The sequence below is a fragment of the Cololabis saira genome, chromosome 8 (assembly GCF_033807715.1).
Source record: "Cololabis saira isolate AMF1-May2022 chromosome 8, fColSai1.1, whole genome shotgun sequence".
Taxonomy (NCBI): Eukaryota; Metazoa; Chordata; class Actinopteri; order Beloniformes; family Belonidae; genus Cololabis; species Cololabis saira.
This window is the reverse complement of record NC_084594.1, coordinates 28855052-28964756: the sequence shown is the minus strand read 5'-3', so window position 1 is coordinate 28964756 and position 109705 is coordinate 28855052. Positions and strand designations below refer to the sequence as shown.

At 40.0% G+C, this 109705-nt stretch overlaps 7 protein-coding genes across 12 annotated transcripts in view; 5 read left to right on the top strand and 2 right to left on the bottom strand.

The window, feature by feature from the left end:
* lrrn2 (leucine rich repeat neuronal 2) overlaps positions 1-5147 on the top strand; it is a 9232-nt gene extending 4085 nt beyond the window's left edge. Inside the window, exon 2 of the mRNA XM_061728617.1 lies at positions 1819-5147. Within this exon, the coding sequence (XP_061584601.1) occupies positions 2182-4560 (2379 nt within the window). The 5' untranslated portion in view covers positions 1819-2181 and the 3' untranslated portion in view covers positions 4561-5147. The remainder of the gene's footprint in view (positions 1-1818) is intronic.
* Positions 5148-6860: 1713 nt separating this feature from the next.
* Positions 6861-41196, bottom strand: elmo2 (engulfment and cell motility 2). Of its 3 annotated transcripts, XM_061727633.1 has the most exons (23): positions 41083-41196; positions 36656-36725; positions 36560-36572; positions 36336-36434; positions 36005-36045; positions 34994-35066; positions 34858-34908; positions 33264-33433; positions 32992-33091; positions 31427-31578; positions 30687-30765; positions 18110-18160; positions 17463-17585; positions 15114-15233; positions 14896-15000; positions 14701-14809; positions 14404-14540; positions 11129-11292; positions 10850-10962; positions 10650-10757; positions 10440-10522; positions 10270-10347; positions 6861-8733 (listed from the first exon to the last, which is right to left on the bottom strand). In XM_061727633.1, the coding sequence occupies exons 4-23, from the start codon at positions 36411-36413 to the stop codon at positions 8533-8535; spliced, it is 2136 nt and encodes a 711-aa protein (XP_061583617.1). In that variant the 5' UTR covers positions 36414-36434; positions 36560-36572; positions 36656-36725; positions 41083-41196; the 3' UTR covers positions 6861-8532. The 3 variants fall into 3 exon arrangements, with proteins under 3 accessions (XP_061583617.1, XP_061583615.1, XP_061583618.1); XM_061727631.1 differs by lacking the exon at positions 36560-36572; XM_061727634.1 differs by lacking the exon at positions 36560-36572 and having other exon boundaries at positions 31433-31578.
* A 1014-nt stretch (positions 41197-42210) lies between these two features.
* Positions 42211-55921, bottom strand: arfgap1 (ADP-ribosylation factor GTPase activating protein 1). 3 transcript variants are annotated; one of them, XM_061727628.1, is made up of 13 exons: positions 55743-55921; positions 53041-53111; positions 52682-52791; positions 52294-52465; positions 51818-51918; positions 51635-51721; positions 51020-51134; positions 50890-50946; positions 50725-50757; positions 48552-48608; positions 46684-46743; positions 46135-46190; positions 42211-46019 (listed from the first exon to the last, which is right to left on the bottom strand). In XM_061727628.1, the coding sequence occupies exons 2-13, from the start codon at positions 53098-53100 to the stop codon at positions 45680-45682; spliced, it is 1248 nt and encodes a 415-aa protein (XP_061583612.1). In that variant the 5' UTR covers positions 53101-53111; positions 55743-55921; the 3' UTR covers positions 42211-45679. The 3 variants fall into 3 exon arrangements, with proteins under 3 accessions (XP_061583612.1, XP_061583613.1, XP_061583614.1); XM_061727629.1 differs by lacking the exon at positions 48552-48608; XM_061727630.1 differs by lacking the exons at positions 46684-46743; positions 48552-48608 and having other exon boundaries at positions 46135-46184.
* Positions 55922-58186: 2265 nt separating this feature from the next.
* Positions 58187-59977, top strand: LOC133449462 (ammonium transporter Rh type B-like). Its single transcript, XM_061728616.1, has one exon. The coding sequence runs from the start codon at positions 58201-58203 to the stop codon at positions 59632-59634; it is 1434 nt and encodes a 477-aa protein (XP_061584600.1). The 5' UTR covers positions 58187-58200; the 3' UTR covers positions 59635-59977.
* Positions 59978-71456: 11479 nt separating this feature from the next.
* On the top strand, positions 71457-77305 carry LOC133449461 (translocon-associated protein subunit alpha-like). The gene is made up of 9 exons (XM_061728615.1): positions 71457-71586; positions 72455-72582; positions 72659-72752; positions 72901-73028; positions 74243-74377; positions 74915-74991; positions 75403-75481; positions 76575-76668; positions 76839-77305. The coding sequence occupies exons 1-9, from the start codon at positions 71517-71519 to the stop codon at positions 76901-76903; spliced, it is 870 nt and encodes a 289-aa protein (XP_061584599.1). The 5' UTR covers positions 71457-71516; the 3' UTR covers positions 76904-77305.
* A 3958-nt stretch (positions 77306-81263) lies between these two features.
* On the top strand, positions 81264-88543 carry LOC133448774 (neuritin-like). The gene is made up of 3 exons (XM_061727627.1): positions 81264-81507; positions 82889-83042; positions 84956-88543. The coding sequence occupies exons 1-3, from the start codon at positions 81456-81458 to the stop codon at positions 85188-85190; spliced, it is 441 nt and encodes a 146-aa protein (XP_061583611.1). The 5' UTR covers positions 81264-81455; the 3' UTR covers positions 85191-88543.
* A 12497-nt stretch (positions 88544-101040) lies between these two features.
* Positions 101041-102299, top strand: LOC133449460 (actin nucleation-promoting factor WASL-like). 2 transcript variants are annotated; one of them, XM_061728614.1, is made up of 5 exons: positions 101041-101161; positions 101253-101337; positions 101469-101622; positions 101737-101943; positions 102033-102299. In XM_061728614.1, the coding sequence occupies exons 1-5, from the start codon at positions 101091-101093 to the stop codon at positions 102059-102061; spliced, it is 546 nt and encodes a 181-aa protein (XP_061584598.1). In that variant the 5' UTR covers positions 101041-101090; the 3' UTR covers positions 102062-102299. The 2 variants fall into 2 exon arrangements, with proteins under 2 accessions (XP_061584598.1, XP_061584597.1); XM_061728613.1 differs by having other exon boundaries at positions 101737-101960.
* The last annotated feature ends 7406 nt before the right edge of the window (positions 102300-109705 follow it).

The window sequence follows — 109705 nt, the reverse complement described above, 5'->3', positions numbered from 1 at the left end:
AAAATAAATAAGTAATACTCAGGATACATAATAATGCATGTAAATTGCTCCAAACTATTTCTGTCCGTAGATGTTTGTCTAGCTGTATATGCTACAACACACCAAATTTGAAATGTCAAATCTAGCAACCACAAAGTTAAATCTAACAATTTTCCATAGTTTATATGGGAACCAATGTCTAAGTGTTAATTTAACACTTTTAAAAGTGTAACGGTTATTAACACCATGGCAGTGTTGCCCTGAAAACTCCTAGATTGTAAAACCTCAAGACAAAATTGGACATGAATTACCCTAAAAGAAATAATGCCCCATAAAGCGACCTACAGACAACATGAGGTACTGTAGCTTACAATTTGTCCTATACAATACATCCATATGGTACTATATAAACAAACAAAAGTCTGTACCATAAGACATTTGGACATCAAAGGGTGTATAGTACTTCAAGTAACCAGTTCTATTGAGCGATACATTAGATATGTCTTCAACAATACGAAAAGGATGAAAATGCTCAACAAATGTGTCCATTTGCGATACCAAAAAATATGCATAATTTCTCAGAAAAAATATTAAATACCGTTATGTTTAATCCAAGTTGTAAAACTAATCTCACTAGATAAATCAATTTGAAAATGCTGTGAAATCATATCACCATGTGCAACATCACAAATCACGAGTCATGTTAAAGAACGTGTTAAAAGCCACCACCTTCTTGCTGCAAATGCCAATATGCTTTGATATCGGAAAGATCTGTCCAGTAAAATAAGAAATACGATTTTTTTCGTTTATAAAAAAAAAATTACGCAAGGGAACTACAATACCAATCTATCTCCCCAAACTCAGGATGCTAATTTGTATGCACAGTTTTAACAAACTGGATCCATCCCATCACCACAAAAAGTCTTGAGATCTGTTTTCCATGGTCCAACTCTCCTCACCAGTTCACTGACACTTTTCTTTTTTTTGCATAATACAGCCAACAGAAAGACAAACTGCCCTGAAAACATATCTCACATTTCCAGCCTCAGAATTCAGCAATTAAAAATGTTGTTAGACTGTTGAGATGCTGAGCATGTTGAAAAATTTGCAAGGTCACACTTTGCGCGGAGGCATCAAAAACACAACAGACATAATTTTAGAAAAAAGCGAAAACTGCTATTGTAGTAATAATGTGATGCAATATTAGGCCGTCTTAAGTTTTTGTCATGGCCTATGGGCTGACTTTCATGTTCAAATTTTAATGAGGTGTTAAAAGCCAGATGGCACGCGCAAACACACAAACACACACACACGCACAGCACATACATCATCAGTCAGTCCGCTGCTTTGACTCCAACCAAAAATCTACGATGTGTTAAGTGATAGTTTTGTACTTTGAATACTAAGCGTCTCAGACATGACAGTCCTGCAGTTGCAAACGCAACTCTAATATTTCATTCTTTGGGGTTTTACCAAAACATCCTAACGTGTGGGTCATTATACTGCCATCACCCTGTCCTTGTCTATATGAAGTCTTTCAGTAAAGGCTAAATCACAAGTCAGAGAACAAATGCTGAATGTTTTTCATGACTTTTGTCAGTATCCTCTGCCATTTTCCTTCCTGCGCACCTCTCTTGTACTCACTCTGTTTTAATGAGTGCTTGATAGATCCTTGAAAACTCCTGCGACCTTGCTAGAAGTGTAATGTGAGAGTTGTGGGTTAGGTACTTGTGAAATATGGCGTTATAGCATATCTTTGCAAGCAAGTGGATGCAGTTAGTTTTTATGCCTTTTCTTCCTGAATCTTTTGTTTTTGTCTTCTTGTTGTTCTGACTACAGTGACCTGTGACATCCCAACCGTTGACTCCTCTACATGTGGTCAGGATGTGAGACCAGCGTGACAGTAAAGGCATCATCAAACCACAGCCACAGCCCTGCTCTACTCCTGCAATTAAACTGACACCTCAAAATGCAGTCGGTATTGAAGGGGTTTCCAGAATAACAAGTATAGGTTTTAGCTTTGTTTTTTGTTTGTTCTGCTTTGTAGGCTATTTCTTTTTTCTTATTCCTCTTTATGATGTTATGCAATGAGCCATATGTTGTACAATTACAAATTGTCCACACACCTTCCCTTCCAATGATTCATCCGTTGTCTCAGTAATAAACTCTTCCTCGCCTCGTCTGAATTGGCTCCTGTGACCCATGAGGATTATGAGGCCGGCTGTAGTGCTTCTACAATCACATTGCCTGTTGTGTGTGTTCACTGGTGTGTATGTGTCCATTGTGTTGGGCTCGCTACCTCCCGCACTCCCGTGGCATGTCTCCTGCCCGGCGAGGTGTGTGTGTCAGATCAAACCATGGTTCTCTCCCGTTTCTGTCTATCATGAGGCTCCGACTGTGGACTGCAATGACCTGCTGTTGACCAAGCTCCCTGTGTTTATTCCTGTAAACACACACACCCTGCACCTCCAGAGCAACCTCCTGTCAGTCCTGGATACAGCCGTGCTGCATGGACTCCCAAATCTCACTGACTTGGACCTTTCCCAGAACCACTTCAGTCACGTCAGGACGTTAACTCAAAGGTCTCCCTGGCCTTCTCTGCTGTCCCTACACCTGGAGGAAAACCACATCAGCCACCTTCATGAAGCTTCTTTCTCATCACTGCCAACTTTGCAAGAACTGTTTCTCAGTCACAACAACTTACATTCGATAGCACCCGGAGCCTTCACTGGTTTGGACTCCCTTCTCCGTCTTCATCTGAACAACAACAGACTCAACACTGTTGACCCCCAGTGGTTCAGGGCTTTGCCTCACTTGGAGGTTCTCATGCTTGGGGGTAACCCTGTGGAGGCTCTGCCCGAGAGGGGCTTTGTGGCACTCAAATCCCTCCGGAGCCTCGTTCTTGGTGGCATGGGTCTGAGAGATTTGGCAGAAAAAGCACTGGAAGGGCTTGATAACCTAGAAAGCCTTTCCTTTTATGACAACCTGTTGACAAAGGTTCCAACTAAAGCCCTCATGAGAGTCCCAGGACTAAAGTTTCTAGACCTCAACAAGAACCACATCAAACTAATTGACACAGGAGACTTCAGAGATATGGTCCACCTGAAGGAGCTAGGCCTGAACAACATGGAGGAGCTGGTATCCATTGAAAAAGGAGCGTTGGAGAACCTCCCAGAGCTCACCAAACTCGAGATAACCAATAACCCACGTCTCTCTTACATTCACCCTCAGGCTTTTGTCCAAGTGAGCAGGCTAGAGAGTCTTATGCTCAACTCCAACTCTCTGAGCGCTCTGCACCAGCACGTCATGCTTTCCCTTCCAAGTCTTCAGGAAGTCAGCTTGCACTCCAATCCACTGCGATGTGACTGCCTGTTTCGCTGGGCCACCAAAAACACCTCACATCCTCACATACAGAGGGACAAACAAACAGAGAAAGGAACACCCCGGGTGGTGCGTTTCATCCAACCCCAAGCAACCTTATGCTTTGACCCTCCCGAACTGAGAGCCCGCATGGTGAGAGAGGTGTCCTCAGGGGAGATGTCCACCTCCTGCCTGCCCAGTATTCCTGCCAGCTCCCTTCCTTCCTATGTGGGGGTTCAAGAAGGGGGCAAAGTGTTTTTGCACTGCCGAGCTCTTGCAAATCCACAGCCTAAACTCTACTGGGTGACTCCTTCTGGCCTGAGACTTGGACCTTTATCAAGCCATGAATCAAAACGCTCAGGTCCTGCCCTCTGCAAGAACCTAACAACTTCTGAGGGATTCAAACACTCTTCTGCCTCCATTGCCCAGCACCAGCAGACTCAAGAATCCACATGCCAAACCTTTAAACATTACAAATTATTGCCAGAGGGAACTTTGGAGATCAGCAAAGTCAGCCCGAGAGAGGCAGGAACGTATACGTGTGTGGCTGAGAACGCATTAGGAGCAGATACGCGCAGTGTTACTGTGGGAGTGCACAACAGAGGACATGGTAGAAGACGGGGGGTGGCAACTAAACCAGATAGACTTCAAGCAATCAGAGCAGATGCCAGATTGGAGTTGAGAGAAGTTGGAAAACACTATGCTATCTTGTCTTGGCAAAACAGACATAGCCTCCCCTCAACCCGCCTGTCCTGGCAGGCCATAAACACTGATGCTCACACACCAATATACACCACACGAATCCTGGCTGGCTCACAGAGCTTCAACCTGACTCACCTGCAGGCAGAGACATTTTACAGAGTGTGTCTGCATTTGGGGATTAGTGAGGGTGCCAAGCATGTAAACTGGAGATCAAGGAAAAGCAGAAAGCCTCAGTGTGTGTCATTCAGGACAAAAGAGCTCCCATGGTCTCAGCCTGGCCTGCAGCTCAACCTGGAGATGACCTCCACAGCAGTCACACTGATTCTTCTTGCACTTGTACTGCTCCTGGCTGGCCAGGGTTGGAACAGTGAGCTCAGGGAGGCAGTGGGAGAGCACCACAATACCCTCCATCAGATCATTAAGGGGCCGAAGACTGTGATCATCAATCAGAAGGCAAAAGAAAATGACAAACATCCACCAAATGATTGTGAGAAACTGCTACTGCATCAGATCTGCTGAGATAATTGTGTACATTCCAATGATGACAACAAACACAGAAATATACATGCGTAACGTGACAGATAAGACTTTGCTACTCACAACCAGATGAGAGAAATCTGAGATGGTGGTATAGAAAGAGATTTGTATCTATTTTATATACAGTATCAAATATATATTGACATTGTTTCTGTGTTAAGATGTGGTGTAAATAATGCATATTCACTAACCAGGGAAATGAAAGCGGACAATCATACTCCTTACTGCACAATGAACAAGCATGGGAGAATCAGCTTGGTCTGAGCTGTCTACGACTGCTGAACTGAAACTAAAACGAGCTTGATGCAACCCAGGAACAGACATTTTGCAAAGACAAGCAGCTCAGTCCTCTAGGGTTTTGTCCTGTTTATCAGCTACGCATTTCTCCGGACTTTCTCCAGGATGAAGAAGGTCTGCCTTATGACTGGTGTTCAGTGAACCTCTTGCTTGTTTGGACTATGTAAATCAAAGTGATTGATGTAAACAACCCTTTTGCTTAGCTCTCTGGATGGGTTGCCCATCTGGCAGTGCATATGCGGTGGAATTATGCAGATTCCCAACATAGCATCCCGTATTCTGTTTCAAAATAAAAGTGATTTAAAAGTGACTATTTACGTGAGCTATGTGCAGTATATCAACATCCTCTATCATTTTTCATTGCCTTACTTCTTATCACAAATATATATATATATGTGTGTGTGTGTGTGTGTGTGTGTGTGTGTGTGTGTGTGTGTGTGTGTGTGTGTGTGTGTGTGTGTGTGTGTGTGTGTGTGTGGCAGTTGCAATAACATTAATCTGCAGCCAAAACATCATCTCTGTCTGTATACATTTATTGTTTCTCCATCGATTAATATCATTGTAGCTCAGGATGTCTCACATTTCCACATTAGACACTAGACCCAATGTGTCCCCTGCTGGATGAGACATGTCAGTGGCAGGAGCTTCAGCTACGTTATAGGATGGAGGCTGCAACACTCACAAACCCGCATGGACGCTGTTGTTTCACTACTGAGGATGAATGCGCCTCTTTTGCGTGATTCCAGTGAAATAAATTGAGGCAGCTTATGTGTGGATAAACTTTCAGCATTGAGTGGGCATGTTCAGACTGATAAAGCCTCATAATGTCAGTGGAAGATGTGTCCCAATGCAAATTAAATTATAGCCAACAGAGAAACTAAATAAGCAAACATCTTTTTTCAATGAACATATGAAGTATGTATGTATTGCAAGAAAAAAACTGCATATTTCTTCCATCATCTCTGAGAAGCAGCAGCACAGGGATTCAGTTGTTTGAACTGTCACCTCAAAGCAAGAAGGGCTCAAACCTGCTGAAGTCATCCTGTGTTGAATCTGTGCAGATACTACTGCTTCTTTAATGCAAGAGCTAGATCAGAAACCCTGGCACGTCCAGTATTTTTTAAAGAGGTTTCTATTTATTCACACAAAACAATACAATTCTTCAATAAGGCAGCACAACATTGTATACACATACAATGATCTATATGTGTACTATATTCAAATATATCGTCTTATTTTTAGTAGCAGTACCAAGTATAAATAAATAGTTAAGCAAGCCAAGTAAAAGAGAAATAGAAGCTAAAACTTCAAGTTATAGCCTACTGTTAGTCATTCAAGGCAAATACTCTTTACTTACTTTAATATAGTGATTATTTGTTTTAGCTGCAGTTGATGTCTGAACACAGCTGACTGGTTCTGTAACTTACTTAAATGACAATTAATAGAACAGCCCTGAGAGCTCCAAGCACTATGCAAATATAATAAATACAACAAAACAAGAAAAGCATTTTCAGTAATGGCAAAACATTTGGTAAACACACAAGCCCGCAGGCTTCAGCACGCGGCCGTGTTTTCTCTTCTTGTAACGTGTCGTTTCGCTTTGCCCGTGCTGTTACACTAGAAAACATGTCAATGTTGGCTTTCCTGTGTATTCTTGCACTGCACCTAAAGGAACTCCCAGGGCCATGAACAACGCATTTCTTTTTAATCCCTTAAAACTACAACATCAGTCAAAAAGCAAACAAAAAAAAAACTAAATCTAAAAAGCCAATCTCATACATAACTCTTTTCACGAACGGCATTAACGGTAATAGCAGCTTCCAGTACTACATTACAAGCTGACATCATGTTTTTTAATTGCTGGAGGAAGTTTTTCCTAGATAAAATGTACGCGACAGTAAAGAATCCAGTTTTTTAGTGTAATATGAGATGGTGAATGTACTGTACATGGTGACGCGAAGTGAAAACACTCAATTCAACACCCATTCTCTTCACAAATGTTTACAATCATTTACAAAAATATAATTCTATAGTTCATTGACAAATGGTAGCAGAGCTGGTTAACAAGCCAACATGACAATATTTAAAACCAACAGCTATGCGGACATTATAAAATGACACCAAACAATAACACAATAAAGTTAATAACGATAACATGGGCAGAATTAAAACTCTCTGGGTTTGGCTCGTTTCCACATTCTGCATTTAAGGGGGTCACAGAGCAGCTTGTGCACAGTGAGTATGTAAAAAAATATGCAAAGCAACTAAAAGAAATAAGAGCACACCTTTTACTTTTGAAACATAGGTTTGTATAAATAAAACCACTATCTAATCCAACAGTGTGATTTTTTTCCTTTTTCCCCCCAAATACGGCAACACTTTAATGCTGACTTAATATGGCACTTACTGTTACAGCAATATTAAAACAATAAATGATTAACACACACCTTTACTTCATATTGACCGTTCATTTAAATCTCTGTTGACAACCATTGAGTTTCTTTAAAATAAAATTACGTTTGACAGCACAGTAGGACATTGGTGTCATCAGGTAGAATTGAATATGTTTTGTATTTTAGCTATAAAGATATTTATTTCTGTTGCACATATAAACAATATACAAATTGTAAACAGGTAAGAAATGCTTTATAACACATTGTAAAACTAAAGATGGAACCAAAAACTACAAAGTTATACTGCATTATCTAACATTTAGTAACCGTTCATACAGCACCTCTGAATGCATCATAGACTGAAATATTTCAAACACTTCAATTGTAATTATGTCTACTACACCTAAAAAGTTGGTGATGTAACATGTTTCATGTACAATTATAGCTAATGGGACCAATCTTTACTGAGTGCATGAGTGATAAGGCAATGCAGGGACTATGATTTAGATCATATGACCATGCAGGACATCAATCAGAGCAAAAGGCTCATGAAATGTTTTTCTTTAAATCACTTAACATAAAAGCTTATGATCTTCTCATTCACATGGATGCTGTTTCTGATACCGATGGTAGGCGCGGCCATCACTGTCACACATTGTTTCTTTGATCTGATTGAACATATGCATTAATAATTCACACCTTTCAATTATTAATCAATGAAAGGAAATCTATTTGTCTGGGAGGGAAGTGAATGAGAGAATGTGAGGCAGCATCAGCAGTAACTTGTGCAGCCCAGCTGAAAATAGCCAACTGAGGCAAGATGTCTGCAAACTTGGTGTCCTGACGTCTGCTCACCACGAGCTCTGATCCAGTGAAGTTCCCTAAATTTGGCCAGGTATTGGGTATGTGGATGTGCGTCAATTTGGGCCAAGAACGGTTATGATTTACCTAATTTAAAATGAAAACATATCAAGTGAAATAATTAGAATTTTGGAAATGAAATCAGTGGATGTTGAAGCTCTGTATTGTTTTGATCCTGGACCTGACATCACTGTGAAGTTTATTAACATGTGTTTGCTATTTGGTTTTTCATCACCACAAACATGACTCTCTTGGGTTGTGAAAAGTATAAAGACTGAATGAATTAACCAAAGAAACCTTTTCTGGTATACTTATATATGCTATTAAAAAAAAATAAAAATGAGCAAGCTCATACTTGACAAGCACGTAACATGCATTGCAATCCCACAGGCATACGCAGGTTTCAGCTGTAGTTGTAGGTGAAGTTATATGAGCTAGGCTCCTTTGGCACAGGAGGTGGTGCTTCTGGGATCGTGATGTTCTCAAGGTCAAGGAGGCGGAGCTTCATCTCCATGCTGATAAGAGTATCTAGGTCGCTGCGTGTCAGGTCACTGCCCATTTCTCTGCCCAGGAGCGCGCACAGCCCGTCAGTCCAGATGCAATACTGCACATATGCACAAAGAGGAACATTTGTTCAAGTGTTGACTGTTCCAGGTCAAAAATACTGTTACCAGTAGCTTCGTGGAAAAGATTATATACAGCAGATGCATGAGGTAGCAGTTATTTTTCCTCTAAACCTCACTCTTGTTGACAGTATTAATGTATCTGTGCATTTTGTAGCAGTTCTACTGACAGTGAAGCACTTGCTGTAGTTGCATTTCATTAATTGAGTTAAACTGTGCGTGTTAAACTAATGCGATCAAATAGATGATGTTGATAATACATGTGGGACTGACATCACCACATTAAAAGTTGGTGATGTCAATCCCCCCCCTTTTCTCAACATCTTTTTTCCACATCACGTCATGCATTTTGTCCTCAATGAAGTGCATGTTTGAAAACTAACTGTTCAGAACGTGTTCATCCTCGATTGTGTAAAAGCAGCGTTAATGTCACAGGAACTCTGCATCTGATCAAATGAGAGAAACGGTCACGTAGTGGTGGTGAAGGATGATATTCTGAATTGTTAATGCAGAATATCATTATGTCATTGTAAAATCAACCCTCACAGTTGCCACTTCATCATCAAATCCTAACAGACAATCCAATGTAGGTCGTATTCTTAAGGTATCTGAAGGAATTCACTCTGTGAGTTCTTCCTCACCTGTTACATCACAGTACACAGATGCCACTGCTAAAAAGAAGGGGAGAAAGCAACATATCATCTGCTCTGCAGACAAGGTGACTGGCTGCAATCTGCCATCCCTCCTGAAGCTGCATGCCTACGGGGGAGTAAGGCAAGTAGAAAAGACTGGCCAGTCATCTTTCTGTTTTCAGCCACCTAGGCACAGAGGCCCAGACATTTCTCTCCCCAGCAACCTCTTCCATCTCCTTCAGTAGGACAACTAGACATTCCCAGAGCCAGTTGAGAAATATAATCTCTCCAGTGTGTCACGGATCTACCTCAACAAGGCCTTTTCCCAGCTGGACGGACACGAAACCCGTCCCCAGCCCGGCGTCCAGGAGGCATCCTAATCAGATGCCCCACCACCGCCATCGGCTCATCTCAATATGGAGGAGCAGAGGTCGACCTCCAGTTCCTCCCAGTAGATTATCTCTAACCCATCTCATTCTTCCCTCACTCGTGAGCAACACCCTAAGATAAATACCTGAACCCCACCACTTTAGGCAGCGCCCCACACCGGACTTGCAGAAGAAATTCTACCCTTTTCTGACTGAGATCCTTGGTCTTAGATTTGGTGGCACTGATTCTTTATTTCCACGACTTCACACTCGGCTGCAAACCTTTCCAGAGCTAAAGAGTTAAAGATCTTCACTCAAAGATGCAAACAGGACCATATCAATATGAATGAATCCGACTTACTACCTGCAATGCGGCCAAAGTCTTACATCATATACATGTACTGTATATATATACACACATTATTTCATATGTGTGTATATATATATATATATATATATATATATACATATACACACACACACACACTATTGTGCTATTGTGTGGATAGCAGTTTACCTCATATTTGTTGGGTGCAACAAAATTGAGGGTTTCATCAGGATCATAGAGCACAGAAAAAGCCAACTCCAGCACTTCCTGCAGACAGCAAAAAAAATCAATAAATACAGAATCTACACAGAGACAGCATGGACTGAGAGAACTCCTAAATATTTGTGGAATTTTACTACCTTGTTTTGTTTTAGAGCACTTTTCTCTTTCATATGCGGGCAGTCTTTCCCCGTCAACACTGACTTGATATCTGAGACAGGGACTAGCGAGAAAACAGAATTAACAAATGGGAAGATCCAGTCTGTGACAGGGTCATCGGCCATTTTAACAGATTGTGACTAGCTGGGAGCTGGAGGTACTTGGAGATAAAAGGCTTCAATATGTCTTACTTTTGTCGCTGAGAAGCTCAAATGGCACTTCCCCCTGAGGTGACTCATCCAAGTCTCCATAGTGCAGCACTTTGTGATTCAGAGAGAGTCTGCAGAACCAAAACTTCTCTATGAAGAAAAGAGCAGTGCTCAGTTGATAATCAGCAACAACAATGCCTATTCTGCACAAAGACTGCTAATTGTATCGCTACCATATGTACCTTGCCTTCGGCGGTTTCCCAGTTTACGGAAACAGCTTCCCTCACACAGCCGGTTGAGTCGCTGCTGCTTGATGAGCTCTAAGATCTCAGGCTGAATCCTCTCTCGCAGCTCACTGCAGCCAAAACAGAATGAGCACAACAACATAGTGTTTTCTATTATAAAGGCAAGGCAGAGACTGGATGAGTCCCATGAGTCAACAAACAAAGCTATGCTGCAGAAGTGAAGAATTCAAATTTATTAAAAAAAAAGAAATCAAAGAAATGCAGACACAGACTAACATGATTGGTGGAGACTGGAAGTCATCTTGGCTCATCCTTTCTGACTGCCGCAGACGCAGAATCTCGGAATAGTTGAGGCCTCGCAGTTTGTTCTTCAGCTGGTCTATAGATGATGGCTTCATCGCCAGAGCCCTTGTGATCTGCTCCCGCACCACCTGCATCACCTGGGGAGGGTTAAGATGCACACATAGGGCCTGATTTACTAAAGGTTTGCGTGTGTAAAAACGTGTGCAAACTTGACAGCACCCGCAAACCAAAGTGCCAGCTGATCTACTAACAGCGTGCAAAGAGGACTGCGCCTCTCAAATGCGCAAAATAGCACACGCTATTCATTTAGTACTTTTGCCCTGATGAATAATCAATATGGGGCGTACCCGCCAGAAATCGCTAAATACTGGGAGGGAAAGATGCAAATTGGTCCATTTACCATGCGCAATGAGATTTACCAAACCTGAAAGTTTTTGCGGGGATTGTGATTGCGTCTGTATTTAATACGTTCGAAAGGAAGGTGCTAATCTCCACATGCAAAAGGAGAAATATTTTATTTGAATGTTAAATCGAGTATTATTCAGCAAAAGGTTGCCACAGGAGGCACATTAATTTTTTTATTTGTGATAATAAATAAATCACGTGTTTTCATGGAGAAAAAAGTGTTTCTTATGTGCGCCTGTTCTGCAGTCATACCCCGGTGTTGTGCCGTATTCAGCACCCCTGCCGTGAAAAGCACCCACTCGTCTGACAAAAATCATATTCTCATTCCGTGTCATGTTCGGTTTAGCGTCCAGTTTTGTGTTAATGACTCATGTTTAAATGCGCTCATGGATTCCACAATAGTCATACTTTCCCACAATCACAGTCACAGATAACAAAAATCAGGTAAATGGTTATTGATATCATTAATTAATAGCCTGCTTACTGTGTTGTCTTCCATAATATTTGTCAATATATATAATATAAACTCCTAAGTATGTGTTTGTGTGAGTGTGTATATATATAAATATATTGAAGTGTCAGTGTGTTGTTTTTTTTCTTGGTCTACTTATCATTGAATATACGAGGGGGTGCTTTTCACGGCAGGGGTGCTGAATACGGCACAACAATTTGCCTCTTCCACTAATATCTCTAACTCCAACTCGTCAAATTTCATTTTGCGCTTGCGACTTTATCCTGCTTTCCATCCAGACTCTCCATGGCGCAAAGTTTGCGCCGCAAACCGTAAGACGCGCAACACCTCATTTAAATACTGCTGTTTGCACCTGTTATCAATTGCGCACGCAATCTTAGTTGATCACCCGCAAAACACACAACAACAGCACGCGCAAACTTTTTCAGTGCACACGCAATTTAGTACTCTTTATTTAGGATCTTAGTAAATCGGGCCCATACAGTGTTGTGCAAAAGTATTAAACAGTCCTACTTGTGTTGTGTTTACAAAGCCTTTAACTCATATGTATTTCCAGTCTATTTAACATAGACCCAGAAAGTCCAGGAACCAGGATCCTCTCTTAAACCTGAAGTCAGAGGAAACGTCTGTAGGGCAGAGTTTCCTTAAAAGGAGTTCGAGTCACACTGAAGGGTAACTTTGTCTGTAGGGTAATTTTGTTTGTAACATGGAATTAAAATTGAATAAAAATGTATCAGATTTCAAAACAGAAAGATAGGGAAACAGAGAATACTGGGAAGTAAATGGTAGCTACTTGGTAAAGAGCATCCCCTTTTGTAAATAACACAGCTACTCAACATTACCTGACCATAAGAGCACAATGACTGATCATGTTTTAAATTAGAATGACTAAAATTATCTTGATAAAAAGAAAAGTATTTCACTTTACATATTTGGAACAAAATGGTGGTGCCACTAATCTGAAACTTCTAGTGGCATAAAATGAAAAGGGAGAAAAAGCTGCTCGCCACATTTGTTGCCGTGTTTGTGAAAGATGTCAGCGGTATCACAAGCGGAGGCCGCAGACCAAAAAACAGTTGCCACAAAGGAAACGGGTAAAGGCATCCCAGTTAAAAAGACTGACGTGATGGTATGTTTCAGCAGGAAAGTTTAGATCCTCCGCTAGGGTCTTTAGATATTTTAGAAATCGTTTACTGGAGTATCAAAGATATGCTAAAGCTGCAAAGACTCTTTCCAAGACTTTTCACTCTCATTTAAATGCCTGAAAATCCAAAGAGAGTCAGCCTTCACATTGTGAGATTTCTTGCATGTTTTTCCTCCAAAAGACCCCCCCACCATTACTCTATTGATCCTTCATCTCCTCCTATTTGTCCAGCTATCTTTGAGAGTTTTTAGTCTCTCATCTTAGACTGAAACAGTTGAGCACTTGAGGTCACAAACTCCTGTTTTTATTAGTTGCTGTCAATTGCTTTTCACTATTTTGCTGCTGATTTGCATAATTACCTGCCAACACAGACAAACAGTAATGCTTCTATTCAAGCTCTGAATTCAATCATGGTTGGAGATAAACGTCATTCATTTGAATATGAATGAGACAGAAATGACTGCGTTTGGTCAGCCAAACATTTTAGATGGATTTGGAAGTGCTTTAGGTCCATTATCACGTACTGCAAGCAAACTGTGAAGAACCTTGGTGCGATGTTTGATTCTATCTTTTAATTTGATAAACTTTACTATCAAGACCAGCTTTTTTCAACTTACGCTCTTAAGTATTGTGAAGGTTTATGCTTCTTCAAAAGCATTTTATCCTTTTATCACCTGCCTCTGGGATTATTTCAGTTCACTGTTTAGGGGAACTGATCAGTGTTTACTGAGTAGAATTCAGTGGCTCGCCTTCTGATGGCGAATGAATGCTGTGAGCATCACGCCGGTGCTGGCTTCCCGTCCAGTCCAGGAACCATTTTAAAACTTTATCGTTTGCTGTTAAAAGTCTTACTCCCGTTGTTGCCCCCGATATTGTAGAAGTGCATCCCTGTTAATGTAAGAGCTCCCCAGACCAGTAAACATTTTAAAGCCTTGTTAAAAACCCATCTCTTCTCACCGGTGTTTGCTCCACCTCATAAATTAATGCAAATCTGGACTGAAATAAATGTTATGACGTTGCATAAATTTGTTGAAATGACACCGTGGTGAATTGGTACGGTAATCAAAGTTAAAGGTGTAACTTATTTTCCTTCTATGCCCCATGCTGTGTATTGTAGACGGTTGTAAACGTGGTCATACATTGGAGGGTAAAACATGTGTAATGCTGCCTTCCAAGGTTTCTTTTGTAAAGCTCAGATGTGAATGAGAGACTGATCTCATTTCAGACCTTGTTGAAGTCCTCAGACGTGGCTCTCATCTCCTTCCAAGTTTTATTGAGCAGCTGGATGCAGACACAGAAGAACTCCTCCCACGCACGGTCATGGGTGAAGAACATGGGGTGGTAGTCATTACAGCCCTCGTATGCTGGACAAAAAAAAGAAACATTAGAAATGTGAAGTTAAAACTGTTGAACTGGAACTGGAAATTAAAAGCTTCTGAAGACTTCAACTTTTTGCCACTGAAGAGATAGCAAATTTAAAATAACACAAGAGTTACATATATATATATAAGCAAAGCTACTTACGCAGCTCTCCGACCTTGAGTATCTCGCAAAGCATCCGAGTGAGTTCGATGGCGCAGCGGCCAAAGGGACACTCGTGCTTATCCTCTCGGCTGCTGTTCTCCAGAACAATCTGTCAAAAGTGAGGAGGAGTTAGGCGTGGCTGACTCCCAAAGGGCAGCTAGGCCAGATGGGGAGGGGGTCAGGTCCAACACTTACCCTGATGTATGTGTCCTGATGAACTTTGGCCAAATACAGCATGTTGTCCAAAGCCAGCATTCCAGGAGGAGTCTGGGTAAAGTCCATGGCTGGGTTTACGTGGTTCTGCATTTAAACCAGAGATAACATGAACCGGAAGACAGAAAATCGAGCATTTAACTTTTTCCATTTGACTCTAATTTGGACACCTAATCTTATAAATATCCGTGCAGCCTCACAGTGAATCCTAGCATCTTGTAGTCCTTGGTGTACATGGCCTTTCTCTTCTCCGTACCAGTGGGATCAGTTTCTCCATCAAAAGCAATTCTTCGCAGCTCAAAAATAATGTCTCTCTGAGCCTGGGATTTAAAAAAAAAAAAACACAAAGTTTTAACAGCCTGTCAGCATAAATAGGAAAACATTCAACAATACAGACAACATTCTAAAGAAAGACAATATTAATGATACCTCACTGATGAGGAAATGGCTTTAGGCAAGCACTGGCGAAACCAGGAAACCTTCATTTTCGGATCCACTTGTACTAAAAGCAGCTCCATCAGCCACCAATCCATCGAGGTCTATTCTGCCTCCAACTACTCCCCTGTCTCAGCACAGACTACTTCAATTAAACTGCCCATGTTGTTCATTTTAACATACCACGGGGGATTGATTACATTTTCTGCTCTTTTACATTCATGTGTTAGAGGAACACATCATATAACTATTACTGCCATCTAGTGGTCTAGTTGGAGGTAGACACCTCAAACGCCATCAACCCAGACAACTTTTTAATTTACCGTAATGTTTAAATGTGATTCTTCTTCTTCCTCATCCTGCGTGGCAGCGATGTGGTCATTCTGAATACATACTCCATGGATATAAATGATTAATTTTAATCTGGTAAATATTTAACTGCTAAATTAGCAAAGGACATTAAAGCAGCACTATGTAACTTTTCCACCTTAATATCATATTTCCAGAGTCATTGTGATGGTACATCAACTTCCAACAGGTTTAATGACACCTCTGTCATGGTCTGAGGGGTCTGTATTGCCTTCACTGGCACTATGTAACTTTGAGGTGCTTGGTAGGAACCCTGCCACACTAAAAAACTACACATATTTGCTTTACGGCATACGTCACTTCCCCTTCCTTCCCAATTCGTAGTCGAGACGAAAATGGGCGGGGTGTGGAGCGCGGAGCTCAGCAGAAGCTGGTGTTGAGCTAAACGCGGAGCTGGTATCATGGCCAAAGCAGCGAAAAATCAGAAGAAAATAAAAGTTTTATCGGAGGAGGCGAAAAAAGGAAAGAAGGAGAGTAACAAGCTAAATGCCCGGACAACAATAAACATTGGCCCGGTGTCGTGCTAAAAAGTGATTGCGTGCCAGAATCTGATTTGTGGCCGCGGGAGCGCGCACAGCAGCCCGTTGAGCGATAGCGTTTAAACGTCAGATTTTCAGATTATGAAGCTCAAGAATGAGATCAAGTCACATTTAGGCAGAAACAACTTTTCATTAACTGTATTTGGCCTTCAATCAATTTTTGGCAGGTGAAAATGCCTATTTTGTGTTGTAAAAGAGTTAAAAGCAATCATGTGAGCTCTAGTGTTTATATTATGAAGCTCAAGAATGAGATCAAAATCATATTTAGGTAGAAAAAACCTTTCATTAACTCTATTTGGCCTTCAATCAATTTTTAGCAGGTAAAAAGACCCATTTTCAGGGGAGAAATCCGATTCTGGCATGCAATCACTTTTTGGAACGACACCGGCGTTCACTCGCTGGCGTGAGCTGAAAGACGAGGAGGGATGTCCAACCGATGGGGATTTATGGGGATAAAACAAGAGACAGAATTGTTATGATACAAATGTGAATGTAGAGTTCAATGTTCAATAAGAATAAAAATTTGAATGTTTTCACATACAGAGGATTCGTCTTGGGTTTTGGTAATTCTAAAATTACTGACAATATCAACAACAGACACAGAATAATAATAGTGATCATAAAATTGTGTAATTGGCAATGAGGAAGCTTTATAAAATAATAATACAATTGAATAGAATTACAGCACTAGAGGAAAGAATGCAATGCAAAGAAAATGTATAGAACATTTCTACTATTTTTCCTGAGAACTGTAAAATTGTGCAGGGCTGATCTGCAAAACATTCAGTTATTCACAGGTTATAAAGCATTTTTTTTATTTTGTCAGTAAGTATGTTGGACTACTAATTTATGACGAAGTCCCTCTAAAAAACGTGACAGGAAAAAGGTGCCGTAGAACAAAACCAGAGCGTATTATCAAATGACGCGACGAGCACAGGAGTTTTCCGGCAGTACGCGCTGGTGCTCATGGGAAACGTTGTGTTCTTTCTGGTAAAGCACTACCGCTTTTGTCCAAAGGAGCCGCCAAACTCAACAAAAGCTGAAAGTTACATTGTGCTGCTTTAAATGATGTGTAGTTGTTAACAAAATATTAAATGTTTTTGGTATCGTAACAAACTGCTCCGTTAAATGCTCCCTTGTGATACTGGGATGCATTTTTGCAGAGTTGTGTGCTATTGTGGAAATTAATAGAGAATAACTGTTTACCTGGTCATTAGGATCCATTTTTGTCATCATTCTTTCCTCCAAAAGGTTAAAGGTCAGCACCTGCAGCACATACAGCTGATGTGCCATTTCAGCTTTGATCGGACGATTTCCTCTGATAACATGCTGAAAAAGAAGAACCGTATATAGTGGCAGAATACTGACAGGCTCAAACAGCTGTTTCCTGCAATTATTAGGTACCACCAAAGATAAATAAACCAACTACTGCTATGAAGCATCATCTCAAACCACTGAACAATGAGACGCTGTTACTGGGATTGTTCCCCTGTTGGACAATAACAAACCCTCATTAAAAGTTGGCAGAGTCTCAGGTTTTTTGTTTCATGATTCCGCGCAAAGCCGCAGCTGCTCCAGATCGCTCCAGGAGACCGGAGCGTCGCATCCTCCTCACTTACATTTGAAACCAGTTCAGGCAGGCACTTCCAGAAGTGCCAAAAGGAATCATTTTCAGAGCAGACTTTTGTTGCCAAATCACGTTTGCCAGCTCTATGAGTGAATCTGACATCATGCATTTCAAATAAATCTCAGTAATAGTCTCACGGATGAATGCCCACCTGTGGAAGCTCTTAGTGTCATACATTCCAGTTTCTAGAAATGTAACTAATGAAGGTGGTAAACTTTAAACTCACATTGAGGATGATGGAGCGCAGGTGTTTCTGAGCCAAAGTGCTCGCCATTTCCTGAAAATACAAACAAGACAAGACAGAAATTAATTGCGAAAAGATGATCTACTACAAAATGGTACAACAATAGCAAGTCTATCAACAGCAAATGGGGATTTTCACAAAAAAAAAAGTTAAATATCTATCACTGGTCTTCTGTTCTTGCATCAACACCTTCAGCAAATTAAACAACGATGTCATCGTCAACACAGTCTGTCTGCTGCTGCAATGAGCCGTGGCGCTACCTTAATTTGAATTGATTATGCAGCGGTTCTCCCAGACATAAAAAGGGACACGGAGTGAAGAAAGAGAAGGGATGCAGGGTGGAAAAGAGGAGGGGAGCTGCTGAAGGATGTGCACTCACAGTGACGTGCTGCTCCGGCGGGTTAGTATGCCCCTCCTATGAGTGGAGGGTGAGGACGAGGGACATGGGTGAGACAGCGAGGAAAACGAAAAGTGCACAGACACATGGACCATGAGATGCCTGGCACAGCATGGAGCAGAGAGATAACATGAAACAGCGGAAGAAAAACATGAAATAAGAATAAACAAGTCATGATACTTTGGCTCAGACGACTAACAAGTCTGACAAACATTCAACTTGGCTTTTCCATCAGACTTCCCATCTTTTTATAAGAATAACTCATTCAAGAGTGGTAAAAGAAAACACACCACTACTATTGTAACAAGATTCATAAACATCCCAGCTGACTCCAGACTACTTCACAGGTTTCATGCGCTAATTACACTCGTTTTAACAGTGGTACTCACATGGAGCTTGTACTGGAAGTCCTTTTTTTTCTTTTACTTTATTGTCTTCCCTTCTTTAAGGGGATTTCTATGTTTGGAATTTGTTTTAAATATTTGCACTAACTTCCCTAATTCCAGTGTAAATAAGTGATATGTAAGGCCTAGCAGCATCACGGTAATCTGCCATATAATATAAAAAAAGCAACTGCTGTGGTGTGACAATTATTAATAATACGAATAAGAATAAGAATAAGAATAATTAAAGCTGCAAGCAGCGATGAACGGGCCCTCGCACTCACGGCCACCGCCCCCCATAAGTATCAGAAATGACACCACCCACGACTTCCTATGTCAAACCATTGAAAAGTTATAGCAGAAAAAAGGGACAACCAATCAGAAGAAGGGGCGGGGCTAATTCAGGCCAATGAAGGTCAAGAACTCCATACAGAGTCTGATGACACCACCCACGACTCTCCATGTCAAACCATTCAAAAGTTATAGCAGGAAAAAGGGACAACCAATCAAAAGAAGGGGCGGGGCTAATTTTCACCAATTATGGTCAAGGACTCAATACCGAGTCCCATGACACCACCCATGACTCTTTATGTCAAACCATTCAAAAGTTATGGCAGAGAAAAGTTTTCCGGTGGGTGCTGTTGAGCCATTTTGCCACGCCCATTAATGCAAACCATGAAATATCAAATTTATCACCAGGCCTGGCTTGCATGCAAAATTTGGTGACTTTTGGAGAACTATCAAATATGGACCAATCAGATTAAGGGGGCATGCTTTTTGGCGTCTAGCATCGCCACGGTAACACTTTTGAAAGAGAAAAGTAATGCGCGTAGTCGCAAGATGGAGACGCACATTTTGAGGTATAAGTCACCTGGATGCACGTTACGGTTCGGGCCGTATTAATTGCCGAAGGAATGGCATTAATTGCGCCAAAATTACACAATTAATTCAAAATGGCCGACTTCCTGTTCAATTTCGGCCATGGCACCAAGAGACTTTTCTTTAAGTTGCGACATGATACAGGTGTGTACCGATTTTCGTTCATGTACGTCAAACCGTATTATGGGGCTTGAGGCTCAAAGTTTTTTCCCTCTGAACCAATCAGATGAAGGGTGGGCGCACTTTTTGGTGTCTAGCGTTGCCGCGGTAACGCTTTTAAATGAGAAAAGTAATGTGCGTCGTTGCAGGACAGGGACGCACATATTGATGTAGAAAAAAAAAAATTGCTGACAAAAAAGTCTGGATAGTGCGGGAATCGAACTCTGATCTTTGACTCCAAAGACGGGAACACTCTGGCTGAGCTAAGACTCAGCTTCACATTTCTATTTGACCTACTGAATTAGGAGAGACCAACATATCGATTTTTAGTAATGTAAGTCTGGAGCTGTTTTTTCTAATTTTTTTAAATATTTGTAAGTTATAAATATTAGTAAAACCCTACTATTTTAATTATTACTTTTTCTGTAACCATTCTGCCAAGGTTGTAACCGGGCTGAGCTGGGAATATTTCTGACGTCACTACATTACAGGGAGCTGATTGGTCGGGGGGCGGGGCCGTCATCACCCTACTCGCCACTGATTGGTCGGGGGGCGGGGCCGTCATCACCCTACTCGCCACCGATTGGTCGGGGGGCGGGGCCGTCATCACCCTACTCGCCACCGATTGGTCGGGGGGCGGGGCCGGCAGACGTTTGAATCAGGAAGCGGGAGTCAGCGCGAGAGCGACTGGCGGCTCGTGGCGATTTTATTATAAAAAAGGGACAACCAATCAAAAGAAGGGGCGGGGCTAATTCAGGCCAAAGAAGCTCAAGGACTCATTGCAGAGTCCCTTGACACCACCTACGACTTCCTATGTCAAACCATTCAAAGTTTATAGCAGAAAAAAGGGACAACCAATCAGAAGAAGGGGCGGGGCTAATTAAGGCCAACGAAGCTTAAGGACTCATTACAGAGTCCCATGACACCACCCACGACTTCCTATGTCAAACCATTCAAAAGTTATGGCAGAGAAAAGTATTCTAGGGGGCGCTGTTGAGCCGTTAGGCCACGCCCATTAATGCAAACCATGAAATATCAAATTTATCGCCAAGTCTGTGTTGCATGTAAAATTTGGTGACTTTTGGAGAACTATCAAATATGGACCAATCAGATGAAGGGGGGTGCGCTTGTTGGCGTCTAGCGTCGCCACGGTAACACTTTCGAAAGAGAAAAGTAATGCGTGTAGTCGCAGGATGGAGACACATATTTTGATGTATAACACATCTGTGTTCACGTTACGGTTCGGGCTGAATTAATTCTCGAAGGAATGGCATAAATTTCGCCAAAATGACACAATTTATTCAAAATAGCCGACATCCTGTTCGGTTTCGGCCATGGCTCCAAGAGACTTTTCTTTAAGTTGTGCCATGATACAGGTGTGTACCGATGTTCGTGCATGTACGTCAAACCGTATTGTGGGGCTTGAGGCACAAAATTTTCCGGGGGGCGCTGTTGAGCCATTTTGCCACGCCCATTAATGCAAACAATGAAATATCAAATTTATCGCCAGGCATGACTTGCATGCCAAATTTGGTGCCTTTTGGGGAACTATCAAATATGGACCAATCAGATGAAGGGGGGGTGCGCTTGTTGGCGTCTAGCGTCGCCAGGGTAACACTTTCGAAAGAGAAAAGTAATGCGTGTAGTCGCAGGATGGAGACGCACATTTTGATGTATAACACATCTGGGTTCACGATACGGTTCGGGCTGAATTAACTCTCGAAGGAATGGCATATATTGCTCCAAAATTACGCAATTAATTCAGAATGTTCAAAATGGCCGACTTCCTGTTCGGTTTCGGCCATGGCGCCAAGAGACTTTTCTTTTAGTTGCGACATGATACAGGTGTGTACCGATTTTCGTTCATGTACGTCAAACCGTATTATGGGGCTTGAGGCACAAAGTTTTTTCTGTCGAACCAATCAGATGAAGGGTGGGCGCGCTTTTTGGCGTCTAGCGCCGCCACGGTAACGCTTTTGAAAGAGAAAAGTAATGCGTGTTGTCGCAGGATGGAGACGCACATTTTGATGTATAACACACTTGGGGGCACGTTACGGTTCGGGCTGAATTAACTTTCGAAGGAATGGCATAAATTTCGCCAAAATGACACGACTAATTCAAAATGGCCGACATCCTGTTCGGTTTCGGGCATGACCCCAAGAGACTTTTGTTTAAGTTGTCCCATGATACAGGTGTGTACTGATTTTCGTGCATGTACGTCAAACCGTATCGTGGGGCTTGAGGCACAAAGTTTTCAAGGGGGCGCTGTTGAGCCATTTTGCCACGCCCATTAATGCAAACCTTTAAATATCAAATTTTTCGCCAGGCCTGACTAGGGTGCAAAATTTGGTGACTTTTTGGGCATGTTAAGGGGGGCAAAAAGGCCTTCACTTTGTCAGGAAAATAATAATAATAATAATAATAATAATTAAAGCTGCAAGCAGCGATGAACGGGCCCTCGCACTCACGTCCACCGCCCCCCATAAGCATATCAGAAATGACACCACCCACGACTCTCTATGTCAAACCATTTAAAAGTTATAGCAGAAAAAAGGAACAACCAATCAGAAGAAGGGGCGGGGCTAATTCAGGCCAATGAAGGTCAAGGACTTAATACCGAGTCCCATGACACCACCCACGACTCTTTATGTCAAAGCATTCAAAAGTTATGGCAGAGAAAAGTATTCTAGGGGGCGCTGTTGAGCCGTTAGGCCACGCCCATTAATGCAAACCATGAAATATCAAATTTATCACCAGGCCTGGCTTGCATGCAAATTTTGGTGACTTTTGGAGAACTATCAAATATGGACCAATCAGATGAAGGGGACGAGCGCTTTTTCGCGTCTAGCGTCGCCACGGTAACACTTTTGAAAGAGAAAAGTAATGTGCGTCGTCGCAGGACAGAGACGAAAATTTTGATGTAAAAAAAAAAAATTCGGCATACAGCCGGTCTCGAACTCCCGACCTCCGGCACCATAGACCGTAATGCTCGGGTTGAGCTAAGACTCAACTATTACTTTTTCTTTGACTTACTGGCATAGGAGAGACCAACATAGCATTATAATGTCTGGAACTTTTTTTCCTAATTTTTAAAATATTTGTAAGGTATAAATATTAGTAAAACACTACTATTTTATGTATTACTCTTTCTGTAACCATTCTATCGTGGTTCTAACCGGGCTGAGCACGGGACTATTTCTGACGTCACCACATTACAACAGCTGATCGGTCGGGGGGCGGGGCCGTCATCACCCTACTCGCCACTGATTGGTCGGGGGGCGGGGCCGTCATCACCCTACTCGCCAGTGATTGGTCGGGGGGCGGGGCCGGCAGAAGTTTGAATCAGGAAGCGGGAGTCAAACCATTAAAAAGTTATAGCAGAAAAAAGGGACAACCAATCAGAAGAAGGGGCGGGGCTAATTAAGGTCAACGAAGCTTAAGGACTCATTACAGAGTCCCATGACACCACCCACAACTTCCTATGTCAATCCATTCAAAAGTTATGGCAGATAAAAGTATTCTAGGGGGCGCTGTTGAGCCGTTAGGCCACGCCCATTAATGCAAACCATGAAATATCAAATTTATCGCCAAGTCTGGCTTGCATGCAAAATTTTGTGACTTTTGGAGAACTATCAAATATGGACCAATCACATGAAGGGGGGGCGCGCCTTTTGGCGTCTAGCGTTGCCACGGTAACACTTTTGAAAGAGAAAAGTAATGCGTGTAGTCGCAGGAGGTAGACGCACATTTTGATGTATAACACACCTGGGTGCACGTTACGGTTCGGGCTGAATTAACTGCCGAAGGAATGGCATAAATTTCGCCAAAATGACACAATTTATTCAAAATGGCCGACATCCTGTTCGTTTTCGGCCATGGCTCCAAGAGACTTTTCTTTAAGTTGTGCCATGATACAGGTGTGTAGCGATTTTCGTGCATGTACGTCAAACCGTATTGTGGGGCTTGAGGCACAAAGTTTTCTGGGGGGCGCTGTTGAGCCATTTTGCCACGCCCATTAATGCAAACCATGAAATATCAAATTTATCGCCAGGCCTGGCTTGCATGCCAAATTTGGTGCCTTTTGGGGAACTATCAAATATGGACCAATCAGATGAAGGGGGGGTGCGCTTGTTGGCTTCTAGCGTCGCCACGGTAACACTTTGGAAAGAGAAAAGTAATGCATGTAGTCGCAGGATGGAGACGCACATTTTGATGTATAACACATCTGGGTTCACAATACGGTTCGGGCTGAATTAACTCTCGAAGGAATGGCATATATTGCTCCAAAATTACGCAATTAATTCAGAATGTTCAAAATGGCCGACTTCCTGTTCGGTTTCGGCCATGGCGCCAAGAGACTTTTCTTTTAGTTGCGACATGATACAGGAGTGTACCAATTTTCGTTCATGTACGTCAAACCGTATTATGGGGCTTGAGGCGCAAAGTTTTTTCTGTCTGAACCAACCAGATGAAGGGTGGGCGCGCTTTTTGGCGTCTAGCGTCGCCACGGTAACGCTTTTGAAAGAGAAAAGTAATGCGTGTGGTCGCAGGAGGGAGATGCACATTTTGATGTATAATACACCTGGGTGCACGTTACGGTTCGGGCTGAATTAACTGCCGAAGGAATGGCATAAATGGCGCCAAAGTGACACGATTAATTCAAAATGGCCGACTTCCTGTTCGGTTTCGGGCATGACGGCAAGAGACTTTTCTTTAAGTTGTCCCATGATACAGGTGTGTACCGATTTTCGTGCATGTACGTCAAACTGTATCGTGGGGCTTGAGGCACAAAGTTTTCAAGGGGGCGCTGTTGAGCCATTTTGCCACGCCCATTAATGCAAACCATTAAATATCAAATTTTTCGCCAGGCCTGACTTGGGTGCAAAATTTGGTGACTTTTTGGGCATGTTAAGGGGGGCAAAAAGGCCATCACTTTGTCAGAAGAAAAATAATAATAATAATAATAATAATAATTAAAGCTGCAAGCAGCGATGAACGGGCCCTCGCACTCACGGCCACCGCCTCCCATAAGCATATCAGAAAAGACACCACCCACGACTTCCTATGTCAAACCATTCAAAAGTTATAGCAGAAAAAGGGACAACCAATCAGAAGAAGGGGCGGGGCTAATTCAGGCCAATGAAGGTCAAGGACTCCATACAGAATCTGATGACACCACCCACGACTCTCTATGTCAAACCATTCCAAAGTTATAGCAGAAAATCGGGACAACCAATCAGAAGAAGGGGCGGGGCTAATTAAGGCCAACGAAGCTTAAGAACTCATTACAGAGTCCCATGACACGACCCACGACTTCCTATGTCAAACAATTGAAATGTTATTTCAGAAAAAAGGGACAACCAATGACAAGAAGGGGCGGGGCTAATTCAGGCCAATGAAGGTCAAGGACTCCATACATAATCTGATGACACCACCCACGACTCTCTATGTCAAACCATTCCAAAGTTATAGCAGAAAATCGGGACAACCAATCAGAAGAAGGGGCGGGGCTAATTAAGGCCAACGAAGCTTAAGGACTCATTACAGAATCCCATGACACCACCCACAACTTCCATTCAAAAGTTATGGCAGAGAAAAGTATTCTAGGGGGCGCTGTTGAGCCGTTAGGCCACGCCCATTAATGCAAACCATGAAATATCAAATTTATCGCCAAGTCTGTCTTGCATGCAAAATTTGGTGACTTTTGGAGAACTATCAAATATGGACCAATCAGATTTCAAAATGGCCGACTTCCTGTTCGGTTTCGGCCATGGCTCCAATAGACTTTTCTTTAAGTTGTGCCATGATACAGGTGTGTAGCGATTTTCGTGCATGTACGTCAAACCGTATCGTGGGGCTTGAGGCACAAAGTTTTCCGGGGGGCGCTGTTGAGCCATTTTGCCACGCCCATTAATCCAAACCATGAAATATCAAATTTATCGCCATGCCTGGCTTGCATGCAAAATTTGGTGCCTTTTGGGGAACTATCAAATATGGACCAATCAGATGAAGGGGGGTGCGCTTGTTGGCGTCTAGCGTTGCCACGGTAACACTTTTGAAAGAGAAAAGTAATGCGTGTAGTCGCAGGATGGAGACGCACATTTTGATGTATAACACACCTGGGTTCATGATACGGTTCGGGGCGTATTAATTCTCGAAGGAATGGCATATATTGCTCCAAAATTACGTGATTAATTCAGAATGTTCAAAATGGCCGACTTCCTGTTCGGTTTCGGCCATGGCGCCAAGAGACTTTTCTTTAAGTTGCGACATGATACAGGTGTGTACCGATTTTCGTTCATGTACGTCACACCGTATTCTGGGGCTTGAGGCGCAAAGTTTTTTCGGTCTGAACCAACCAGATGAAGGGTGGGCGAGCTTTTTGGCGTCTAGCGTCGCCACGGTAACGCTTTTGAAAGAGAAAAGTAATGCGTGGTGTCGCAGGATGGAGACGCACATTTTGATGTATAACACACTTGGGGGCACGTTACGGTTCGGGTCGTATTAACTTCCGAAGGAATGGCATAAATTGCGCCAAAGTGACACGATTAATTCAAAATGGCCGACTTCCTGTTCGGTTTGGGCCATGGCTCCAAGAGACTTTTCTTTAAGTTGCCCCATGATACAGGTGTGTACCGATTTTCGTGCATGTACGACAAACCGCATTGTGGGGCTTGAGGCACAAAGTTTTCAAGGGGGCGCTGTTGAGCCATTTTGCCACGCCCATTAATGCAAACCCTTAAATATCAAATTTTTCGCCAGGCCTGACTTGGGTGCAAAATTTGGTGACTTTTTGGGCACGTTTAGGGGGGCAAAAAGGCCTTCCTTTTGTCAGAACAATAAGAAGAAGAAGAAGAAGAATTAAAGCTGCAAGCAGCGATGAACGGGCCCTCGCACTCACGTCCACCGCCCCCCATAAGCATATCAGAAATGACACCACCCACGACTCTCTATGTCAAACCATTAAAAAGTTATAGCAGAAAAAAGGGACAACCAATCAGAAGAAGGGGCGGGGCTAATTAAGGCCAACGAAGCTTAAGGACTCATTACAGAGTCCCATGACACCACCCACGACTCTCTATGTGAAACCATTCAAAAGTTATGGCAGAGAAAAGTATTCTAGGGGGCGCTGTTGAGCCGTTAGGCCACGCCCATTAATGCAAACCATGAAATATCAAATGTATCGCCAGGCCTGGCTTGCATGCAACATTTGGTGACTTTTGGAGAACTATCAAATATGGACCAATCAGATGAAGGGGGGGCGCGCCTTTTGGCGTCTAGCGTCGCCACGGTAACACTTTTGAAAGAGAAAAGTAATGTGCGTCGTCACAGTACAGAGACGAACATTTTGATGTAAAAAAAAACACAAAAAATGGTAGGCTTGAACTCTCGACCTCTGGCACCAAAGACTGCAATAATCTGGCTGAGCTAAGTCTCAGCTATTCCTTTCATTTGACCTACTGGCTTAGGACAGACCAACATAGTGATAAAATGTCTGGAACTTTTTTTTCCTAATTTTTTAAATATTTGTAAGTTATAAATATTAGTAAAACCCTACTATTTTAATTATTACTTTTTCTGTAACCATTCTGCCAAGGTTGTAACCGGGCTGAGCCGGGAATATTTGTGAGGTCACCACATTACAGGGAGCTGATTGGTAAGGGGGCGGGCCCGTCATCACCCTACTCGCCACTGATTGGTCGGGGGGCGGGGCCGTCATCACCCTACTCGCCACTGATTGGTCAGGGGGCGGGGCCGTCATCACCCTACTCGCCACTGATTGCTCGGGGGGCGGGGCCGTCATAACCCTACTCGCCACTGATTGGTCGGGGGGCGGGGCCGTCATCACCCTACTCGCCACTGATTGGTCAGGGGGCGGGGCCGTCATCACCCTACTCGCCACTGATTGGTCGGGGGGCGGGGCCGTCATCACCCTACTCGCCACTGATTGGTCGGGGGGCGGGGCCGTTATCACCCTACTCGCCACTGATTGGTCAGGGGGCGGGGCCGGCAGACGTTTGAATCAGGAAGCGGGAGTCAGCGCGAGAGCGACTGGCGGCTCGCGGCGATTTTATTATAAAAAAGGACAACCAATCAGAAGAAGGGGCGGGGCTAATTCAGGCCAATGAAGGTCAAGGACTCCATAAAGAATCTGATGACACCACCCACGACTCTCTATGTCAAACCATTCAAAAGTTATAGCAGAAAATCGGGACAACCAATCAGAAGAAGGGGCGGGGCTAATTAAGGCCAACGAAGCTCAAGGACTCCATACAGAGTCCCATGACACCACCCACAACTTCCTATGTCAAACCATTCAAAAGTTATGGCAGAGAAAAGTTTTCTAGGGGGCGCTGTTGAGCCGTTAGGCCACGCCCATTAATGCAAACCATGAAATATCAAATTTATTGCCAAGTCTGTCTTGCATGCCAAATTTGGTGACTTTTGGAGAACTATCAAATATGGACCAATCAGATTTCAAAATGGCCGACTTCCTGTTCGGTTTCGGCCATGGCTCCAAGAGACTTTTCTTTAAGTTGCGCCATGATACAGGTGTGTAGCGATTTTCGTGCATGTACATCAAACCGTATTGTGGGGCTTGAGGCACAAAGTTTTCCGGGGGGCGCTGTTGAGCCATTTTGCCACACCCATTAATGCAAACCATGAAATATCAAATTTATCACCAGGCCTGGCTTGCGTGCCAAATTTGGTGCCTTTTGGGGAACTATCAAATATGGACCAATCAGATGAAGGGGGGGTGCGCTTGTTGGCGTCTAGCGTCGCCACGGTAACACTTTTGAAAGAGAAAAGTAATGCGTGTAGTCGCAGGATGGAGACGCACATTTTGATGTATAACACACCTGGGTGCACGTTACGGTTCGGGCCGTATTAATTCTCGAAGGAATGGCATAAATTGCTCCAAAATTACGCGATTAATTCAGAATGTTCAAAATGGCCGACTTCCTGTTCGGTTTCGGCCACGGCGCCAAGAGACTTTTCTTTAAGTTGTGTACTGATACAGGTGTGTAGCGATTTTCGTTCATGTACGTCAAAGCGTATTATGGGGCTTGAGGCGTAAAGTTTTTTCTGTCTGAACCAATCAGATGAAGGGTGGGCACGCTTTTTGGTGTCTAGCGTCGCCACGGTAACGCTTTTGAAAGAGAAAAGTAATGCGTGGTGTCGGAGGACGGAGACGCACATTTTGATGTATAACACACTTGGGGGCACGTTACGGTTCGGGCCGTATTAACTGCCGAAGGAAGGCATAAATTTCGCCAAAATGACACGATTAATTCAAAATGGCCGACTTCCTGTTCGGTTTCTCGACATGACGCCCAGAGACTTTTCTTTAAGTCGCGCCATGATACAGGTCTGTACCGATTTTCGTGCATGTACGACAAACCGCATTGTGGGGCTTGAGGCACAAAGTTTTCAAGGGGGCGCTGTTGAGCCATTTTGCCACGCCCATTAATGCAAACCATTAAATATCAAATTTTTCGCCAGGCCTGACTTGCATGCAAAATTTGGTGACTTTTTGGGCACGTTTAGGGGGGCAAAAAGGCCTTCCTTTTGTCAGAACAATAAGAAGAAGAAGAAGAATAATTCCTGCAATTACAATAGGGCCTTCGCACTGCAAGTGCTCGGGCCCTAATAATTCCTACAGATACAATAGGGCCTTCGCACTGAAGGTGCTCGGGCCCTAATAATAAAAATTCCTGCAAATACAATAGGGCCTTCGCACTGCAAGTGCTCGGGCCCTAAAAATTCCTGCAAATACAATAGGGCCTTCGCTCTGAAGGTGCTCGGGCCCTAATAAAAACTCACATGATCAGTGACATGTGATCTTTGTCTTGCAGTTCATGAACAACATAGATTTAAATATTCTGCCACCATAATTTCAATTTTACTTAATTGTTGGTGAAAACAAAAAAGCAAATGAATAATCTCACATTGTGTACATGTTAATTTATTTTTAACTTATTTTATCTAAGTCGTTTTCCTCGTGTTCCTAAGTTTTCATTCTGCTTTTACCAGCAGTTTAGTTGTTTCTTGGACGAGCATTCACCAAGCAGTTCTTTAATAGGTACTGTATTCAATTTTTTTTTTAACTAACTTTCGGCCTGAACTTACAAATCAAAGACTACATGTAAAACCCTGATCGGGAAAACACGCACAAAGGGACAGCGCGTGGAAGTGAGTTAAAAACTGCTGGATATGACAGAATGATGTGGGTTAAAGGTTACCAAACCAGAGCAAGAAGAGCACAGTGAAACGAGACACACAGAAGCTCTGCCTCCCTCAGCATCTGTGTATTTGTCTGTGCTACACAGATAGCCACCTGATGCTCTTTGATCCACAGTAGCAGAATTAACAGAGGAATTTACTAATCAACTGTTGCTGAACGGCAGGCATCAGAATAATTGTCCTTTTCCACCTAAAACTTGGAAAAATCTTTAAATATTCTTAGTTATCTGCAACCATATCATCCTGCTGTAGCTGCTTGTGGACTTCACTAAGCTACGATGGAGAAACTATAAGTGAATGTTAATACAGCGATGATTGTCAGATAGTCTGAGACATGGGTCTTGCAGGGCGAGCCACTAACTGCAGCGCTGAAGGACCACAGATGCATGTGTGGCTTTCATCAAAATAACTGAGGGTAGAGCATTGGTATTCTGGTTACGTCTGTCTATTCTAGGTATTTTGTCAGCGCACCACACTGCAAGCGCAGTGCACCAACCTGCCGTCTGTCTTCTGGCGCCTTCAGGAACAAAGCATTGATGAGAGCGATGGCGTAGGTCTGCATCTCCTGATTTGACCTGAAGAAACATCCAGCAGGGCGACAACCAGTTAGAAGCATCTCGTTCCACAAAACATACGTGCTAACAGCGACTCCATATACATCACATAACAATTCTTCTCAGTGACATCCTTTGTTACAGCTTTTGTTTTGGCTGTACGCTCACTCCAAACATCCCATAAAAAGACCAAAACCACCTATGAGTTTGTCTTAACATGTACTGCTGTAGTATTTAATTCCTTATAGAATAAATGTATCTTAAAAGGCTCTATTGCTGTCCAGTAACTATGAAAAGTTCAAAACGGTGAAAGCAATCCCACATCTATATACTTTCCTGCTCCTGGTTAAAACTATCGCATTGGGTGCGAAAACTCACTCTTTGTGTCTTTTCTAGATTTTTAATTCTTGAACATGAACAACTGGGATTTGATCATGAGGCATTAACAATGTAAAGCAACAGGAACATATTAAGAATCCACCTTTCTCACAGTTCATTTTGGTCTTTCAATGTGATTTGAGGCCATCTTTACATCTTGAACTCGTTCACCATTTAAAGGTTCACTGAAGCGAACACAAGCTAAAAGCTACTATATTATTTCTAAAGTCTCCCTGTTCTGTAATTCCCCTCCTTCTCTCAGTTTCAGAGCGCAGGAAGCCCCTGTGCATGAGTGTGTGCTCACACTTGCAGGTGCCCGATGAGCTGTCCCACGGTGATTTCCTGGGCCACTCGATGGTAGAGGCTGTGGCTGTTCAGGACCATGCTCTCCAGGATGGCCAGGGATCGCTGCAGGATGGACACGTCCACCATCGGCTGGTTCACGTAGGCCGCGATCTGAGTCACGGCACAGAAGAGAACGAGACAACACTGAATTTGTAATGTCAGCTGTGTATTTCCTTGATAATTTGATTTGTATCAAAGTGTTTTAGTAAAAACAGAGCAGACTTGGGGCCCTGGGTAGCTCAGTGGGTTGAGCGGGCGCCATTTGTAGAGGCTATAGTCCTCGTGCATAGGGCTGGGGATCGATTCAAATGTCAAGAATCGTTTCGATTCCGATTCTTAAGATTCAGAATCGATTATCAAGATTTGATTCGATCCGATTCGTTTCGATTCCGATATTGATTTGGGTTAGTGTTATTAAAACTGTTTTTTGAGCTGCTGCATGAATTATATGACTGTAGTTATGCAAAATATTACTACTAGTATTATATTGAGATTCAACAGCAAGTATTGCAGCTAATGATGCTGTAAGGACCAATCAGCTCCCAGAATGCTGATAGAACTGCTTTCAGAAACATCATGTGGGTCAGAATTACCAAACAGATCCAGGGCAGCAAACAGAGTCGTATGAAATCGGTTTTATTTTTTCCCACATTCCGTTTTTTTATTTGTTCCATTTTCTGCCTATTTTGGTTTTTAATTTTTGAGCATTTGGTTTTTAGCATTTTTTGCAAATGTAACCCCAAGACAGTATATAAAGTAATGAAATATAGACAATGTATGCAATTATAACCTAACACTACCTTTAAACATACTTAAAGGCAAAAACATTAAAGGCAACCAGTTATTCTCGTGTCCAACAAAACATTCCTTTTTTGGGGATAAACAAAAAAATTATCAAAAGTTGTAATTTAATGATGAAAAAAAAAGAAAAGAAGAAAAAAGAAAAAATCGATCTTTAGACATATGAATCGATTTTTAGGAATTAATATGAGAATTGATTTAGAATTGGGAAATCGATTTTTTCAACACAGGCCTACTCGTGCAGGCAGCGCAGGTTCGAGTCCCCGCCTGTCGCTCTATACAGCAATCAGCTACCCATTTCCTGTCTACCTACTTTATCAATAAAGGCTATTAGTGCCACAAAAACCTTTAAACAGAGCAGACTTTTAAAACGCAGAAATTAAAAAGCTGACAACTTAAACTCGAGTAGAATCCGGCTTCAACATAACTAGGGAAAGTTTAAAGAAAAAGCAGAGTTCTGTTAGTTTACTGTGTGACTGTCAAGGCTGCGCAGAGGTTTTCAGAGGAAAACTATTCACACAAACAGTGAAGGAGCTCTGAATAACGTTGCTAGGCAACAACTCCCACACATTTCTGGCATTTGAGAAGAAAGGGAAGTCAAACAATTAAAACAAAAAAAAAACATGAATTTAAATGAATAAAAATACAAAACTTCACATTCTTAATAGAGGAAATATCAGCAGCTTTTGTGTTTTATAAATTAGTTTTTGGAGGAGGAGGTACCTGTTTGATGAAGGAGAGGGAGATAAGGTCCCAGGACACAATGCCATGATCCATCAGCTCCAGGAAGGCCGTGAGAGTGAAGGCCAACATTTCCCCGAAGCTTAAGAAAGAAAACAATACCCGTGCAAGGATATTTAAACATTTGTTTGTGTTTCAAGGTAGTAACAGGTACTTACAAATAAGTTCATGTCAGATTTAACATCTTTAACTGCTTCTAACTAAACCACTGGGTGAAGTCCAGCTCGGGAGAGAGAAACAAAGCTAGGCCTCACTGGGTGCCGCTCTCCACAAGGCGGGCCAGTGTCCCAATGCCCTCCATGTTGATGAACTCGGTGGCAAAGGTCGGGTCCGCAGACAGCTTGGCGAGCTCTTTCAGAGCCTCAAGCCGAGCGTCTATAACGTGGGACTGGATCCTCTCCAGGAGCTGACGAGCAGCACGAGCCTGTCGGAGATGGAAAAAAAATAATAATAATAATAATAATTACTGTCAACAAAGTTCACCTCCTCCATCCAACAACTGAACTTATTGTGATCTCATCACAGTTCAGTGTTAGTCCAGAAAAAGGGACAACTCTAAGACATAAAGAGCAATTGGATTCGGAGGCTTAAGTCAGCACACAAAGAACCCACTACAGTGACCGTGAAATTGTTTTTTAAACAATGATGCATGTTCACAGCAAATAGTTCAGCTCAGCTTGTGTTTGTTGGCCCCATTAAGCTAGAACTTTGAAAGATACCACTTTCAGATACCGAGAATGTATTTTACCTGCAAACATTCATCAGTCAGGCGGCACTTTGCAGCACTTTTGGTGTTTTTGTGGTAAAGGTCTGACATGCAATCTCAGTGTATTTCAGAGCAGGGTGGGACTGTGGGAGAGTGGGCAGATTATCGTACATTAGCAGTGAGCTGAAAGCTAAACCTAATAAGCATTAGCCCCTCTTATCCTTTTAAAAGCAGAGCTGTGGCCTCTGTTACATCAGAGCAGCTTCATTAAGTAGTTTAGACCAACATGTCTGAAAAGAAAAAGTCTGTTTATTTCAATCAATATTTTGAAATGCAGAAAAAGTCTACAAACTCTGGTGATAAGTATTTTGTTGTGGCTTGAATGTATCAAAAAAGGGAAAGTATAAACCAGTGAAGCACAGAATAATTAGGTAACGTGTGCATTGTTTTTAATTTACACTACAACTGAGGTAATTGTCTTTGGAGCCAAAGAGAAACTATTACAGGTCACCACAGAGCTTCAATCTATATACATCTAAATAACATCAACCAGGCCAGAAACCTGGGTGTAGTGATAGACTCTGAACTAAATTTGGAAAAATACATCAAGGCAATAACAGTCAGCCTACTATCACCTTAAGAATATATCAAGGTTAAAAGATCTGATGTCTCAGCAGGACCTGGAAAACAAGTCCATGCATTCATCTTTAGTAGCTTGATTATTGTAACATTCAGCTTCTATGCTCCACATGTCTGGAACAAACTCCCAGAAAGACTCAGATCAGCTGAAAAACACTCAGTTTATTTAAGTCCAGGTTGAAGACTCACCTGTTTTCAGCTGCATTTAAATAAAAATGTAAATCTGCACTGGTACTTTTAAGCTTGAGTTTAAAAACTTGATCCTATTTTAACTGATTTTATCTATTGGTCTTATTTCTTTCTTTTTTGTTTATTTTTTTAAAATTATCTTTTTTATTTCTACTATGTGATGTTTTAATGTCTCTGTAAAGCACTTTGAATCACCCTGTTGTTGAATTGGGCTATACAAATAAACTGAGCTTGCATTACAAATTGAACACTTTGTTACAAAAAATAAGACTACCGGTACTAGAGATGCGTGCAAATAAAAAAAGATGACTTACAGGGGAAATTGCTAACCGAAGGATGGTCCCATTCTCGATGTCACCACGTGTCTGCGAGGAAAAAAGGGAGACTTAGGTTCAACATGAATTTGGTGCATCTCCAACATGAAGTAAGAAGGAAGACGAGGAAACTCACCTGCTCGGTGATGTAAAGCTGAGGACCGTCTGCATAACGCAGAGCAAACTGCTCTGAGCCCGACAAAGACCAGCTGAGCACACAAACACAGACAAGGTTTGCTAACAACAGATATTCTTCGGAAACACGTGATTGTACAACGATATAACGCAGCATAATCCAGCATGTAGGGACAGAAGGCCGAGCAAAGACGGAAAGCTCCCACCAACAATTGTATCTACACAAGTGGTAAAACTTTGCGGATGTGGAAAACAGATATTCAGTGGGTGTTAAAAGTAAAGTACAAAGGATTTTCTGTTTCAAACAGCTGAAAGATAACGTCCTGTTAGGAGGTGGGTGAGTGAGTGGGTGAGATAAAATGTAAAATACTCCACGTTGAAGCACAAGAACATAAAGCACATGAGTGCAAAAAAAAAGCCACTGGATAGGGCTGCCGGGCTGTGCAGTGGCTCCCAGTGATTACAAAAATAACGCAATTGAGAAAAACAATATTGAATGACCAGATATTGAATGAGACCGGCGCTTCAGGCGCAGACTTCACTTGGCCATGGATGAGTGATTCCAAAGTAATACTGAGGTCAAAAAACCTTTAAGGTAATGTTGGAGCAGCTCTACGAGCATTTGCTCCAGTGGCTTGAATAATTCTTGTCTGGTCTGAATCAGATTTCGTCCACAGTGGAAATGTCAACATTTTTCTGTCAAGACTGATAAATGTATGGCGACTTTAAAGTCAGAGGATAATCATTTTAAATCAGTGTGAGCAACTCTACTGATCTTGATAATTATCTGATTATCTGGGAACATCCAAAATACTCCAGAACAAAACTTATGGCAATCTTAACTAAGCTACACACTAAACAGAAATAAAACATCTCACATGTATTAAGTAAAATACTGAGTAAGACCAACGACCAAAACATTTTGTGTGTTTTTTTGACAATATTTTCTGATTTTCATGGACAGGTTAAATCATCTTACAGATGCTGAAAAAGTGTGGGATGTTCTACTTACCCATCACATACTTCACGGATTATGGAGGACAAAGGTCTCTTCTGCAAAGTCAGACACATTGGAAACATGCAAAATTACAGTGAAGATGGGCTGAATTTAAACATAAAACATCACTACTTTATTTACATTTAAATTACAACGACTGGAAGGTATCATAGTTTCTGAATCTCTTCTTACAACCACCATCATAGCTACTATACTTTTCTTTCATTTTCAGATTAATTGAAATGAATGGCATTTAAAATGTTCACTCTTTAAGTTTGAAATTACTTTTTAATGTCAAGCTTAAGGTTATTTGGGGATGCATGCAACATGTTGCACTGATATGCACCTGGTCCATCTCTATGAGCTGCGCGTTGGCACCAGGCCACTCAATGGCAACCTTGACAATGTCAGCTGGTGGAGGCATGGCTGTTTTATGGCTAGAGCCCTGCAGGAAAAAGCATCCATCATTAAAACACTTCTTTTTTTTATCACTGAAGAACATTTACAAATTAGTATTGAAATAAATGTATCAAGAATATTTAATCAACATATCCATAAAAGATGACTCACTCTTTATGAAACCCTAAAAGAGTGAAAAAGGGATTGAATTATTTGCTATCAATCAGACTGATTTTAGACTGACATAACCCAAAGGTGAAGCATCACCTGACAAATAACTCCAGATGGGGTCAGTTGGTTTCACAGCTCTGCTGTCCAAACTCCTGTGTCAGCTCCCCTGTGAACACAGAAACCCACAGTCTTGTCATGCAAGTGAAAGAATAAAAAAAACCCTGCCCAAAAGCTCACTTAGTTTCATTGCTTCATTCTCCCTCCTATGAACTGAATCTGCCAGAGAACAGATCAATAAGCATGACTGTTTTACAAAAACACCCACACTCACAATCACATAAATAACTCTGCAGAGTCGAGCTTCCCTCATACTGGACTCTGGCTCTGCAGAACGTTGTTGTTCTTCACATATCTGCATGTGAGCGTCTACACATAACGTAAGTGTCGAAATTTAGCATGTGCACGTGCACTCATGCTTAATAAAGCTTTTTTAACATTTGAAGATCCTGTATTTCTAGTAGTGCCTGGTTTGACTCTTCTGGGACAAGTCTGTGCAGCAACATGACAGAGGGTAAGGAGGAGGAGGAAGAAGAGGAGGAGGACACATGCAGTCCACGAGTATAAAATACACATTTTTCTGTTCACTTTAAAGATGTGCTGTAAATTTAGGGAAGATGAACAACTTTATATTACTTTGTTTTATTGTAATATAACAAATAACTGTAAAAAATAATCAATTTGATTCCTTATAACTGCAAGTTAAAATTATGTTTACATCTATTGAATGCAAGATAACAGTTAATGAAGCACATTATTTTTTTTGAAAACATGGACACTGCATCCTCGAATCTAAAGAGGACAGGGGCCACCCAGTTGGCTGTCAGTGGTCAGTTAATGAGTCTGGGGGTGCGTTAGCGGCCCTGGAACAGGCAGCTTTCTTATCTGGAAAGGAAACATCACTGCTGAAATCTATAAACAAGTTTTAGAGCAAGATATGTTCCAATTTGGACACCATCTATTGTAGGGAAGTTCCTACTTCTTTCAGCAAGACAATATTAAACCAAATACTCCAACCATTACATCAGCATGGCTTCGTAGTAGAAGAGTCTGGGTGCTGAACGCCAACTGAAAACATTCGGTGCCTCATGAAATGAAGAACACATTAAAAAACACCCAGACCTGATGAGCAGTTGATTTTGTGAGGTTTTAGTCTTAGAAACGTTCTTACGTTTCACTATTGATGGTCTCACCTTTACAGCAAATATCACTGCATTTATATTTACCAAACGTATTTCACAATATGCTAAAAAGCACAGTAGGGACTAGTCTTCGGCATCAAAATGAGAATCCTCCAACACAGACAAAGGATGAAAATCTGGCTGACCAGACTCCGGAGCCGTTTGAAGGCCGTGTTTTAAAAGAAAATTACACTGCTGTTCTCCAAATGGCTCTCTGGATCTAGGGTGCTTGCAGATTTAAAAAAAAAACATAATTTTGCATGGCTTTCATCTCCATATTAAAAAAAAAACAAAACAAAAAAAATATATATATATATCAAGCTGTTGTACTATGAATAATAAGACTCCCATAATATTCAACACATAATAACGCATATGCAGCAAATGCTCTTAACATCAGTGCAGCAGAAGATGCTGGCTCCAAACTGCCACTTAAATTCAGATTCCAACAAGCCATCTGATGGAGAGACTGAACCACCTCCAGACCATTCGTCACATGACACACAAATGTGTCATCTCTGCACTGCTCAGATGCTCTGGCACTAATCTACATTTTTCAGCATGGCATATATATAAGAGGTATCTTTAAGATGCTGCAAGTATGACTGCTGATGTTTTCAATGATTCATGACAATAACTGAATAAGAGATGAACTGCTAAGGTAAAACAAGACAAACATTTGTCTTTTGTTGTTTTTAATAACTTATGCATTTACAATTACTAATAGCTGCTTTAATTAAAAACTGTATGTATAAAGTTGTAATTTTAGACCAACCTCTTGACAAACTATATGATTTATCTCACCATGGGATGACTTCAGTGTTACCACAAAAACAGAGATTCTGGGTTCAAAGATTTAACAGGGTTGTACCCAATTTGTGCATGTGAAAAACAAAATCCCACCTAAAGTATGCACTGAAGGCTTTTGTTAAATGTCTTATGTGATTTTGATGTTAAATTAAATACATCTAACTCTGTTTTTCCCCTCATATTTATTTTCTTTGTAGCTCTATAATTTAAGCTTCTGTGATGCAAGAACATTTTTAATTCATTCCAGTATCATTTGTCTGTTAAAATGCCAGATTATCCTTGCTGTTTATCCATCCAATGAGCAGGCTAACAAAAAAAACATCTGTTGGGGTAAAATTAAGCACACTTCAAATAAAGCAAAGTAAACCTTCATGAGCAGCCACAGTAGGAAGCTCAAAGGCATTATTATAAGTGTTTTGTGTGTGTGTGTATATGTATATTTATTTATATATATATTGTTGTTTTTTTTTTTTGACTGAGCATTTTTTTTATGTTTTTATTTATCCAGCAAGCAGAGTAGTTTTTTTTAATGTAATTTATTTATTTATTCTGAGTCGTGCTGCTGTGACAAATGAATTTCCCCTTGGGGATGAATAAAAAATATATAAAAAAAGATATAAATATATACAACACAGTACAGACCAAAAGTTCACCTCCTCATTCAAACAAATGGGGAAGTGTGTCCAAACGTTTGGTCCGTACTGTATGTACAGGACTGTCTCCGAAAATTTGAATATTGTGATAAAGTCCTTTATTTTCTGTAATGCAAAAATGCCATACATTCTGGATTCATTACAAATCAACTGAAATATTGCAAGCCTTTTATTATTTTAATATTGCTGATCATGGTTTACAGCTTAAGAAAACTAAAATATCCTATCTCAAAAAATTAGAATATTCTGGGAATCTTAATCTTAAACTGTAAGCCATAATCAGTTATATTAAAATAATAAAAGGCTTGCAATATTTCAGTTGATTTGCAATGAATCCAGAATGTATGAATTTTTTTTAATTGCATTACAGAAAATAAAGAACTTTATCACAATATTCGAATTTTCTGAGACAGTCCTGTATATGTACAGAAACTCAGTAGTTATGAAGATAAATATCAATATAAGCCAATCACATACAGTTTTAAGACTTTGTAGACTTTGTATCACTTTAGGTTTGAGTGGGGGGGGGGGGGGGGTAAAAACATCCACTGCCGCGTTTCTACCCAACTTCAAAACGATGAGGAGTGTTTTCTGCGAACAGGGACGTGATTTGGCTGCGGATGGAGGAGGAGTTGTCCATCGAGGTCACTCCGCCACGCCGCGCCGTGGCGGCCGTATCCTAGCAACAGCTGCTCAGGTCCTCCAGCACCAACACAGTGGCCTCAACTCTAAAGGCTGATTTATGGTTCCGCGTTACACCGACGCAGATCTTACGGCGTATGTTACGCAGCGCCGCATACCCTACACCGTAGCCCTACGCCGTATGATCTGCGTCGATTTAACGCGGAACCATAATCCAGACTTAAAGACTTGTTTTCTCTCCAACCAGCTGCTTTTCACTGCGACCCGGATGTCTCTGACGCCATTTTAGTCATCTTTTTTCCCACATGTGGTTAGGATATGCACCCCAAGATCGATGAAATGAAGAAATTCATTCACAAGCAGAAACTGTTATGTACACAAGTTTCATGATTCCTAGTTGGCGAGTTGGGCATGCGCAGTGGCGCCCCCTGTGGTCATAGGTCTTAGAATCAGCTACTCATAACAATCATTACATTCATTGTTTTATTTTCAACACATAAAAAGATTGTATCAAAATAATCCTAGAGAGCGATAACTTATCTTTCATGTGCTGAGATAGTTTGCTGCTTCAATTAACATTTTAGCTCATCACAAAGACCATTTTTTATTCATTTTTTCCCTTAAAACCGGTTTAAATAAGTTCAGTTTGTTAATAAATAATTAATGAATCAGTACTGGATCTATAGTTGCTCCCAGACTCATGCAGCAGAGGCTGTAACCTTGTGCTCTATGGAGAAATTTCATTCACAACTCATTACAATCCCGGATAATGACAAACCAGCCGACACAGCCATTAATACAAACAATATGTCGCTAATCTTTGTCTAAAAGTGGCACTTCGAGTCAAACAGTGACAGACGGTAACGTTATTCCTCAAAAGACGGCTAGCGTCCCTCAAGGCTGATTTATGGTTTCGCGTTACACTAACGCAGAGCCTACGGCGTAGGCTGTGCGTTGCTGTAGACCGTACGGCGCGCGTCGCCGCGTACCCTACGCCGTCGATTTAACGCGGGACCATAACTCAGGCTTCAGTCATCCATTGGAGCCTGGTCTCGTCCTTCCCTCCATTGCAGCAGGATGCAGCCCGACTCTCCAACAGGGGTTGGTGATGCTTTCCAGCTTCAGTGTGTTTTTCGAAACGCTTACTAATCGTTCAGTGGCATTACTTGGTGCTACTCACCCCGTGTTTGCGCCATCCGGCCCCGTAGTCGGTTTACCTTGTGTCCCCAGTGCCAGACTTGTGGAAAGGAGACACGACTCCACGCCTTGTAGGCGGGACACGATTCAACTGTCACCATCTGCAAATGAAGCCGACCCTTCCTCTGCACACAATTCCCCTCAAACGCTTTCTGGTACGAAACTATATGATTCACCTCTTGTTTAATTCGCAGTTTGTAGAGGTGCACCTACAGAGAGTACCGTTGACTGATGTTTGCATTGCTTATTAGACAGTAATGAGGAAACAGTGATCACTGTTGCTCTGGGATGTAAAGCATAAGATCAATGCACAAAAACTGAAAATGAGCAGGGAAAAAAAATCGATAGGCAGAATGCAAAATTATAATCTAACAATATAAAGTCTTGGCACTAAACCAAAGGAGCCACTAAAAAAACACTAAACCAAAAGGAGTGCTTTAGGAAGCACTGGAAAATTACACTGCAAAAACTCTAAATCTTAACATTTGTCTTATTTCTAGTTAAAATGTCCCATTTTTAGTAAAAAATAAATAAAAAAAAATCTCATTACACTTAAAACAAGACTCATCACTGGGAAAAAATACAACAATTTTCACCTGTTTCAAGTAGATTTTCACTTAAAATAAGTAGAAAAATCTGCCAGTGGAACAAGATTTTTTTGCTTGTAATGAGAAGATAAATCTTGTCCCACTGGCAGATTTTTCTACTTATTTTAAGTGAAAATCTACTTGAAACAGGTGAAAATTGTCAAAAAAGTTATTTTTCTGGTAATGACTCTTGTTTTAAGTGTGAATTTTTTTTGATTAAAAATGAGACATTTTAACTAGAAATAAAACAAATATTCCTGGTAAGATTGAGTTTTTGCAGTGCATTTCATTTAGAAACTTTTTATTGCCTAGTTAAATCACTATTTTCTGAGAAAATGTATTTCCTCTTTACATCAAAGCTCCCTACTTCATTGAAATGATCAATTGTGTTAAACTTTTTTCTTAAAGACATTTCCACTAATGTTAAGTCTGACATACATGGCCTTGGGTTGCTGAACATGAAAGATCAGTTTTCTGTATGGTCATTTGGTTTATTAGCCAATAAAAGGTTCCCGGACAACACAGTCTTTCACAACACATCTTTATTTCACACAGAAATCATGTGTACAAGAAAAATATCCACAGTCGGAAAGGGGTCAGTATCATAGACTCAGCTCTTAGGATGGGTGCTGGTGAAAGTTCAAACAGGACGACCGCACTTGAATTCAGAGTTGAAACAACTGCATGTATTTAGCTCCACATTACACATCATGCACATCATAAACAGCATTTCTGACATTTAGTTTCACGGACAAACAGATGCTCACTGAGACTCGGATGCTCTACAGGCACATGATCTGAGCTCTACTGCGGCTGAAGGAAAGTCTTGATCTGAACTGAGCTGATGTAGGAAAAAATAAAATAAAATAATTGTTGGCTTTAATATCAACATGAATTAGATGCATTTGACACATTCTGCAGTTAGTGCATGAATAGAGCGTACCAGCGACCCCAGTGAGGCATTAGTTAAAACAACACGTTTTGCACAAATTAGAGGGTTTTAAAAAAACATTTTCAGACAAGAGAATGTTCAAATATGCCACTCTCCTAGACGGTGAGATATCACAGCACAAAGTTGTTCCTTCATTTGGAGAAAACGTCTGTTTTAAGCCACACAAGCACAAAATAAAGAGCCACCGCCACACACACGCCATACTTTTAAGTCCCAGGAATAAGGTGAGAGTTGCAACGTTCATATGTCAAGTGATCATTTACAGACATGTACATCTCACTGCACAGGAGCAACAAGCAAACAAACATACATAAGCATCACCAACAGAAATATAATGAAAAATAATAATAATAATAATAATAATAATAACAGCTGTTTAAGGCTTGTAATACTTCATCATACATGAACACAACTGCAGAAGTTCAGCAAGACAAATGTCACAGGAGTATTTTTGTTGTTTTTTTAAGACAGTACAACATTTTCACTGAAAATAAAGCGACACTGACTCAAATTTTAATTTTTGCTGTCAAAACACCATTTTCAAAAAAACACAAAAACCATGGGGGAAAAGAATAACAATAATAAAAAGAGGATGAGAGGAAGGAAGAAAAAAAAGCCAGTAAACTGAAAACTTATCAGAGGTAGTAAAATGGTCATGGAAGGAAGTTGACAGGATTTTTATTTCACCCATTAAAACCTGTGAAAAAGGAGATTCCAGTTTTAGTTATCTTTAAGCCCAATCTGGACTGTGGGAGCTCGAACAACCCGGTATCTGTGTTACTACTGGTCCATGGTGCCAGACACAAAAGTTGATGTTAATCATTTGCGGTACAATTAAATGTTTTTATCATCAGTTTGAGCTAACCAAAGCCAAACCTGAATTACTACTTCAGTTGTATTCATGATGAGTTCAAGTTGCTTGCATCAATGATGAAGAATAGAAGTGTTTCTTAAATTCAGTTAGTAGTACCAAACAATACTCAAGCTCCACATTGCAAACTGGCTAGAATCCAAACACTTTACTAATTTCTTTTATTACAATTGCCAGATTCATGTTGACCACATTTTCTAGTATTTTAGTAAACTTTTCATAATGGGCTTGTGTTAAACTTGAGCTACGAGTGCAGCTGCCATTTAAACTGACAAATGTGATAATTTTAATTAATTCAGAAAAAAGTTGACAGCCTTGACCATCTAATCATACAGCATATGACGAGGCTCAATGATATCTGCCCACAAATTAGATGCCAATACCATTTTTAAGATATGGCCAACGTGAAATTCACGTAGTTTACAGCGAGCAGCTTTCTATGAGAGTAATTGACAACGTCCTCTTCAGTTGAGGGGTTATAGGCTCACACGGTGGCTGTTACAGCTTCAACCTGAAAATAATATAATACACACTCCACCTGCACTGATGTGCTGAAGCACAGCCTTCAATCACAAATGGACTATTAGCCTATAAGGAGGATATTTTATGCAAGTGTATTTATAGGAGATTATATATTTAGGAATGAATTATTCAAAATATCCAATTGTATTTTGAAAAAAAAAGAAAAAAGGATGAAAATGATAGTTATAAATTACATTTATTTTTTATGTCTAATAATGCAAGCCATTACTCTACATTTATGAGAGTTTGCAAGTTGGTCAAAAATGGTTTAAACCAGTTTACATAAGTGCATCATGTGCTGGCAGTTAATCAAGAACAAAACTTAGTCAACTCAGATATCTTCAAGGTTATAACAATAAATAGCATAATTTGGCTGTAAATTCCTTTGCTTTCCCCAAATATTGGTAGATATACCTGGCTGCATTTTAGTTGAATAAATGTAGTATGAAGTGGTGTACAATTACAATAATTGGGACAATGCACACCTTAAAAAAAGAAGGGGGGAGGAAATTGATCCAATGTTGGGTTTTGTGTTCTTGTAAAAGGTTTAAATCAATTAATAAAGATTCATAAATGTACCATGTAATTAAATAAAATGAGTTTTTAAAACCTCATTTATGAAAATCAAATATACCAAACACTGCAAAAATGTAAGTTTAGACATATGTGCATATTATTGGATGAATACATTATTTAAAAACATGTTATTTATGTAAAAAGGAACTTATAACTCAGGTAAGAAAGAAAGTTATGAATAACTTTGTTTTGATTTTCTTATCAAGGGCTATTAATGAGAAATTTAATTCATCTTTAGTTTACAGCACTTATAAAAAAATAACCGAAAACAATTGTTGCTTCTCTATTCTTATCTCTTGACAACAATCATGGCCAGGAGTTTTCTGAAAATCTCTGACGAATTCCTATCTTTTTTGGTCTTATTAATTACCAATAAGGCTATGAGGGCCATTTAGTTAAAAATGTGACTAGTTTACACTTCCAAAGACATTTTAATTAATTAAGTCACAATTATTCCAACCATTTGCTGTATTTAGCAAAACCAATTGCAGGACTGAAAAGGGATATGAGTCGAGCAAATATTCTTTAAATTAATCAATTTTACAAAATGTACAAAAACGTCGAGGGGCCTAATCTAACGGAACACAAAACATGTGATTAGCGTTTAGTTGAATTTACAAAGATCCACATTTACAATGTCAAATTTATTCTTGCGTGCATCATATCTTATGTGGTAATATAAACACCATTACCACTTAACCAATAATACAATAAAACATTGACTTTTTCATCTTTTGAAGTATATATATGGGGAATCCACACAGGGAGTTATGATCTTATTTACACTGATGGAGCTTGATTACTTGTCATGGAGGCAATTTACAATAAAATACAGCTCTGGAAGTCAGTGTAATTTCATTTTACCGATTTATTTTTCTGTAATTTCATGAGCTAAACTCATCCCTGGGTTTCTTTGATTGTTTCATGGGTAAATACATCAAATGCATAAACAGGAACAAAGTTGACAACCCTTTTCCTGAACATGCCAGTGAGATGATCAGTGGGACAGAGAGAGACGGGAAAAGGCCTGACGAGGGGATAAAAAGATGAGAGGTGCATGTTTGTGAAGCCACTACCAGTCTGCTTTATCCCAGGTTTCCTCAGCAGGTTTCGCAGGACTCTTCTTTGTCTTACCGTCTGCATTGTCCCAGTTGTTGTCCCAGGCTTCCCAGCCCTCTTCCGTGCTGTGCTTGTTGTTGGACAATGCTTCAGATCCCCAATTGTCCCAACTGTCAGAGCTCTTCTTTGCAGAATTATCTGCAATGGTCCAGCTTTCACTGCTGGGAGATTTCTTCTCCTTTAAGGAATTGTTGCTGCCAAAGGTTTCCCAGAAGTCCCTCGAGACGGGCTGGCTAGAACTTCCCTGATATCCTTCAGTGGCATCCATGTTTTGATAGCTCTCTCCACCCGACCTGAACACATTAAGAACCATAAAGAAATGTTTCAATAAGCCTTGCCAACTCACTGAATCACATAAATATTTTTGATGTGAGACTTTAGTTTGCATGAAGTTGTTCTTCAAATTACCCATCTTCCGGCTTTCCAGTAAACAGGGTAGTTAATTTGGCACCAGCTCCCTGAACCTATGAAACAGTAAGAACAAGTCAGGGAATAAAATCCAGAAGGCAAAAAGACAACTTGCAGATGTCACTTTGATAAATGATATGCCAAACATTTCACCATTAGCTGTACATCAAATGAAAAATTTGCACCTTTAGTTTTTAAAAAGTCAATCAAAAATTAAAAGCAATAATATTTTACAGATATTATTTAACATTTCTACATTAACATTTTTTAACAAAATTTACTCACCACCAGAATTATTATGGCAGCAAGAAAAACATGAGATTTAATTAGCATTATTCAAACATTTATCAACACAGCAAAACCAGTCTCCTCTGAGGTTTAGTTGGAGGCAGAGATTCATCTCCACCTTAAACACTTCAAAAAAATAAAAAATAAATAAATTTGGAGGCTCAGATTCAAACTAGATCAGTTTTCAATCAGGGCTGGAGGTCCTCGTTCAGGTGACTGGTTTTGCACCTGTACAGCTTGGCAGAGGTCTGCCCGTCCTACCTTGTTCGCCAGCCCAGTGATGCCGACTGTCATTTCATCTAGCAATTTGCCATCTTTCACCTGAATGAGCCAAATTGTTATAAAAAAAAACTTAAACAACAAGAATCGCTATTCTGACAAGGTTTGCAATAAAGATGAGGAAGTGAACTTTTTGATTGTTAAAAAAGTGACTTCATTTTACTAGCAGCACTGAAAAGGAAGCATACTACACAGTTTAAATCAGCAATGCCAACTGTACATTAAAAGACAAAGTGTTGTCTCCGTCACTGGCCCTCTCATAGAATAAACACCAGGGATGCACCAAATGCTCAACTGATGAAGAATTTTGTTTGGTTCGTTCATTTGTTAAAGGGGTGAGCAGAATCAAGCAGCCAAAAATCACCCGACCCTCCCCAGGTGGAGTGAAGGGATCATGTGCTTGGTGAAAGCGACACGCACCAACTGTAAAACTGCATAGCTTTGGTGTGGAAAGTTTTACTGAGCGAGTCTGACCCAGAACTAGCCATTTGAAATATGAACCATCTGTTCAAAAATGATGTCAGAAGCTAAAAACCTTCCAAGAAGCAAGTTTTTCTAGTGACTGATAGCATCAGATGGACTGAAGTTTACATCCACCTGCTCAATTTTCTGCCAAGTAACCTACACAGCCTTCCAGAAACTCCGGACAGAAACTTCATTAAGCTCAGCCGCCTATATGGACACAGAATAACTTCATATTTTAATAGCTACGATTATAGAGTTGCAATTCACCGAGTGTACAGATACAACCATCTGCCTCACCGTCAATACAATATCAATTACAACCCCATATTCTTCTTTTATGAATGTGTTCTGATTTTAACCCTAATCATTTATTTGCCCAACAATAATAGCAGATGAGATTTCTTTTTCCTGAGACCCCTCCTTCAATCCCACTATTCTTCAGGTAAGAAAAAAATAGTTTGTCCACTTATCTGATGCATTTTTTGCACTATATATCCTGCTAAAAAGGTCAGAATGTAATTGTTACAGAGCAAATATTTCACCTATATTTCTTATAATAAAAGCAGAAACAGCCTTGAAAACTGTTGTTGGTGCATCCCCCTTCTCCAATATTTAAAAGACCATGTTTTTCCATCATCTGATGCATTTAAAATACACACATCCAGCAGCTGCTCACTTGACAGTCGAAGATATTACGCAGAAACATGTATATAGAAAACACTCATCTTTAACTCGGGAATGGGGAAATATTACGCTTGCATATGCAGCCTAAAGAGCTTTCACTGATGTAAAAACTCAAGCAGAGAATCAGCAGATAGAGTACAATTTCAAAAGGAGCTGCTCCTGGGTGTGTCATTTTATGTTTACACAACAAGATAATTTCATGACAATTTTCTCTTCGCATGATCAGTGAAGACTGCCTTAAATCTGTAAGAATAAGTAACTTCAATTTGAATTGCCTAGTCAGATGAATGGAAAAAACATATCTTATTAGAAAACTATTACATAAATGTGGTCTCCGTGTCTGAACAGGAGAAATTGCTACGGTGATTTAATAGCAAATCTAATTTAGTTGCTGCTTTAAAACATTTTTTTTCTGTAACCAATCAGGTCCAACTGATTAATACATTGACAGCTGGCTGCCTCTCCAAATCTTCTGGCTGAGTCACAGACAGACTGGGAGAAGCACAGATAGAAACAGAAACCAGAGGCTTTGTCGTTTAATGCAAGTTGGCATAGAGCAGATAAGAGAGCAAATACGAGCAGCGGAGAAAAGTAGCACATTTACATCTAAAGCCGTTTTTGTTTGGGTGTTTTTTCTGTCGATTTAAATCAAAGGCATTGCACCCCACCACCAAATGAACACCTACAAACACCAATGTTACCTTGTCTTGAGTAGGTTTGATAACATTCTCATTTATTGTCTGTCCTAACTCAGAGGCCTAGTAGGAAGTCAGAGAAGAGAGTGCACTTAAATGAAAGAGTCACAGTAGAGCAAGACACTGAGCTGCTTGTTTTTCAGTTGCATAAAGAGGCTGATCATTCCCATTCACAATGACACAGAAAAAGCACCAGACGGTGTAATGGTATGTTAAAGATAATTTTCTGCTTTTCTCTAGAGAGAGAAAAAATGTATGTTTAATGAAACACTATCAGTCTTTTATAGTGCATTTGTCATGAGGTACATGAGAGGGGGGGGGGGGGCCAAACACGGGGAGGCAGAGGTCAATGTTTATGCTCCTCGCCTGTGGAACAAACTCCCAAAATGCATCAAGGCTGCTGAAACGCTCAGTTGCTTTAAATCAAGGTTGGAAGCCTTTTTATTTACTGCTGCACTTAAAAAATCCACCATAATGCACTACAAGCTTTATTTCTTGCATCTCATTTGTTGATTTTTTTAAACTTATGTCCGTCTAATGCATTTAAAAACTTACAAACCGTCCCTAGCTCAGAAGTCCAATAACAAAACACTGCCTAGCCTTTCAATCACACCGTTCCAGGTTTCACCATTAGCACCTATATGAGCACTTAAGTCCCCCAGCAAAACAACAACAGTATTCAGTTGGCACCCCTTCAAGTAGCCTGCCCAGGTGGGGTAGATAGGGCATAAGTGTTTACCCTAAACCGGTCTCCCATCCACCATGGAGAACTCCAAACCTTGAGCGTAAAACAGGGGCTCACAAATAAGTCCACCACTCCATGCAGCGCCTCACAAAAGAAAATTCAAAAGTGGACTTAAGTCCAGCCCCTGTCTAGGGGATTAGTTCCAGAAAACATGCTTTGCATCAAGGTGAAGCTCTAACAGCATGAAATCAGCAACTCTTTCATTCCATGCCTCAAAAGTAAATGGGACCCTGAGGCCTACACGTCATACTACTACCCAATCACCTACGACAGGGACCTCACGGCATCACCTGTAGATTGTTGGTCCACAGGAGGGTAGTCCCATGTGTATAGACTGTGCTCAGCCAATCCCAGTGGTCAAAGGCCTGACTAGTATGGGGCTCAATAATGAGCCTCCTTGTCTCTTTCAGGTTTATATGTGGGGTTTTTTTGTGTTTTTTTTATATATGACCATCATAAAAGTCTTTGAAGAGAAATAGTGCACCCTCTTTCACCCTCACAGCGCATTAAGGATCACAAAGACACCTAGTTCGTTAAAGGTCTTAAAACTAGGTCAATCAAAACTTCAGATTAACAACATGTCCCATATTTCAAGGCGCAATTATTTTAAAAGACTAAGACAAAATGCAAAAGCAGTGTGAGAACAGCTAAATACACCTTTTACTGGTTCCATTAGACTTAAGAGTGCATTTGATTTTTCCCCAATTATACATTTTCCCTTGGAGAACTATATACACATCTTATTAAAATTTAAGACTTTTTTTGCCTCCATTTTTAATCTGCAGTGGGTGTAATATACCAATGCAGATCAGGTTCCAAATTAAGGTGTTTACTTTAGGGTTTTAACATACCATTACACCTCTTCCGCTCGATGAGTGCAGAACACAAAAGTTGTCATGCATGAACAGATAACCCATTATCAATGGAAATGAGTGAACATTTGATCATTTCCATGTAATGGACAGGAATTACCAGCAATTCCCCCATGAATGTAATCCCACAACACAGTTTCCAGCTGTCTTTCAAAAGTTATCAACTCAAAATACAGGAACTGAGACAAGCAATGCTGTGTGCTATCAACCAAAAATATCTTAAGATGACATTCAGCAACATTTAGCAAAATATCCCAAAATTGACAAGCAAATGTATAATTAAAAGAAGCTCGAAACAAAAGGCAAATAAAGTTACAAGGTGAGATGAACCTATAAAACTTCTTTACCGGTTCTGGGGGTGCTTTATAGCCCCTTAACTATATCCAGAGAGGGCAAAGAAATTAGTAGTAACAGTTATTAGAGGTCTGAAGTTATCATACATCAAGAGAGCTGCTTATGAAAATAGTGTATTGAGTGGAAACCAGCCTACAACTGAGAGGAAACCCAACACACCGAGGAACAAATACCTTTACCAAACTACCTTTGAGTGCATTACTCTTACCTTTAAAGTTGCTTGGTTTGCCAGTTTAGACGTCTGTGCGAGTGTGAAAAGAGATACAACTATTACATTTATTGCTTTACAAGGGATACCATTGAATGTTAGGCCCCACTTCAATGTATAAGAAGTTGAAATGTGAGTTTTTTTTCTCTCCTCCGTCTCACATACATTATCTTTGGCAATAGAAGCAAACTTGCTGGCTCCAACCGTGAAACTGCTCCACCCCTGCAAACAAACAGACAAATAAATAAATCAAGTATCATATACAACACTGAATAAAACATGAATCATAACCTACTGAGTAGATTGAAGTCATAGCATTGTTCAGGAAGTCGTCATCTTTCTTCTCCGGAGTGACTGTGTTGCCAAATCCAACATAACGGTTCTCCTGATTTCCACTGTAACCGCCTCCACTACAGACACAATAAAATAAATAACTCAAATATGAAACAAATATGGAGGGTTAAGGGTGACAAAATTAAATAAATAAATCATGAATTAAATAAATATATCATAAAATACATAACTGTAAATCTCCCACTAAAAAATTAAATATACCATCAAATCATTAAATACATCAATATATAATTAAATAGATAATGGAATATGCAAATAAATGTCCAACAAAACAATTAAATCTATCTTTTTAATGAATACTAAAATGCCTTTAAGAGAAAACGTTTATTTAAAAATATATTTAATTATTTTACTGTGTATATATTTATTTTATGCCTCCTGTGTGAGCGATGTTGTCATGAAATATTTTAAACTGCCAAACCCAGCCATCAAACTTGTGTGGCCTATCAACAGACCATTAATTAATGGGAGATTTCATGATATATTTATTTATTTAATTTTGTCACCCTCAACTCTCCATATATAAATGAGTAGGACAGGGCGATGTAAAACCAACCTCTGATAAGAGTTAACATCATCACTCAACCAGTCTTCAAAAGCTTTGTCACTTGAATTTGCCGAGTTCTGTCCAGGTCCTCCAGAGCTGAAGAAAAGGAGTAGAAATTCAGTCCTTTGGTCGCTATTGTGCATCAAATATTACAAAGAGCGCTGCTATGTTCAAAGGTTCCTTTTTAGTTACCGACTGGAGGATGAAAAGCTGGACTTGGGCTGAGGAGATGTCCAATTTTTTGCAGAAGATGTCTCAATGGACCATTCCTTCCCCTCCGCTTCAGTTGCTACCTGTTATTAATCGAAAACCAAATTCTCAGAAGACATACCACTTAATTATTGCATTTTCTCAGTTCGCATGTACACAGTTTACCTCAACCAATTGTAAATTCAACACATGTCTTTATGAGAAGTTTAACCCTTATCAAACAAAACCTCTACAAAATATATATATATATATATATATATATATATATATATATATATATATATATATATATATATTTTAGTAAGTGGAAGATTAAGATCCTTTTATTTCAGAAATATTTACAAGATGTAAATACTGAATCTAGAGTTAGACACACCTACGCATTCATGGGTAGATGCATCTGTACTTTTGATTGCTACAGTATTTGAATCATTGAACTCAGGGGGTGTGCAGCTCACCTTGTCCCTGAAGAGAGCAGCAGCTTTGCTGTTGTATTTCTCCTGTAGATTCAAGTTAGGATCATAATCATCTTGGAGTTCAAGAAAAAGGCGAAATTTTCCATTTCCTCCTGCTTTCATTTTCTCCAGCTCAATATCTTTCCATTTGTCCATGGTGACTGAGCGCACAAAACTACAAATAAGAGAGAAGAGAGATAAAACATTATTTTGTAAAGGCTGTTTGGTTGCTGGTAAATAAAACTCTTAAGGTAATGGAGAAAAATGTTGAACTCAGCCATTAGGTCTTATTACATTATAACTGACACTTTTTTAAGAACTATGAACTTTTATTCAGTTACATTGAATAAAATCAGCACGGTATTATCAGCAAACAGACAACCACTCTTACCTGAGATGCACTCCAAGCCCCCTGTGCTTTCCAGAGCACTCAAGACAAATCCAAATGCCGTACGTCACACTAACCCACTGAGGATTAAATGCCCCACACTCAAAACAAAGCTGAAAAGAATTTAACAATTGTACCATTAATATTTGTGCAATATATACTGATTATAAGACATCTTTCCAGCTACTATTGCCAAACAAACTGTCCATTATCAAATATATTTCTATCTCGAGTTACTCTTCATTTATTTGAATAAGGATGGAAGGACAGCACTGACGGATTGCCAGAACAGATTGCTACAATGAAAACCAGTCACAATAGACCGTTCCAGAGGTCAAATTACTTTTCTCATGAGGACTTACATTGTTCTCATCTTGAGTTCTCACTTCCTTCAGAACTCTCCTGGTCCTTGGACTCGCCATGATAACCCACACTGAACAAAAAAATTACAGCAGATTTTTAGTATGGTATTCATCATTTTCAAGCAAATTACCCATGTACAGACTAAAACTCTTTGACTCAACTTCATGACACCAAATTTAAACTAAAAATTCCCACTGGACTAAAATAGCATCAGCACAATTTGATTTTACACACTGGACTATTTCTTTTACTACAATATATATGCAATTCTTACTACAAAATTGTAGTCATATTCAATGTTTAAACATATATACACAGTACAGACCAAAAGTTTGGACACACTTCCCCATTGGTTTGAATGAGATATACAGGACTGTCTCAGAAAATTAGAATATGTCATTTTCTGTAATGCAATTACAAAAACGTCATACATTCTGGATTCATTACAAATCAACTGAAATATTGCAAGCCTTTTATTATTTTAATATTGCTGATCATGGCTTACAGCTTAAGAAAACTCAAATGTCCTATCTCAAAAAATTCTGCGAATCTTAAATCTTAAGCTGTAAGCCATAATCAGCAATATTAAAATAATAAAAGGCTTGCAATATTTCAGTTGATTAGTAATGAATCCAGAATGTATGATCTTTTTTTTTTTTTTTTTTTTTTTAAATTGCATTGCATTACAGAAAATAAAAGAACTTTATCACAATATTCTAATTTTCTGAGACAGTCCTGTATACACACACACACACACACACACACACACACACACACACACACACACACACACACACACACACACACACACACACACACACACACACACACACACACACACACACACACACACACACACACACACACACACACACACAGAACTGATCACTACCACCCTTAAACCTAATAGCAAATCAAAACTGCAGTGATGATGAATCTGAGTGGAGGTTTTGCTTCAGTCAGTATGAGAGTCAAAAAACATGGAACTGCGTTTTTTTTCTTGTTTCTTTGTCAGAATTAATTTATTTTGATAATTTTCAATTAATTTACCTTTACCCATCTCCACAATTAGATAGATAGAACATAGATTTTGGTCAAATTAAAAATGAACTAATTAGTCTAATTTTACACAATATCTACCACACAAACTCAAGCCAAACCACATCCATAATTGTCTTGCTCTTCTTAAGTATTACATTTCACATTTGGAATTTGATGTTCATGAAAACTATAGTGTAATTTATAGGACTTATGGACTTTAGACAGAGCCAAAAACAGAGAGGCAAGTCAAAAAGAGTGTCTAACGGACTAATGCGTGACAGAAGTATAAATTAATCAAATTTGGTGTCAAAAGCCGAACGGGACACTTTAAGACTTTACATCCTATGTATGAATATTCTATTGGACATTAAACTCTTAAAAGGGAGCAAGAAACAAGAGGTGATGCTTCATGCAATCACTTCTTGGTTTGCTATTTTTTTTATGTAAATGATTACTCAGCTGACTAGTAATTATCTACCTCTTCTTACTTTTTCCTTTTTTTTTTCTACCCTCTCACCCCTCCCCAGTTATGTTGTACTTCATGTCCCTTTTTTTCCCCCTTTCTCTTCTCCTTCCGGCCCCATCTCCACAATCTGTTTACTCTACAACTGGCATAGAACCTTAAATTCCACAACCGAATAATACATATGATCTGGTTTTGCATTGCTGCAGCCCATTCCATCTTCACTCTCCCTTCCCCTTCCATCCTCCTTGTCTTTCCCCCATTATAGCACTTTAACTTTAAACCCTCAGCACTTTAATCGTAACCAGCACTTTAACTTACTCTGGCACTTTACCGCCTAAACTTTTAACTGCTAAATGTGAAATGTGTGTAATGTATTCACTATTGCAATATATGTAAATGTCTAAGATCGTCTTAGTATGAAGATTGATGTGTCAGGTTGTTCTTCTGTTCTTCTATCTTAAATAGAAGCAAAATAACAAGAACAGAAACTTTTTGCACGTTTTATTTGTATTTGTTCTAACTTGTTGTTTAACTTGTCTTTCTTTTATATTTTTAGCCGGGGGACTGCCAAATGGAAACTAGCTCTGTAGCTAAAATTGGGTGCATTTGCATTTTTAATTCTAAATGTATATGAATGTACACTGTCCCTTCCCAAATAAACTGAATTGAATTGAGAGTCATCTCCTACATTCATATAGTACAATGAGACAGCTATGAAGTTTATTAAGAATATATAGCGAGGAACCATGCGGTTTGATTGTAATTTACTTCTTTGAGCTCCCTAAATAAAAATAACACTTTAATAATCAGTTTCCACACAAAGCCTCGGTGAATCCAGTCTCGTCATAATTGCAGTCGTGTCAAAGCTGCTCGGGAAAAAACCTCAAGATGTCGTGGATTTGACATTAAATAAGAGAGTGCAAAAACCCAGGGATGCTTTCTGCAGTCTACTTCTTGATGGTGATGTTTCAAAGGTGATGTTTCAAAGGAAGAAACATTTAGGAGGACTCACTGACTCGATGATGAGCGTGAAGCCTGATTTATGGTTCTGCGTTAAATCTACGGCGTAGGGAACGCGGCGACGCGAACCGTACGGCGTACCCTACGCCGTAGGTTCTGCGTTGGTGTAACGCGGAACCATAAATCAGCCTTTAATGAAGTGAGACCGTGGAGCTAACCTCGGCTAAATGTTACCTGACGCTGATGGACGACGAACACGCAAGTTTCAAGAGTCTGGCTGCCGCCGGAAAACTCCACAGACGCGTTTCTGCTGTCGCTTCGGGTTGTCACGGACTGAGTGACGTCCAAGGAAAAGCAACTTAAAGACGGACTGTGTTGTTAGAAACCGGTGGCCATGTTCCTGTTTGCCTACGTGGGCAGCGCAATGCACCATGGGACATGGGAGGCTGCGTACTGGACTTCTTTGAAGTTTATTGGTGGCTGTAATGCTCATTACCGCCCCCACTGGACGGAAGCCTCCCCTTTTCAAGCCATTTATTTATGTATTTATGTATTCATTTATTTAATGTGTCCTCTTTTTTGTTTAGAAAACAATATCAGAATCGGAATCAGATTTATTGGCCAAGTCAGGTCAAACAAGACAGGGAATTTGACTGAGTTATTTTTGCTCACTGTACAGTAAATAGACAAATGACAGCTCTTATTAATATATATACAATTTTAAAAAAAAAAGTGAAAGGTGCAGCAGTATGAGGTAGACATGGTTGTTGAAAGGTGCATTGTTACAGCATATGATTGTGGTTATTATTATTATTATTATTATTATTATTATTATTATTATTATTATTGTTATTATTATTATTATTATTATTATTATTATTATTATTATTATTATTATTATTATTATTATTATTATTATTATTGCACAGTGATTACTCTGAGACTACTCTATTTGGTACTTTGGTTACTCTGCTTTATTTTTCTCCTTACAGACAACACACACTGCAGTTGTACTTGTTTAGGAGGTAAAGTGTGATTTTGATTGATTGATTGATTGGTTGATTGATTGGTTGATTGATTGATTGATTGATTGATTGATTGATTGATTGATTGATTGATTGATTGATTGATTGATTGATTGATTGATTGATTGATTGATTGAAATCTTTATTTCGAGCATATTAATTATAAATACAAAAAAACAATTACACAAAACATCATAAAAAGAATACAAATAAACTATCATTAAACAAAATCAAAAGGAAATAAACCTTCATTAATACCAGATGATTTCATCCAGATCAGCGTTTATGTACTTTGTTATATGAAGTCTCAGTGTTGCATGTCAGGGTAGACCTTTCATGTCACATTATATTGTTATCCAAATTATCAGTTTGTATTTGATTTCCTTCAAGATTGTAAAATTCCAGTTCTTTAGACCATCCCAGAATTTATCTGAAACACCTCCAGCTGATGCAGTTGTAGTTTCACTGTCTATTGTTGAAAACTATCCCTATCATTTTTTGTAAACCACTTTGAGTTGCCCCTTGTTTCTGAAAGATAGCCAAGAAATCAACTGATCCTGCTGTGGTCTTATTAGATTTTTTTTTCTTCTAAAATGCATTAGAGAGTGATTGTATGAAAACATTTAAGTTTTATGGTCATTGGTCTGTTGGAGCCTATTCCAGCTTTCATTAGGCAAAATGCAGGGGTACACCGTCATAAGGCCACACAACCACCATATAGAGGTAATGTAGAATCAAGGAAACTGGAGAAAGCCCATACAAGCACAAGCTTCACACAGAAAAGGCCCCGGTGGGTTTCAAACCTTCTATCTGTGAGACAACAGTGCTAACCACCAAGCTACTGTGCTGCCCTCTTTCTGTGTCAGTACTGGTAAAAAAGCACAATTATTATAAGCAGTTTACAGAAACTATATCCATCAAGGACATTACCTTATCTCTAGCACAGGGCCCACAATTATTTACTCACATTTATGGCAATTATTAGAAACTATTGTTTAAAAAAAAAAAAAAAAGGAATTAATGATATACTTGTAAAATAAAACATTAATCAGATATCAGTTTATTATCAACATCTTCCATGTCATATACATGTATGTGCTTGAGATAAGTCTTTTTTTTAATGCATGAGTACACAAAATCGTACATAGTTTGCCATGTTTTTCCGTACATTGTCCATATAATTGACGAGTGGCTAGAGAAAAAAGTTGGAAATCTCTAGCGCTGCATTTTGAAAGCAGCACTGGTTATCAAGTGTGACTTACCCTTTAAATGCATTGTGTCTCTCTTCAGACAAGAATGAATGCAACAGGAATTGTTTTGTTTTTTTCTTAAATTAATTATGCGCAAAGATCATTTTCCACTTACAATTGTTTAAAATCAACTGAAGCCGTGCTTTTCCCCCCTCAAAACCAAATCTGCTTTCAAAGATATAACATTATACAGGACTGTGATGAGAAACACAAGTGATAAGATTATTGTGAACATCCTGAGGGATTAAAGTACATTCACACTCACCTGCTGTCCTGTTAAATAACTATGTCCTCTATTATGTGAGGAGTGTTTTACCCAATGCTGTAAGCTGCACTTATCTCACTGACGAAGATGGTATAAAAGAGGAGTTGCTTCAGCTGGGGGAGCAAGTGTTCGGTCTTGACTTGTGCGCCAACATGAATGCATCAACAAGTTTGAGGGTGCGCCTTCCAGCCTTCGTCTTCGTGATGGAGGGGGTCATGATAGCACTCTATGCTGTCTTTGTCACTTACGATGACAATGCCAATGCCAAAATGCAGACTAATGAGACCAATCCAATGGACAACTCCTTGTATCGTGACTACCCCTTCTTTGCAGATGTGCAGATGATGATCTTCATAGGCTTTGGTTGCCTGCTGGCCTTCTTCCGCTTCTACGGCTTCAGTGGAATGGTCTTCAACTTTCTCACGGCTACATTTTCAATCCAGTGGGCCATCCTGATGCAAGGTTACTTCCAGTTTTACCATAATGGTAAAATTCACTTGGGCGTGGTCAACCTGGTGAACGCAGAGTTTGCCTGCGCTGTCGTGCTCATCTCCTTCGGAGCTGTTATAGGGAAGACCAGCCCAATTCAACTTTTGGTCATGTCTTTGCTGGAGATCCCAATATTTTCTGTGACAGAGTGGGCCGTACTGAAATACATCAAGATCAATGATGCAGGTGGAAGTATTCTTATCCATCTATTTGCTTGTTATTTTGGTCTAGGGGTGACATTTGTGCTGTACCGCCCAGGTCTGAAGGAAGGACATGCTAGAGAGACCACTAGTTATAACTCTGACATCCTGTCTGTGATGGGGACCCTTTTCCTCTGGGTGTTCTGGCCGTCATTCAATTCAGCTCTTACGCTGAAAGGTGACGACCAGCACAGAGCAGTACTCCACACCTTCATAGGTCTAAGCTCATCCACTATCACTGCCTTTGCACTTTCTGCGTTATTCAACAAACGAGGAAAGCTCACAATGGCTGACATTCAGAATGTGACTCTGGCGGGTGGTGTGACTGTCGGGGCTACTGTGGACATGATGATTTCCCCAGTAGCTGCATATGCGCTGGGCATCATGGGCTGCACTGCCTGTTTCTTTGGTTACAGGTACCTGACCCCTTTTCTGGCCCGACGCCTGAGAATCCAGGACCAATGTGGCATTCACAATCTCCATGGACTCACTGGCCTGATATCATCCACAGCAGGGATCTGCGCCATCCTCCTGGCCACCGAAGACACCTACGGACCGAGTATGTATCAAATCTTTGCCCATCGGGCTCCCCCCGAGGGAGACCCAAGGCTGGCTGAACTGCAGATGCTGGTTCCCGGGCTGAAGCCGGGCCTCGGCCGCTCCGCGCAGGAACAAGCGCTCTGGCAGGTTGCAGCTATTTTCTCCACCATCGCAGCCTCTGCAGTTGGCGGGGTGCTCACCGGACTGGTCCTGAGGTTGTCCTTCTTGGCGTCACCATCAGATGAGGACTGCTTTGACGATGAGCTTTTCTTTGACATGCCCTCTGACTTTGACAGTGTAGAGCTGCTCAAGACCAATCCAAGCGGTGAAGAAAAAAACATGAACACAAAAGTCTGAGGTTTAATTAAGTTTGCTTGCACTGACAACTGATGTAAATATGATTTTTACAGAGTGAATTTATTGTCATAAGAAAAATGTGTGGATATTTGTACTGTAATGTTAGCAGTGGTGCAAAAATAAAACTGATCATTCTCCCTATTTAAAAAAAAAGGACATATGTAGTGTCATCATTAAAATAATTTGTTGGAGTTGTATGTACACTGTCTATGTCAAACATGTGGCTGCTGTGTTGTGTTGTAGTAAAGCTGCATAACAACATTTAACAGCACACAAAAGGACACAATATAACTGTTTCAAAAGTGTAATATATCAGTATTTTAACAGATCAAACAGATTTATCTTTTAACACAGTTGTGCCTTCTTTTATTTGTTGTTGGACATTTTATTATAATACAGTATAATAAATTTAACTGTGCTTTCTTTTGCTTTGATTCTATAAAATTAATTTTACTTCAATTATTCAGTTTTTTCTAACATGTATAATTTATTGTGGCCCAGCTCATTTTACCATCTCAGATTTTGTAATGACTGTGGCTGTGTGATATAAAGCAGTGTTGGGAGTCACAGATCCTTCACTTTCAACACATTATTTCCTGTTTGTTGCAAGATAGGAAACTAAATATTCACAAATCACCTGCCTCTCGCCTGAAATGAGTTGGGATAGGCTCCAGCAGACCACCGTGACCCTGCAAAGGATGAAGCGGGTATAGATAATGGATGGATGGATGGATGTTCACAAATCAGAGATTAAGAGGGTCATTTAAAAACAACGGAAGTTATGTGATTTTACAGTTTTGTGGTTTTATGGGATCTTATTTGAAAAAAATCAGTCCAAAAGAGCAGCTCCTCTTTATTTGAGGATGTGAGCAAGTACTACACCTTCTAGTGATTAATCATGTGGGATTAATGAGTTTATTCATTGATAAACCACTTAACACCTCAATATATATAAACAAAGAGAGAGAGAGAGAGGGAGAGAGAGAAAAATCACTGAAAAGAGAAGAGTTTTTCATTAAAGAAAGGATTGCTATCAGGATACACAGATAGCAGTTTTTTATTAGTACAAGATGAGCTTTAACTGGAGCTAATCGATTTATCTTTCTAAGAAGGTGATATCTGTTGTTTATTAGTCACCTCCTGCTAACAGCAGGTTGTTTCATTTTATAACACCGTTCAAGAACGGATTATGTTGTTATCCTAACATGTGAACCTACTGAGCAATATGAAATATTGTACCTCACTTGGAATTTGCCAGCATCTGAAAAATTATCAGGCAAAAAGAATGACAGATCTGATCAAGTATCCGATCAGGTTTATCGGTTCAGTGACTGCTGCTAAGCAGTTGATGACTGTAACTGCAAGCTGGTGGGTTCAGTGCTGTGTTTTGTTTAGTTTCTATTTTTTCTTTCTTTTAAATGAAATTCAATCATACTTATCCTTTAAAATCATTATTATTTCAGTCACCCATAAACACCTGGTTTAGGTCAAATTTCGTGCGTGATCAAAGCATCTGTGCGGCTTTTCAGTTGAGGTCATGATTGAACTGTATGAATTTACACTACAAAGTAAAATTAATACTCAAAATAATGTCTTTAATCCATAATATCGTTCTGCTTTTTAACTATATATTTAAGAGGACAACTGATACACTTCAATAGCTATTTACCAGGTTAAATCTAACAACATGTGGAGTCTGTAAAGTCCATGAATTTTATTATTTAGTTCCATAATGGAGCCTATAAATGACAGATAAGAAGTTTCTTGCTGTGTTTATTACAGTTACAAAGGTTAACCTAATGAAACAAAGTGTTTTTTTATTAACTGATACGGCCACCAAAGTGTCTTATCTAATCATTACAATGTAAACTGTATTTTATCAAACTTGGAGTGACCATGTAAGCTTTGAGCTTGAATTGATCATCGTCCTCATGATCATTTTTGTCCTCTGTGTCACGTCCGCAAAAAGATCAAAGCAAAAGGGTGAACATTTTCCACAGCATCATCATAATGTGGTCAAAATGATTTTTCTGAATTTTAAGGTTACAAGAGAATGTTGGAAAAATCCTTCAAAACAATTTAGGTGAACATTTTTAGAAAATTTTAATAGAAAATAATTTAACAAAGAGATTTTTCACAGGTGGCATCATTTCTGATATTTAGTTGCTGAACCTTTTCCAACAGTAGCAGCCTTTATGTGGTTTTGTAGCCAGAAAGGTCTTGCAGCTTTTTGACTGGTACTTTCTACCACATGTTACAGTGTGCTCACCTCTTTAAAGTTCACAAAAATGCTTTTGGCAAAGTCACATTTCAACTCTGTCCAAAGGTTTTCAATGGCACTGAGGTCAAGAGTCATTTTAAACAGTTTTGCAACACTTGTGTGCTGCCAGCAACAGGAGTATTCCATTTTTGATGCTTATTTGTCTTTTTGTTGTCAAATTGTACCAACATTGAAGCTGATTTGAACCCCGTCATATAGATTCGGATTTGGATCCAGATATTCTCTCTTCAAACCCCCAACACATTCTCTTTTGGCTTCTTCAGGTCACAACATTTTTCAAAATATTTTGGGTACACAGCCTTTCAGGCATCAACTTTTCCAGGCTTTGGTACAGTGTGAGACATCCACTCAGGTTTCTCCAGGTTATCTTGAGCCTTTTCAGATGAGTTATGCTGCCTTATATGAGAACATGCACCAGCCCTTACAGACATTTTTTTCTCAAGTTTCATCTAAGCACCACATCCTGGAAGTATCTTCACAGGGTTGTGACGGGAATCTTTTGATTACACTACTGAAACAGAATTTTAAAAAATCTATAAACGTCCACTGTAGACATCGATAATATTTTGGGTTTCGGTTAATTAAAACGTTGTGAAAATGAAATGGTTTCATTTGGATAAGTTTCGTAATTCTAAAGGTTTAGAGATGTCAATAATTGTCCCTATGACTACATTTAAAGACAAACATGTCTCACACTGTCACCTTGACATCCTGACTCATCGAGGTGTGAAGAACTCCTGTTTTACTGAAGGTGAGTTTATAATGTGTGTGAGTTTGTCTTTTAATGTTTGGTTTGGTTGTTTCCTTTGTTTTTAACACAGATGAATGAGTCATTTTACTCCTACGTTGTACAAAAACACATCCAGAACACATACACAGAAAAAAGACTGCTTCCTACATTTATTTTCTCTGTGACTTTAAGTCATGGTGGCTTTTATTGTCCAAACACAACTCGTTTATTCATGGTCTGTCATTTTTGCCCTATATAATTATGTTTTTATGAGTTATTCTAATCTTGTTCATTTATAGTTATTACTGAATATTTATACAACAACTTTTACATCAGTCCAACTGAAGTTGCTTTAAATGTGCTATAGAAATGTTTTAGTTTTTTGGCTTGACAGTCTTTAGGTGTTTATTTTACCACACTCTGTCCAAATAATAGCTACACAAAACAGCTTCTTTCTAATAAAGTAGCATTTTTATCTCATACATAAACATTACTGCAATATTCTTTTTTCTTTTGACACTTTGGTATTTTTCTAAGTCACATTAAATTAAAATTCCAATACATTTTCCATTGAAATTGTAGCAGTTGCAGTAAATGTTTATTCAATACCATTGTGCAGGCTTTAAAGTATACATAAACTTGTTTTTATATTTTTACCCCATCAACATTTTGTTATGGGAAAATAATTCAAAAGTAACATTTCATTTCTTAAATAAATTGACATTAATGTGTAGTCCTCATTGGCAATTCATTGCATTACTTTTTGTTTCTGTGTTTGTAATTTCTATTCTTCATCACATCTCACATAGCGCAGACGTCAACAATAAAATAAAAGCAAACAAACACCAGTCTTCTATTTTGTGCCAGCTCACCATGTTGGACACTAGTTTTACTGCATTATTAACTATAAAAGTTTCCTATCTTCACCACCGGCATCATAAATAAGGCTGAGTAATAAACATAGATTACTGGCAGGATTAATCGTTCCTCCAAGAAGTGCAACACCATAAATGACCAAAAAAAGTTAAGCTGTTAGTTCAGTTACACTTCAAAATAAAAAAACCTTGCCTTTGTTTTTATCATTTCAAATGTGATGAAGAACAGGGACACGTTTCGTACTTTTAGATATCAGAAGCATCTGATATTATCTGAGATGAAAGGAGGGAACCGGGATTTATCACACGAAGTCAGCACTTTTTCAGTACTCAGACATCTGCATGCACATGTGAGGGATTTTAAAACCTCATTCCTATTGATTATCTATCTAGCTTGTTGTTACTTGTTAGCTTGATGTTTTATATTAAAAGTGATGACGGAAATAAACTACATTTGCCCAAGTATTGTACTTTAGCGCAACCATCGGTTGTATTTGTGCTTTTGTTTCATCTGTTTTAAGCTCTCTTACTAATGATAAACTGATTAATCCACCAGCACATTTCAGAGAGCTGCACAGTTAGCGCCCAAGTGAAGCTGATGCTCCAATGAAAAAAGCTGCAAAAGAATAGAACTATACATAGAAATAAATACATGCATGAGAAAATATAAAGACAAATTTCAAAATATGAGTGACCAAAAAAGCCTTTTTATTTAGATGTTTGTTTATAGGTATTTTACACATGCTTCAAAGATTCAGTGCCAATAATCTCAGACCATCCCAGTGTGCAAAAACTGTTAATCAATAATATTAAATGAACTTTCTTTAGCTAATACTTTTGTTGACAGAGTAGTAATTTTACATTGCAACAATTGTTCTTTGATTTTAATAACACTAAACACCTGGTAGCAGTTGTTTAGTGCAGCAGGACCAGATACATATCCGTGCACTCCAGTCATTACAGTGGCTGGATTGCAAGAATATCCAGCTGAAATGTATGCAAAATCTGAAATAAAAGAATATGATCTACAGACGATGATAAACAGGTCGACTGGTATGTAGCTACCTCGGACAAGCTTCTGTTTTTCGTTTCAAGTAATGAAAAATAGCGCCATCGTGTGGTAGCAGTTTAAAGTTGATGAAGTTCACTGTTCAGAACTTCTCTTCTCAGCATCAGCAGCCACCTTTGTCTCAGAGATGGTTTGCATACTCCTCTCCATCACCCGCTGTGTCGATGGTTTTGGTGCGTGGGGTGTTCACAGAAGCGTACAGATCAGACGTAGGTGAGGCAGCGTAAGCGCCATCGTCATTTTCCTTCCCTGACTCTGGTGGCTCCTCTAAATTCACTTCGCCTGAGCACTGTATCTCTGAAGAGCTGTTCCCACAGTGCAGTCTGGGAGCCTTGAGGGACAGATTGGCATAGCATTCCTGACTTCTGACCTGAGAAGTAGAAACAAATGAACAACGTAACATACACAGTTGGACGAAAACAAGGCCTCATTTTCATGCTGCTAGTTTTATTTTATTTCAACAGTAAGTAGTTTATTGTAGACAAAGTCGAGATTAAGTTTGTAAAGACAACCTGTGTGCCAGAAAAGACACCCTGTGGATTCCTGAAAGATGGAGAGCTGAGCGATGACGAAGGAGGATCGGCTTCTGTGCCCACATTTACATCTGTGGACAACAATGCGCCATGTAACCCGATGTCAGTGTACAAAAGTACATGCACATACAAACACACGCAGAAACCACTTACCTGTCGGATTGTAGATTAAGTTTCCATAAATAGGATTCTCTTCCATTTGTCTTGAATCCCGACTTAAATTAGACAAAGAAAGATTTAAAATTGCCCGTGAATTCAAAATAAATGCCATCATCATCATCATCATCATCATCATCATCATCATCATCATCATCATCATCATCATCATCATCATCATCATACACATACAGACAAACACACTCACATTCACTCTGATGAGCATTTTGAAATGTAAAATTAATCTGACGATATGTTTCTAAACTGAGGAAGGAGGACAGGATACCAATATATTAACAATAGACTTTTATGCTGTACATAGGCTACAGACCTTTTTCGTGTCCTCAGCCGGCGGATGCCTTACGTTTGATAGGAAGAAAGACAACATTTACTATTAGAAATAGAAAATGGCCTAGTTTTTATGGATGTCTGAACGTGAACAATATGATTACCTGAGAAGCATTTTGACAAACACCAAATAAAATGCAACAACAGTGAGAAGGCCAGCACTGCACAGAGAACCCAAAAGATGGGATGTTGAAGCTCTGGCAAATTCGCAGCAGTAGGCTTACATTCTGGAGAAAAAGAAAAGCAGAAGTGCAGTTATTGAAAATCACATATTCTTTTTAAGACAAACCATAATCATGTTCTCCAACACATCCACGCATATCTTCAAACATAAGAAAACCTTACTCCCCCCCTTAAAACATCCAAAACCATGCTTTTGCACATTTTAACATGTTGTGGGTTTTAAAGAGAGTGCCGCTCCATTTCCTTCTTCTGTGCGTCTGCCTCTTTTGAAAACAAATATGAACTTCTGAGGTACAACAAATGCAGCACAACCGTTAAACTAGATGGAGATAATGATGGGAAAGTTGTATAGCTCTACACTGGTCTGGTGCTTTGTTGTAACAGAACCCTACAAATCTAAACCGCACATTGAATGACATTTTTTTCAGACTCATGTAAAAACACAAAGAGAGAAGGACAAGTTGTGTGATGTTGGGATTTTCAAGTTTGCATTCTTTTTCGAATCTACAAATATATGCTCTCAAAAAAAGCACCAAATAAATGAAGAATACATAAATGTACTTTTGTACACAACATGCCTTCTTTAACCCAGAGGAAGAAATCCAAGAGGAAGTACTGTCGCAAACAGAAGCACAGACTAGGTGCAGAAATAACCCCCCTGTGACCTTGCTAACCACACCTGTACCACCATCTTCTAACACAGATTATTTTTAGCATGTTTATTTTAGGACTGATGGAAAACCATTTAAAAGGAGAAATTTTACAAGGGAGACATTTTACTTTGTAAAGAAGGGATTTTACGAATGAAGTGTGTAAAGTTAGAAAGTGAACACAGATTCAAAACTGGCCTGTCCATAAGCAACAACAAAACAGAAGCAACATTTTAAAAAGGTCAAACATTCAGTAAACAGATGAGTCAATGATGGACGAAAAAAAAAACATTGTAATGATGAATAAGGCAAGCACAGCAAGTATCTTAATGTAATAGCTTTGTGCAAGTACTCTGCTCAGACGTCAGCAGAAGATGTGGTTTAACGTGCATTTGCAAAGGGATGCATGAGCTACGCCAGCGCTACATAGAAGATTTTTGTTTGTCAAGCACCAGCTCTGCAAGGCATGCTTGATGCATTTCCTATTTCATAAACCATTTTCAGAGCCTTGATTTTTTTTACCAACACTACTCTGACATTTATTCTAAAATTACAAGACTTGGATTAAATACAGCTATTTTTAAATATAAAGCTACAGCTTTACATTTAAAGCTAACACCATTTGCATCTTTAAAAACTTAGCTGCAGCATGAAAGATTTTTAGAGTACCTGGCATTATAGGTGTGATTACCAAATGCATTTTCAGTGTAATTTAAAGCCAAACATCATAATCACCTCTGAGTAGATCACCAACCTGTTGACTACATCCATCTATTACAACATTCAAATAACTTTTTTTTTTATCCATGACTTACCTTTTGTTGTATTATTAACCATTGCAAAGATCTATAATGGCATGAACCATTCCTCAAGTAAACTTCCTATTTTGTTGTAATTAACCGTTCTTGCTTTTACTATATCTCTAACAAAGCAGATGACAGACTTGCATGTGTCTGCTCCCACAATATGCTGCTACTCAAAAGGAGTGTCTGTTTTTCTGGGTTTTTTTCAAAGGTTGTTACAGGATGTATGCTTTTGCAGAAAGCCACAACTCTTTCAACAGACCAGAAAAAAACATTGCAGGAGAACATGAAGAAAGACTTTCAATCTGGCAAGCAATTTTAAGTGTATCTTACTGTGGAAGAAAACAAAAATTAACAAATGACCCACACAATTTTAATAAATATATGCCTTTTAAGCTTGAAAAGTTGTTATTTTTATTACATGTAAATCTTGCAACATGAGACATTTGATTATAGGAACTCTATGGTGAACCAAATATTTGATATTGCATTTAAAATAGAATAAGTTTACATATAAAAGAATTAAACAGCAAAATGAAATGTGATTTAGCAGTTCAAAAAAGATGTGTTATCATAAGAATCTTTATCATTTTGTTTGTTTAATGGAGTAAAAGAAAGCCTTTTAGTGAATATTGATGTTTTAACTAATAAGAGACACTCAAACTGCTGGGAATTTAGAAAAATCCCTGTTGTGAGAAATCAATTGCTGGTGAGGATTTGGGTTGATCACCATGTTATGGGACCTGGAGATCCTTCTGATCCCCGCCTGTCACCCGCGCTCATGGGCTCAGCTCCTGATGATTCATACCCCCTGAAAACATCGCTTGAGGCCGTCCTACAATGTGCTATTCCCTCACTCTCCAGCGGTGCAGAGCTCTCTTCATTTTCTCCCCTCACCGAGTGTGAGGTATCCTCACTGATAGCAGTCCTACTACGTGTCTGCCGGACCCAGCTCCTTCAAACCTGCTCCAAGCCATAGCTCCAACAGTCACAAGCATAATCAATTCCTCACTTGCCTCAGGCACCTTTTCATTGGCTTTTAAATAAGTTATGATCATGCTGCTGTTACAAAAGCCCTCACTCTTTGGCTGGTCTCCCTGCTCTTCTTCCTTTCAGAAGTGATGAAAAGAGTAGTTTTAAACAGGTTGTGGACTTCCTCAAGGAAAATCGCCTTCTTAATGTAAATCACTGTGGTCAAAAAGGTCCAGTCCACTAAAACGCCTCTGCTGTCTGTGACAAAAACCCCAAGAGCAGTGGGTCAATCCTCTGTGCTTTTCCTTCTTGACCTATCTGCTGCTTTTGATACAGTTAACAACAACATACTGTTATTGATACTCTCAAACTTGTTCTCTGACATCATTCCTCAGTGGTGGAACAAGTTACCAGTGGCCCCGAGAGCAGAGTCATCCCTCTCTACATTCAAGAAGGTGTTGAAAACTCTTCTCTTATAAGAACACCTTCTGTTATGTTATGAACTGCACTCCCCATTAACGTCTCAAGCTGCACTTGAATGTCATCTTTTTTGGCACTTAGCTGCACTTATTTAAATATTGTCTTATCTGCACCTACTTTTGTGATATGCTAATGTGGCTTAATTATATTCCTCTCTTGTAAGTTGGTTTGGATGAAAGTGTATGCTAAATGTTATATAATATTGCAGGATACAGAGTATGTGCAGTTAAAATGATTATATTAAGTATTAATTCAGTAACCAGACACAATTGACACAAACAATGCACGCTCACATTTACTCCTACAGTCAGTGTAGAATCATCAATCAATCTAACATTGCATATTTCTGGACTGTGGGAGGAGTATCTGGAGAAAATCCATGCAGGCAGGGAGAGAACATGAAAACCGCAGTGAAAACAAAGGGGCAACACCCACCTTGCTAGGAACTAAACTTAATTGCATTTCTTTGATTGATTAGTGGGGTCTGGCTCCACAAGGGAGTCAATATTAACAACCACCTTTTCAGCATAAAAAAAATTATTGTGGTTTCCACAGCTATTTGATATCCATATAAAACTATACAGGGGGTGATCTTTTTTTCTTTTCTCATTTGTACCACATAAGGTAAAATTATACAAGACAACATAATCATGAATAATTAAAGGTGTACCTCAATAGCATTTTTCCTTGTAGTGCGTGTCATAATGATGCAAATGAGTGGAGTGGAGATGAGTGTTTGGAAGGGAACATCCCATTTCAGATGTTATTTTGGTGGCAAAATTAGAAATAACTGCTGCGTTTTGCTGCAACTGCTGCTGCTGATTGCTTTGCTGAGCTTCATAGCCTGATGATAGCTAATAAGGAAGTCATACTGGCTAGCCACTGACTATGCTGACTGTCAATCAGAACTCTGTGCTCCATATTATAAATATATTAGCCTATGATGGGGGTACGAATCCCCCAATCTGTCATGGATGTGAAATCTAGATATGGAGACAAGAATTTTTCAACCAAGCTGTAAATGGACTTTTTATTTTTGCAGCAAAGTTGGACATTTTAACATGGGAGTCAGTAGAGATTGACTTGCCTGTGGAGCCATCTCTGCACGTCCATCACTGTCTGGTTTGGATCGGCCTTGTTCTATAGCTGCAGCTGTGACTACTGACTCTAACACACTAGAGTTTACACTAACTAGAGATTTACTGACACCAGCTAGAGTTTTACTAAACACTAACTAGAGGCTTTACTAAACCGAAAGGTTTTAAGTTTAGTTTTAAAGGTGGAGGTGGTTTCAGCCTCCTTAACCCAGATTGGAAGTTGGTTCCATAGTAATGGTGCCTGATAGCAGAAGGCCCGTCCTCCAAATCTACATTTGGATACTTTAGGAACTACGAGTAAACCTGCACCCCGAGAACGGAGAACTCTGCCAGGAACATAAGGCACTATCAGGTCTTGCAAATAATGTGGAGCTAAGCCAGTTTGGGCTTTATACGTGAGTAATACAATTTTAAATTGGATTCAAAATTTTACGGGTAACCAATGGAGCGACACTAACACTGGAGAGACGTGGTCTCTCCTGCTGATTCTTGTCAGTACTCATGCTGCTGCATTTTGGATCAGCTGGAGCCTATTCAGCAAATTACTTGGACAGCCTGCTAATAACACATTACAGTAATCTAGTCTAGAAGATACAAACGCATGAACTAGTTTTTCTGCATCACTCTGCGAGAGGATTTTCCTAATCTTTGCAATATTACGGAGATGGAAAAATGCTATTTTACAAACCTGATTAACATATGGTTTAAACGACAAATCCAGGTCGAAAACAACACCAAGGTTTCTCACAGTTGCACTGGAAGCCATCGCAACACCATCTAATCCCTTCCTAAGATGATCTGGACCAAGAATGATAACCTCTGTTTTATCTGAATTTAGAAGCAAGAAATTTCCGGACATCCAGGCCTTGATGTCCCTAAGATATGCCTGAAGTTTGGTGTGTAGGCTACCGATTTTTGTGCATGTACGTCAAACCGTATTGTGGGGCTTGAGGCACGAAGTTTTCTAGGGGGCGCTGTTGAGCCATTAGGCCACGCCCATTAATGCAAACCATTAAATATCAAATTTTTCGCCAGGCCTGGCTTGCGTGCAAAAATGTTAGGGCTGCTCGGTGGCGCAGTGGGTTAAGCAGCGGCTCATATACTGAGGCTACAGTCCTCCTGCAGCGGTCGCAGGTTAGAATCCCGGCCTGCGCACCTTTGCTGCATGTCATCCCCGATCTATCTCTCTGCAGTTTGAATAAAGGGCCACTAGAGCCCCCCCCCCCCCCCCCCCCCCCCCCCCCCCCCCAAAAAAGTATATGTTAATAAGAGTTCCCTGTCTTGTTTGACCTGCCTTGGCCAAATAAACCTGATTCTGATTTTGATCCTGCGGTGGTCAATAGAGGAACTGCAACTTTTGATGATTGGTTGGCATCAATCCAGATAGCTTTTTGGCCCTTTGTTTATACCTATATAGTCTATGCTTAAAACAAGGTTAATGTAGCAAGCCTGGGTTTGAATCAGAACATTCACAATGAAATGACCAACATTAATGTTATTTGGCAGAATGTTATTTTTTTTTCAGTTATTACCTTACCTATTATTTTACCTTGCCTTTAGGAAATTCCGAGTTCTTCGCTGGTCTGTGAACGCACCGCAAGCCTGGGGGCGGGGCCAGCCTCCTTTAGCTCCGCCCACCTCGCCCGCCGTCCTTTCTGCTCTCAAACGCTGATGTGTTACTAGAGTCAACTCTCAATCTGCCAAAATGTTCAATTTCGGATCAAAATTGTTGCTGGTTTTTCTTCTGGCCTTCCCCTGTGGATTGACACTCATTGGTAAGTAGCAGCCCGGAAGCAGGTGGTTTTCTTCGTCTTCTTTTTCGTGCAATTTAATAAGTTATCGGTCTATATTGACGTGGCACAGTCTTCTACTTCTACGCGGCTGTTTCATTCACAAATGTGCACACACAGCCCTTAAAAACATGGAGCTGCTCTCTTTCTTTGCGTCGAGATAGCTGCTAAAGGCGGAATACCATGGAAATTGGGAAATGAGGTCAGAGTTGCTGTTCCAGATGTGATTTTTTTTTTTAATGCGAAACTCAGGAAGTTTGGGGGATAAAGCCTGAATTATGGTTCTGCGTTAAATCGACGCAGAGCGTACGCCGTGGAGTACGGCGTAGGTTCTGCGTCGGTGTAACGCGGAACCATAAATCAGCAACTCCCTCCTGCAGGGACACGTCACCATTGATAAGATGGGCAGCCTGTGCTCATTTCTCCTTCCATCGACCCACGTTTGCATTTTTATCTCTACTTTTATCTTTGCTATAATGTAATTATTTGATGTTTTGTGAAGGATTCTATAAAAAAAAAACAATGAAAGATCTGCTTTATTGATTTATTTTATACACTGCCATAACTCTTCCACTCAAACTATTGTACTGTACCAAATGGTATTTGCTGTGAACAGATAACAGATTATTTTATTTATAGCGAACTATTTAATCTAGATAATATAAATGACATTGACTGTATCTGATATTCTTCCTATCCTATAATCACTGGTAGTAAGCTGCTCAGATTTGATTATATTGATGACACAGAAGGTGAAGTGAAAGTTGCGGCCTCATTAGTCACCTCCAGGATACATTTAATAAATGAAATTTTTTTTTAAAAATTACATTTTTATGATCTTCTGACTTTACAGGTTCCAGTGCAGATTCTGACTTTGCCGAAGACATCGTTGATGACTCAGATGCTCCAGTAGATGAGGAGGAGGATGATGATGAGGATGAAGAAGAGGTGCTTGTAGAAGAAGATCAGATGCAGAATGCGGTATGTGCAGTACCTTCAAAATACGCGGTGGTGTAGCAGGTTTTCTTTGTAAATCACATTTCAATGTAATCTCCAGGGGGGAGACGAAGATGACTCAGATGAAGCTGCTGATAAACTGGTGACTTCTCACCCTGATGCCGACACGACCATCATCTTCACGACAGGAGAAGGTTGGTCGAGAGATTTCAAGTTTCCTTTATTCTGTGAAAAATATTTAAGGAAGAAAGAGAATTGCCATAAACTGAAGCACATGTTTTTTTTTGTACTTATTTGTGTTCACAATTTTAATTCTCTATATTATAATCCTATTGCATTTAGAGTTTCCTGCCAACGAAATTGTGAGGTTCCTGGTGGGTTTCAGCAACAAAGGAAGTCAGACTTTCAATGTTCAGTCACTGGAAGCCTCTTTCCGTTACCCTCAAGACTTTCAGTTCTTCATCCAGAATGTAAGTGTCCTCTGAAGTTACCACATCACACTTTATTTTGTTATGCATATGAACAATGGACTCATAGTTGTTTTGTATGTAATGAATATATTAGTGATGCACCGAAATGAAAATTTGTGGCCGAAACCGAAAATAATAATAAACACTTGGCCAAACACCGAATAACATACCAAACGTGGTTCTTTGCAGTTTTTCCATTTATTTTGCCAATTTTTTCACCATTGCATATATCAAATAAATGTGCTTTAGGCATGCTTTTCAAAGAAAAAAATATTTTACAAAATTACAAGATAGAAATATTTATTGAACATGAACAATTGAACATTTCCCAGCATTTTTAAATATTCCAGCAGAAATTATACCAACAAAGCACAATAACTTAAAATAAATAAATTGGCAAAATAATTTTTTTGGCCATCTTTGAGCTTACATTAGGCCTATAACTGACTGCTGAAAAATTGTAACATAGGCCTTAAAACAAAAAAAAAATGCATTAAAGTGCATTGTAAAAAAAGTGGAAAAAGAAGTGGATAAAACAAAATAAAGAAAAAGAAAATCACTCCCTTTCCCATACAAGTATTAATATGGGAAAGGGATTGATTTTCTTTTTATTTATTTAGTTTTATTCACTTCTTTTGCGTCATCTAAACATGCCGTTATTAATTGTTAGTTTTTATTCCACTGAACACCGAAAGCGTTTTCTTTGCTATTTTCGGCCAAACCATTTCGGTTACCGAACATTCGGTGCATCACTAGAATATACATTTTAAATATGTGCCGATCACCCATGACATTGTGACCACCCACTTAATATTGAGCAGGTCCTCATTTTGCTACACTCAGATTCTCGATGAGGAACATCCGATGGCGTCTCATACCAGGATGTTGGGAATAGATGGTGTTTTGGGGGCCTGTGGGGGTTGTGGGATGGGGTTTCTGTGGATTTGGATGCCATCAGATTGATATCCGGGGAGTTATTATTATTGATATTGCCTGGTTTGAGGGCTGTGAGGGCTGTTCGTTTGCAAAATGTAAGTATGTGGCAATAAGATTAATTTGAATGCCAGGATGCAGGTTTACCCAGTGAAACGTTGAATTGTAACAAGATGAGCAGTGTTTGCTCGCGTTGGTCGTCAGTGTTTGTAATGTGATGGCTCATCGGTGTAAACTTTGTGACAGATAAAGCAGTTGCTCAGATTTCCACGTTTTAATAGTTCACAGCTTTGCCCCTGAACACTGCGGTGCAGCCACAGGCCCAAGCCTCCTTCGAGTACTCCTTCATCCCAGCGCAACCCATGGCCGGCCGGCCGTTCGGTCTTGTCATCCTCCTCAACTATCTTGACAGCGAGGTAAAAATAAATCAGACTGTTGCGGTGGTTTTGCAGGCTTTTTTTTCCTGTTCTTGTTTCTTCATTTGTTTTTGTTGTATTTCATTTTAGAGGCAATTTTTGTCATGTTTCCCTGGAAACATTGACTTTGAATCTTAAGACCTGCAGCAAAGCAATGTTTTTACAGTTTTTTTTTTTTTACAATTTTAATATATTAATTGACAGGTTTTTTTTACATCTTTGTACGTTTGTCCCTGACTGAGTGGTTAAGGTTGGGTCTTCCAGGGGTGTGCCCAAAAAAATTAGGAATAATTTAACTTCGCTATTGTTTAAGCATTTCTTTTCAGACAAAATCTTTAAAAATAAAGTTTTCATTTTGTTTTGTTTTTGTTTTTTTAACGGCGCTGTGAATGTAGGATACACGGTTCAATATATCTTCAGTACATAAACATTAGCTAAAACAGAATAAAATATCTAAAATACAATGAAACGAGCTGATAAATCAGTGTGAACTTGTGTTTGCTTACTAGTCACGTGTCATTTATTTTCTGTCATCAGGGCAGCGCATTCCAGACCGCCGTTTACAACCAGACCGTCACCATCATCGAGCTAGAAGAAGGACTGGATGGAGAAACGTGAGGCCTTCCTCTGCTGGGTTTCTCTTGCATGCTGTCATGTGTGCAAAAATATAGATAAAGCCACAGCTCCTTTGCAACCTTCAATGTGCAAACTGCTAAAAAGGAAATGCTTTTCCAAAGTCACAGCTCGTCAGCATTAGGTGGAAACTTACACCTCTTTGCAGTGCAAGACAACACAATATTGCAGCACATTTAAAAACAAATACAAGAAGGTGTAGATTTGGCACAGTAAATTAGCAAACTGCATTGTGCTGCTGGTGCAAGATGCACAACTATTTTAAACAAATTAGAAAAGCAAAGCAAACAGGACTTTTGTTGTCATTCATGCTAAAACTTGATTTTTAAGATGTGCACTAAGAACTGCTAATGAAGAACAACCAGCTACAAATGATTTTATTTTTTTTGCAGCATGTTCATGTACGTGTTCCTGGCTGGACTGGTGTCCCTGATGGTCTTTGGGATGTACCAGGTTCTGGAGTCCAGGACGGTATGTGTATGTTTTCCCTTAGCTGAGCTGTTTTCAAGTGTATTCAGATTCAGATTCAGATTGCGTTTATTTGCCATTTGTGTAACACACATAGGAAATTGTCACGTTGGTAACAGTGTGCCTACTCAGAGTATTTTTTTCACATGTAAATAAATAAAACACAGACACAAACACAGCAGTGAGGAATAAGCAAAAATAAAGTGCAGGCATATACATTAAATAAATTATAGTCCAGTTATGATTATTATTATTATTATTTTATTTATTTTTTTTGTCATTGAGGAGCGGGAGGGGGGAGGGGGGGACCCGAGTCATTGATGAGCCTGGCGGCTGAGGGGAAGAAGCTGAGTCTGTGGCGGCTTTCACAGCCTTAGGTAGCCTCAGCCTCCTACCAGAGGGGAGGACGGTGAAGAGGCCATGGCCAGGGTGAGAGGGATCGGCCATGATCTTCCTAGCCCTCCTCAAGGCCCTGGAGTCGTACAGGGACTTCAGGGAGGGCAAGGGGCAGCCAATCACTCTCTCCACAGAGCGTATCACACGCTGCAGCTTGTGGAGGTCCCTTGCAGCTGTAGCGGGGAACCAGGTGATGATGGAGTGGGTGATAATGGATTCGATGATGGCAGTGTAAAACTGGGCCATTATGGTCCTTGGCAGCCTCAATTTCCTCAGCTGTCAGAGGAAGAACAGTCTTTTTTGAGCGTTTTTCAGAAGTGCTGTGGAATTCAGTTCCCACTTCAAATCCCTGGAGATGTTAAGTCCCAGAAAGCGGAAAGAGTCCACAGAGTCCACCTGCGTGTCTCCCAGCACGATGGGAAGGGGAGGGGCTGCGTTCCTCCTGAAATCCACCACCATCTCCACTGTCTTGCGGGTGTTAAGCTCCAAGTTGTTGTGACAGCAGTGTAGACACTGTCGCTGCAGGAGATGAGTCGAGCAACTTGCTTCTGTTTTTATCAATATGAAATTCTTTGATAAGAAATGCTTCTTTTACATAAGTAAAGATGCATGTTGTCCACTTTTAACCAGTAATGCGACTGAGCTGTAATTTTATTGTTCATGACATTATTTCAAAGCATATATTTTATGTAACTTGCAGAGAAAGAGGCTTCCTGTGAAAATAGAGAAGGGCACCACTGGAGTAAATGATGTGGACATCGACTGGATTCCTCTGGAAACTCTCAATGCCATGAGTATGTTGTTCTATTTTTTTATTTTTTATTTTTAATCCCTACCAACTACCTGATTACACATCAGTGTCTTTATTCTTGTTTGATTAGTTTGGTCTTTAGTCTTTCTTTTTTTTTCCTCATTTTCAATGAACACATAAGTGATCTGTAACATTTGGCTCTTGTGTTTACAGACAAGGCTTCTCCCAAAACGTCTCCACGGAAACGAACCAAAAGGGCAGCGGGCACTGACCAGTAAACTGCCATCTGCCTCCATCCCTCGTTATATTGTCCACCAGACTTTTAAATCTCCACACTGTAGCATCCCAGTTCCTGTTTCAAATGATGACTAGTTTTGTAATTCAGTTTTCGGTCCAAGCAGAGATTTTCGAAGTCTGTATTGATCTCTACCTCTCGGCCTGATGAGCATCCTGGACTCCGCTGCTCTCCCTGGAGCATAACTAACTAAACACTAACAGGACATAACTCTTAACTCACTTTTGAGAGGATTAGTCAGTGTGTATGAACGATGATGTAAAATACACCAGTAAGGAATTAAAGTGTGAGGAAATGTGGTACAAAACTGCCTTATGCCAACATCATCAGGGTGAAATGGACTGTATGACTTACAACCATAAAGTATTACAGTTGTAAAAAAATATACAGTTTTAGTTTGTTTTTTTTGTTTTTTTCATTCCCTCTTTAGAACTTTAACACCATTGTGCCTTATCCGTGGTGCCTCGCCAAAACTTAATTTGTGGGAAAAATGGCTTCCCATCTGCTTTTAGTGTTTTCACATTCGACATGACATCTGTAAGATTTTTGTTTTAAGGGAGACATGTTTTGTGTGTGTAAAATTAGAGGGATGGTAAAAAGGACTCAGACTGTCAAAACAAAAATTTAATTCAAAATATAAAAAACAAAAAGTATGTAATGTACAAAATGACATCAGATAAGTGATCTAATCTGATATTTCTGCTTTAATTTTCAACTGTATTGACAAACCTATTTCTTTCAATATTATTTTACTTTTAACGCCCCAATTTTCATAGATTATTTTATCCATGTTTTTTTTGTTTTCTATGACAACCTGTGGTGGCTAAGCTAGCACATATAGAATATAAAATGGACTGAATTCATTAAAAGTACATCATGAAATGAAAAGTAAGCAAGCTAAGGGGGAAAGCAATAGTGAAATTAAAGCAATATAAAGTAAATAGATCAGTTAAATTAATGACGGTGAAAATGATACCAGAAATATGAAATTGTTCAACATTTTATACTTTAAATGTCAAATGTTTTCATAGTTTTGTGGTATTTCTTGGGAAATTAATTTTTCTACTGAGCTATTTATGTAGTATTATAGAAATGTTATCTTTTTTTATTTTCAGTCCTCCATTTGGCAGCTCCGAGCACCACAAATAATAGAACAATGTTTGTATGTTTTCGTTTCTCTCCCTCCTAACTACCAGAGGCGTGGCGATGCGTTTGAGCCTCTTCAACGGTACGGCCTCATGTTGTTTGCCATTGCTTGTTACAAAAGACCTTTCTGAAAACATTAAAAGGATGAACAAATTGTACCTTTGACTCATTTGGATGTTATCACTTGGGCCTGAGAGACCTAAAAAACAACTGTAAATGGGTTAAAATTCCGAGCTTGTGTTTTAGACGTGAAGTACACAGCGGAGAGCTGTTCCAGAAATTGAATTACGAAATGCTGGTTGTCTGGGAAAGTGGGGCTCAACTTCTCCCTGCCAAGTTCATCCTGGCTGATTCTGTTGCACGAATACCGAACCAGAATGAGAAGGCAAGCCAACTGTAACTTAAATGTGCACGTTCATGGCTTCCTTCGGTAGACTGTGAGTTTTGTCACAAAGTAACTGATGTAGAAATGGAGTTCACAATGGATAAGACTGATAAGAAAGGTATGTAGGCTTAATAAAAAGAGCTAAATGACTAACGGTGAATCTCCTATGTTGGTGTCCTACAACATCCCTCAGGTCAAGTTTAAAAAAAAAAAAAGATAAATGCTTAAGAACAAGAGATTGAATTGGCAAGAGTGTTGGTTTTTTGTGTTTGTTTTTTACTGATGGGTCTTAGTTAAATAGTTTATTATATTTAACTTACCCAAACTTGAGTATTCTTCTTTATTACGGTTGTTCCACAATAGATGCCAGAGTTGAAAGGACTTTGAACTTGACTAAATTAGGGCTGGGGACTAAAAGATGTGGTGGAACAATAACCTTATTAAGGGCTGGCTGTGTCACCCTGCAGTTATTGGATGCTGAGAAATATTCTGTGTGTTTGCCTTATGATAAAGTTATTGATCACCCAAGGAGTAACATTCAGTTTTTGAAGCTGCTGCCAGTGGAGAAGCAAGGAAAACTGCAGGTCATTAAATGACTACTCCAATTGTTGTCTACATAAACAGATTTCACATCTATGACAACTGTATCAGGTAAAATTATATAAATCCAGAAATGAAGTAATGCATAACTGAAGGCATGATTTTATTTATTTATTGCATTATTATTATTTTAGTTTTTTCTGTTGTCATGTTAACCGTAGTGACAGACCTCTGCAATCAGCTCTGGGATGGAAGTATCCACCCATGAAGCTTAGCTCAGCAGCCAGCAGCAGCTACCTTTATCCCATGGCTTAAGGATGCGAGGCAGGGATAACTGGAGGAAGTCCAGCTGGACCACCTCTAGCTCACATGGCACAAGCCCTGGCAGCAGCTGGAGCAGCCTGCTCCTCCAGATCAGCTGCTTTTCAGGTTGACCTACACCCCGACACACTGTCAACAGTTGATTGTACCTTTGCATGCATTTCCACCAAGACTGATCTCTGACTGAGTTCTGGGGACCCCAGTCTGAGGTCAGTTAACCACACGTCAGCTCACCAAGGGTCCCAGTGGTGCTCAGCTGGAGCTCCAACAGTCCTCGTTTCAGTTCTGCCAGTACTTCTTTTAAATGTTCTACTGGTAGTGACTTTGATCAGAAATAAGGATGGATGGACAGATTCAATCAGAAAGTGGAGGGCATGATTAAACCAGCTCCTGGGCGTGTTCGTCCCACACATTTCCCTATGGATGACATCACAAAGGGTTTGTCCCGTTCTGTACAGTCTATGATCAGGACCAATATATGTGTTTACTTAATTTGTCAGTTTGTTGAACATGACAGTAGATGCATCATGAAGAGGATTGGTGTACATAACCTCACACAGTACTTTCTTTCCATTCTTTATTTGTGGTAATTTCACTGACGTCTCACTTGACTGACATTTTAATGAAAATTAAACAGCATCTTCTCTCCTGGTTATTAGCTCTAAAGTATATGTGTTTTTCTTCCAGAATCACATTTGTTTAGTTATGCATACTACATTGTAAAGTATTGCTGCAAGAACTAGTTTATACTGAGGTTCTAGTTGGTTAGTGGTGGTTTCAATAGATAGATAGATAGATAGATAGATAGATAGATAGATAGATAGATAGATAGATAGATAGATAGATAGATAGATAGATAGATAGATAGATAGATAGATAGATAGATAGATAGATAGATAGATAGATAGATAGAAATTCAAGGTATAGTACTGGACTGTATGAGACTCAGTAGAGTTAAACTTGTTATAAACTAAAATATACATAGAAACGAAATTTACATTTTCATTTTAGTAGGCTTTTAAAGCGAAGGAATCAGCAAAAGTAGTTTAAACAGTTATAAAACAGGGTGGTGCAGTTTTAGACAAAACGATCATCGACTCAAAACACTCTTCAAATGGAAGCGCATCAGCATGATCAATGTATACAGGAAAGAATAGATTGATATGACATGATGTGGGATATTGAAGTGTGTGTAGTGGGTGATGTGCAGCAGGGAGGGGCGTGGTAGTCCTGCTGCCCGGGGAGGTGGGAGCTGTCCGGGGTTCTGCCGAGTTCTGCTGCTTTGCCGAAAAATGCTACCTAGTGGTTTTCTACCTTTGTTTTTCTGTGTTTTACTGTGTTTTACTCCCTAGCCCTGACAGATCTGACAGATCCCATGCTCTGTTGAATCTGCTTCCATGTTTTATTTATCTATTTTATCTATGGTCTTTTTGCTTGGTTCTGCTCTTTTACTTATTTTTTCTTTTTCTAAACTAATTTTTATGTAGTATTCCATCATGCTGCCCAGAGACTTCAGGTGGAAAATAGCAAGTTGCTACAACCTGGCACAACGCATATTCTCTTGCAAAAGATTAATGTCTTATTGTGCACTGTTCCTGTTTTGAAATAAATACAAATACAAATACATTACACATTAAAAAGTGTAATGCAACTCATGTCGTGTATTTTGAAGGATCAAATACTCAACATCCCATATTATCCATTTTACATCGTGCAAGAAATGATGGGCGTGGCAATCAAACTTTGAAATCGACTGTGCGCATGCGCAGAACCACCGAGTAGCATTTCTCGGCGGGTAGTAAGGATCGGCACAACACCGGAGGGGGCAGGTGACGGCTGATTTATGGTTCCGCGTTACACCAACGCAGAACCTACGGCGTACGTCGCGCGTCGCCGCGTACCCTACGGCGTAGGCTCTGCGTCGATTTAACGCGAAACCATAATTCACATTTACGTCAGCACCGACCGGAGTGCAGAGAGAGTGTGTGCATCAGATATTCCCCCATCAACGCTCAGCCAGCTACGCCCACCGAGTCAGGGCTGAAATGGGTCGCTAAACACTCTCCTGTGAGACTGGGTGCAGTGATTTTCCCCCGGACCTCCGAGTTTCCTCGGCAGCATCCCGCCCGCTTTGAGATGGGATATGGGATTATTCATGTCGACCAAGATCACAGGAATTCTTGCGTTTGCCACCGGTAAGATGGCTCAAGCTCTTCCATTGTTTCACCAATGCTGAGAGCTGGGTTGCTGTTGCAGAAAGACAGTTATATTAGGACGTTTTTTACTTTCCTGCTGTGGATGCTGTAACCTTTATTTATCTCCACCGGGATTGCGTGATGTATATGAGAACTGTACCAGGGCCAGCTGGCTGCAGAGCAACCAATGACGAGCCTGGCTCTTTATTTAGAGTGCAAGGACATGAAATATTTAAGATTAAAACTCACTAGTTGACTTAAACGCTACTTTGACTGATCTTATCTTTGCATTTAGTTTTTTTTTTTTTTAGTTTCTAAACTCAAAAAGGGCAGTGATTTGACCATCAAAGTCTGCTTTACAGCCTGCTGTCTCACAAAAATGATTCAGTACATGTTCAAATAGCAAGATTCAAGACTGGGGAAACCTTTGAATTTGCAAGTGTTTTTTTTGCCATCAAAATAATAATCTTTTGAAAATTATTGAAAAAATAGCACATTTTGTGCAAATGTGGCATGGTGATTAGCAGATAATTAGCAGTGGGAAACTAGGACTACACAAAATTAGGTTGGGATGACTTGATAACTTGCTTGCCCAATTTTTTGTTCTAATATAGATACTGATCAGTGGCGTCAATTCAGTGGAAGCTAAGGTATGGCAAGGTTACGAGTCACAGAACTTAACTAGAGTATCAATCAACACGTCCAGTAAATACTCATCACACAAGTCTGATATGTAGCTGATCTGTGTGGTCAAGAAAATTGGAACTTTTTCAAATGCAGTCTCGCTCACTGCAAAAACTAAAAAAAAAAGGAATATTTGTCTTATTTCTAGTTACAATGTCTCATTTTTAGTCAAAAAATCTCATTAAACTTAAAACAAGAGTCATTACCAGAAAAATAACTTGTTATTTGACCATTTTCACCTGTTTCAAGTAAATTTTCACTTGAAATAAGTAGAAAAATCTGCCAGTGGGACAAGATTTATCTTCTCATTACAAGCAAAACAATCTTGTTCCATTGGCAGATTTTTCTACTTATTATACAACAGGTGAAAATTGTTGTTTTTCAGTCTTGTCTTAAATGTAATGAGATTTAAAAAAAAAAAAAAAATGAGACTAAAAATGAGACATTTTAACTAGAAATAAGACAAATATTCTTGTTAAGATTTTGAGTTTTTGCAGTGTATAATAACTAGGGAAATCGATCATGTTGTTCTTATTTGCATTTGTAGTTATTCCATAAATGTATTTAAAAAAACAAACATTTACATTTAACCCTTGAAGCCAAGGTGTGGCGGCTGCCGTACCTTGCCATACCCAATTGACGCCCCTGATACTGATTATGGAGCATGTTTGAGCTCTCCCCTCTCTCTTTGTTCCAGTATTCCTGTCTGTTATAGTGCCAGGAGCCTCTGCAGATGTGAAGTGTGAGAACATTTATAAAGACTTTTCTGAATGTGTCCTGGAGCTGGGTGAGAGCATGGACAACTACCAGGAGAACGTGACCAGTGAGAAGGGAGTGGCGGCTGTGTGCAGGTGACAGTAACGTTAGAGATGTGTAAAAGTACATGAACAACCAGCACTGATCCTTGCTTTTGCAGCAGTTTGTACATTTTTGCTAGAACCAAATGCAACCGACTGAGATGCAAAGAGACGCCCCAGCTTTGATGGGTGGAGTAGAAGCCTTTAGTAAAAACAACAAGCCTGGAGCATTGTTCACAACATCGCCTCTCAGTTCAATTAATTTGAAAAAGTGTATGGTTGAGTGCAGTGATGTGCATCTTAAATGAGGATACTGGAGAGAAAAGAGCAGAAGCCATAATCTCAGAGGGGAGACTGGAGAAAGGAGCTTGCTGAGACACTGAACCATTGTTCTAAATAATTTATGACTTCACTGCAGCCATAGTGAAATTCTGGGTAGTTTTTTTTTTTTGTCATTGTTTGTACAAACACTAAAACCTCGGCTCAATGTGCAATGAGGACAAAGACTTAACAACTTAAGACTTCGGTTGCAAATTGCCTTGCAATATCATGTGTGATATTGTTTCACTCTCTGAAGCAGTTGCCATGGTAATTAAAGCTCAGTTTGACTTACTGCTCTTGAAGCCAGTGTAGCCATCTGAGTGATAGATTTTTGGCAGCAGGATTCCTTTGCAGCCTTGAAAAGTATGGGATTTATTTTTAGTCTGCTCGTGGTTTGGATAAAAAAAAAGAAAAGATGAGAGTATGAAAAAAATGTGTGCAGACTATTTCTTATTTTTGCTGGCTAAAAGATAAAAATAGATTTTATTGACTCATCTTATTTGGGAAGGTTGGGTCCAATTCACTTTCTTGTTCTCTCAAATTAGATAACCCTCTTGGTTGAACTAACATTTTTATACGTCATGCTCTAACATTAAATTAGTTTATAGGGTAAGATCAACTTAATATGCATCTTATACAAATGTAAAGTTAGTTCAGAAACCCTTTATCCAGTGAATGGAAGCCAACCTTGGCGAATCAGTCCTAAAAGATTTTATGTTCATTTAACAAATCATTTGACTTTTCTGTACTCATTTTTTTTAAGTGTAGCTTGAGGGGCAACTATTTTGCATGGCAGCTGTGTGAATGGCTGAATATATGAAGCTCTCGCTCACGTTAAAATGTTTTTTGGCCTATCAGTCTGCCTCTCATAAGTGCAAGTCATTTACACATTAAAATTGTTTATAAATGAAGGTTAGCCTCGCCTTAAAAGCTCTTGCCTCACTGTATATTTTGCTCTAAATAATGACCACCTTGAAACAATATTAACCTAGGCTTAGAAAATAAATGTAATTTGCAGGAAAATAAAATCAAGTGAGGAGCAGAATTGTTTTTCCTCATAAGCCAGTCTGCAACCAGAGGCATCATTATTCCCTGGTGGCCATCAAAGAGATTACAAGTTACAGGAATTCCATCTTCTCAGATCTCGAGGCTACAGCCAGCTAGAATATAATAATTATTCAATTCGTAAAAACCCTAGCCAGATGATATCTTTATTTGTTCCTGGAGCAGGCTGTGTTGATGCTTTTCTGTGTGAGTGTTTAATAAACACAAAACAAAACTGTGCATTAATTTGTTAATTATTGATTCATCTGAGTATGTTAAATATTTAGAAATACAGTATTCAAGCAAGTATTTAAATAATGCATAATGCATACTTGGTTTATTACATATATCAACGTGTGAATTTCAAAAGGATTAAACATCTACAGTAAATGATTGTAGACAGGTCAAAAAAGGATTTGAAAGAACACTTGACAACTCTGTAAAACTCTCTGCAAATGAATTACCATTTTGAAATTTGAAATGTGTATAAAGCTTGCAGCAAGCACATTAATGGACAACTGCCAGCGCACCTGTGCATGTTGTTGTGCCTCTGAATTCATGTCCGACCCTGCGTTAATGAGATTATCCTTTGTCTGCCACAGCCACTGGGAAGCTTTCCACACGTGTGCTCTCACAGCTCTCTCCGACTGTCAAGAGGAAGTCAGCTCCATCTGGGAGACTCTGAGGCAGGACTCCAGGAAGATCCGCTTCCAGGGAAGTCTGTTTGATCTGTGCAGCCCCAGTTCCTCCTCATGCATAAGTCTGTCACTCGCTGCTCTCATCCTGCCACTGGTCATGATGCTGGTCATGACCGGGCCCTACTGGCTCCGTGTATAGATGATGTGGGAGTGGGGCTGTGGTCTGTTGAGGAGGGTCCTGCATCCCCCTGAGTTTCAGTCTGCTGAAACTTAAAGCCAAGGATTTAAGAAGGACAAACGTTTTAAAGGATTCGTTTTACATAGAACCACAGAGCTTTGTGGTAGGACAATCAATATCCGTCTTCATGAATAATGTTTAAATCCTCTAAAGTACTGAAGCTTTTTCCCATCCTTTTTGTCTGGTTGAGTTGTAGGGAAAAAATGTGTTTTCATCCTGTCAGTCTTGGCAGATTAAAACATATACTCTGCAGCATTTAAGAGATGTTTAATTTAGTGCATCCAAGTCTGGAGAGCTGAGTCTCCACCTGTGGCTCTGGGTTAGTAATTCACAAGGGGCGAGCACATTTCTGTCTCACAAATACCAGTGCAATTCAAATGCAGTCCAACATAGTCTGAAGGTTTAATTGTGAAAGATTTGACATATTTAATCTGGTTATAATTGGTCGTTTTTGTGCTTTTCAGGGGTAGTTGAGGGTGGATTTTGTTAATTAGATTCAAACTCAGATTGTCTTTCCCCCCATTTCTTTAGAAAGGTTAAAATAATCATCCGCTACCTGCAGTGTCATGTTTCAGGTCAGACTAGATGGGCGTGAGTGAATTATAGGTGCTTGTGGTTTTTAAAGATGTGTGTTTCAGTTGGACGTTTGTTTAGAGCCGCAACACATGTTTTGTCATTTTGAGATGGGGCAGACTGGTCATTCTTAAACCAAGAAAATGTTATGTTACGCGTCATAAACATCAAGTCTAATTTAACCCAAGCCATGATTTTATTTTGTTTCTTAAACCTATGCAAGGGTGTTTGCTGCTGACACTGCAGTGTTGTTGTTAACATGTTGCTAAAGTTCTCATTAAACTTGTATCAGGATAATTTAAAAAAAGAAGAGCACTCAAGAGAAAGGTTGTGTTTTTGCCTTGAAAGTAAAAGTTGAACATTTACGTGCATTTTGGCCACAATGGTTGGTATGAAAAATCTTAATGTATTAACCTGTTTTATAGATTCAGGGGAATTTAAGTGTTACTTTGGGAGAACATTAAAGGTCATTAAAAAGTATTGCACAATATGCTACATGCTGTGACACAAGCACCATGTGGAGGTATGCACAAATTGCTCATGTCTGTTACTGATGTTACCCAAATACCTTTAGTTCAAAACAGTCAAATGTGATGCGCTACTGCCACTCAAATTCTTGCACATTCAAATTGCCTCTTTTCACTCCTTAGATGAATTTTGCATGAGCTTAAAAGCTACAAATCCAAGAAATTGTTTTGCAGTGGCTGCGCATAAGTCGGTGTTGAGCTGTATCCAGTGTCAAAATCTCGAGCTTATATGTAGTCATCTCTTTTAACTGGTATAAAAATAATAGAATAGATATTTTTGGTAGATTATTCTCAGACATGTACATAGCAAACTGAATACAAAGATAAGTAAGGAGTAATTAAGCATGTTCAGGAATGTTTAATACACTTTACAATCTTACTTAGCACAAGTGATGTTTGCTTCAGGATACAACCTTCTTTCCACCAGTGGGTGTCATCAATGGTGGAAACACTGTAGAAAGCCTATAAAAAGACATTATGATCTAGTTACATAAGCAGATTTCTATATAAATAACTAATTACATAAATAAATTGTTAACAGTATTCTATTCTATTAATAAGTTTGTTTTCACACTCACAAGCAGTTGATAGGAAAGTCTTTCAGATTCATATAAGTAGTTTATTTATTTTAGTTCCTTTTGAAGAGTCAACTTAAAACCTACAACTTTTATTTTGAAGGCAAGGTCTCCTGACCTTGTATAATTTTCATTGTACAAGTTGGTGAATGGAACAAGCTGTCGCGAAGAGGCACTGACCTGCATTTCACATCTTCATTCACAACAACACAGGCAAAGTGGGAATAACACTGAGCTGGGTCAACACGCATTAGTGGACCAGGGAAATTATGCAACACCTGTCAAACTGACAAGTTTCACGTACGTGTTCCCGCTGTCACAGACAGTTCATGTAGTGGCGGCATCAATTGTGAGAATTGAAAATTCAGCAGAACAGATTAAACTGTACCCTTGATAGTCTTCCAAAGCACCTCAAGCTTTGTTTAGCGAGACCTGGCAACATGAAGAAATGCCAATGATTTATACGTAATCTACAGAACATACATTTCACCTAACCATAGACATGAATGAAAACAAAGGCTCAGTAAAAGAGCACAAGAAATATGATCAAAGAAAGGAAATGAGATGGGTTTTCAGGAGGAAAGTAACATGAAATCCCATCACCACCTCTCCAGACTTCTAATGTGAACTTTTTTGCTTCTTAAATCTGCAAATGTGCTTATATGCAATGTTTTTCATTGCTATGATTATGGGGGGGGAAAAAAATAAGTTGTGTCCACGACCATGAATCAAGAAGAACTATTGCCTAACTATTTCACAAATTCCCATGAGAGAGTGTTGCATGTAATTTACCGACAGATGAGCGATCAAAATGTTAAACTTCTCCTTTTATTCGGAGAGACAGGGTGCATCAATACCCAACCACTTACCTTAATCCCTACTTTGTATTTATACTGTACAGACAAAGTATTGTGCTGAAATCATCACTTGCACAACTTAAAAAAAAGGATTTAAATACCACTTCATCAAGGATAAAAGCAATATCCCTGCAAACTTTTTGTAAGTTGTTAGAAAAAAACTTTGACAGTTTTGCTTCCTTACTAATCATCCCAAAGAACAAAGCAAACATTTCTTTAACTGAACCACTTTAAGCACAGTGACCAAATTACATTTAGAGGTACTTTCGGTGAAATTCCCCTTTTGTCTTACATCATAATAAATGTTGTCAAATGACAATCAACCACTTTGTACACCGTTTTTTTTTTTAAATGTATTTATTTGTATTCATTTTGAACCAAGTTACACATCAATCTTCTGTGGTTGATACTGCATGGCTGGTACAAAGACACCAAAAAGAAAAAGACCTCTATCTCACACACAACTCTCTTCAGATTTCTCACCCGTGGAAGTGTTTGTGAGGATTTCTGAAGCGTGAACGTTGAACAGTGTCTCATGAATTTCTGTCACATATTGTGAGAAAACACTCACCTGTTGTGAACATGATTTGGAGTTGCGCAGCTGTGGGTAGAGTTCATGGGAATGACAAATCTGTTACATGATTGCAAAAGACCTAGCGTGCTGCAAAAGGACAGTTTAATAACACGGAAGCTGTGCAACAGGATTCAAACAGACCTGAATGTGTTTTCACACAAAAAAGATAAACGTTCAAAAACTTCAACAAGCAGTGGCATGCATTTTAGTGAAGTCAGTTTGTAGCTAAATAAAAGTAATCATTCTCATAGTTTGGCACAAATAAACCACATACAATATTACAGTTACTATTTTCCATATTCTATACTTTCAACCGTCACCGTGGTAACAGTGAAACGAAATAAAGAGCATTTGTCAGTTGATCTTGTGCTTATCTACATATTTATGCTTCAACACTGAGAGTCCTATCAAAATGTGGAATTTGTGAGAGCCTGAATATTTTCTGACATGATTTTTTTTTTCTCTCAAGCGCATGGTAATCTTTGTGTCAACATCTCTGAAAAATAGATGCTGTTAAAATTTGAATTTGGACAAAGTGTACAGTGGTCTTGATTTGTGCATGAAGTTCAGCTTGGTGCAACAGCTCCTTTGTTATGTGCGTTTAACCATTCAGACGTCCCCGATCTCGGTTAGCCCCACATGCATGTTTGTTTTAGTAATTCCTATTTATCCCATGTTCCAGTGTGTTAGCGTTGTCGACTGTGTGGCTGGCGGTGAAAACAGTTGCAAGGTCCTCAAAGCATGAGCAATATGTACCGTTACCTCTTTGGCGAGGATCCTTATACCCTCATATGCTGTTAAAGAAAGCATGATTGTGACTATAAGCATCGTACCATAATAATAGACTTATGACATTTTAACACATAAAGAGCTCCTGAATGTAATTAAAGGTTAGTATCCATGCAGTTTTTCATTTAACAACGAGCACACTATTTGCAAGACTCTGTAAAGCAATATATGAAAAAAGTGTTTGTAATAATAAAGCACAAAATGCATAAACATACTGTGGTGTGTGCATGTGTATCAGTGTGTATCAGAGTAACTTTAAGGAAAATAATGGATCGTAAAGATGCAGAAGCACAAAGAAGCAGAACAGATGAGAGTTAAATGTTTGTAGTAAGTCTTGTGCTGTGCAGCTCATTTCCTACAATGGTTCTGTTTTTAGTCTTCCCTGAAGCAGGTCGTCAGTAATGAGGTTCACAGCGAATCTTATTCTGCTCTTTGGTGCTCTACCATCTGCTTCACTCCACCTGGATTCTTCCTGCACAGGCAGCGGTGAGACCGTGTGATCGTGGCCCGTGGTGGAGAAGTAAAGACATGCTCATGATGTCCACCTTATTAGAGAACCTAATAATACTCTGACATCTGAAGCACAATGGACAATTATATTTTCTCCCAGGGTTCCCTCGCCAATATTTACTCATTTTTCACAGGTATGTGAGGTTCAGCAAAGGGACATTCATGATCATGGACAACTATTGCCACAGGAGAAATGATTATCACGTTAAAAAACGTATTCTATGATACAGGACAGCTTCTTTCTTTCTAACAGCTGTGCATTTCTTATAAATTATTCAGATATTTTACTTCTCTTACATCTGCTTTTACCACTTTGGCTTTGAATTGTTGGTCCCTGAAACACAGATTTTTTATTCTAATTCTAAATTAATAGCAGTTTTATAAATGTTATAGATGGCATGAGTGATGGGTTTAGTTTTGTTACTGGTTGTCTTACGATCCATGAGATTTATGATGGTGCAGCCCGGGGACTTCATTTATGTGTCAACGCATTGATTTTAAATCACACCAGTTTAAATTCTTTTACCGGTAATGTTCCCCCTGACTATATATGTCCTTATTTATGTTTCATTGGTCGGTCGATGAGTTCAATTTTAATTTATTTCATGTCTTTAAAAGTTCAATGCATTAGTGTTAAGCTAGTGCTGATATCAACTCAACTTCACTGATTTTGCACTTTACAAAAGCTGTTTCAGTGGCTTTAGGGAGCGAGACCGACTCGATAAGAGTCAAAAATTCACACAAAACAGAGTTAAAGAATAAAAATAGACTATGTTCTATTGAGCACATATGTTTATATTCTTCTCCGAGAGAAGTTAGAGAACTCAGTGGTTACCAGTACAGAGTAGCTGCGGTACGGTTGGATTTTCTGTTTACCCAGGGTCTCCTCACATTCCAGATCCAATCAACCACAGCTACATCATCACATACTGGAAAGACAATACTCTGTGAGAGATAAGTGATTCCAGACAGCCTTTATGGATTTCCTCCCATACTCTGAGAGGTCAACGTAAGCTGCTCCAGTTACAAGTCGCTGCAAGAACTGAGAGCAAACAAAGATGGGCTGCCTCTCTATGGAACAAATACCCTTGAATCTATGCAATCCATTGCATACAGATTCCTACAATAAGGTTAAAAAAGGGCCTTGAGCAATTTAATAAAAAATGAGTTACAATTTAAGCATAAGGCCAGTCATCTTCTGTTCGCCTAAATATTATAAAAATGCCATAATGCAGGTGCAGCTATTCGAGTAATGAGGATTTCAGTGAGGAAAAATTTGATTTGAAGAGTAACGCAAGTAAAGTGGTGTAGCCAATGATTTTCTCCAAAGATTTGAAGCAATCTGTTAGAATACAAATGCTGCTTTAAACATGGATAAATATACTAGGTTGCTTTCGAGAACTGCTCACATTAATCAGAAAACAACTCATAGTAAGTCAAAAATGCACATTAATCTGAACTATTGAAGCAGACACTCAACCACCAAGCTGCGTTTAAAGCTGTTCGTGTTTCATCCTGAGGGTGGCGCATTGATCCCATAATATCAATCTATTGCTGGGGTATTCAATCCCGGTCCTCGAGGTCCGCTGCCCTGCAAGTTTTAGATGCTTCCCAGCTGTAAACACACCTGATTCAAACTAATGGTTATATTCAGCATGTCCTCAAGGTCTCCACAAGTCTGTTAATGGCGCAGTCATTTGTATCACGGTGCGTTAAAGCAGGGAAGCATCTGAAACATGCAGGACAGCAGACCTTGAGGACCGGAATTGAATACCCCTGATCTAGAGGATGGAAAAAAAGTAACATATCTTTTTATAGTAAAATAAAATGTCCTTCCATGTCAAACAGACACGCATGAGACCAAAATACTAACATATTCTGGCTTTCACATCTTAATAGACTCATTAAGCTACTGTTCAGGCCCTTTTAACACCTATAGTGTGACTAAAACCCACTCAAATATTTCACTCTTTATACAAAACACTAACCCACAAATTGACAGAATAAGAAATGAGATCTAATTTTGTCAAATAAAAACATAGCCATATATTCTTTGCGCTCTGCAGACATGTCCTTGCACTCTGTACAATCTATACAAATCTGTTTATAGGCCTACACATACATTTCATTTATCTGTATATATTGTTCATACTATATCCATATAGTGTAAATATTGTCCATACTACATTACCCACCTGTATCTTAATATAGTACATATAGCTAACTTAACCCAGCTCTTTATATCGTTCGACTGTATAATGCTCTTGACTGTATTTACTGTTCATTCTGTACATACTGCACTTGCACGTCTGATTCGATGCCAAACTGCATTTCTGACAAGGGTTGTGTGGTAGACCCAAGTGCAGCACAATGGCACAGAGTGTTCAGTAAAAGTCTTTATTTAAGTCACCTCGCAGCAGGCAATAGAGCAGAGTTCAGTCCTCAGGATCGTGGTAACGCTCAGAGTGGCAGGAGAGCGAATACCAGAAAACAGCTGGTGTGATCGCTGAGCAGATCTGGAAGCCGGAAAACGCCGATCAGTCAGAGGAATTGGGAGCACCCCAGGGAGCAGCCAAACAGAAACCAGAGACGCGCAGACAGAACTCGTGTTCGGGGACAGGCAGGGTCAAAACTGGGCGATAAGTTCAAGGGTGAGGGCTGGAAAGACTTGCATAACACAAAGAGCAATCTGGCAGCGACTGGCTGGGAGTGGAGTGCTTAAGTAGCAGCCCAGGGCTGATTGCAGATGTGAGCAGGAAGGCGGGAGAAACCATAGTGACAGATGAGGAGGAGGAGCTGGCAGAGGAGTGAGGCAGGTATGGAGCTGGAGTGGATGTGAGAATTTCCATCCATTCATTCATATCTATACCCACTTTATCTTGTGCAGTGTCACGGGGGTCTGCTGGAGCCTATCCCAGCTAATCACAGGCGAGAGGCAGGACAGGTCACCAGTCCATCGCAGGGCCACATATATAAACAGACAACCAGACACACTAACACTCACACCTACGGGCAATTTAGAACCATCAATGAACCTACTACGCATGTTTTTGGACTGTGGGAGGAAGCTGGAGTACCCGGAGGGAACCCATGCAGGCACGGGGAGAACATGCAAACTCCACACAGAAAGACCCTGCCGGACCCAGGAGTGGAACCAGGAACCTTCTTGCTGTGAGACAACAGTGCTAACCATTAAGCCTCCGTGCTGCCTTGTGACAATTTCATTACCTTGTATTTTATGTGTGTGATGACAATAAAGTAAATCAAATCAAATCAAATCAAAAAGAAATATTGGTTGAAATAGTCATTTCAGTTATGAGTTCATGCGCCAATGTTCTCTCCCTAATTGAGTATTTCGAATGATCATTTTAACACTTGTTTTTTTCTTTTTACTTAAAAGAAAAACAACAATGATAAGGGCATATGGTGAAATCTTTCTCAGATAAAAACACAATGCAAGAAACTAGAAAATATTTTTACACAAGCATATTTGAAGCACGCATTTTAAGCATTCATTACTGTGCAGAAAAAAGCAGCACCAACTTTTGATTGTTCCTTTTTTTTATTATTGAATAAGAAAATTGTTTCATGTCAATAAAATAATGTTTCCTTTATGGTTTAATATTATATTTGATGATAGGAGTGGTGCATTTTTAAACTCAGCTAATATATTCGCTAATATATTGCTATCCTGACTTGCTGTTTGTTGTAACATTCGCCACTGCTCATTTGTTTGCTGAAAGCTGAGCTGCATTCATAGCACCCATAAATTTGCATGATCACACACTGCACTGGAAATGTTGCCATTCTAACCGGTTATGAGGAACAGAGGATTCAGTGGACGCATCTGGAAAGGTTGCAAGGACATGGTTGTGACAGCCGAAGATAATGGCAGGCAGAATGATGGCATCCAGTAGTCTGATCCCTGGCTGGCATGTAATGAGTGATCTCCTGACGATCCGTGAAAAAGGCATCCTCATCAGTCTGCTCGGACACCACTGTAAGGTCAGTTCATGTCATGTCTACAGGGTACAATTCATTTACATTCAGGAACTTTTAAATCAACATAACAACAAAATTAAACTGGTTGTTTTTGGTGAATTATATACATTTTCTCTGTTCTTTTCTTTTTTAATCCGTCATTGAGTGTTCTCATACTAAAAGTGTTTTTGCCGTTACCAGTAGGGCTTTCCATGATGGCTGTTGTAGTATTATAGTTACTGTGGTAGCTGATGTTTGGCTTGGAACAAGTTCTCAACATAAGACAACAGGGTTAAAATATATTAAAGAAAGAAGCTACAAGAATGATCATCTAAAGAAGTAGAAACAGTGGACGAAGCATGCAAAAGATGTCAAACTTCCCTTCTCTGGATCCAATCCATTTAAATAAACAGTAATGTACGTTTTCAGTTTTGGCTGGTGATAAAGATTTGGTTCATGATGTCATCATTTAAGTTATGTTATCAACAGCAATCAACTATGTGGTTATGACTAATGTGAGTAAATAGTGCTCAGCTTTGTTATAATGGAAAGTTCCACTGGAAAAACCTGCATCCTGCATTCAAATGAATATTATTTTGGCACTTGCCACCTATCTAAAATTCCCATGACAACATAATTTTTTTTCCATTCCATCACAGTAGATTCTTCCCCAGGGAGGCATGAAAATGTTCAAAAATTGGATGTATTTCCAGATCTCCATTCTTTGGTAAATGGCTTACACCTGTAGAGCGCCTGTACAGCCCCAAAGGGCTTTACTCTGCAGACAGTCGCCCACTGGTTGTCAGGCCAGCACTGTTGGCCTGCCAACAACCAGGAGCAACTGGGGGTTTAGTGTTCACTTTGGTGGACACAGGAGGAACTAGGACTTGAACCACTGACCTTCTGGTTCATGGGTGAGAGCTCTACGAGCGCTCTATCAACGGAGCCACCTTCCCCACCTTCTTTCACAATATTTACATGGTGACTTTGAAACGCCAACATTATAACCAACTAGGAAAAAATGTAGTTCCTCAACTGACCACTTAAAATAAACAATTTTCTTTCACCCCCATGTTAAAATGTCAAAATTTACAGCAGAAAAAAAAGAGAAAAGAACACATATTTACATACCTAGATTAACAATGCATGGTATCTGTATGGAAGGGGCTAATTTCTTTGTAAAACATCAGGTTAAATTATATAAAGCACCAGATGTATGTATAATTAAGGGTGTGGTCTTCATAGTAGGGTGTCCCGGCAGAGCTCTGTTCCGTCTCAGTTGAAAAGAATATTTAAAGCTCACTGAAAATATATATTATATTATATTGCATCATGGGTTAATTGAAACTAAATTATCAAATAATTAAAGTAATGGTTAGCAATTTCAGGAAGTTTCCAGCGTTATTAATTCAGCTCATTTGCTACATGGCTTTTCACAGTACAAGAAATAATAGGCATCAAAAGCACTTTTCAGAAAACCTGGTGATGTGACCGGGAGTTTGTCCAGTCCGTCTAATATAGTCTATGAGTAAAATCCTCCATGCATTGAGAGCAGTTTTCTTGTCTTGACATCGGTCACAGGCTTCTCCTCCCACAGTTATTTTATTATACAAGCAGGGTATCTGATTACTGTGGCAAATGTGTTGATGGCTTGGACTTTGATCTTCCCATTTAGATGGCATTTCAGGATGTGCCTCATTCTCTGTAGGTGTATTGTTGTGGCCGACTGCTTTCCATTTTAGTCACTGTTCCCATTTGTTTGAAGCAATTCTGAACGTTTGGTATGTTGCCTAATGATAATTTCACTCCTTTTGACTCAATTGTTATGATTTGTCTCTGTTTGATACCATTTGAAAGCATCTATTTTTTGAATAGCATTCCAATATCGCTGGGAAGTGAGATTGATCAGTGAGTTGACCTTTGCCTTGTTCTTGGCAAACAGCTTGATGACATCCATGACATCCTGATGACATCCTGATGATTGGTCCACTTTGGAGCCGTTAGCAGTAGCCATTGTCTGCAATAGTCTAACTCACAGGGTTCAGGCCTGAAGAACAGCAGTTGGGACGCAGCATCTCAATGGATTTGTTGCAATCGGTTGGTTTCCTTGGTTAAGAAATTATTATTATTGTTATTTTAATGGGTGTCTATATTAATTGGACTAATTTGGACTTGAATTCTATTTTTTGGGTGCTATTAAAGCTAAACTGAATAGAATTGAAATGAACTGAAATGGATTCTCTGCTGCTATGTTATTCACTTTGCAACATTGTGTAGAAAGGTGCCTTACAAATATATTTTATAATTATTGTTATTGGTGTATACTCCAAATGAGGGTGACTTGTGCAGCTGCTTTGAGTTGGCATCTAGAGTTGGTCTCCACGGTCCCATTGAGTTCTTAAGGAAGGTTGTTGATGTTCCAAGCATTCAAGTATCTATGTGTCTGCATTCAGGCAGTGCAGAGATTTATTTGCTTCATCTTATGGCTTAAGTGACTGTTCTGTCCATCAGTAGAAGGTGCATGGTTCTTCTGGCAATACTGTCAGCTTATCTTAGCTGCTATGATGCCTAATGTGAGTGCAGAGGCATGTTATTTGTCAGGAAGTTGAATGGGATCCTTCTTGATAAAAATACTTTGGCCTTGGGTTAACATCTCTGGGAGGGCCTCATCTATTAGCAGCTGAATCATTTGTGCTACTAGACTCTCATTGAGGACATTTAGTTTCCTTAGCCATTAGATGTGTATAGTGCTGGTGATCGATTCAAATGGCAAGAATCGATTTGATTCTGATTCTTGAGATTCAGGATCAATTATCACGATTCGATTCAATCAGATCCAATATCGATTTGGGTTGGTGTTATTAAAAATGTTTTTTTGAGCTGTTACTTGAATTATCGTACATCAGGGAGCCTCAATTTCGGTCCTCATGGGCCAGTGTCCTGTACGTTTTAGATGTTTCTCTGCTTTAAATACCTGTTTCTAATTAATGGTTGTCATCTGCATATCATCAAGGTGTGCACACGTCTGATAATGATACAGTCATTTGTATCACGGTGTGCTGAAGCATCTAAACATCTAAAATGTGCAGGACGCTGGCCCACGAGGACCAGAATTGAAGACCACTGTGGTACATGATGATGTAGTTATGCAATATATTAATACTAGTATTAAACTTGACACCATGTTTATTGTTTTTTTTTTAATATATTTTTATCCCCTGATTTTTCCAATTTTATCACCTAGTGCTCCTACCTAACTATCAATCATGGGCATTGCTCTCCCTCTGCCAACCCCGGGAGGGGCCCCGCACTGAGCTCAAGCCTCCTTCTTGCTTGAGGAGTGAGCAGGCCCTTTTTTTCACCCAACAGGGCAGGACTTCCCTGGCTGGACGTAGCGTTTGGATAGATTATTCCAGCATTATTCCAGCCAGATCCTCCCCGCCCACTCAGGCGCTTCGGCTGGCCAGAGGAGGCAGTGTATAGCCCAGGATTGCTGCATGTTTTTGTGAGGGTAGCTAACATTATCTACCCAAGGAAACACTGGGTGAACAACCCCATAACCCCACCCAGGGTATCGGTACTGACGACATGAGGAAGTGAATACGCCCTCAACACCCACAGTGTCTCCAGCGAGAATTGAACTCCTTCTAGTTGTGAGGCGGCTGCACTACCAGCTGCGCCACCGTCATGCCATGTTCATTGTTTCATAGTTTCACGCCACATGCTTGCATGAATTAAATGACGTGACTACTGGGATTAAAGTTCACCGGGCTAAAATTTAATAATAAAAAAACGATCTTTACACATACAAATTGATTTTTAGGAATTAATATGAGCATCGATTTAAAATTGGAGAATTCATCTTTTCAACACAGACCTAGGTGTGTATCATTTCAGGCCTTGGTGCTGCCCAACTCTTTAAACCCCAACTTACTTACTTTATTTCACTGTTTAGTAAAACCTATAATTAGTGTAAACTCGAGTGTGTTAGGGACAGTAATTATAGCTGCAGCTAAAGGACAAGACTAGAGCAGACTTGTCTTAAACACAGCTTCATTGTAAGTATGCTGCTCAAGGTTTCTTCTACTGTTTCTTGTTCTGGGAGACTATTGTGGTCAGCTTTACCTCTCAGCTCAAGCAGATAGCTGAGAGGTAAAGCTGCTATCAAAGCAGATAGCTGGCTTACCTGACTCTGTGTAGCCTTGAGCTTAATTTCTAACCTTCTTTGCCATGGAAATCTCTGGTTTTTGTCTGTGGTGTCAACCTTGTAGTTAAGCACTTGTAGGATCACGGCTACTGAGCTGGTGTTATCTTTGATGATTCCAGTAGGTTATGGGAATATTGCATTCACATCACTCTAGCAGACTTTCAGAAGGCACTTTGTTTCTTCGCCTTGGTAAGGGCCCACCAGAGGTTCAAGGTATCCAACTTAGTTATGATCATAAATCTCGGATCAGCTGCAAGGGTGGGGATGAGGGTGTATTCATCCTGCCCTTGAGAACTGCCCCATCCTTGCTTTAGTGTCTTTGTTGTATCTCATCAAACTCTAGCTATGATAGGAAGTTCTGCTTGATCCTGCCCACTGGGCTTACTGTCATATTATCCTTCCGACAGCCCAATGCTGTCTACTTTAGTGCATATCTGTCTTTTTCTCATAGCCCACTTCTCCTTGGGAAGTTCTTGTTCCTCAACAATTTACGGAAACGTTGTTAATCTGGGCAATGTCCAAGCTGGCACAACATAATTTTTAGGTTATTTTTTTTTTCTTTTTTTTTCTTCTTCTTCCGGCTCTTGGCGAAGGCGGACGCTTTTCTGCTCCTCTCCCTCCCTATCTGCCCTGCTGCTGCTTTCTGTCCTGTCTTGTCCTTCAGAGCCTCTCTTTTTCACTCCTCCGAAATTCTACAATCATGGAATTGATTAACTGGTCTCTCAGCACAACTGACCAAATTTTTGCGACGAGAAGTCAGGGGACAAGGGAGCCCTCTTGCCCCGATGGGACATTTTTTGCCGGATACACAATGGACTCCTGGAAACATTGGAGGCCGTTGTGTCTGGCGATCCTGTCTGTCGAGGACGTTGAAGATGCCTTCATAATTGGATTTATGATAGCAGGATTTCTGCTAATTGGAGTGGGGGGATTCTTAGTCTATCGACAAACGCGTAAGTCGTCGACAGCTGTTCTGGCCCTTTCTGAGCTGCCGGACGTGGCTGAGGGGATGAGCTCTGCGACCAACACTCAGACTTTAACGTTGGGAGAGCAAAACCGCAAGCTGAATGCGATTCTTGAACAGAATCGCAGGCTAGCGGTGGTCTTTGAGCTCGTTGGCAAGATGGAAAAGACCTTGGAGAAGTTGGAAGCTCGGCTTGGCGGGAATTGATCACAAATTCGTCTGTTTGGAGTCGCCATTGAGGAACCAGAGACTTAAGGCAGACGGAAAATTACTGGAGTCTGCCTGTTTCTTTTCAATAAAATTGTTGATTCTATAATCTGACCTTGACAGGGCAGCTTGGCAGGCCGCTCCAGTCACAATCTCCCTGGTGGAATGTAAACAAGGGACTCTGCCCCCACTAGCCCTCCCCTCTCCCAGGAACATCTGTGGACCTGTTTCAGAACTGTACCGGGCCATCTGATAACATCAAGGACAATGGCTGAGGAGCAGCTCTGGGGCGAAGTTTCACAGACTTAACGCTCACACACACACACTTACTGATAACCACACCTCCCTCATTCTCAACACCTTCCCGGCCCCCCCTCTTATCAGCCCCCGCAACGCAGTCTCCAGGTTTCGAGCACCACCAAGCCGCGGCGATCACTTGGATGCACTGTGCCGGGATCCCCCCCCACACCCACATGCAAGTCTTGTAATGATGTTGTTGCTTTGTGTGCCGAGGTGTTTTTTGCACCTTGACACTCGTATTATACTCAGTGTGAAGATGTGTTTTTTCTCCTCCCCCCCATACCAGTGTTACCCTTGGAAAAATAAGCGCATAATACCATCGTGTCGCCGCCGGTGTATCCGAAGTCAAGTACATGTTTTTCTAAACTGCAAATAAAACCTGATTCTGATTCTGATTCTGATGTCTCTCGCTTAACTCAACATAGCAGTTGAATATCAAAAAATAAATAACTGATGAAGGCTGGCATGCCACTCGTAAGTAAAAACCTAGAGAGATACCTCTATTAATGAGGTAATCACCTGACTCTTTTGAATGACAAAATGGTTTTATCTCCTGAATTTTCGGACAACAAGGCCCAAAGCTTACACAAAGTATCAAAGGGTTAAAGTGGATAATTTTCCATTATCATCAGACTCTAAAATGAGGGCACTGGTTCTCTGAAGGGATGCCTGTCTGCCACGTGCTGCTCTCAGAAAGAACCATAATGCCTCAGAGATTGCTTGAAGGCACCTTACATGTGTGTTTCTTGAGAGCAAAAACTACAAAATTTGATTTGATCTAGCACAAATAAAAAAACTTTATGGACTTTGCATTTCATTTTAACCAGACAACAGAAAATCAAACTAAAAATGAACTAGTAACTTCACTGAAGTGATTGTAACAGTTAATAATTTCAGGTGCTTGACCTGGTTCACATTTTTGAGTTTACTTTGTGTATAAAATGTGCTATGCAAGTATTAATGTTGATTCTACTGTACTAATTATGTGAAATTACTGATTTATTTCAGCTATTAAAATCTACAGTAGCACAGATACTACAGGCCAAGGGTACTCAGGGTGAAAGTCCGAGCTGGCATTGTTTAGACTGTGGGGTGGTGTGCCTCATCGAGGACGAGTCCTTACATTCCTACTTCCTGCGACTCTACTGTGTCAAGGTATAAAGAACTACAGCGCTTCCTACTCCACCCACTCAACCTAGCTCACACACTAAAATATGCACTGCACTTCCTTGAGTGAAGAGAGAGGTCATTTTCACCACTTCATTATGTGTATAACTGCATAGCTGCACATATGTGGGACAGCATGTAGTGTTTCCTCTAATTTTCAGTTTCCTTCACTAACAATATAAAGTTTTATCTTGATTGCTGTGCTCATGCTTCTCAATGTGTAACTTTATTTTCACAAGCCTTTTCTTTTCTTCCTCTTCTTTCATCCTTGCCTCAAATGCAGCGTGCAAAGCTACTGTGGGAGCAGGAATTGTACATCGCATTCAAGTACACTGCAGCTCGTACATACTTCCACACTTTCCCTGCAGAAGTAAGTCCCACTGTCAGTTTATGCATCGTGTTGATCAGACAAGGGCTGGTTTGAGATGAGCTTGTTATGTTTCCTCAGGTCCACCAGGTTGGCCTCAACTTTGCAAATGAGACTGAGGCTGGGGAATTTCATCTTGCCATGGAGGCTGTTTGCGGTTAGAATCCCTACAATGGATGAATGATTAGTATCAAAACAGATAAAATATGTATTTGTTTTCCTTGCACCAAAGAACAACATTTTCCTCTCCATTTATAGCAAAGATGACCACCATGATTGACTTGACAAAAGGGGGCATAATTGGAAGCTTATTAAATGACCCATTTGAATTAAGGTGAGAAAAAATGCATCACTCTATACTTTAAAGTGGAGCAATGAGAAGAGCGTTGTAGAGATGTTTTATGATCTGTGAACCTTCTCCATAGAAAAGAACCAGAGGGAAATATGACTGAGGAAAAACATTTTCCAGTGGACAGTACTTCCATGATGACTTCTCCAACCACAGGCTTGGTACGTGATAGTACGTAGACACATATAGAATAAAACTGTCAAATTTAGGTCAATCTTACTTTCAAACTATAACTTGATCATATACAGTAAATGACACGTTTCAATGTTCCAATATATATATCTGTTTAAAGTTTAAGGACCTGGACCCTGCTATGAGGAAGATGTTTATGAAGGCAAGACTCAGTGAGGAAGACCTAAAAGACAAAGATGTGGCCGAAGCTGTCGACTACATCATCAACCAATTTGGAGGACTGAAGGCTGTGCAGAGAGAATTGAAGAGAAGAGGTTTTTCTTGCTGATGCTCTGCAACACATGCTTATTTTACACATCTGCCTTGTTATTCTATGCTTCAAAGGGTATATTTTTTGAGTGGACATCCTTCTCTGGCATGATTGGCAGGCCCAGTTTCGCAGACGTTGCCAAGAGCTGCATCTGCATCCATCTCCCTCACATTGCAAAAAGGGCCTTTGCCACCTGTTCCTACCATCAAAAACTACACCACCTCTCAGCAGGCATCCCACGGCAACGCCACCCTAAAGAAGACTCCGCTCAACCCTTGGATGTCATCTCACTCATCTGCTCCTGCACCAGAGAGAAAAAGAAAGAGTACAAGCTTCAAACTTGTAAGCTGACTTTGAACATTCATACTCCATAGATTGCAGAGAACAACAATAACTTTTTCTTTGTGCTGTTAGGTGAGTCCAACAGCAGCAGAAAGAGATGATACCCTAATTGCTGCACTGAGAGAAGTACTCAAACAGAAGCAGGCACTCCAGCAAAGACCGAGAGAATTTTCATATCCTACGGAGCCAGACGCGAATAATGACAATCAACTTTAAGAAGCTTGGAGATGCTGGAAATCATCTCCAGCTGTAAAACATTTGCAATGTGTCTGCTGATAATTTACACAAGAACATTACCAGCTTCATTTTACTACACTAATTGGCCTAAGTACCTTTTTGTATGTTCAGTGCAATATGACTTTATTTTTCCAAGATACCGTAATCATGCTGTATGACATGCAGTCATGTGAAAATTAAACGGTACCTTTGCTTCTGAAGTTTTACATATAAAAATATACTACTCCTAACAATAACAATTATAATAATAAAAAGAAGAATGATGATTATGCATTATTTTTCATGGTTTTATTTATTTAACATAAACCGATCAAATGAGGAATTGGTGTATTCGAGTTACCCGTAAAAGCCACTTGATAAACTGTTTATAAGTGAGTACCACCCCTATAAAATCAGGATTTTTGCCAGTTTACAGGTGGATAAACAAGTGTTTGTTTACACAAAGTCAAGGAGGAAAGACATCTGCAATGATCTTAAAGATATAATTGCTGGTGCCCATAGATCTGAAGAAGTGCTCTGAGGCCATTTCAGAATAATTTGAGTTTCTTATTTAACAATAAGAAAGTCCTCAAAGGCCTAAATCATGTGATGTGAAAAGTGAAGTGGCTTTAATTAACACAATGGTTTCACAAAGAGCCAGTTTCAGATATTGGGTTTTGTTGACAAAGCCTGTGGACTTCTGTATGTGATGGAGAGAAGGTTTTTGTAATCAACTCCACAATCCATGACACAACACAAGGGAGCCAGTTCATCAGGGCACAATACAGCACCACAAGTGGCTGGAGAGAAAGCTAGGAGCTATAGTTTCCATATACATGACATCTAAATGGGGCATAACATCATAATCTTACATTTTGTGCTGAAGTAACCATAAATCCATGGCTGACAGATTCTGGCAGATACTTATAATGTGGTTGTACATATTCTATCAAAGGGGTGAATTGCAAAACAGGAGTGATGAGTAAGTGAGGCTTGTTCAGCCTAAAGCAAGAGTTTCAGGCCCCGTTTACACGTAGCCGGGTATTTACAAAAACGGAGGCGTTTTCATGCGTTTTGGCCGTTCGTTTACACGGAAACGGCGGTCAAAGTCACCAAAAACGATCATTTCTGAAAACTCCGGCCAAAGTGGAGATTTTCAAAAACTCCGTTTTCCCGTTTGCGTCTAAACGGAGGAAAACGGAGGAAAACGGAGATTTAAGCTTCAGAACGTCACATTATGCACCAGAAACTCACCAGCGTCATGTGTGCGACCTGTGTTTACAATTAGTTTGGCCACCGTCAATATTTTCTTGTATTTTACCTGTTTAATATTCTAAAGTCACACTTAAAAGTAACTCCCCCCCCCCCCCCCCCCCCCCCGTCCAGCCTCCTGCTCATTCAAGCCTGTGAGCGCGTCAGCCAGCAGCATGAAGCCTGAATTATGGTTCCGCGTTAAATCGACGGCGTAGGGTACGCGGCGACGCGCAAGGTACGTGCGCGTCGCCGCGTACCCTACGCCGTAGGCTCTGCGTTAATGTAACGCGGAACCATAAATCAGCCTTAACTGGAAGTTACACACGTGTCATTTGTTGATGTTTTTCCAGGATTCTGATTGGCTTGCATGACGTTAAGAGCGTTTTCATGCGGGTCCGTGTAAACGAGGATTTTTTTGAAAACGTAGAGGGGAAAATATCCGTTTTTGTAAATACCCGGCTACGTGTAAACGTGGCCTTAGTCTCACAGTTTTAACCCAACTGGATCACTATGGTAATTTAGCTGAACACTTAAATTGCTCAAAGGGAGATTGTCTGGTCCACCCTTTGACTAATTTTGTTGCTGACAATACTTCGAGCAATTCAGACTTTCAGCTGAATAAATTATCTTTTTACCTGTGTGTTAGAAGTGTCATCACTCTGTAACATTCTAAGCTTACTGTATAGTGTGACTTGAAAACCTAAGCATTCACACCTTGATTCATGTGATAAAACATCTCACAAGCTGACAATGTAAACAATGTGCAGCAGACAAAAGGCTAATGACTTACAGGAGGGAGGGGAGGGCCTGTGATTTGCATAACTTTGGAAGCTAATAAGCCAAAACTCACCATGAGTCAGTTTGAACTAGCAAAGCCTCCTGGAGGGGAATGGGGGATGGTGAGGTGGGATATTTTCCTTTGATGACCTAGGCCTGCTTATATCTGGGCCAAGTCTAGACAGACCCAGGGACCCAAAGAATCAAGCAGTCATTGAACTTATGCCAAAAAAATAATATTATAACCACAATTACAATTACGTTGGTAACCTGGGTAAAATGTAAATACATTTAAAACATCTTCTACCATATTTCATATTTCCAATTAAACATACCATGTTAGTGGTTGAAACTGAGACATTTCGCCATTTTATTGAAAATATTCGCTCATTTTGAATTTGATGGCAGTAATACATCTCAAAAAAGTTGGAACAGGGTGATATTTAGTTACCACTGTGAACCATCCCCTCTTCTTTTAACAACTGTCTGGAAACATCTGGGAAGTGAGGAGACCAGTTGCTGAAGATGTTACCCGTATGGGAGAAAATGTTGCTATAAAAACTTCCATGTACTTCCATGATGGCACTTCTCCAGATACTCAAGCTGGCATTGCCATTGAGACTAAAGCCCCTTTCACACAGCCAGTTGGAGGCGGGAACGTTGCGCCTTTAAGCCGCCTCGCTGTTCTGTGTGAAAGTCACGGAGGCGGAATGGGGGGGCCAAGTGGCCCCACCAATAAGCCGGCAGCGGAGGTAGTCACAGAGCCGAAACGGGGTCTGTGTGAATGACACAGCCGGCATGCCGGCATGCCACTAGACGCTGACGCTGTCGTCACGCCTCTGATTGCGGAACGCCGGCATGCTGTGTGAATTTACAGACGGGAGCGGCGTTATGCCGGCGTTGTATGGTTCTGTGTGAACCAACAAAGGCGGCGTATTGGCAGGACTTCTTTACACCAATATTGCGGAATCTCTGTGTGAAAGGGGCTTAAAATACAACTCCATACCATCAAAGATGGAGGCTTTTGAACTAAGTGCTGATAACAGGCTGGATGGCCCCTCTCCACTGTAGTCCATGGGACCACACCTACGTCAAGACGGAAAAGGCTTCAGACACTCGGAAACAATATAGCCAAAATAACACATAAAATGTACCAGACGATGTTTGATCAGTCAGTGGTCACCAGCGTCCTGTCCTACGCCGTGGTGTGCTGGGAAGGGAGCACTTCAAAGGCTGACCTCTCCAGGTTGGAGAAGCTGATCAGGCGTGCTTGCTCCGTGGAGACAGTGGCAGAGAGAACAGTGCACAAACTCCTGGCTATCTTGGACAACACCAGCCACCCTCTGCACACCGTCATCAGCAGCTGGAGAAGCCGGCTCAGTGAGAGGCTGCTCCTCCCCAAGTGCAGGACCAACAGACTGAGGCCCCGTTTACACGGAGCCAAAACGGTGGCGTTTTCATGCGTTTTGGCCGTTCGTTTACACGAAAACGAAGCTCAAAGTCACCAAAAACTATCATTTCTGAAAACTCTGGCCAAAGTGGAGATTTTCAAAAACTCTGTTTTCACGTTTGCTTGTAAACGGAGGGAAACAGAGATTTAGGCTTCAGAACGTCACATTATGCAACAGAAGCTTCACCAGCATCATTTTGTGCGACCTGTGTTTACAATTAGTTTGGCCACCATCAATATTTTCTTGTATTTTACCTGTTTTATATTCTAAAGTCACACTTAAAAGTAACTCCACTTCTCTGTCACTCCAAACGAAAGACTCTCGTTCAGTCTTGGAAGTAACTGGCAGTCAAGGCTGATTTATGGTTCCGCGTTACACCAACGCAGAGCCTACGGCGTAGGGTACGCGGCGACACGCACCGTACGTAGGCTACGCCGTCGATTTAATGCGGAACCATATTATTCAGGCTTCACACGTGTCATTTTTTTTTTTTTTTTTTTTTTTTATATTTTTATCCCGCTTTTTTTCCCATTTTTACCACCCCGTGCTACCTAAGTGACAGTCCTGGGCAGTGTTGGGGGTAACGCGTTACAAAAGTAACGCAATTACAGTAATGTATTATTATTTGCTGTAACGCAGTAATATAACGCATTACTAATAAATTTTCGGTAATATTTTACTCGTTACAATCTAAGTAACGCGCGTTACAACGCATTTTAACCCGTTTAGCTGTTGTTTTTTAAAGAATTCACCAACACCGCGACTGCGAGACATCCCGACAACAGAAAAAAGGCGCGGCGCGGCGGAACGTAGCGCCGCTGGACACTGTTTGTGTGGGGACTGTTCAGTGAGCAGAGCCGGCAGGGAAAAGTCAACAGTGCGGCGTGTCCGCGTGTAACTTAAATCTACCATGGTCTCAGCGTTAGGGCTCGGCCAAGTGAGGCTTTATTAATATATGGGCTTTATACATTTATTATGAGCGCGGAGTCGGCGAGGAGCTGCGCGCGGCGAGGAGCATGAGCCGGGCTCACAGTCAGTCGCGCTGTGAGAGCGGATTTATGGTTCCGCGTTAAATCGACGCAGAGCTTTCGCCGTAGGGTACGCAGTAGTTCGCGTAACCCACGGCGTATGGCCTGCGTTGGTGTAACGCGGAACCATAAATCAGCCTTAAACCACACCTGCCGCCCATCAGGTGGAGAGGTTAAAACAGCTGCGAGTTGATGATTGCTGGTTCGTTTTGTTAACTCTGAGAGCTTTATTGGTTTGTTTGTTAGCTCGCTGGTGTTTTTTTTCTCTCTGGGAGTTATTTATGAAGAAGTTCTGAGTTCCGTGTGAGCAGTATTCGAGTTGAGGGGGGGTGAGGGGTGATGTGATGGCACCCCCCCCCTGAAATTAAAACGGTCCAAATCATCCCCCCTGAAATAAAAACGGTCCAAATCATCCCCCCTGAAATAAAAACAGTCCAAATCATCCCCCCTGAAATAAAAACGGTCCAAATCATCCCCCCTGAAATAAAAACGGTCCAAATCATCCCCCCTGAAATAAAAACGGTCCAAATCATCCCCCCTGAAATAAAAACAGTCCAAATCATCCCCCCCTGAAATAAAAACGGTAATAAAAAAGAGATTGTGTGTTTGTCATATTATAAGGCTATAGGCTATGTTATAGTGGGCTCTAACTCTATTTTGTTTCATATGAATAGGCCAGGACTTTAAATATTTGCAGCATCTCCATCATAACTTACAGACTTTGATCATTTGTCTGCTTATATGATTCTAACTGTCATTGTTACTTATTGTATTGTGCCATGAGCCTTTACTGTGCCTAATTATATTAAGTTATTAGTAGCTTTAGGAGCCTACACAGTCATTATGTTACATCATCCTCCACTGAATGTACATAATCAGCTATAACAATCTGCAGTTTAGCATTTTTAAATGCTTAGTCATATATTTCTGTGGCTATTTTGTTGAAAGTAACTCAAAAGTAATACACAAGTAGTGTAACGCATTACAATTCAGATATAGTAATATTGTAATGTAACTAATTACTTTCAAATGACAGTAACTAGTAATATATAATGTATTATATTTTGGATGTAACTTGCCCAACACTGGTCCTGGGCATTGCCATCCTCTACCAACCCCGGGAGGGCCCTGCACTGAGCTCAGGTCTCCTCCTTAACCTGAGGAGTGAGCAGGCCGCATCTTTTTCACCAGACAGGGTGGGGCTTCTCTGGCCGGACGTAGCGCGTGGAAGGATCACGTTATTCCGGCCAGATCCTCCCCACCCCATCTGGCGCCCCGGTTGGCCAGAGGGGGCATGTATAGCCCAGGACTGTGTGCATGTTTTTGTGAGAGTAGCTCACATTAGCTACCCAAGGGAACAGGGGGAGAACATGCAAACTCCACACAGAAAGGCCCTTTCGCCAACCCCACCCATGGTGTGGGCACTGAAGTCATGGGGGAACTAACACGCACTTCAGCGCCCACAGTGTCCCCCGGCAGGAATCGAACCCAGGACCTTCTTGCTGTGAGACGGCTGCACTACTACACGTGTCATTTGTTGACGTTTTTTTTCCAGGATTCTGATTGGCTAGCATGACTTTACGCTTCTCGTTACACTGCCCCCTGCAGGTTTGGATGCTCATAGCACCTTAACAGCGTATGTGTGCAATAACTTTGCAATAACCAGGACAGTGCAATAACTTGTGCAATATTATACAACACTTTTTCTATTCATATAATTCTTTTTATGGCACTGCACTTTTTATTTTTACCTTTTATTTCTATTTTTATCTTTATTTTAAATTTGTTATCTTTTTATCTTTATATGGGTGTTTTGCTTTTGGGGTGTTTGATTTGTAAATGACAGTGCTGTGTGTGTGAGATGGAAATGTCAATTTCCCCTGAGGAAACCTCCCAAAGGGATTCATAAAGTAATCTGAATCTGAATCTGAATCTGAAGACACAAAGCAGTAACAATTACTGTCTGGCAACAGGTTGCAACTGCATTATCCCTGGTAACAGTACAGAATATTCCAATAAACCCTCAAACACTTATTTTAAATAATTTATCAACAATCAAAGCTTCACTATGTCAAAAACGAATTTTGCTTGCTGGCCTAACAGCAGCAAAAAAGATAATAGCAGTAAGATGGAAACCACCACACACACTTAGCATCTCCCATTGGTATCTGACTTTTCTTGACATTATCTATCTGGAAATATCTACAACCGGAATCCATAATGCAAAACAACAAAATATCTTATTTTGGTAGGCTATATGGCAGCAGATAAAATTAAGGCCAAACTTGAAAGATGTATTTAAAATTGATATAGACTACCTTGTTGCAGCTATCCTTGTTCAGTTTTTGATATTATTATGTTTTGCCTTTGTTTTTTTTGTCCTTTGTTCTATTATCTTTGTATTATCTTTTTTTCAGTTTTTCTTTATTATCAATTGTTTTCATCGAATGCTTAGGTCCAAGGGGTGGGTTTTGAAGGGGTGAGAATATGTGTTAATGTTTAACATAATTGTGGATGCCACTGTTGATAATAAGAAAATCATGAAAAATAAATAAAAAACATTTGATCACAAAAAAACAAACAATTACTGTCCAGGAAAACAGTAAAATGAGAAACAAGCCACACAACTGCAGACACAAAACAATCTATTTACGTATGACTGCATTTGCTTTGCACGTATTTTAGTTTAAGGTTCGAGGGGCAAGTGGGGGCATTTTGATAACAAGTCACCTGTAAACAATACTCGTTTTGAGGGGGGATGAATGGGGATGGCATCCCCCCTGAAATAAAAACGGTCCAAATCATCCCCCCTGTAAAACTGCCATCCCTCTTTTCCATCCCTTATGTCATTTCATCAATGGATGTGGTTTTACTGCTATTTCAACATTTAGTCATCACCAGAAAAATAACACCAGAAAAATAACTTATTTGACAATTTTCACCTGTTTCAAGTAAATTTTCACTTGAAATAAGTAGGAAAATCTGTCAGTGGGACAAGATTTATCTTCTCATTACAAGC

Bases quoted from the DNA above. Each gene is read 5' to 3' on its own strand.
- LOC133449461 (XM_061728615.1), top strand. From the start codon at position 71,517: ATGTTCAATTTCGGATCAAAATTGTTGCTGGTTTTTCTTCTGGCCTTC. The intron at 74,992-75,402 runs GTGAGGCCTTCC...TTTTTTTTGCAG, and splicing joins GAAGGACTGGATGGAGAAAC to CATGTTCATGTACGTGTTCC. The intron at 76,669-76,838 runs GTATGTTGTTCT...TTGTGTTTACAG, and splicing joins GGAAACTCTCAATGCCATGA to ACAAGGCTTCTCCCAAAACG.
- LOC133449462 (XM_061728616.1), top strand. From the start codon at position 58,201: ATGAATGCATCAACAAGTTTGAGGGTGCGCCTTCCAGCCTTCGTCTTC.
- LOC133448774 (XM_061727627.1), top strand. From the start codon at position 81,456: ATGGGATTATTCATGTCGACCAAGATCACAGGAATTCTTGCGTTTGCC. The intron at 81,508-82,888 runs GTAAGATGGCTC...TCTTTGTTCCAG, and splicing joins AATTCTTGCGTTTGCCACCG to TATTCCTGTCTGTTATAGTG. The intron at 83,043-84,955 runs GTGACAGTAACG...TGTCTGCCACAG, and splicing joins GGAGTGGCGGCTGTGTGCAG to CCACTGGGAAGCTTTCCACA.
- LOC133449460 (XM_061728613.1), top strand. From the start codon at position 101,091: ATGACCACCATGATTGACTTGACAAAAGGGGGCATAATTGGAAGCTTA. The intron at 101,338-101,468 runs GTACGTGATAGT...ATCTGTTTAAAG, and splicing joins CTTCTCCAACCACAGGCTTG to TTTAAGGACCTGGACCCTGC. The intron at 101,623-101,736 runs GTTTTTCTTGCT...CATGATTGGCAG, and splicing joins GAGAGAATTGAAGAGAAGAG to GCCCAGTTTCGCAGACGTTG.
- arfgap1 (XM_061727628.1), bottom strand. From the start codon at position 53,100: ATGGCGAGTCCAAGGACCAGGAGAGTTCTGAAGGAAGTGAGAACTCAA. The intron at 51,919-52,293 runs GTGAGCTGCACA...GATTAATAACAG, and splicing joins CTGCTCTCTTCAGGGACAAG to GTAGCAACTGAAGCGGAGGG. The intron at 46,191-46,683 runs GTAGGACGGGCA...ACTGTTTCATAG, and splicing joins TCACTGGGCTGGCGAACAAG to GTTCAGGGAGCTGGTGCCAA.
- elmo2 (XM_061727633.1), bottom strand. From the start codon at position 36,413: ATGCCTCCACCAGCTGACATTGTCAAGGTTGCCATTGAGTGGCCTGGT. The intron at 35,067-36,004 runs GTAAGTAGAACA...TTGTGTGCTCAG, and splicing joins ATCCGTGAAGTATGTGATGG to CTGGTCTTTGTCGGGCTCAG. The intron at 11,293-14,403 runs GTCTGAAATGAG...AACCCTCCCCAG, and splicing joins CGTCTGAGGACTTCAACAAG to GTGATGCAGGTGGTGCGGGA.